Source organism: Pantherophis guttatus, chromosome 3 (assembly GCF_059756535.1).
Source record: "Pantherophis guttatus breed Tessera chromosome 3, ASM5975653v1, whole genome shotgun sequence".
In the NCBI taxonomy this organism is placed as follows: domain Eukaryota; kingdom Metazoa; phylum Chordata; class Lepidosauria; order Squamata; family Colubridae; genus Pantherophis; species Pantherophis guttatus.
In genome coordinates, this window is record NC_142065.1 from 8,502,157 (window position 1) to 8,624,052 (window position 121,896).

General features: G+C 44.3%; 1 protein-coding gene across 1 annotated transcript; it reads left to right on the top strand.

Annotated features, from left to right (window-relative positions):
- Nucleotides 1-43,302: 43,302 nt before the first annotated feature.
- CHRNA4 (cholinergic receptor nicotinic alpha 4 subunit) lies at nucleotides 43,303-121,242 on the top strand. The gene is made up of 6 exons (XM_060684352.2): nucleotides 43,303-43,680; nucleotides 53,493-53,644; nucleotides 80,142-80,186; nucleotides 84,274-84,383; nucleotides 97,899-99,276; nucleotides 120,915-121,242. Exons 1-6 carry the CDS (start codon nucleotides 43,593-43,595, stop codon nucleotides 121,038-121,040), a joined length of 1,899 nt encoding a protein of 632 aa, XP_060540335.2. The 5' UTR covers nucleotides 43,303-43,592; the 3' UTR covers nucleotides 121,041-121,242.
- The last annotated feature ends 654 nt before the right edge of the window (nucleotides 121,243-121,896 follow it).

Consider the following 121,896-nt stretch of genomic DNA (forward strand, 5'->3'; position numbering starts at 1 on the left):
AGCCTGATAGACCAGTACCTCTGCTAAATCCTAAATAATAGTCACATGACCATCAAGCCATGCCCACAAAATAAGCCACATCCACAGAACCGGTAGTAAACAATTTTAGAACCCACCCCTGGTCTATGGAGATTCTCAGTCATTCAGGTCATAGTTGTCCCAAAAGTGCATTTTTCAAGAGGCAACTGGACGCATGTGCCCCATTCCCTGCGCATGCACGGCAGAGGCTGGCTGGTGGGAGATGCATGCACACGTGCAGCAGAGCTGAACTGGGGTGACGGCTTGTGTGCAGGGGCGGGTTCTAAATTGTTTTACTACCGGTTCTGTGGGCGTGGCTTATTTTGTGGGTGTGGTTTGGAGGTCATGTGACTAGGTGGGCGTGGCTAGCTGGTCAGAGTCATTTCTGGAAGGTCCTTGCACTTACGACCAGTCCTCGCACTTACGACCCAACTAATTTGTTTGCTTTTAACACTGATCAGCTGTAGGGCGGCCCTTTGAAGCCCTGTGGCAAGAGTTTAAACAGTTTTTTTCCCTCTAGTCATCAGCTGGGACTCAGGAGGCAGCAATAGATTGGGGGTGGGACCAAAGAGCCTTGGTAGTACAGGGGTTTAAGGCACCCTGTTATTAAGCTGGTTATTAAGACCAGCTGCCTGCAATTACTGCAGGTTGGAATCTCGCGAAGGCTCAAGGTTGACTCAGCCTTCCATCCTTTCTAAGGTAGGTAAATTGAGGACCCAGATTGTGGGGGCAATAAGCTGACTTTGTATAAATATACAAAAGGATGAAGGCTATTGCTGAGCACATTGTAAGCCGCCCTGAGTCTTCGGAGAAGGGCGGCATATAAATCAAATAAAAAAAAAAAAAAAAGGTAAGAATAACGTGGGAGGGGGGTGGGGGGTGGGAGGGCGGGCGGGGGGGAGAACCGGTTCGGTGACATCATACCGTCACTGCTACCAGCTCGGCCGAACCGGACCGAACCGGGAGGAACCCACCACTGCTTATGTGCCATCAGAGAGGGCTCTGCATGCTACCTCTGGCACGTGTGCTATAGGTTCGCCATCACGGACCTATCCTGTACCTGTGCATTTTTCATTCCACAGTCCCTCTGGTTCTCCATCAATAAGGTTCAGGACTGCTTGATATTCTCCTTGAAGCAGAATTGAGGTGACTTGGATTTGAATTCCAGATGTTGGACTATCGTGAGCCTTCTTTATTCTTGTCTAGTTCTCATTCTTCCTCTGTCCAGATGAAACTATTCTTCCATCGTGAACAGTTGTGGCGTGGAATTCACCGCAAGAAATGGGAATTAGCCAAGCAACTTGAAACTGCCCGTGACTCCTAGTCAGGATGACAGTTATATCATTATATGCATGTCTCTGAATATAGATACATAATGTCTCGCTGGAATGCTTCCCATAATTACTTGGTTGGCCATTATGGGAGATGGATTGCTGGGCCCAGTGGGTAGCTGGAGGAGCAGTAGCCCAAATATACTGGAAAATTTAAAAGTGTGAGAAGACTTCATTTTGAGGCTCACACATTATTTATCACAACTCTATTCTGAAAAAAAAAAGGAATAAGACAACAACTGGAAGACAGTGGCTGGTTCATGCATGTTAATTCACCAACTGTTTAACTAGAGGTGGTATTCAGCCGGTTCGGACCAGTCCCTGGCCCGCTCGCCGTTCACCTCAGCCGGGTCGGGGAACATGCCATTCCCTGGCTCCGGCCTTGCCCCAGGCCTCAGCCCACATGCCGCCGTCCCCCTTCTGGCCTCAAACTACACCCACTCAGGCCGAAGCAATTTATTCGGCCTGCAGCCTGCCACGCTAGGCCGAAGGGCTGTGTGGGGCAGAGGGAGGCGGCTTGGGCACAAGAGGGCCGAAGCGGTTTCGGAATGGAAAGCGCTGGAGCGGAGATCTTGCAGCCGCTTCTTCCATCCCTTGCTGAGCCTCGGTTGCTTGTGGAGTTGCTCCTGGTTTGGTAGCTGCTTCTCTCCGCTGCTGCTCTTGCTAGGAGAAGCAGCCGCTGTCCTGGAGAACATTTTTGGCGAACCGATGGTGGAATTATTTGAATCCCACCATTGTGTTTAACCATAGTTATTTGAAGGAATCACAGTTTGGCTGATTTTTAGACGGATAGTCGACCTTCAACAATTTCTTCAGTGACCACTCGAAGCTACGAAGGCATTGGAAAAGTGACTTATAACCGTTTTTCACATTTACAACCGTTGCAGCGTCCCCATGGTCACATGATCAAAATTCAGATTCTTGGCAACTGACATGTACTTATGACGGTTGCAGTGTCTCGGGGTCACGTGATTCCCTTTTGCGACCTTCTGACAAGCAAAGTCAATGGGGAAGCCAGATTCACCTATCAGCTGTGTTACTATCTTGATTACTGCAGGGAATCACTTAACAACTGTGGCAGGAGTGGTCGTTAAATGGACCAAAACTCACTTAACAACTGTCTTGCTTAGCAGTGGAAATTTTGGACTCAATCGTTGTAAGTCAAGGACTACCTGCACAACAAGGTTTGCAAATTACAGCAGATAAGTCCACTAATAATGCTGTCATATGAATCACTTTCTGGCTCGACTTAACCACAGTTAACCATTGTTTCCAGGATTTGATGATATCATGTGGAATAGATTCTCTTTGAAAAGTAGGAACTGAATGAGAAATAACCCCAAAGGGTTATTTTTTTGTGGAGTCCTTGATGCTTTCTGGGCTTGTTTTCTTGCAGATGTTTCATTACCTGATTAGACAACATCATCTGTTTGGAGCAAACCACATACACCTGAGCTCTGATGATGTTACCTAGTTGGGTAATGAAACGTCTGTGAGAAAAGAACCAAGGTCAGAGAGCACCAAGGATCCCACAGCCCTCCTCCCCTCCTCCTCCTCCTCCCCCTTCTAGCACTGATGATGTTACCAAGTTGGGTAATGCTTGAAGAAAAGAACCAAGCTCAGAGACCACAAAGGATCCCACAGTCGCCGTCATCCTCCTCCTCCTCCTTCCTCCCTCCTCTTTCTCTTTCATTCCCTTCTATCACTGATGATGTTTCTTAAGGTAAAGGTAAAGATTCCCCTTGCATATATGGGCTAGTCATTCCCGACTCTAGGGGGCGGTGCTCATCTCCGTTTCAAAGCCGAAGAGCCAGCGCTGTCCGAAGACGTCTCCGTGGTCATGTGGCCGGCATGACTCAACGCCGAAGGCGCACGGAACGCTGTTCCCTTCCCACCAAAGGTGGTCCCTATTTTTCTACTTGCATTTTTTTTATTGAAAAGTTTTACAAAAAGGAAATGCAAAAAAATTTTCCCCCCCGTTCCCCCCACCCTTTCCCCTCCTTCATCCCACCCTCCCCCCCCAACTTCCCAGAGCACAATACGAGGTATTTCATTTAATCAAACATAACCTAGATTAATCTACTTATCCTCAAAGTACTGCCTCCCCCACTGAAACCTTAACTCCACTACAGATAACCAAATACTTCTAATACTAACATTCATTCATAAGCTATTTGATATTTTCTTGTCTGATACTTATTTTGAATATAATCAATCCATCTTCTCCATTCCGATACGTATCTTTCTTGCATGTGGTCCTTCAGGTACGCCGAGATTTTCGCCATTTCTGCTAGGTTTGTTACTTTCAGTGTCCACTCTTCAATAGTAGGCAAAGAGTCCTTCTTCCAGTCTACTTGCATTTTTTCCGTGCTTTCGAACTGCTAAGTTGGCAGAAGCTGGGACAAGTCACAGGAGCTCATCCCATTACAGGGCACTCAGGATTCGAACCGCTGAACTGCCGACCTTTTGATCAAGAAGCTCAGTGTCTTAGCCACTGAGCCACCGCGTCCCTGATGTTCCCTAGTTTGGCAATAAAAGATCTGCAACAAAATCACCAAGCTCAGAGAGCACCACAGTTCAACCCTGAGTTACAGATATTCTCTTCTATGAGACATTTTCTACTTTGTTCCTGTTCGGGGATGAAACAAAGATGGCTATTGTCCTGAGTAAGCCATCTTCAAAATTACCAAAATAAAGAAAAAGTCTCGCATGTTAGGGCTTTGCAAACATCTGGCCTACCCAGAAGACCAATGCAAGTAACAAAAAATAAATGGAATTTAATGCCAAGTCAATACTGGAAGAATGCCAACTTATGCATACAGTACGTTGCTACTAGGGTTAGGCAGCTGCACAATGGCCTTGTGTAGAGGCTTGGTAGTACAGTGGTCTAAAGCACCTGTTATTAACACCAGCTGTCTGCAATTAAAGTAAGATCGAATCTTCCCAGGCTCAAGGTTGACTCAGCCTTCCATCCTTTCTAAGGTAGGTAAATTGAGGACCCAGTTTGTGGGGGCAATAAGCTGACTTTGTATAAATATACAAAAGGGTGAAGGCTATTGCTTAACGCACTGTAAGCCGCCCTGACTCTCCGGAGAAGGGCGGCATATAAATCAAATTTTTTTTAAAAAAATGGCAATAGCCCACTGGAGAACTCTTGCTGGTTGGAGGGAGCTATATTCACAGGCTGCTTCGCCCAAAGGGGGAACTAGTCAAATCAATGGAGAAATATTGATGGCAGCTAGTTTGACATCAATTCTTCTTGGGAGCACAGTTGGCTGCAAAAACCAAGGAAGAATCACACATTGTGATTCTTCTAGGCAGGTTTCATTATTGTTCTTCATCCGGAATCATAGTATCATAGGGCTGAAAGGGACCTCGGAGGTCTTCTAGTCCAACCCTCTGCTTAATAGCAATAGCAATGGCACTTAGACCGGGGTGGGCTTCAAAAATTTTAGCAAGGGGCTCTCTGGCCGGTTGCTGGATGGGCGTGGTCATAGTGGGTGTGGCCTAGCCGGCCTTCTGCACCATGGCAGGGGGGCGTTTTTGCCCTCCCCGGGCTCTGGAGTCTTTCCTCGAGCCTCCGGGAAGGCAAAAATGGCCTCCCCATGCTCCAGAGGCCCTCTTCCCGAACTTCCGGTAGACCTCCCCAGGCCTCCGCGTGCACCATGCACTTACCTGCATCCAAAACAGGCTGTGGGGAGACTCCTGGGAGGGGCGGGGTGGGTGGGGCCAGCCAGGAGTAGGATTTGGAGGTTCACCAAACTGCACAGAATCGTAGCTACAGGTTCTCTGCGAACCCCTGCGAATCCCCAGCAGCTCAACCCGGCACTTAGACTTATATACCGCTTTACAGTGCTTTACAGCCCTCTCTAAGCGGTTTACAGAGTCCAAAAATGGGCTGCAGGGGGAGGACGCGCTATCCCCTGCGCCTCATTTTGGGCCTAGTAGGCCTCCCTGCAGCCTCCTGGGAGCAAAAACAGGCCGCGGGTGGCTCGCACCATATCCCCTTCCAGACACACCCCATTTTGGGCCTCGGAAGCCTCCCTGCACTTACCTGGGAACCAAAATGGGGTGTGTGGGGACTCCTGGAAGAGGCGGGGCAGGCAGGGGCAGGGCCAGCCAGCAATTTAACTACCGGTTCGCCTGAAATGGCCCGAACCAGCTGAATCCTACCACTGGTTTGATTACAATGCTCCTTATCCTTGGCCTTCAGTCACGCTGGCCAAGGAGGTTGGTAACTGGATTCCAACAGCATCAGGGGCCATTCTAATAACACTGGGGACCTGAACATTCACACAAAGGCAAATTTTCGTGCCATCAGAAATCGGAGTCTCCAATTAACAGAAAAGGTTTTCCTTGTGTTTCTGTGTGCCAGCAGGGAATTACAAAGGGAAAGAGAGAGGGGAGGGGGGGGGAAAGGAAATTACAATTTTGGGCAGTGATTAACAAAAAGCAATCAGTGGATGATCTATGAGGTGCGACAAAGTAATGATGGAACACGGTGGAGAGCCTATCCTTCGCTCATTTATTAATTTGCAATAAATTATGCCCCAAAGATCCGACACCAATTGTCCAATTGCAGGATATTTAGTCATAATTCACAAGGTGAAAAATTAATTTTTCAGTCGAGATGCTCCACTGTAATGCTTCACATTCCTGGTAATATTTTTTTTCCTTCTACTCGTACGATCTGATTGTCGTAATTAAAAGGTTTCCATAAAGGACGAGGCATTAAAGAAACCAAATTAGGTTGCTCTTAACCGATCCCCTCCAAACTGGTTATTCAGAAAAGTTGGGCCTATGATAAAATATCCTAGGTTTTGGTAAGAAAAGAACACATTTTCGAATAACAGAGTTGGAAGGGACCTCGGAGGTCTTCTAGTCCAACCCCTTTGTCAAGCAAGACACCCTACCATTTCAGACAAATGGTTATCCAATCTCTTCTTAAAAACTTCCAGTGTTGGAGCATTCACAACTTCTGGGACAAGAATGGGTCACTTAACAAATTTCCCACTTAACAGCATAAAGAAGAAGGTCAGAGATCTTCTAGTCTAACCCCCTGTTTGAGACCCTATACTATTTCAGACAAGTGGTTGTCCAGTCTCTTCCTGGACACTTCCAGTGATGGAGCATCCATTAAGCAATTCCATTGCTCAGTTGCACTGTCCCGAAGTCATGAATATAGTATAACAGAGTTGGAAGGGACCTTGGAGGTCTTCTAGTCCAACCCCCAGCTTAGGCAGGAAACCCTATACCATTTCAGACAAATGGTTATCCAATATAGTCTTAAAAACTTCCAGTGTTGGAGCATTCACAAGTTCTGGAGGCAAGTTGTTCCACTGGTTAATTGTTCTCACTGTCAGGAAATTTCTCCTTAGTTCTAAGTTGCTTCTCTCCTTGATTAGTTTCCACCCATTGCTTCTTGTCCTGCCCTCAGGTGCTTTGGAGAATAGTTTGACTCCCTCTTCTTTGGGGCAGCCCCTGAGATATTGGAACACTGCTATCATGTCTCCCCTAGTCCTTCTTTTCACTAAACTAGACATACCCAGTTCCTCCAATCGTTCTTCATGTTTTAGCCTCCAGTCCAGTGGTGAAATCCATTTTTTTTTTTACTTCCAGTTCTGTGAGTGTGGCTTGGTGGGCATGGCTTAGTGGGCGTGGCAGGGGAAGGATACTGCAAAATCTCCATTCCCTCCCCACTCCCGTGTTCCTATGTTAACAATTGCAGAGATTCACTTAGCAACGGTCGCAAGAAAGGTCGTAAAATGGGGCAAATCTCACTTAACAACTATCTCACTTCAGTCACAGAAATCTGGGGCTCAGTTGCGGTCGTCAGTCGAGGATTATCTGTTTGTTTTATTTTTACCTCTGTGTGTGTGTGTGTGTGTGTGTGTGTGTGTGTGTGTGTGTGTGTGTGTAGTGCGCCATCCAGAATATCACACGAAGAAAAATGGAAAAATAAAGTGGAAAAAATGTGACAAGCGATATAGGCTACAAAGCAGGGGTGAAATGTAAAATTCGTTTCTTGTGGTTCTGTGGACGTGGCTTGGTGTGGGAGGGTAATGTGACTGGGTGGGCGTGGCCAACTTTTTTTTTTTTTTTTAACTTTTCAAAGCATTTTTTCCAATGCTTTGAAAAGCCTCTGCCAATCAGGCAACTCAGCTGGGATCATCAGAGAGGCTCTTTAAAAAATACCTCTCTGCCGATGACTTTTCAAAGCATTTTTTTTACCACCTCTTCGGCCAAGAGGTTGCAGAAAAAAATGCTTTGAAAAGCCTCTGATGATCCCAGCTGAGCTGCACGATCATCAGAGGCTTTTTTAAATTTACTTTTAAAAGCATGGTTTCGTCGGAAGAGGTTGTAGAGAAAATGCTTTTAAAAGTAAAAAAAAAAAGCCTCTGATGATCGTGCGGCTCAGGTGGGCATGGTGGGGGGGGGGCGCAGGAATTTTTGCTACCGGTTCTCCGAACCACCCGCCACCATCGGGCGATCCAGTCTGAACCGGGAGCATTTCACCCCTGCTACAGAGCCAACGAAAGAAAGATGGGATGCTCAAACGAACACAATTTTTGAGTTCTTTTGCCATCAGAAATCTTAGCGAATGACTTGTATCGGAATATTACTCAAAGCAGGCCTGGCAGGAAAGATGTAAAGGAAAATAAATCATAATAAGCTCTGGAGGGAAAAACAGACTGGGCCTGACTTCTTGAAAATCTTTATTGAATTCTTCCCATGGTCCACTTGCTACCAGGCTCTCTAAGAAGAAGTAAATAGAATTTACCCAGCGAAGTCCTAAGTAAATATAATACAGGTCTGTGTTACATCCTTGACTGAGCACAGATTCCTACAAGCCTGACTGACTCTTTTATCAAGCAAACCTCCCAAGGAATTTCCCACCCTGCAATCTTTGCCGTTCCTCACAAATTTAGTGGTCAGCTGGAAAGCCGCTTCTGCAAACGACACGCCGAGGGAAATGAGCTTTTGCTAAAAATTGGAGAAGGAACGAACTGACCGGCTCTTTGGAGAACGACGCTTTTGTGGTTTGCGAATATCACCTTTCCGTCTGCCGCCCCTAAAGTGTTTCAAAATTCATGTAGCTTTTTGCAGAACAAGGCCCCAACGCCTCTTCAAAAAGAGATAGAGGAAAAGGTTGCTTCTGAAATTCACTACATCCCCTTTTACCAACAGTAGCCCTGAGAGAGACATCTGGATTGGCTCAGAATCAGTGGTGGGTTTCAAATTTTTTTTTACTATCGGTTCTGTGGGTGTGGCTTGGTGGGTGTGGCATGGCTTGGTGGGTGTGGCTTGGTGGACGTTACAGGGGAAGGATACTGTAAAATCTCGATTCCCATTCCAATCCAGGGGAAGGTTACTGCAAAATCCCCATTTCCTCCCGATCAGCTGGGACTTGGGAGGCAGAGAATAGATGAGGGCAGGGCCAGTCAGAATTTTTACTACCGGTTCTCCGAACTACTCAAAATTTCCGCTACCGGTTCTCCAGAACTGGTCAGAACCTGCTGAAACCCACCTCTGCTCAGAATACTGTATCTAGTTTTGGTCACCATATTATTGAAGGCATATAGTAATCAAATTAATACTGGCTATTTACTTTTATTATGAATTGCTTACACTTCTATATAATTGTTACTGACTGAACCAATATTTGCTGTTTGTTTCTGATACGATATACTGCTAGAAATCATTTGTTATGAATTGAGCTTTGTTATTGGCTTCTGCTTATATTATTGTATACTGTCAGAAAGTAGTTGTTAGGAACTAATTCTAGCTTAGTAAATTGTAACCTTAATATTGGTTGGCATTAGTGCAAAGTGTGTTGTCTCGCTTCTGTGTCTCGCTTCTATTCTTGGCTTGAAAGCTAGGCACATCCTTGAAAATATAGAAGAGACTGTTACCCAGGAATATCAGGCCCCATAGATAAAGGAACCAGGGTAGGGAGTTTTCCTGCCTCATAAATTCTGAATCCTGAAAACATTCTGCCAAATAAACAACTTGGCCAAGGGGGAGGGGGAGCCGCCCCTACACAAGGCTATTTGAATGCTCCATAGCAGTGGTGGGTTCCTCCCGGTTCGGTCCACTTCGGCCGAGCCGGTAGCGGTGACGATATGACATCACCGAACCGGTTCTCCCCCCCCGCCCTCCCACCCCCCACGTTATTCTTACCTTTTATTTGGTCCCACCCCCACTCTATTGCTGCCTCCTGAGTCCCAGCTGATGACTAGAGGGAAAAAAACTGTTTAAACTCTTGCTGTGGGGCTTCAAAGGACCGCCCTACAGCTGATCAGTGTTAAAAGAAAAGAAATGAGTCGGGTCGTAAGTGCGAGGACTGGTTGTAAGTATGAGGACCTTCCAGAAATGACTCTGACCAGCTAGCCACGTCCACCTAGTCACATGACCTCCAAGCCCCACCCACAAAATAAGCCACGCCCACAGAACCAGTAGTAAAAAAATTTAGAACCCACCCCTGCTCCATAGATAAGGTGGACAGGGACAGGGTCCTGAACAGGGGTGAAATGCTCCCGGTTCGGACTGGATCGCCCGATCCGGTAGCGATGGCAGCGGGTGGTTCAGAGAACCAGTAACAAAAATCCCTGCGCCCTCCCCACCATGCCCAGCTGAGCCGCACGATCATCAGAGGCTTTTTTTTTTACTTTTAAAAGCATTTTTTCTACAACCTCTTCCAACGAGAAAATGCTTTTAAAAGTTAAAAAAAAGCCTCTGATGATCGTGCGGCTGAGCTGGGATCGTCAGAGGCTTTTCAAAGCATTTTTTTCTGCAACCTCTTGGCCGAAGAGGTGGTTTAAAAAAATGCTTTGAAAAGTCTCTGACGATCCCAGCTGAGTTGCCTGATCGGCAGAGGCTTTTCAAAGCATTAGAAAAAATGCTTTGAAAAGTTTTTTTTAAAAAAAGTTGGCCACGCCCACCCAGTCACATTAGCCCCCCACCACCAAGCCACGCCCACAGAACCGGTAGTAACGCTTTTTACATTTCACCCTTGGGCCTGAACAAAGAACACTTCAAAGACCACGTTGCGAACCTTTGTCTCTGATTGGGTAAACTTTGTTCCTAATGGTGTAAAATGTATATAATACTCTGAGCCACTCTCACAGGGGTGTAGCTATTCCTTACATGAATTTCATTTGTATGTTTTGGACAGGGTTGGGCATCAAACATTTTAGCAAGGGGTTCTCTGCCTGGTTGCTGGGTGGGCGTGGCCATGGTGGGTGTGGCCTAGACGGCCTCCTGCATAAGGTGACCAACTTTTTTACAATGAGAAGGAGGACACGTGCATGTGTGCCGTGTCGTGTTTCGGTAAGAAGTAAACAAAGCCACTTGTGAGTGACGCACTCTTGCACGCAGCACACTCTCTCCTGCACGGAGTGCATGCGTCTCATAATCGCATCTTGCCGCACTGTACCGAGCCTTGATGAATTGTCATGTCAAATACAAATACATCACATCACGCGCAACGGATCAGATCGGCATCGATCGAATACGGAGATTTACAGATTAGTCTTCAAATATCGAAAAGGAGGACATGTAGGAGGACACTTTTCGAGAAAGGACAGAACTTACAAAAGAAGGACTGTCCTCCCTAAAGAAGGACGATTGGTCACCTTATCCTACACCATGGCGGCGGGGTGGTGGTGGTTTGCCCTCCCCGGCTCCGGAGGCTTTCCTCAAGCCTCTGGGAGGGCGAAAACGGGCCTGTTTCCGGCCTTCCCGAACTTCTGGTAGGCCCCGTTTTTCGACCTCCCCAAGGCTCCGTGTGCACCATGCACTTACCTGCATCCAAAATGGACCACATGGGGACTCCTGGGAGGGGCAGGGCGGGGTGGGTGGGGCCAGCCAGGAGTGGGATTTGGGGGTTGTCCGAATTGCACAGAATCTTAGCTAGAATTTCTCCCGAACCCCTGCGAACCCCCAAAAGTCCACCGCTGGTTTTGGATATAGTTCTGTCACCCAGCTTTTGCTTTAGCCATAAATAAAAGCTGATATTTTTTTGCAAGCCTCCTCACGAGTCTTACTCTCTTTGGCATCTCAGTGGCTCGGGGAAACTTCTGGGATTTTACATTATGAAAAAGATGTTGAGACTCTGGAAAAAGTGCAGAGAAGAGCAACAAAGATGATTAGGGGGCTGGAGGCTAAAACATATGAAGAACGGTTGCAGGAATTGTGTATGCCCCCACGGAGAGGGTTCGTAACTTGGGCGTCCTCCTGGATTCACGGCTGTCTTTAGAAGAGTATCTGACGGCCGTGACCGGGAGGATTTTTCATCAGGTTCGCCTGATTCGCCAGTTGTGTCCCTTTCTGGATCGGGACTTGTTACGCACGGTCACTCATGCCCTCGTCACTTCCCGCCTGGACTACTGCAACGCTCTCTACATGGGGCTCCCCTTGAGGAGCACCCGGAGGCTCCACTCTGGCGCAGAGTGTGGCCGCATGGGTGGTTATGGGAGCGACATGGCGTTCCCATGTAACACCTTTCCTGTGCGAGCTGCTCTGGCTCCCGTTGGTCTTCCATGTGCGCTTCAAGGTCTTGGTTACCACCTTTAGAGCGCTCCATGGCTTAGGACCTGGTTATCTATGAGACCGCCTGCTGCCACCAGTAGCCTCCCACCGGCCGGTACGCTCCCATAGAGAGGGGCTCCTCCAGGTGCCGCCGGCCAAACAATGTCAGCTGGTGGCCCCCAGGGGGAGAGCCTTCTCTGTGGGGGCACCTACTATCTGGAATGAGCTCCCCCTGGAGATACGGAGGATCCCAGATCTACGCACCTTCCGCCGCGCTCTTAAAACCTTTTTATTCTATCAGGCTGGCCTGGCCTAATTTTTTCCCTTTTTTCCTTTTAAAATACAAATTTTAAATTGGTTTTAATTTATTGGGGTGTTTTAAATCGGTTTTCAGCCAAATAATTTAATTCGGTTTTATTCTGTTTTAATTTTTGTACTAATGTGTTTTTATCTTGTGACTGTTCACCGCCCTGAGTCCTTCGGGAGTAGAGCGGTATACAAATCAAATAAAACATAAAACATAAACAAACATGTCTAGCCTTGTGAGAAGAAGGGCTAAGGATAACATGATAGCAGTCTTCCAATATTTGAGGGGCTGCCACAAAGAAGATGGGGGGCCAACCTGTTTTCCAAACCACCAGAAGGCAAGACAAGAAGCAATAGGTGGTAACTAATGAAGGAGAGAAGCAACCTGGAATTAAAGAGAAATTTCTTTCTGAGAACACTTAACAATTTTACTGTATGGTGCAATATTAATGCAATATTGGTTTTCAGTTCAATTGTATAGAATGTGAAGGATGTGTGTCTGTGGGTGACCTGATTTATGACCATCAGGACATATGACATGAGGTCATAAATCCACGATGGTCATAACTCAAGGACTAGATGGACTGTAAGTGACAATTCTGGCTGTGTTTATTTCTTTCTGTTGTAACATTTTATTAGATTATATACAATACAAAAATGCAAAAGCAAATAGTAGGACACAGTGGGGAGGGGAAGGGGAGAGAAAAAGGCTTTGACTTCCAACTCTCTTTGTTGCAGTAGAATAAACAATTATCATCGAACCTCAACTTTTTACTTTTCCAGAATCGTATAAATTAATCACTTCTATAACGACAAATCAATCTAATCATCCCAAAATCAAAGTTTCATTTTTCCCCCACCTCAAGCACAAAGTCCAGAAGCGGTTTCCATGTAGGTACTTACAGTATATTCTTTTTCATTAAAATGGTCAGTTTAGCCATCTCTGCCAATTCCATCAGCTTCTGTAGCCATTCATCCACAGTGGGGATCGAAATGTCCTTCTATTTTTGTCCATACAGCTGTCTTGCTGCTGTCAACATATATAACATCAAAGTTCCACAATTTTTTTCCCTAAGTCTTTTTCCATTAAGCCCAAAAGAAAAGTTTCTGGTTTTCATCTTTATCTTCACTTTAAGAATTTTCTGTATTAAGTTCAAGTTCAAAGTTCAAAGCCTTTACTGTCATTGTACATCATGTATACAGTGAAATTGCTATAGCCTCTACTGCTGCAGTCCATACAATTATTAAGTCCATACAAGTATTAAGATATGAATCCTACTCCAATATTTCTTTGCTTTATCACACGTCCACCAGAAGTGGGCTTCACATACTGTAGCTACCGGTTCGCCCAGTACTGGAAATATGAGCATGCACACACGCATGCGTGCGGCATCACAAAACATGGCAATTCGCTCTCATGAGCCATCCGTGCATGCCTCAAACAACACAGCAATTCACTCCTGCATGCCATCCGTACATGGGTGTGGCATCAAACACACAGTGATATAGGACGGGATTGCGCCTGGGCAGGTGGGTGGGCCCCCCTGCAGGTCGTCACTACCGGTTCGCCCAAACTGGTCTGAACCAGCTAAATCCCACCTCTGATGTCCACCATAAATAGTAAAAGGCCCCTTCTTTAATTCTGCTCTATGTTAAAAGAAGATTTTTTTTAAAAAAAGGGAAGCGGAGATACTCTAACACTCAAATCAGAGATTGGCTACTGGATTTCAGGAAAAGATAATTCCATTAGCTTGTTGACTACCAATGATAGTCAAGAACCTGTAGGTCCCATTCTCCTGCCCCTCCCCATGTAAGTTGGAAAGCTGTATTAGATATCACAGTCTTCCTCAGCTTTTCAGTAAAGTTCCTGATAGATTTCTCAGCTCCCTGAAATAGAATAGAATAGAATAGAATAGAATAGAATAGAATAGAATAGAATAGAAGAGTTGGAAGGGACCTTGGAGGTCTTCTAGTCCAACCCCCTGCTTAGGCAGGAAACCCTACACCACTTCAGACAAGTGGTTATCCAACCTCTTCTTAGAAACTTCCAGTGTTGGAGCATTCACAAGTTCTGGAGGCAAGTTGTTCCACTGATTAATTGTTCTCACTGTCAGGAAATTTCTCTTTAGTTCTAAATTGCTTCTCTCCTTGATTAGTTTCCACCCATTGCTTCTTGTTCTACCCTCAGATGCTTTGAAGAATGGTTTGACTCCCTCTTCTTTGGGGCAGCCCCTGAGATATTGGAAGACTGCTATCATGTCTCCCCTAGTCCTTCTTTTCATTAAACTAGACATACCCAGTTCCTGCAACTGTTCTTCTTATGTTTTAGCCTCCAGTTCCCTTATCATCTTTGTTACTCTTCTCTGCACTCTTTCTAGACTCTCCACATCTGAACACAGTATTCCAAGTGTGGCCTTAGAATACTTAGAAAATAAATCCGTAGTGTTTAGGACTGGAGGTGGTGAAACAAGGTTTAGGTTAACGATATTTTGATCCACTGCATTTGTCTTGGCACATACATTAGGCCAGAGTCCCCATATAATCAGCTAAAGTGGCATGAAATATTGCATTTTTCTTATTTTCAATAAGTCTTGGACCTTGGTTCAGTCAAGTCATTGACATTAATCCTTGGCAATGTGAAGGAATAAAATTCAGGGTAATCGTGTTACACCAGACCTAATATGGCTGATTTACTGGTCTCTTTTATTGATTGGGGAGGAAACTCGGTAATCATTAGGGAAACTGTCATTTTTCACTCTAAATGTTTTAGTACATTTTTTTTTGTTGTTGACAACCTGGCTTTACAGGAGCCCAGAGTTTATGTTTTTGTGTATCGTACATAAGCTACAAGGTGACGAAGTCTCGTCCTTCCTCCTAAATTAGTTACCAAAATATTTGTACAAGCTGTATTATGATAAACTGTTGGAAGAATAATTTGGGGCGCCATGAGCCAGGGTGGCTCAAGAACGAATCAAAAACTAAATTTTTTTAGACTAAACAGCAGTCTAATGCCAGTTACTTAAGAGACGATTAAATATAATAAGCGGGATTTATAGATGGCTGATATATGAAAATATAGCTGAGGCAAATTATTGACTTGTACTATTTTGAGAAGAATAACAGATCTCTGCAGTGCTGCGCCTTAGGGATGTAGAAGAAGACCTCTAACTGAGTGGATTGGAACTTTCTATTTTGGACTCTTTGAAAAATGGATTACGTATATGTTGAGCTATAAGGCACGAGAATTATGGTGGGGCATGCAGAAGATCTGGTTGTTACCCTAACATGGTGGTTGGAATTAATAATCTAGATGAAAGACACTACAGAAGATATTATATGGAATATAAATATAAAGTCACTCGGGTGGTTTTTTATATACGAAAACATTTATTATTGATGGGGGCAGATGGTAATTGAAGATACTGAATATACTGTTGGAAATAGAACTTGATGTTACCCTAACATGAGTGATGGAATTAATAATCTAGTTGAAAGACATTATAGAAGATATCATATGGATTACAAACTTAAAGTCATTTGAGGATTTTGTTTATATATGGAAATATTTTTAGTGGTGTGGTGTGGGCAGAAGAACAAAGATATTAAAATATTATGTATGGTAGACCTGTAGGAAAATGGGTGGAGATAGGTTAGGTTCCTATTGTTTAGTTTAGGAAAAGGGATGTTAGGTTCAGATATTAATATACATAAAAGATTTGAATTAAGAGATATATGTATGGGGGTGGAGGAAATGGGTAGATTATGAGTTGAATAAATGCCAAATTAGGATTTATTATATAGTTTTATAGCTGAAGGTTGTTTTGAAATGTATAGTATAAGGGGGATATAATAACAATGTTAGAAAGAAATGGTTAGCGTGTGGGGGGTGGTGTAAAAGGATGGTAAAGTATTATTTAATTTGATATCAATGATTTTATTTTGAAGAAGCCATGGGGGGAGGGGAGGGGGAGGGGGGTTAGGGAGGAGGGGGGAAAAAAAGGGGGAAAAATCTGTATTTGAAAAACTTTTTCAATTAAAAAAAAAAAGAACGAATCAAAAACAAAATCCAGACACACTGTGAGAAAGGAGTTTTATTTTATTCCCAAGAACAAAGAGATTTTGCAATAGAGGTGAATATCTGTAGCTCGGATGTAGGATGGAGGGTAACGGTTCATTCTCCAAGCTTGTGGGATGGTTTCCGAACGTTTTGTTACCAAGCTGGGTAACATCTTCAGTGGAGTTGCGGGGATGTCAGTGTTCGTCTGTTGATAAGGGCTTCAGCTGTGGGTGTGTCAAGTGTTGTGATGATGTCAAGTGTGTCAAGTGTTGTGATGATGCTGTTGTCAAGTTTCCGAAAGATGCCCTAATTAATTCATGATCCATGATCCAAACGTCAAAGGAAATATAGTCATTTATTAGGAGCAACATTCCGGCAACACTGGGATGCAGTTAGGACTGATCCTCCATAGATTTATGTTCCCCTCTGACCCTGTCTCTCCCCTCCTCTCTGGCCATGTCATAAATCACATTCTCCAATTAACCACTTTGGCTGGCTGTGAAACCTAACGCCCTCCTTCTGATTGCGGTTGGAAAGAATGTATGGAATTCACTTCAGTTCTCCCTCCCTCCTGCTCATGGCAACTTGAAAGCTTTGCAAGTTGACAGTTGTGATGACTCACAGCTGTGAGTCCTGTGATGGGTCTTGTGATACCTCAGGTCAGGGTCCTTGGGAGGTGAACTGATGATAGCCAAAATCCTCCAAACCCTAGGAATAACAATAGCCTACAAACCCACAGCCGCACTCCACCAGGAATTATCCAGAACCAAAGACAAAACACAGAAGGATGAAAGAAACAATGTCATCTACAAAATCAACTGCGACCACTGCAACCAATTGTATGTGGGACAAACAGCACGTCAATTAAAAACCAGGATTCGTGAACACCGGCTGACAGTCAGACGCCACGATCCCAAATCCTTAATCTCTACCCACACTGACACCAAAACAGCACCAGTTCGATTGGAGCAACATAAAAATTGTCAGCCACACTACTACCTGCCACTCTCGTGAGTTCATCGAAGACCTGGCACTCCACAAGAAATTCCATCAATAAACACACTGACCTACAACCAGCCTACGAACCCCTCAGAATCCAAATCAACCGCACAGATAACTAGAGACGGCACTGACCCACAACCAACCCACCAAATTCAGTGTGATGAGTCAGCTGTGAGTCTTGTGATGAGTCTTGTGATAAGGAGATTTCCTCATTTTTACAGCTTTCCAATACCGGCATCTTTGGTAATATCTATTTTATCTTTTGACCAACTATATACACATACATTTTATATATTACTTATTAATTCCTATATTCACTGCAATATATACCTATCTATTACACATTAACTATTTCGTTCCTCTATAATATCTTCTCTTACGTTTATACGTTTATACATTGATTTTAGATTCTTTCTCCAACCAGCTATACTATCTATTCCATGTTTCGTAATAAATCGTTTTCTCTCGGTCTTTTAGTTCCATTGTTAATTTATCTGCTTCTGCACATTCTCTTTGATAGACTAGATCAGGGGTGTCAAACTCAAGGCCCGTGTGCCGGATTCGGCCTGTGGGGTGCTTAGATCTGGCCCACAGGGCTGACCTGGGAGCAGCGGCCCAGGCCGTGGTGCCTCTGCAAGCAAAAATGGAGCGTGCGGCCCTCCCAAGCTCTGCTTTCACAGGCAGAGGGTTGTAGGAAGCCGTTGCAGCCAAAAACGGAGCTCGGGAGCCCATTTTTACTGGCAGAGTGCTCGGGCCACCACAGGTGCCCCCAACAAGAGTGATGTCGAGCCACGCCCACCCTGGCCACACCCAACCCAGCCTCCTCGCTCCCCCGCCCGCCCGCCGAGGTCAAACACAACTCTGATGCGGCCCTCAATGAAATCAAGTTTGACACCCTTGGACTAGATGTACTCAGTTCCTCTATCTTCTTTCCCCTTGGATTTCTGGAGAAACTTAAATGCTTTCATCTGAAAGAGAAAACCCACCGTGAATTCTAACCACTGAAACGTTGTGCTGAAATTCGTCTTCGGTGTATATCTGGGGAATCCTTTGGGAGAGGGCGATGCAGAAAGAGACAAGGCGAAGTTATTTTGTAAGGTCATTTCAAGGTAAAAATCACTGTTGTAAAATACGTTCTTCCAGCTGCAGGTACTCACCCAGCTACTATAGAATGCAGATGTTGTGGGTCGAGACGGAAAGGCAAAGAGAGATTAAATCCATCTCTTCCGCAAAGGACAATCTCCCATGATGGAGATTTTTACAGAGGGGAGGGGGCATCCATTTTTTAATCAGAATTATTTATAGGATTAAACCCCACCTGACCCTGGGAACTCCAGATTTATTAAGCGTGAGGTGTGTATGTGTGTGTGTGAGAGAGAGACTGTGTGTTTGTGTGTATGTGAGAGACTATGTGTGCATTTGTGTGTGTGTATGAGAGAGAGAGAGAGACTGTGTGTTTGTGTGTGAGAGAGACTGTGTGTGTGTGTGTGAGAGAGAGAATGTGTGTGTGTTTGTGTGTCTATGTGTGTGTGTGTGATAGAGAGAGACTATGTGTGGTTGTGTGTGTGTGAGAGAGAGATTGTGTGTTTGTGTGTGTGTGTGAGTGAGAGACAGAGAGACTGTGTGTTTGTGTGTCTGTGTGTGTGTGAGAGAGATTGTGTGTGAGAGAAAGAGACCTCTGTGTGTGTGTGTGTGAGAGAGAGAGAGATTGTGTGTGTGAGAGAGAGACCTCTGTGTGTGTGTGTGTGTGTGTGAGAGAGAGAGAGAGAGAGAGAGAGACTGTGTGTTTATGTGTGTGTGAGAGAGAATGTGTGTGTGTTTGTGTGTCTATGTGTGTGTGATAGAGAGAGACTCTGTGTGTGGTTGTGTGTGTTTGTGTGTGTGTATGAGAGAGAGACAGAGACAGAGAGACAGTGTGTGTGTGAGAGAGAGAAGTGTGTGTGTGTGTGTGTGTGTTTAGGAAATAGGTGGGGAACAAGTGCATTTCTGGGGCTTGAGAAGAAATATGGTGCCACTTTTTCTGAGCCTGAATTTCAAATGTTCACCTTCATTGTGCCATAAATTCAATAACGGAAGTTCCCAACGTTCGACCACAACTGAACCCCAAATTACTGTTGCTAAGCAAGGCAGTTGTTGAGTGAGTTTTGCCCCATTTTATGACCTTTCTTGCTACAGTTCTTAAGTGAATCACTGCACAACCGGCTAGTAACCCGGTTGTTAAGTGAATCTGACTCCCCCATTGACTTTGCTTGTCAGAAGGTCGCAAAAGGGGATCACATGACCCCGGGACACTGCAACCGTCATAAGTATGAGTCAGTTGCCAAGCATCCAAATTTTGATCGTGTGACTGGGGAAGCTGTAATGGTTGAGAAATGGACATAAGTCACTTTTGACAGTCCTGTTGTGATTTCCAAGGGTCCCTAAACAAATGATTGTAAGTCGAGGACTACCTGTTGTAGCTATTTATCATGGAATTATAAAAGTGTAATCTTTTGTAAATTAAGCGCCAGGTTACTCTGCCCGTGTATTTTTCCTCATAGAAGTATGGGAGGCTTACTATGAATGTGTTCTGGGTATTATTATGTTTTGGCTATTTATCTACTTTATCTAAAATGATTTATAGGGTTGCCTGCTATACAGTAGTGATTCTGGGCAGAGAACCGAAAGTAAAATGATAATAAACAATAAATAACCCATGACATAGCTTTAAAACAAAAACGGCAAAACAAAAACCACACCACTTGTTGTCGTAGCCTTGTGAGGTGGTCCAAATCCTAAGTATGCCCAGATGAACTAATTTTCTATATTGTAAGATTACAGAAACAGAAACTTGCAAGTGTGAAGGTGCCTTTCTTCCTAACTGAGTTGTTCATGAGATTTTTGTCCTGCTTCTATTGCGTTATTCGAGACAATGAACCTACAATGAACAAACTCTTTCTTCCTCCTATTTTCCCTCCAACAACAACTCTGTGTGGTGGGTTAGGCTAAAAGAGAGGGACTGGCCCAAAGTTACCCAGCTGCCTTTAATGCCTAAGGCAGGACTAGAACTCACAGTCTTCTGGTGATTGGCCCAAAGTTACCCAGCTGCCTTTAATGCCTAAGGCAGGACTAGAACTCACAGTCACCTGGTGATTGGCCCAAAGTTACCCAGCTGCCTTTAATGCCTAAGGCAGGACTAGAACTCACAGTCACTGGTGATTGGCCCAAAGTTACCCATTCAACTTTCATGCCTAATGCAGGACTAGAACTCACCGTCTCCTGATGATTGGCCCAAAGTTACCCATTCAACTTTCATGCCTAAGGCAGGACTAGAACTCACCGTCTCCTGGTGATTGGCCCAAAGTTACCCATTCAACTTTCATGCCTAAGGCAGGACTAGAACTCACAGTCACCTGGTGATTGGCCCAAAGTTACCCAGCTGCAGGAGGCTGAAGCAGACCCCAAGTCAGAATTTCTGCCCCCCTCCGACCCACACAAAAAGACCCCGAAGGGGGAGACTTTCTGCAGCAACACAAGCGTTCATTGCACGTATCTGTCCCACGGGCCGTAGTTTGAGGACCCCTGATTTAGTGCAATATAAAAAATGCAAATATTTTTTCTGAGGATCACCAAAATTTTCTCGTGGACCACCAGTGATCCATGGACCACCAGTTGATGAGCGCTGATCTAGTCCAAGGAGCTTCATCGGTTGTGACTGGGTGACTTATATTTTTCACACTTATGACTGTCGCAGCATCCCCATGTTCACGAGATCAAAATTCAGATACTTGGCAACTGACTCCTATTTATGACGATCACAGTGTCCTGGGGTCATATGATCACCATTTTTGCCACCCACTGAGAAGAAAAGTCAATGGGGAAGCCAAATTCACTTAACAACCACCTCACTACCTTAACAACTACAGGGATTCACTTAACAACGTTGGCAAGGAAGATGATAAAAAGGGACAAAATTCACTTAACAACTCTCTCGCTTAGCAACAGAAATTTTGGGCACAATTGTGGTCGTAAGCCGAGGACTGCCTGTAAATAAATCCTGAGCAAAGATTGGACCTGTCCTTTATATTATTCTACGAAATTTGGAGAACCAGCTCCTGAAAATAAAATAGGATTATAAATGGTTTATCGTTCTCTTGAACAGTAACCTTACAAAGGCAGAGTAGATATGTGAGTGTCAGCACTTCAACCTGCATTTACTCTAGTGTTGACATAAGAAGGAGAAGCGAAGGCGTCTGGAAAGGGACGTTTGGCTTTTCACTTACTTATTTTCCCTGCAGATAATATCCCCTAAGAGATGAGATGGGAGGGGGGAAATTCCTTTGAGCTGGAGCAGTAGATTAGGGGTAGAGTGACTTGGAAGATGGCCAATGAGTGCAGGGGAGTGGGGAACGGAAAGGGAGGGTTTTGGGGCTGGAAGTCAGTGTTAGCTTCAATCGGAGTCGGGTTAGAATGTCGTGCTTAATAAATAGGAGTTTTTCTTCAAAGACTATTTGAAATGCAATTTATTTGAGACGATATCGAAACTTGACAGTGAGCTGGTTTTGGGGAGGGAAGGGCGGCCTTTTTTGATCTGAGTGGCGATCCAGAGACCAGAATCCCAGAAACTCAAACAATGTGATGGTTTGCCAATTTTTCCAGAGGGAATGTAACGAGAGATGTTCGTCTGCTTTTAGAGTGATGAAAGATCCAGTAACGACAACAATAACTGATTCCATTTCTTCTTGAACTGCCAAAGGCATTTTGTTTTCCTTTTTTTTTTTTTGAGTGAGAAAACATCAAATCCACCCCTGAAAAATGAGTTTACAATTAGCCTTATTGACTAAACAAAATATGGAAGGTTTTCTTACTATAGCAATTTTGAAGAATGCTATTTGTATTTATTAGTGTGTGTGTCAGAGAGAGAGAGACAGAGAGAGAGAGACAGAGAGAGAGAGTTACATACACAAAGCTTCAAAAATTTTAGCGACTTCCGGTTTGCTGCTTGTCCCCGCTGGACGCTCCTTCGGGATCGTCGAACCCACTGCCTGTAAGAGCCGCCTTTTTCAGCGGAATGGCGGCTCGAAAAAACTCCGTTTCCATTAGGAAACGGAGATAGAGCCGGCTGGGGTGGGTAGAGTCCTCTGCCTAATCCCAAAAGTTTTTTATTTACTTTTGGGAGGGAGCGGAAGAGACTCCTCGTATCCCCAGCCGATGCTCCGGGCTCTGGGAAATCTCTGCTACACGCAGAGCTAGGGGGCAAAAGCAAGCCTGTAAATCTGTCAAATAAATTAATTAAAGAAGATATGAGCTGGACCTCTGATCCTGAAGCGCAAGTATTCTTTTTATTTTATTTTGCCTAAGAAGTGAAGTGAAGGGAAAAAAGTTTTTTAAAATGGCGATTGCTGCTGCGGCTTGAAGAGAGGCTGAAAGGGAAACTCCTTCCATTTTCAATTACAAAGTAGCGGAATGAATACTTTTGGCTGTAACTGAAGGCAAAACCTCACTCTCACTTCTGTTTTTTTTTTTTCCTTTTTTTTTCCTTGGGGATCTGATATTGATCTTGGTTGGAAAAAAGTTTTTTTTTTCTCTTTTCCAGTAAATTTTGTCTGCTTGGAAAAATGGCACTGAGACTTATAAAGCTAGACAAACAGGCAGTGGGGGGGGGATTCCCCCATTAATAAATTACATCAACAAGTTTTAACTCTCCAGTCTCAGAAACCTGACTTTCATATAATAGAATTTCTTCTTGAGGAGATTGTAAGAAGGGATGAGATTGTGAATCAGCAACTTGAAAAATTTAAGTTGGAAATCAAAGAAATTGGTGAATTGGTGAAATCTAAGTTTGGCTTTTTGGATCGAAAGATTTTAAAAACAGCTAATGGCTTAGCAGACTTTGTGATTCAGTTGGATGCAAATACTAAATTATTAGAGTCTAAAATGAAAGAAACTGAGGAGAATTTGGATGACAAGATCCAAAAAATTAAAAAGGATTTGGCAAACACTCAGGATAATAGTTCAGAAGACAAACTTAAAATGGAGGCTGATCAAAAGACTGGTAATGAAGAAAATGTACAACAGAGGATTGAAAGAGAAGTTTTAATGATCCAACACAATTTTACAGAATATGCAATTAGACTGAGAGGTCTGCAGGAAAATGACAGAGATGATTTAAGGAAGATATCTTCTGAAATTCTGGCTGGGATTTTAAAGGTTCAACTTGATGAAGTGTTTTGCAGGATTGACAGAATTTATAGAATAAACTCCTGGTTGGCAAAACAAAGGCAATTGCCTAGAGATGTGGTGATTTATTTTACAGACAAAGAAATTAGAAATAATATTGTGCAGAATTCTTATAATTCTACTTTGCAATTTCGTGGAAGAAAGATTTGGATTTTTAAGGAACTCCCGCCCAAGATGTTAATGGAGAGGAAGAAATTTGGTTTTCTAGTGAATGAGTTAAAAAAAAGGAATATTCTATTTAGGTGGGATGTCCCAGTTGGTTTAATATTGAGACACCAAGGAGTAAGATACCAACTGAATACTGTCGAAAAAGCGGAAGAATTTTATCAAAAAAATTTAAAAATAAATTTAATATCTTTAGGCATAACACAGGACAAGCAAAAGGAGCTGGAAATAAAGGGAAAACATCAAATTACAGAGGCTGTGGTAGATAAACTGTCTTCGGACTCCTTGGATACCCCAGCTGGACTGTCTATAAATTTGAGAGCAGTGTCATCTGATTCTAATGTGATGAATTATCAAGTTACAGACAAGTGCGTAAATCAACCAGTTGATATACAAGTGATGGAAAAGACATATGAGATAATAAAACAAAACCAACAAGATCAATTTACAAAGCAGAATGACAACCGATCAGCTGATACACAACTTGTAGGAAGGAAATCTGGATGGAAATGCAACCCGCAAAAGAAAAAGAAAAGAAACAGATCTCGTAGAAATAGTAGTTTCTAAACCAGGCAACAGTGAAGCCAGGGATTTTAAAAAATAAATGAATATGTGAAAAGATATTGGAGGCGAATTATCGTTTAATACTATCTTGAGGAAAGTGGCAGATCTCTGCAATGCCGTGATTTTGGGATGTGGAAAGAGCCTTACATTGTTGGATTTGAACTATCTATTTTGGATTTCTTTTACCAATAAATATATTATAATTATTTTGAGTTACAAGGCAAGAGAGTCATGCTGGGGCATGCAGAAGATCTGGCTGTTACCCACTAAGATGATGGGAATTTATAATCCTGATGAAAACCACAATTACAACTATATGGAATATAATTATAATGTCACTCGGGTGGTTGTTTTTACTTTTATATATACATGAGGATATTCATTATTGATGGGGGCAGAAGATGACTGAAGATTTTGAATAAACTGTTGCACCAGGATGCTATGTTACCCTATTATGGATGATGGATTTAACAATCTAGTGGAAAGACATCAAAGAAGATACTAAATGAATTATAAATTTAAAGTTATTGTCTTTTCTCTTTTTATAAAATGGAATGTATATATAGACATATGTATATTTTAGCAGAGTGGGCAGTGGATTATATTTAGAATTGTAGTGTATGGTAATCTTGCAGGAAACTGGGTTGAAATAGGCTAGTTTAGTGATTGATTAGTTTAAGAAAAAGGATTTTTAAGTCATATATTTTGGGGAGTGGAAGAATTAGATAGAACTGAATAAATGTTAAATTTGGAGAAGGCTGCTTTGAAATGTTATATTAATATATATAAAAGATTAAAGGTTATGTTGTTGTAATAATAATAATATTTTATAAGTTTGGGGGAGGAGAAAAAGGGTAGATTATTGCGAAAAGCGGAGAAAAGCGGAGTTATAAGAATATTATGCTAAGGGTCAGTACTTTGAGGAGTGAGTAAGGGCATGGTAAAATATTATGTAATTAATTATGAATTAGCTTATTGTTGTGAAGAAGAAGTCACAGGGGGGGATGGGTGGTGAGGGGGGGTTAGGGAAGAGGGGGGGAAAGGGGGAAAAACTTGTATTTGAAAACTTTTTCAATAAAAAAAATTTTAGCAAGGGATTCTCTGTCTGGCTGCTGGGTGGGCGTGGCCATGGTGGGCGTGGCCTAGTCAGCCTACTACACCTTAGCGGGGTGGGGTGGGGGCCTCCAGAGGCTTTCTTCGAGCCTCCAGGAGGGCGAAAATGGCCTCCCCAGGCTCCGGGGGCCCTCTGGAGGCTTTAAACGGCCCCGTTTCCGGCCTTCCCAAACTTCCGTTAGGCCTATTTTTTGCCCTTCCCCAGCCTCCACATATACCCTGCACTTAGCTGCATCCAAAATGGGCCATGTAGGGACTTCTGGGAGGGGAGGGGTGGGGCAGGGTGGGGTGGGAGGGCCCAGGCAGGAGTGGGATTTGGGGGTTCTCCGAACTGCACAGAATCTTAGCTAGAGGTTCTCCTGCGAACCCCCAGCAGCTCACCCCTGCATACACACACACACACACACACACATATACATAAACACACACATACAATTTTATATATTTAGCATTGTAGTAAACCTTGGAAGCATAATGTTACAATAATATTCTTTCCAAATTGACCTATAGAATAACAGAGTTGGAAGGAACCTTGAAGGTCTTCTAGTCCAACCCTCTGCTCAGGCAAGAAACCCTGTACCATTATAGATGTTAGGATATGGTTTGAGCCTAACAAGTTGTCCAGGCAATATATGTGTTCTGTGACTTTAATATGAATATGTATCGTGTGACTTTAAAGTTTTCCTGCTGATTCATTGTAATGCTGAGTCATCCTGTAATTAGATAATCACTAGTTGTAAATGTATTTAAGAAAGGTACTGTAAAGTATTCAGTTGATGATATGCTACCATAGTGTGTGGAGTTGCTACCATTGTGCTATCATCATTGGATGGATCTGCTACCATCGTGGTTTGTGAACCAGAGTGAGTTTGTCATTCTAACCAACTACTGTTTGTATGGTAAGAAGATTCTTGTATCACTGGACTGATTTAACTGGCAAAGACTTGGATTGATTTAAAGACTACGAGATTGTTTTTTCCCTATAAAGTAAACTTTTGATAAACCAGTTTGCACATCTCTTATTCATTGCTCTCAGCAACGTTTCTCTGTGCTCTACACTCTGCTGGTTGGTAACACAACAACAATATCCTTAACAATAGACAAATGGTTGTCCAGTCTATTCTTAAAGAAGAGCACCCAACATTTCACGATATTTCATAATCCAGCTCAGTGAATTGATTAATTACCGGTATTAATAAATTAATCATTCAACTGACATCTTCATAAGTGATTGAGATGAGGGGATAGAAGGGGAATTCGTCAGATTGGTAGGTGACACCAAGCTGGGGGGGGAATAGCCCACACTTTAGAAGATGGTGTCAAGATACACAAGGATCTTGACATTTTTGAACACTGGGCCCTAGCCAACAAAATGCAATTTAGTGGTTAAAAAAAGTAAGATTTTACACGTAGGCAAGAAAAACCAAATGCACAGGTATAGAATAGGTGGTATCTCGCTCAACAGCAGGGAAAGGGATTTAAGAGTCCTAGTGGACAACCACTTAAATATGGGCCAGCAATGTGCTGCAGCTGCCAAAAAACCCAATGCAATCCTAGTTTGTTATTCTGTCTGATTTCAGGAAGATTTGCATCCAAGCAATACATTTCTGACCAAGATGGCAATCATCATGGGAATACTCCAACACTGGAAGTTTTTAAGAAGAGATGGACAGACATTTGTTTGAAATGGTATAGGATTTCCTGCTTGAGCAGGGGGTTGGACTAGAAGACCTCCAAGGTCTTAACCGTAACCGTAACCGTAACCGTAACCGTAACCCTACTCCTATTCTATTCTATTCTATTCTATTCTATTCTATTCTATTCTATTCTATTCTATTCTATTCTATTCTACTCTACTCTATTCTCTACTCTACTCTACTCTACTCTACTCTACTCTACTCTACTCTACTCTACTCTATTCTATTCTATTCTTCCATTCCATTCCATTCCATTCCACTCCACTCTTAATTCAATTCAATTCAATTCAATTCAATGCCATGCCATGCCATGCCATGCCATGCCATTCTTAATTCTTCTCTTCTCTTCTCTTCTCTTCTCTTCTCTTCTCTTCTCTTCTCTTCTCTTCTCTTCGCTTCTCTTCTCTTCTCTTCTCTTCTCTTCTCTTCTCTTCGCTTCGCTTCCCTTCCCTTCCCTTCCCTTCCCTTCCCTTCCCTTCCCTTCCCTTCCCTTCCCTTCCCTTCCCTTATTCCATTCCATTCCATTCCTATTTCTCTTCTCTTCTCTTCTCTTCTCTTCTCTTCTCTTCTCTTCTCTTCTCTTCTCTTCTCTTCTCTTCTCGTCTCGTCTTCCATTCCATTCCATTCCATTCCATTCCATTCCATTCCATTCCATTCCATTCCATTCCTATTTCTCTTCTCTTCTCTTCTCTTCTCTTCTCTTCTCTTCTCTTCTCTTCTCTTCTCTTCTCTTCTCTTCTCCTCTTCCATTCCATTCCATTCCATTCCATTCCATTCCTATTTCTCTTCTCTTCTCTTCTCTTCTCTTCTCTTCTCTTCTCTTCTCTTCTCCTCTCCTCTCCTCTCCTCTCCCTCTCCCTCTCCCTCTCCCTCTCCCTCTCCCTCTCCCTCTCCCTCTCCCTATTCTATTCTATTCTATTCTATTCTATTCTATTCTATTCTATTCTATTCTATTCTATTCTATTCTATTCTATTCTATTCTATTCTATTTAGACATTTGGACACGGAGGAAGGATACCTTTCACGGCAGGAGATGTCTATACCTTTGAAATACAGTCCTTTGAATTTAAACAGATGAGTCTTTGGCTGTCCTGTTTAATGTATGGATATTGGCATTTCAGCCTGAAGGAATCATTACTCTTCGGTTGACATTTAAGTGGGTAGGACTAGCTCACACAAAACTGGCAACTGCTATAAGGCAGGAACATGAAGCCTGGTGTGGCGGCGGCAACTTTTGGTGAAGGTTAAAGCAGAGGTGTTCAAACTTGGCCACTTTAAAATAGGTGGACTTCAACTCCCAGAAATCCCCAGTTCAGCAGGCTGAGAGTTGAAGCCCGCACATCTCAACATTGCAAGTCTGAAAAATGTCTGTGGAAAGGAACATGTGGAACTTTGGGGAAATTCTTTGATTCTCATGGAGTGAAACAATATTTCAGTCCTACATGCAAGTAAGACCTCAACTTAGGACCGTTCAAAGTTACAACAGACCTCCCCAGCAGTGGTGGGCTTCACTTACCTTTGCTACCGGTTTGCTTGCATATGCACACTCACTTCGCTCACACATGTCACTTCTGCGCACGCGCAGAGCGTATTTGATGACATCCGGGCAGGTGGGCGGAGCCTCCTGCCGTTGCTGCTACCAGTTCGCCCGAACTGGGGTGAACCAGTAGCAACCCACCACTGCTCCCCAGGGGTACCCATGATCTGGTTCTAAAATTTCAATGCTCTCCCCACAGTCATGTGACTGCATGACAGACACTTAGCAACCAACCTTTAGCGCTGTTTGAGGTCACATGACTACATTTTATGATGGATTTACTGAAAACCGGCATTTACTTCCAGGTTTTTTTTGGCAAAAGTGACCCATAACGGATCTTTGGTTGACTTTATTACTGCGATAGAAAATGTCATAAATTTGGGTCAGTGGTATAGGTCGCAAGTTGAGGACTCCCTGATTAGAATATTTTTCAAGAGTTTTATAAAGGTTTTTTCTCTTGGCCCCCTTGGCAAGCTTACAGATGCCGTTCACACAAATATAACTTGGGAGAGAGTTTCCACACAGTCTTCAAAGTTATACTTTTGTTGTGGCTCCATTGCCTGAGCCTGGGCTATCGACAAATGCAGACTCTGAGAGTGAGGGGGAGGAGTTGGCAAGGCCTCCCTCTCCAGGACCCTCCTCTCTGGCAATGCCTCCGGAGGACACCGAAGGCCAAACGATAGGCTCAGAGTCAAGCATGTCCCCGCAGCCACAAGTGGACAGCGATGAAGAAGATAAGTGCTGGCTGGACCCGCGACAGAGGCGCAGGGAGAAGCATGCACAGCAGAAGGGAAGGCATGCCAGAGATTAGCTGAGTCACTGGACCACACCCCACAGGGTATAAATGTGGGTGTGGTGGCCGGTTCAGTTTATGACGAGCAAAAACTGGAAATACTCCATAATCTCTGTGTTACTGGACTTTGCCTGCTTTATCGGACTGCATTTGGATTAATCCTTATATTGTTGACACTCTGCCTGTTTGATCGGAATGCTGGCAGTCTAATCTTTGTTTTGTGTGAGTAAAGTCTGAATTGGCAGCTAGCCACTGGGTTGCTGCCAGCTTTATCATCAAAGAGTTTTGTTGTGTGGCTTATTAACTCAGGGCCGTCTGTGGGGGTGCGTGAGTGGAACGAGGACAGAACAACTTTGGGGTTGGGTGACATGTACATCAGAGGTGAGTTTCAGCAGCTTCTGACCAGTTCTGGACAACTGGTAGCGGAAATTTTTGAGTAGTTCGGAGAACTGGTAGTAAAAGTTCTGACTGGCCCCGCCCCCATCTATTCTCTGCCTCCCAAGTCCCAACTGATAAGGGAGGAAATGGGGATTTTGAAGTAACCTTCCTCTGCCACGCCCACCAAGCCACACCGACAGAACCAGTAGTAAAAAAATTTGAAACCCACCACAGATGTACACCATGATTTGTTTGTTTGTTTGTATCCTGCCATTTTATTATTTTTTTTTTACAAAATAACTCAAGGCTCAAGATGAATGTATCCAATCATCTAACCAAAATTAGCGGACCGGAGGAATGCTGTCAATACAATTCAATCAATAAGATCAATCAATAACACTCCTGGCACAGATATTTGTTCTTGGGAGAGTCCAAAGTGGTGTCAAAGTGCAAATGCATCTCTTTTTTTTTAAACCACTGTGATGAGGCCACTAAGTGGGATAGGTAATGTAACCCAATGTTAGAATAACTCTAGAAAGAGTGCAGAGAAAAGCAATAAAGATGATTAGAGGACTGGAGGCTAAAACATATAAAGAACAGTTGCTGGAATCGGGGATGTCTAGTTTAATGAAAAGAAGGACTAGGGGTGACATGATAGCAGTCTTCCAATATTTGAGGGGTTCCTACAAAAACAAGGGGATCCACCTATTCTCCAAAGCACCTGAAAGCAGGACAAGAAACAACGGATGGAAACTGATCAAGGCAAGAAGCAACTTAGAACTAAGGAGAAATTTCCTGATGGTTAGATCAATTAATCAGTGGAACAGCTTGCCTCCAGAATTGTTAATGCTCCAGAACTGGAAATTTTCAAGAAGAGATTGGACAGCCATTTTTTTTTTAAAATTTGATTTATATGCCGCCCTTCTCCGGAGACTCAGGGCGGCTTACAATGCGTTAAGCAATAGCCTTCATACTTTTGTATATTTATACAAAGTCAGCTTATTGCCCCCACAAACTGGGTCCTCATTTTACCTACCTTAGAAAGGATGGAAGGCTGAGTCAACCTTGAGCCTTGGCGAGATTCGAACCTGCAGTAATTGCAGGCAGCTGAATGTTAATAACAGGCTATTAGCCAGCTGCGCAATCAGGACCCATTTGTCTGAAATGGTATAGGGTTAGGGTTAGGGGGTTGGATTAGAAGACCTCCAAGTTCCCTTCCAACTCTGTTCTATTCAGTGTTTCTCAACTTAGCAATTTTAAGAAGAATGGACTTCAGCTCCCAGAGTAATACTGGTGTTTTAGTTGAAGTCCACACTTCTTAAAATTGCTGAGGTTGAGAAATACGGTGGTCCAATCTCTAAGTGTGTGCCACAAAGAAGAGGGGGACTCAAATCCAAAGTGCCTGAAGGCAGGACAAGAAGCAAATGATGGAAATTAATCAAGGAGAGAAGCAACCTAGAACTAAGAAGGAATTTCCTGACAGTTAGAACAATTAATCAGTGGAACAACTTGCCTCCAGGAAGTTGTAGGTGCTCCAATACTGGAAATTGTGAATGCTTAACACTGGAAGAGATTGGACAACCATTTGTCTGAAATGGTATAGGCAGGGGTGAAATGCTCCCGGTTCGGACCAGATCGCCCGATCCAGTAGCGATGGAGGCGGGTGGTTCGGAGAACCGGTAGCAAAAATCCCTGCCCGCCCCCATGCCCAGCTGAGCCGCACAATCATCAGAGGCTTATTTTACTTTTAAAAGCATTTTTTCTACAACCTCTTTGGCAGAAAAAATGCTTTTAAAAGTAAAAAAAAAAGCCTCTGATGATCGTGCGGCTCAGCTGGGATCGTCAAAGGCTTTTAAAAGGAAAAAAATCCTTTTTTTCTTTTAAATGCCTCTGACAATCCAAGCTGAGTTGCCTGATCGGCAGAGGCTTTTTAAAAAAGCAGATCGGCAGAGGCATTTAAAAGAAAAAAAAAACCCTTCGCAGAAGAGGTTGTAGAAAAACTGGTTTTAAAAGTAAAAAAAAAAAAAAATTGGCCATGCCCACCCAGTCACATTACCCACCCACCCACCCCAATCAAGCCACACCCACAGAACCAATAGTAACAAATTTTAAATTTCACCACTGGGTACAGGGTTTTCTGCCTGAGCAGGGGGTTGGATCAGAAGACCTCCAAGATCCCTTCCAACTCTGATATTCAGTTCTGATGCAAACCATCCTTACAATAGGGACAAACCCTGTTAAGGGAGGTCAGAGAAATGAAAAGGAAAAAAAGAGGGTTGTTCAAATCTTCCTTTCTCATAAGTTTGCATCCAAAGAGAAACATCTCAGTTTGCATTCACGATGTCAACTCGCAAAGCATCCCTGGCCTGCTCTCGAGTTACCAATAGGCCAGGGGGGATGGGAAACCAGCGAAACGGCATGGCAGCCAAAGACAGATACACATTCCATGCTTATCTCTCTCAAGGGTGTATTCCAGGGTTACCCACAGCAGCCAGAGGAGAGTGACTTCTACAATCCATGGAATATGATTGATGACACACCCTGGGGGGAGAGGGGAAACAGGGTCATAATTGGGGCATAAATTAGACAGGGCACGCAACTTGGGTGTCCTCCTGGATTCACGGTTGAGTTTAGAAGATCATATAACAGCCGTGACCAGGGGGGCGTTTGCCCAGCTTCGCCTGGTGCGTCAGTTGCGCCCTTATTTGGACCGGGATGCCCTACGCACAGTTACTCATCCGCTAGTCACCTCCCGTATTGACTACTGCAACAGTCTCTACCTAGGGCTGCCCTTGAGGACCATCCAGAGACTTCAGCTGGTACAAAATGCAGCCACAAGGGTTGTGATGGGTGGTTCCCAATACGCCCATGTTACACCTCTCCTGCGGGACTTGAATTGGTTGCCGGTTGCCCTCCGGGTGAGATTCAAGGTGCTGGTGATGACCTATAAAGCCCTACATGGCTTAGGTCCAGGATATTTGTCGGACCATCTGCAACCAGCAACAGCTCCCCATCGCCCGGTGCGTTCTCACAGGGAGGGCCTATTCAGGGTGCCGTCGGCTAGACAGTGTCGACTGGCAATCCCTAGAGGCAGAGTTTTCTCTGTGGGTGCTCCCACCCTCTGGAACCAACTTCCTCTGGGGCTCCAGTTGGCCCCCTGACCTCCGCACCTTCCGCCGCGACTTAAAGACACGGTTGTTCAACATGGACTGGGGGGGTTAACATGTATTTTAACAGGATCCCGGACCTGCGCGCTTTCCGCCATGCCATCAAAACATTTCTTTTCCAGCAGGCCAGCCTGGCCTAACCTCTCTTTTAAACTTTTTAAACTTTTTAAAATTTCTAAATTTTAAATTTTGTCTTATGAATTTGGGGGTTTTAAATTTCGTTTTTTGAGCCAATTACTTAATTGTATTTTAACAGTTTTTAACATTTGTATTATATGTATTTTATTTGGCTGTTCACCGCCCTGAGTCCTTCGGGAGTAGGGTGGTATACAAATCTAATAAATAAATAAATAAATAAATAAATAAATGAATGAATGAATGAATGAATGAATGAATGAATGAATGAATAAATAAATAAATAAATAAATAAATAAATAATTTTTATTGGATATTTTATTGTTGTGAGCTGCCCTGAGTCCTACGGAGATAGGGCGGCATATAAATTAAATAAAACATAAATAAATTACGTAGGGTCAGAGCTGGCTTCACATGGGAACGTGCTGACATGAAGCTTCTAATAAATAACTGGATTTCTTTTGAAGCTCGACTCGAGGCTCATGATTTAATTAGGGCGTCCGTGGGAACCCTGACACGCAGGACATGTTAGCCTGAGATTGGGCAACCATTTGTCTAAAATGGTGTACAGTTGCCTGCTGGAGCAGTGGGTTGGACTAGATGACTTCCAAAGTCCCTTCCAACTCTATTATTCCGATCTAACCCTCTGGATGCCAATCATACTTAAACACTGACCATCCAGCCTCTTGAAAAGTCTCTACCCAAAGAGAGAAGATTAATATGTCAATCATGCTTAAAAGTTGACCATCCAGCCTCTTGAAGAGTCTATCAAAGGAGAGAAGACTAAACATTAAAAAAAAAAAGCCCTTGCATTTCAGGAACATTGTCTAAATGCTTGGTTGAAACATATATATATATATATATTTAAAAAAGGAAATTCATAAGGTCATTCTCAGCAAATCACTCCGGGCAGCTCACAAATGCAAAATAATAAAAACAGCTTAAGTACAAATACAGCAATAGAAAATGGAAAAATACCAAAGCGGAGGCATCGTGAACATAATCTTCAAATTCACTGAAGTTTGGCTCCCCTAACAGTTTGGATTGTGGAACAACCAGATTTTTGAAGCCTTTCAGAAGGTCAACAGATCCAGGGCCATTCAGATTTCTGGAGGAGGCTGTACCACAGAGGGGGAGGCTGTTCCACAGAGAAGGCACCCCTCCATCATCAGCAGAGATGTTTTCACTGAGGACATCTGGAGCATGACCAGTGGTGAAATCTAAAATTTGTTACTACCGGTTCTGTGGGCGTGGCTTCGTGGTGGTGGGGTAATGTGACTGGGTGGGCATGGCCATTTTTTTTTAACTTTTAAAACCATTTTTTCTACAACCTCTTCGGTGAAGAGGTTGTAAAAAAAAATGCTTTCAAAAGGCTCTGACGATCCCAGCTGAGTTGCCTGATCGGCAGAGGCTTTTTTTCTCTTAAATGCCTCTGACGATCAGGCAACTCAGCTTGGATCGTCAGAGGCATTTAAAAGAAAAAAAGCCTCTGCCAATCAGGCAACTCAGCTGGGATCTTCAGAGGCTTTTGAAAGCATTTTTTCTACAACCTCTTCCGTGTAAAGGTTATTTAAAAAATGCTTTCAAAAGGCTCTGACGATCCCAGCTGAGTTGCCTGATTGGCAGAGGCTTTTTTTCTCTTAAATGCCTCTGACGATCAGGCAACTCAGCTGGGATCGTCAGAGGCTTTTGAAAGCATTTTTTCTACAACCTCAGGTGGGTAGTTCGGAGAACAGGTAGCAAAAATCCCTGTCCACCCCCCATGCCCAGCTGAGCCGTGCGATCATCAGAGGCTTTTTTTTTTTTTACTTTTAAAAGCATTTTTTTTGGCCGAAGAGGTTGTGGAAAAAATGCTTTTAAAAGTAAAAAAAAAAAAAAAGCCTCTGATGATTGTGCGGCCCAGCTGGGCATGGGGGGTGGACAGGGATTTTTGCTACCTGTTCTCCGAACTACCCACCTGCATTGCTACCGGATCAGGTGATCCGGTCCAAACCGGGAGCATTTCACCCCTGATCATGACTAATCTGCCAGATCTGGTGGGATGAGCAGAAACCCCTGGAAACAGGAGCTCCCGCAAGCAACTTGGTCTTGTGCCAAGTAAAACAGAATAAAGAATTAGAAGGGTCCTTGAAATCTTCTAGTAGGCCATCCCCTGGTCAAGCAGGAGATCCTGTACCATTTCAGACAAGTGGCTGTCCAGTCTCTTCTTAAAAACCTCCAGTGATGCAGCATCCACAACTTCTGGAGGCAACTTCTGTTCCACTGGTTAATTGTTCTCACTGTCAGAAAATTTCTCCTTATTTCTAGGTTGCTTCTCTCCTTGATTAGTTTCTTTTCTTTTTTTTTTAAATATACTTTATTGGTTTTAAAATTGTAGAAAACATCAAATCTCCGTTAACATCTGAGGTGTTATATATTTGCAAAATATATATATCAAATAAATTCGAAACTACCATTACTAAAAATAAGCATATCCTAACATAACAATCTCATTCTATTATTCCACCATTTGTACCACCTTTCCCATACTACATAGAATTTTGAGTTCACATCATTATTAAGATCACTTGTTAATTTTGCCATTTCTGCACATTCTAAGATTTTGTTTATTAGTATTTCCTCTGGAAGAGTTGATTTGTCCTTCCAGTACTTTGCAAAGACTAGTCTGGCCGCTGTTGTAATATGGATTATAAGATGTATTTTATCTTTAGAAAATCCATCTCTGATCATACCCAATAAAAAGATTTCAGGGGATAAATTTATTTCTTCTTCAACTATTTCTCGTAACCAATTTCGTATCCTAATCCAAAACCTTTTTGTCTCAGGGCAGGACCACCACATATGACAGAAAGTGCCAACCTCCTTTCCACATCTCCTTGATTAGTTTCCATCCATTGTTTCTTGTCCTGCCTTCAGGAGCTTTGGAGAATAGGTTCCCCTCCTATAGACAGCACCTTGATTTGAAGCCCATTTGGGAGCCAATACAGGTAGTCCTTGTCTTACGACAAGATGCTTAGCGACGGTTAAGGTGGACGCTCCAAAAGCTACTTATGACCAGGCCTTGAAATTATGGCCACTACAGTGCCCCTGTGGTCATTTGCCCTTATGACCGACTGCAAGAATGCTTCTGTGCCTGTCCAGCCCCTGAAAATCTCAGATTGTGGAAAGAGGACACGTCTCTGCATTGCTGGGCTGCAAGGCATGATTCTAGAAGCAGCTCCAATCTTCTGTGCGGCTGCAGTGAAATGCGAGCTGCAGGTTTCTGGACCAGCTGAAGCTTCCGGGTGGTCTTCAAGGGAAGTCCCATGTGAAGCACATTGCAGCAGTCCAGACCAGAGTGAAGTTGAAGCTCCTTTTCACATAATTTAAGCAACTGAAGGCAAATCCGTTGAATCGTTAAAGTGACAATCTTTGAAGCCTAGATCAAAATGCACTACTTAGGGTTTCTTCACTATTCACACCGAAATTGACAAGAGTACAGATAGTTTTTGACTTACAAACATTTGTTTACCGACGGTTTGAAGTTACGACACTGAGAAAAGTGACACTACCGTTTTTCATACTTATGACCATTGCAGCATTCCCCATGGCCACAGGATCAAAATTCAGGTGCTTGGTAATTGGCTCAATCACTTGAAGTATAGCAGTACAGGTAGTCCTCATTTATTTATTTTATTTTATTTTATTAGTTCGATTTATATGCCGCTCTTCTCCGGAGACTCAGGGCGGCTTACAATGCATTAAGCAGTAGCCTTCATACTTTTGTATATACCTGCTTAGTAGGGCTTTTGCCCCCCCCCCCAAGCAGTGTTCTTTTTTTTATACAAAGTCAGTTTATTGCCCCCACAATCCGGGTCCTCATTTTACCTACCTCGGAAGGAAGGAAGGCTGAATCAACCTTGAGCCTGGTGAGAATTGAACTCGCAGTAATTGCAGGCAGCTGGCAGCTAAGTGCTACTTTAACAGCAGCAGTATAGTCTGCTGCGCCACCAGGCTCCTTCTTTAGTGGCCGAAGCTACAACAACATGGGAAAACGTGACTTATGTCCATTTTTCAGTCTTCCAACCGTTGTAGCATCCCCATGGTCACATGACCAACATTCAGATGCTTGGTAAGTGGCTCATATTTATGACTGTTGCAGTGTCCCGAGGTCATGAATATAGAATAACAGAGTTGGAAGGGACTTTGGAGGTCTTCTAGTCCAACCCCCTGCTTAGGCAGGAAACCCTACACCACTTCAGACAAATGGTTATCCAATATAGTCTTAAAAACTTCCAGTGTTGGAGCATTCACAACTTCTGGAGACAAGTTGTTTTAACTGTCAGGAAGTGTCTCCTAAGTTCTAAGTTGCTTCTCTCCTTGATTAGTTTCCATCTGTTGCTTCTTGTCCTGCCCTCAGAAGCTTTGGAGAATAGGTGGACCCCCTCTTCTCTCTGGCAGGTGAATCCTTTTGCAACCTTCTGACAAAGGGGAAGCCAGATTCACTTAACAACCACATCACTAACTTAACAACTGCAGCCACTCACTTAACAACAGTGGCGAGAAAGGTCGTAAAATGGGGACAAAACTCACTTAACAACTGTCACAATGAGCAAGAGAAATGTCGGGGTCCATGGTGGTCATAAGTAGAAAGACTGTCTGTAAACTCTTAAGGAGACACCCATCTCCCAATTCCTTTTTCTTGCGGAGTCCCGTAAGATTTGTCCTGTTGTTGCAACATTCATCCAATTAATGGTGCAGAGCAATCCATTTGGATGAAAGGAAGAGCTTCTCAATTAACCTGGAGGTTAGGCTTAATAGTGTTAGTAATAATCTGTATTGAGCTATTCTTAAGGCAGATGCTATATACAGATTTGCTCGTAGTTCTGGGGCCACTGAGTGAAAAAAATAAAGAGAAATTACTCAATTCATTTTGACTGGAGATCTCAATATAATATAATTAGCATAGCATAGCATAGCATAGCATAGCATAGCATAGCATAGCATAGCATAGCATAACATAACATAACATAACATAACATAACATAACAAACATAACATAACATAACATAACATAACATAACATAACATAACATAACATAACATAACATGAGTCTTGAGTCCTTCGGGAGTAGGGCGGTATACAAATCAAATAAACTAACATAACATAACATAACATAACATAACATAACATAACATAACATAACATAACATAACATAACATAACAAACATAACATAACATAACATAACATAACATAACATAACATAACATAACATAACATAACATAACATAACATAACATAACATAACATAACATGAGTCTTGAGTCCTTCGGGAGTAGGGCGGTATACAAATCAAATAAACTAACATAACATAACATAACATAACATAACATAACATAACATAACATAACATAACATAACAAACATAACATAACATAACATAACATAACATAACATAACATAACATAACATAACATAACATAACATAACATAACATAACATAACATAACATAACATGAGTCTTGAGTCCTTCGGGAGTAGGGCGGTATACAAATCAAATAAACTAACTAACATAACATAACATAACATAACATAACATAACATAACATAACATAACATAACATAACATAACATAACATAACATAACATAACATAACATAACATAACATAACATAACATAACATAACATAACATAACATAACATAACATAACCACCCTGGGTCTTCGGAGAGGGGTGGCATATAAATTGAATAACATAACATAACATAACATAACATAACATAACATAACATAACATAACATAACATAACATAACATAACATAACATAACATAACATAACATAACATAACATAACATAACATAACATAACATAACAACATACAATATATATAATGAGAATATATCTGCTGAACAAAACTCCACATTGGTGACAGGAAGAGCATCCGGCCATTAAAACACTTTGCTACCCTGTTTCCCTGAAAATAAGACCTCCCCAGATAATAAGCCCAACTGGGCTTTTGAGAGCATGCGCTAAAATAAGCCCTCCCCCAAAATATTTAAACGCATGCACAGCTGGTCCCCGCCATTTCCTCTGGTTAGGGATAGGAAGACAGAGCTGGAAATCAGGTAAGACGGCAAGAGGAGCCCCATCTTGCTCCACCCCCCCCCCCAAAATAATAAGACCTCCCCAAAAGTAAGGCCAAGCGCTTATTTCAAGGTTCAGAAAATATAAGACAGGGTCTTATTTTTGAGGAAACATGGTAGCTCCATTCAGTTGCCCAGACTCCACCCCGCAAGGGACTATAGGCTCATTAAAAGATGATGATTATATATATACATACATACATACATACATACATACATACATACATACATATATAGGTTTATATGTATAATACTTTTCTAGTCAGGGTTTTTCCTACCTAACTCAAGATGTTTGTATTGCCATAGTTGGGTGATATCTCAAATCACCACTTTCAGGCTTTGTCAGACATTTTGTGTTGTCTGCTGTGAGACTTAAGGGAGACTGGGATAGTACTATTTCTGCCTTATGAGGCTTCTTCAGCATGCCACACCCTTATTTTATGACTCCTCCCTGTAAAGGCCAAATATTTATTTTGTTCTTTTATTCGTAGGTTTATATGTATAATACTTTTCTAGTCAGGGTTTTTCCTACGTAACTCAAGATGTTTGTATTGCCATATTGCCATTACATAAAAGCAAGCAGCTCTTCAATGGTGATTTTATACTCTGACGAAGTCGGTAGGGGCCGACGAAAGCTTAGCACAAGTTTTAAAATGAATTTTTAAAAAACTTTTAAACGTTCCAGAGATCGTGATGTCTATCGCTTCTTCTACAACTATACCTGGAACTCGCATCTTTAGGACAATTCTTAATATATATATAATATGTTTTTCTTTCTTTTTCGTAGGTTTTATGTATATGTCTCTTTAGCCAGGTTCTACCTATGTAAACCAAGATATTATGCAGCCCTAGTTCAGTGAAATCACAATTCACTAGTTTCTGGGCTTTTTTTCTTCCAGCAGCCAGGAGACCCTTTGCTGCCCATTGGGAGACTAAGATGGATCTATTTCGGCCTTATAAGGCCTCATCAGTTAGCCACACCCTCATCTCATGTATCCTCCCTGTAAAGGTACAATATTTGTTTTTCTTTCTTTTTCGTAGGTTTTATGTGTATTTCTCTTTAGCCAGGTTATACCTACGTAAACCAAGATATTATTTATTTATTTTTTTATTTTATTTAAATTTGTATACCGCCCTTCTCCTAGTGGACTCAGGGCGGTGCACAGCCAAGTAAAAAACATCCAATACAAAATTTAAAAATTTAAAAGAATTGTACCCTTTGGCCAAACATTAAGAACCTTACAACTAAAACCCATTAAACAATTAAAAAATCTAATATCTCAAAAACGGGGGGGGGGGTGTTTCACGCCAGTCCTGCTTGATGGAAGAAAAAAGTTTTTAGGGCACGGCGAAAAGCCCGGAGATCTAATATCCTCCGTATCTCCGGGGGCAAATCGTTCCAGAGGGCAGGTGCTGCCACAGAGAAGGCCCTCCCCCTGGGGGTCGCCAGCCGACACTGCCTAGCAGCCCTAGTTCAGTGAAATCACAATTCACTAGTTTCTGGGCTTTTTTTTTCTTTTTCTGGCAGCCAGCAGACCCTTTGCTGCCCATTGGGAGACTAAGATAAAAATAGATCTAGATAGATATAGATGCATCCTTCTAGGCTTATTGTCCAAACTATGAAAGTGTTTGATTTGTCATTGCCTTGGGATTACCTCTTGGTCTCTCATCCAGATACTCACCAGCACTAATTCGGTATAGCTAAGATCGCATAAATCCTGCCAGTTTTTGTAGTGTGTGGTAAACCGGGGTGGGGTTGGAGGAGGAGCGTACCCCTTTCACACCTCTCCCTGCCCCTGTGCCGTTTTCCAAGCATCCTACCTCGATCCTGGGAATGTGGGACTCCAAATCCCATCACTCTCACCCACCCAGCTGGGGATGATGGGAGTTGCAGTTGCTCTTCCCCACAGAGAGAAAGCTGCTTTGATAAAGCCTGCCGTGATCTTCTCCTTCTCTCGCCTTCTCCTTCTCTTCTCATCTTCTCCTTCTCCTCTTTCTTCCTTCTCCTCTTCCTCTCCTTCTTCTTCCCTTTCTCATTCTCCCCTCTTCTTCTTCTCTTTCTCTTTATATTCCCCCTTCTCCTTCTTCTCTTCTTCTGCATATCTTCTTCCTCTCCTTCTCCTTCTCTTCTCATCGTTTCCTTCTCCTTTCTTCTTTCTCTTCTTCCTCTCCTTCTTCCTCCCTTTCTCCTTCTCCACTCTTCTTCTCCTTCTTCTCGTTCTCTTTATATTCCCCTTTCTTCTTCTTCTCTTCTTCTGAGTATCTTCTTCCTCTCCTTCTCCTCCTCTCCTCCTCCTCTCCTCCCCCTTCTCCTCCTTTTTCTCTTCTTTTCCTCTTCTCCTTCTCTTTTTCTCCTCCTCTTTTCCTTCTGCTCCTCTTCTTCTTCTTCTGCTCCTCCTCTCCTCTCCTCTTCTTCTCCTCCTCCTCCTCTTTTTCTCTTCTTTTCCTCTTTTCCTTCTCTTTTTCTCCTCCTCTTCTCCTTCTGCTCCTTCTGCTCTTCTTCTCCCCCTTCTCCCTCTTTTCGTCCTTGTCTTCTCTTTTTTCTTCTCTTTTTCTCCTCTTCCCCTTCTCCTTCTGCTCCTCTTCGGCTCCTCTCTCCTCCTCCTCCTCCCCCTCCTCTTTTTCTCTTCTTTTCCTCTTCTCCTTCTCTTTTTCTCCTCCTCTCCTTCTGCTCCTCTTCTGCTCCTTCTGCTCCTCTTCTGCTCCTCCTCTCCTTCTCCTCCTCCTCCTCTTTTTCTCTTCTTTTCCTCTTCTTTCTCTTTTTCTCCTCCTCTTTTCCTTCTGCTCCTCTTCTGCTCCTTCTGCTCCTCCTCTCCTCCTCCTCTCCTTCTCCTCCTCTTTTTCTCTTCTTTTCCTCTTTTCCTTCTCTTTTTTTCCTCCTCTTCTCCTTCTGCTCCTTCTGCTCTTCTTCTCCCCCTTCTCCCTCTTTTCGTCCTTGTCTTCTCTTTTTTCTTCTCTTTTTCTCCTCTTCCCCTTCTCCTTCTGCTCCTCTTCGGCTCCTCCTCTCCTCCTCCTCCTCCCCCTCCTCTTTTTCTCTTCTTTTCCTCTTCTCCTTCTCTTTTTCTCCTCCTCTCCTTCTGCTCCTCTTCTGCTCCTTCTGCTCCTCTTCTGCTCCTCCTCTCCTTCTCCTCCTCCTCCTCTTTTTCTCTTCTTTTCCTCTTCTTTCTCTTTTTCTCCTCCTCTTTTCCTTCTGCTCCTCTTCTGCTCCTTCTGCTCCTCCTCTCCTCCTCCTCTCCTTCTCCTCCTCTTTTTCTCTTCTTTTCCTCTTTTCCTTCTCTTTTTCTCCTCCTCTTCTCCTTCTGCTCCTTCTGCTCTTCTTCTCCCCCTTCTCCCTCTTTTCATCCTTGTCTTCTCTTTTTTCTTCTCTTTTTCTCCTCTTCCCCTTCTCCTTCTGCTCCTCTTCGGCTCCTCCTCTCCTCCTCCTCCTCCCCCTCCTCTTTTTCTCTTCTTTTCCTCTTCTCCTTCTCTTTTTCTCCTCCTCTCCTTCTGCTCCTCTTCTGCTCCTTCTGCTCCTCTTCTGCTCCTCCTCTCCTTCTCCTCCTCCTCCTCTTTTTCTCTTCTTTTCCTCTTCTCCTTCTCTTTTTCTCCTCCTCTTCTCCTTCTGCTCCTCTTCTGCTCCTTCTGCTCTTCTTCTCCCCCTTCTCCCTCTTTTCGTCCTTGTCTTCTCTTTTTTCTTCTCTTTTTCTCCTCTTCCCCTTCTCCTTCTGCTCCTCTTCTGCTCCTCCTCTCCTCCTCCCCCTCCTCTTTTTCTCTTCTTTTCCTCTTCTCCTTCTCTTTTTCTCCTCTCCTCTCCTCTTCCCCTCCTCTTCCTCTTCTCCTTCTGGCTCCTCTTCTGCTCCTCCTCCTCCTCTTCTCCTCTTCTCCTCCTCCATCTCTTTCTCCTCCTCCTCCTCCGTGTCCTTCCCTCTCCCTCCCCCCCACCCGGGCTCTCCCTCCGCCTCCTCCCCCTCACCACCCCCGCCCGGCAGAGGGTCGGTCCCGCCAGGGGAGATGTTCCGCCAGACCCACCCACGCCCCCTCACCCCCTCCCCTTGTCCCGCTCCTGGCCCGCAGCTCCGGCCCGGCTTTTCGCTTCGCCCGGACGCACTTCCGAGACTCCGGCGGGCGGGCGGGCGAGCGAGAAGCCGCAGAAGGAAACCCCCCCCTCCCCAAGCTCTGCGCAGCCCCGCCGAAGAAGCCGCCGCCGCCAACCGGCTCCTCTCCGGCTGGGCAAGCCGGAGCGCGGCCCTCCGAAGAAGAAGAAGAAGTCCCCGCCGGGCGCGCCCCTCCGCTCGCCCTCCCTTCCCGAGCGAGAGGCTTCGGCAGCGCAAGCGGACGAGCCCGGAATCGGAGCTCAGCTGCGGGTCGGTCAGTCGGGCAGGCGAGGAGGATGCCCCGGGATCGCGGCAAGAGGAGGGCGCGGCGAGCCCCGCCGGCGCTCCGGGACCTGCTGCGTTGAGGCGGGCCGGGAGGCATGGCTCGGCGTCGGGGACGCTCCCCGATGGGATTCCTCGCGTGTCAGGAGCCGCTCCTGCTCCTGCTCTGCGCAAACTTCTTCCCCGGTAAGGAGGGCGGCGGGGAGGGGAGGGGAAGGGTGGAGGGGGGGGGAGCGATCGCGGCCGGAGGAGCCCTGACACCCCTCCTTCCCCAAAGATGACCCCTTTTTTCTTCCCCGGTTTTCTTCCCCACCCTGCTTTAAACATCCGTGTCAGACCGCGTTCACACGACCCGCGAGGCAACACGGGGAAGGGTGGGGGCTTGGTACAAACCCGAGTCCCGCGGGACGGACGCTTTTTTTTTTTTTTTGGTTTTTTTTGGTTTTTTTGCTTTAATTTATATGCCGCCCTTCTCCGGAGACTCAGGGCGGCTTACAATGCGTTAAGCAATAGCCTTCATCCTTTTGTATATTTATACAAAGTCAGTTTATTGCCCCCATAATCTGGGTCCTCTGGGTTGTTTAAATCAAGGTTAAACACGTCCAAACTTGGCACCTTGTGGGTCTTTACACGTCGCAAGGCGTGCAAAGGGACCCGGGGCCAGCGCGTTGTGTGAACGTAAAACGATAAAAATGTGTTTAAAAAAAAAAAAGAGGGGGAAAAAAAATGGGACCTGGCGCTGTCCGAGGTCCTGAAGCACTAAAAAAAAACCTGGTGCTTTGGGGATTGAGCTCTCTTTTCCTCCTCCTCCTCCTCCTCCTCCTCCTCCTCCTCCTCCTCCTCCTCCTCCTCCTCCTCCTCCTCCTCCTCCTCCTCCCCCAGCTTCCCCATCCCTGCTGTTCTTCTCAAGGGGATGATAATGACAGCCCTGCGAGGTGGGCTGGCTGGAGAGAGAGAAAAGACCGACCCAAGGTCACCCCCAGCTGCCCATCAAGAGACCAGAACTAGGTTCTCTCCAGCTGGTGAAGATGAGGGGGGGGAGGGGGGCCTCACCTCATGCGTGCAGGGATTTTCCTGAAGGAAAACAGCTGTTCCCTGCAAGGGGAGGATTAGGGGAATCTCCCGCTTTTATCCTCACGGAGCCCTTAACAGGAAGATCCGGAGATCCAGTGGATCAGCCAAGGGCATCCTGTAGCTCCCTAACATGGCAAGGCATTTAGGTGGGAAGATTCTTCTCCATTCACCACCGTTCAGCCTGGCGTAACCAGAAGGAGTTTGCATTTGTTAAAATTAAAGAAATAAATTAAAAAGATCGCCCCCTCCTCAAATAACAAGGAACTGGGAGCCATTTTCCTGCATTCACACAACCCTCTTAACCATCTTATTTTAAAAAATGAGGTGGTGTTTTTTTTTTTTTTTGCAAACAGTGCACTAAACAATGATTCACATTAGCCTTGATTTAGTGTGTGTGTGTGTGTGTGTGTGTGTGTGTGTGTGTGTGTGTCCATCCCGTGCATTTTGGTGAACTGAACTTGGATTCGGTGTGGGGGAGGTTGCACACACTCAGACCAATGGTTCTCTGTGTTGTGTGAATGCGACACATTGACTTTTAGCCAGAGATCCTGTTCTGGAGACCAGCTTGGAACGAACCAGAGATTGGGCGGGGAGGGGGCGGTCATTGGTTCTAGGTTTTCCACCATCCCCACTCCAGGCCATTTATAAACAGCATTCTTTGGCATTTGAGAAGGAGGCCACGGAGGTGAAATGAATTCCCATCAGTAGCTCTGATTCATTGCGATTCCGAGTAAATGCCGAGGAAGAAGTGGTGAGACGGTGAGGTTGGAGAGCAATTTCAAATGTACTCATTAGCTTACGAGTATTAAATCACGGAGGGTATTCAGACAATTAGTAAGTTTGCCATAGTTGTAGGTCTTGTCTTGGCTTAAGAAAGCTTAGAGATGTTTCGGACTCATTCGGTGGGTCATTCTTTGCACCCAGACCACAGGGATTGTCAAAAGTCTCCAGCAACAGAAGAGGATGTGTAAAGTTCACATAGAGGGTAAGGGGGAAGAGGGAATTGGCCTTGAAGGGGAGGGTCCCTCACCAAGGCAACAGACAAATAAGAGACCCAGCCCCAGAGCCAAGCAAGTAACTTGACAAAATGTCTCAGATAAAACCCTCCCTGGTTTCTCACGGAGATAAAGGAAGGGAGGGAGGATACACATTCAAACTTATGAGATAGAATGGAATGGAATGGAATGGAATGGAAGGGAGAAGAGAAGAGAAGAGAAGAGAAGAGAAGAGAAGAGAAGAGAAGAGAAGAGAAGAGAAGAGAAGAGAAGAGAAGAGAAGAGAAGAGAAGAGAAGAGAAGAGAAGAGAGAAAATAGAAGAGGAGAAGAGAAGAGAAAAGAAGAGGAGAAAGAAAAGAGAAGAGAAAAGAGAGAAAATAGAAGAGAAGAGAAGAGAAAAGAAGAGGAGAAAGAAAAGAGAAGAGAAGAGAAGAGAAGAGAAGAGAAGAGAAGAGAAGAGAAGAGAAGAGAAGAGAAGAGAAGAGAAGAGAAGAGAAGAGAAGAGAAGAGAGAAAGAGTAGAGTAGAGTAGGGTATGGCATGGTATGGTAGACTAGACTAAACTAGAACTAGAACTAGAACTAGAACTAGAACTAGAACTAGAACTAGAACTAGAACTAGAACAGAACAGAATAGAATAACAGAGCTGGAAAGGACTTGGAGGTCTTCTAGTCCAGTCCCCTGCTCAGGCAGGACAACCTATACTATTTCAGATTCAGTTACTATCACTTTACAATAAAAGTACAGTGGCTGCAAACTTATGAGAAGGGAAGATTTGAACGATCTGGGTTTTTTCCCCCCCTTTTCATTTCCCTTAACAGGGTTGGTCCCTCCCTATCGTAAGGATGGTTTGCATCAGAACAGAATAACAGAGTTGGAAGAGATCTTGGAGGTCTTCTAGTCCAATCCCTTGCTCAGGCAGAAAATCAGCGGTTGTAGAAGAGGTTGTAGAAAAAATGCTTTTAAAAGCCTCTGACGATCCCAGTTGAGCTGCGTGATCATCAGAGGCTTTTTTTTTTAACTTTTAAAAGCATTTTTTTTGGCCGAAGAGGTTGTAGAAAAAATGCTTTTAAAAATAATTTTTAAAAAGCCTCTGATGATCACACGGCTCAGCTAGGCATGCGGGGGGGTGGGGGGGGTGCGCAGGGATTTTTGCTACCGGTTCTCCGAACCACCCGCCTCCATCAATACTGGATCAGGCGATCCGGCCTGAACCGGGAGCATTTCACCCCTGCCCTGTATCCGTGATGGCGAACCTATGGCACATGTGCCAGAGGTGGCACACAGAGCCCTCTCTGTGGGCATGCCCGCTGTTGCCAGCTGATCTTTGGGTTTCTGGTGCTCTGGCACATGTTCCGGTTTGGACACTCGATGCCAAAAAGGTTTAGCATCCCTGCCGTATACCATCCCAGACAAGTGGCTATCCAGTCCGTCCTTAAAAGCCTCCCTCAACTTCTGGAGGCAAGTTGTCCCGCTGATTAATTGTTCTCACTGTCAGGAAATTCCTCCTTAGTTCCAAGTTGCTTCTCTCCTTGATGAGTTTCCATCCTTTGCTTCTTGTCCTGCCTTCAGGTGCTTTGGGAAATAAATTGACCTCTCTCTTCTTTGTGGCAGCCCCATAGATATTGTAACGCTGCTATCCCATCACCCCTAGTCCTTCTCTTCATTAAACGAGACATCCCCAATTCTTGCAACTGTTCTTCATATGTTTTAGCCTCCGTCATCTTACAATATCTGTATATTTGGAATATTCAGGAAATATATATGACCGGTAGCCCCTTTGCATGGTTCCTTATCTTCAAAACCAATTGCAGAATAGATATTATTAAAAGATACCTTATGATTCTTGATGAGTGTATCTTGTCTTTTTATGTACTCTGATAGCATATGCACGAAGACAAATTCCTTGTGTGTCCAATCACACTTAGCCAATAAAAAAATCTATTCTATTCTATTCTATATAAAGAGATATATTTTTATTTCACGGCTCAGGGTAACCCTTTGCTTTATCCTCCGAGCTTTGTGCCGTCACCAGATTTGAGGGTTGAGCCCGTAGGAGCCTAGGAAGATTACAGCCCTTTTTTCTGCTTTCCCAGACGTTATTTATTTCTCTTCCCTCCTTCCATTAGTCCCTTAATGTAAACTGCCCAGGCTAAAGCTTTGCTGATGCGGCAATAACAGCTGTGGTGGAGGTGGTCTCTGGGAGCCTGGGGTCTGTTTGCTCTTGGAGTAATCTCATCAGCGTTAATGAGATGGGTTTTCTGAGGAAAACCCCAGCCCGGTGAGGGTCTTCCCTCCCCTCTGTAGGAGTTGACACCCCTCCCCCCCTTATTCGAGGGTAGCGACAACAACTAACATATTTTATTAGAAGGAGTAAGCTTTCTCTTATCAGACGCATGCAAGTTGGAAAAAGGTACCGCCAGAATTCCTCCTGATTTCTCCCTTTGTGTTCAAGCTTTCTCGATACGGAGAATCGGGGTTTGCACTTTGAAGGATGGGAGGTGTTTTTTTTGGTGCTTTTCATTTTTGCCTTCAGGCAGCAAAAAAAAAAGGGGGGGGGGAATTTGTCGCCTTGGCAGTTTCTGAGCAAGGCAAGGCTGGGCTTTGAATATTTATTTACATTGTCTTGTTCTCCACCGCTCCTTCTCCCTCCCCCCCAACACAAGGCGCTTCGGAGAGTTCCTTTATTAGCCCGGCAGCTGCCACCAACTTTTCCAGACATGACTCAGAAGTGCCCTTGCTGAAAAGAAGGAAGGAAGGAAGGAAGGAAGGGAGGGAGGGAGGGAGGGAGGGAGGGAGGGAGGGAGGGGAAGATGATGGGAAGGAGATAGGAAGAGGGAAGGAGGGAAGGAAGGAAGGAAAAGATGATGGGAAGGAGATAGGAAGAAGGAAGGAGGGAGGGAAGGAGAAAGAAAGAAAAAGAAAAAGAGAGAGAGAGGATAAGGGAAGAAGCAATGAGGGAAGAAAGGAAGGAGAAGGGAGAATGGAGAGCGAGGTGAAGAAGAAAGGAGAGGGAATGAAGGAAGGAGAGAGATAAGAAGGAAGGGAGGGAGGAAGAAAAGAAGGAAAGTGATGGGAAGGTGATAGGGAGAAGGAAGAAAGGAAGTATAGAGGGGAGAAAGAATAAATGGAAGGAAGGAAGGAAGGAAGAAAAAAGAGAAAAAGAAAGGAAGAAAGAAAGGAAGGAAGGAAGGAAGAAAGAAGTTGGGAAGAAAGGAAGGAGAGGTAAGAATGGAGGTAGAGAGGGGAGGAAGAAAGAGAGAAAAAAGGGGAGAGATGGGAAGGAATGCAATAGGAAGGAAATAGGAAGAAGGAAGGAAGGAGAAGAGGAGAAGAAAGAAAGAAATAATCGATGGGAAGAAGCAATGAGGGAATAAAGGAAGGAGAAGGGAGAATGGAGAGAGAGGGGAAGAAGAAAGGAGAGGGAGGGAGGGAGGGAGGGAGGGAGGGAAGGAAGGAAGGAAGGAAGGAAGGAAGGAAGGAAGGAAGGAAGGAAGGAAGGAAGGAAGATAGACTAAGAGTAAAGATTACGTCAAAAGAAGCCTGCATGGGAAATCCTTCTTGGCTCCCCCAGATCAGCCAGCTGTTTTAGGGATCTTGTCACTTAGCTCACACTTCCCATTTGCAAAGCTTTGTTCGCTTTTCAATAGAGATCTACCGGTGATTTATCTCCCTTTATTTTGCACGAGCTTTTTGGCATATTTGATGAATCTTGATCAGAGTCTTTTTGTAAGGAGCATATTTGGCTCCCAATCGAATGCTGCAGCTCGGAAACCTCACCAAAATGACCAGGGTCACAATTTCCTTTTGGGGTGGGTGGGTAAGGGTATATTAGGGGGCCCTCAAGCTAGGTGAATTCTGGCTCTGTTGCACCAATCAAGCTTTTTGTAGGTTAGGAGTTGCACTGCTTCCCCATTACAGCTTCACACTCTCTGAGTCGGCTGCCGGTGTCGGTAGCCACAATGGTGTTGTGCTGCGGAGAGTGACAAGCATGGAATGGGTCTTTCCAGAGCAAGGCAAGCACCTGTCTGGAGCCTGCATTGCTTTTCAGCTGCTACTTGAACAACTGAAATTGTGTTATTTTTGTGGTTGGTTCAGATAACAGCACTTCGGATTGTTGGCTCTGAATGGATCCTTCCCTATCTGGAAAACAAGAACTTGGATAGGAGTCTAAGAGATCTGTGTGTGTGTGTGTGTGTGTGTGTGTGTGTGAGAGAGAGAGAGAGAGAGAGAGAGAGAGAGAGAGAGAGAGAGAGAGAGAGAGAGAGAGAGAGAGAGAGAGAGAGAGAGATTTGGCAGACTTGCCACTTTTACCCACGTTATTTCACACTTGCAATCATAACTATTTTGCAAATCAAGGTACAGGCCTGAAAAATTTATTCCATGTGCAACTTGGATTTTTTTCATTAACCTAGGAGCAGAATTCATGAAACAATAGCCCATTTTAGCAGAGTTTTGGAGGTTTTGGACTACATATCCCATTCCTCAAAGTACTTTCTGAGAACTCTGACTATCCTGTAACTGCACCTATGCCAATGAATGATCGGTTCGTACAATGCTGTAAGCTTTGGACCTATCTGAGCTCACTCCCTGCAGCTAACATAGTTGCACTGAGTCAAGATTATTTAAACCATGGTTTGTTGAATAAGACAAGGTGGTGAGGAGCAAACACACTAAGCCAGGGGTCAGCAACCTGTGGCTCTGGAGCCACATGTGGCTCTTTCACACCTCTGTTGTGGCTCCCTGTCACTCAAAATATGCGCCACAACTGCCAATGTGCGGCACCTGCTGGAACATGATTCATTGAGGCTTTCAACCCCCAGTAGGCCAATCATGGATAAATCCAAGAAAAGAAAAGTTTCAGAAGAAAACAGAACGTTTACTTCAACTACATATGCTAGTTTTGTGGCCGCTCAAGAAATAGTCAGGCACGGGAAGGGTTTTGTGGCTCCCGGTGTTTTCTTTTCTGTGGGAAATGGGTCCAAATGGCTCTTTGAGTGTTTAAGGTTGCAGACCCCTGCACTAAGCCAAAACAAAATAAGCCACTTTTATGGCTTACTAGTGGATTCCCCAGTGATGTTCTGTCCCCGTCTCACACACGCACACAAACAGTCAGCCAGGGGTTAAATAAAACTTGCAGACAATAAATTCCTTTGATAACAGGATTGGCAGCAACCCAGTGACTCAGCTTAATCTCTGACACGCCTCCTTTTCTGTTGCATGCACTTGTCTCTCCAATGCTGGCGTGGATCCAGCCAAGACTTATCTCCGTCACTGTCCAACTGCGACTGCGACTGCTCGGAGATACCTGGCTCCTGGCCAATCTCTTCTCCTTTGGGAGACACCTGAGGTATTGCCAGAAAGGAGGGTCCTGGAGAGGGAGGCCTGGCCAACTCCTCTCCTTCACTTTCGGAGCCTTCTCCCTCTGATAAGACAGGCTCGGGGGTCGGAGTCACAACAAGTATAGAGTCCATCAACATATAACTTTCCCCTTTAAAAAGGGAGCTAGTTTGGTGTAACGGTTAAGGCAGTTGGCTAGAAACCAGGAGACTTTGAGTTCTAGTCCTACCTTAGGTATGAAAGCCGACTTGGGTCAGTCACCAAGAGGCTGTGAGTTCTAGTCTTGTGTTAGGCATGAATGTTGACTGGGTGACCTTGGGCCAGTCATTAGCAGACTATGAGTTCTAGCCCCACCTTAAGATGAAACAAGGATCAAACTACCAGGAGATGGTGAGTTCTAGTCCTGCCTTAGGCAAGAAAGCCATCTGAGTGACTTTGAGCCAATCACCAGGAGACCGTAAATTCTAGTCCTGCCTTAGACAGGAAAGCCAGCCAGATGACATTGGGCCAGCTCCTCTCTTCCAGCCAACCCACCTCACAAGGTTGTTGTTGTTGGGAAAATAGGATGAAGGAAAGAGTATTAGGTATTTTCACTGCCTTAGGTTATTGCTGATAAAGCAATAAAGGCAAGTTAAATGTCTAATATATAAATAAAAGAAATATAACTAGCTATGTTCACCATCATGGATATTTATTTATTTATTTATTTATTTATTTATTTATTTATTTATTTATTTCAATTTTTATGCCACCCCTCTCTGAAGACTCAGGGCGGCTCACAATGCATTTAAAATCATTATAAAAAACATTTTAAAATTAAAAACATTAAAAACATTAAAACCCATTCACACCGTTCATGGCGGGATCTCGCCGGATCGCAAGAGCGAGATCAACGGCCCTAGGCCTGCTGGAAAAGCCAGGTATTCACCGCTTTTCGGAAGGCCAATAGGGTGGGGATGGTCTGGACTTCAGGAGGTAACTGGTTCCAGAGAGCTGGGGCAGCCACAGAGAAGGCTCTCCCCTGTGGGCCCGCCAGCCGGCATTGTTTAGCTGACGGGACCCAGAGGAGACCAACTCTGTGGGATCTTACCGGTCGTTAGGAGTTATGCGGTAGAAGGCAGTCTCGAAGATACCCTGGCCCTGAGCCATGTAGGGCTTTAAAGGTAATAACCAACACCTTGAATTGTGACCAGAGACCAAGAGGGAGACCAATAGGATAGCTTCCCCAATGATTTCAAAATGTGTCCACTTGCCCAAAAGTTGGGTTCTTCTTAGTACAGTATCTGAATCTAGCCTACTTTTCATCTTAAAGTTGGTGCTTCCTTTTGAATAACCAGAGTGTAGAATAGCTTCCACAAGTAAATAAAAAAACAACAACACCCAAAAACAATAAATATGGAAAGGAGAAGCATTTGTAAATTAAATCAGTATCTACCACATAGAGTCAGTTGCAGCCATCGCTAAGGGGCTGCCCCAAAGAAGAGGGGGTCAACCTATTCTCCAAACACCTGAAAGCAGAACAAGAAGCAATGGGTGGAAACTTATCAAGGAGAGAAGCAACCTGGAATTAAGGAGAGATTTCCCGACAGTGAGAACAATCAATCAGTGGGACAGCTTGCCTCCAGAAGTTGTGGATGCTCCATCACTGGTGGTTTTAAAGAAAAGATTGGACAACCATTTGTCTGAAACGGGATAGATTTCCTGCCTATGCAGAGGTTAGACTAGAAGATCTCCAAGTTCCCTTCCAACTGTTATTCTGCTAGCTTAATTCTGTTATTCTGCTAGTTTAATGCATTATCACACATTAAGATGTGTGATAATGGCCACCTGAAAAATTGGCAAAAATGTTTAAAGATAAATCTGCAAAATGTTGGAAATGTCATCAGATACCAGGATCATATTATCATATGTGGTGGACATGTCCAGAAGCGAGAAATTATTGGATGAAAATCAAAACACGGTTAGAAGAAATGATACAACCACATATAGATTTAAAACCTGAACTGTTCCTATTGGGTATCTTACTAGAGAAATTTAGTAAGGAAAATATATATTTGATTGTACAGGTTATAACTGCAGCGAGGATGGTATTTGCGCAAAGATGGAAAGCAGAGAAAATCCCTATGGAGGGAGAAATAATTAAGAAGATATTGGATTGTGCAGAAATGAATAGATTGACTTTGACACTTAAAGATAGAGAGGAATTGGAATATTTTAAGATAGGGGGACAATTTTATTATTGGTTGGAGAAGAGATATATATAGAGAGAGTAATAGTGTAAAGCAGAGGTCTTCAAACTTGGCAGCTTTAAGACTTGTGGACTAAAACTCCCAGAATTCTCCAGCCAGCTAGCTGGAGAATTCTGGGAGTTGAAGTCCACAAGTCTTAAAGCTGCCAAGTTTGAGGACCCCTGGTGTAAAGAAAGGTGGGAGAAATGGCATAATAAATGAAATGATAAATATTAAGATATGTGAAATAATTGAGGAGTAGGGAGAAGACACAAAAGATGTACTCAGATGATACACTGATTGATTGATTCTGTATTGTATGTTAATGTATGGATCCTATGGATTTCTGTTTTCTCCACAGCTTTTGGCCATGTAGAAACGCGGGCGCATGCCGAAGAACGTCTTCTGAAGAAACTTTTCTCTGGATATAACAAATGGTCCAGGCCAGTGGCTAATATTTCTGACGTTGTCATCGTGCGTTTTGGATTGTCCATTGCTCAGCTGATAGATGTTGTAAGTACGGCTGGAGTTAATTCCATGAGGCTGTTTGGTGAGGGTGGTGAAGAGATGACCTCTCTTCTTGCAGGTTTGAATTTCTAAGTGGACCTTCTCACAAAAAAAGCCAGAAATCCAACATGGGAAGTGCCAAGTGAGGGTCAGAACATCAGTTCGGGCAGTATTTCTCAACCATGACCATTTGAAGATGTGTAAACTTCCATTCCCAGAATTCCCCCATTGCTGGCTGAGGAATTCTGGGAGTTGAAGTCTACACCTCTTTTTTTTTTTTAATTTTATTTATACATTTTTTTATTCTTTAAAATACATAAGTGCTTAATAGTGTATTGTCTGGATCAATTTGTTTATACAAAGTATTAATAAACTAGTAGTAAAAGTAATAATTATAATAACATCCATAATTAAAATACTACAATTTACTTATTATAGTAATTTTTTTTACTTCATTTACCTATATATTTCAGTAATCTTTCTAACTTCTACCTCTTTTATCCAACCATTTTTTTTAAATTTGATTTATATGCCGCCCTTCTCCAGAGATTCAGGGCGGCTTACAGTGCGTTAAGCAATAGCCTTCATACTTTTGTATATTTATACAAAGTCAGCTTATTGCCCCCACAAACTGGGTCCTCAATTTACCTACCTTAGAAAGGATGGAAGGCTGAGTCAACCTTGAGCCTAGTGAGATTCGAACTTACAGTAATTGCAGACAGCTGGTGTTAATCACAATGCTATCAGTCTGCTGAGCCACCAGACCATTGATAAAACATATCCCATGTTAAAAAATATTCTGTTTCTTCCTTATCTTTTATTAGTAATGTCAATCTATCCATCTCCTCAGTCTAATATTTTTCTAATTATACTTTGGTTTGTAGGTGTATCCTCATTTTTCCAGTATTGTGCAAATACAATTCTCGTTGCGGTCAACACGTGCATTATTAAATATGTAGTCCCTTTGTTGTAATTTTCTGGTAGTATACACAACTTCAAGTTGCCAAGGTTGAGACAGCTGTTAGTGACAGCCCTGAAGATGCTCCAAAATGGCTTCAGGGTTGATTGTATTGGGTCTGTTACTTGAAACCTTGATGCTTAGAATGTCAATCTAGAATTTAGTACAACTCAACGTCTTGATGAATACAACATCCACAACAAACATTTTCCCAAAAAGTACAGGTCATGTTGTGGCCCCGCCCTCTGAGCCTATCTCATCGGAGGAAGAAGGCTCCGAACATGAGGGAGAGGAGTCAGCCAGGCCTCCCTCTCCAGGCCCCTCCCCTCTGGCACTGCCTCAGGTGCCGGCCGAGGGAGAGGAGATTAGCCAGGAGCCAGGTGTCTCTGATGAGGGCGAGGAAGGAGAGCCGTCGTTCTGGATGCACGCCAACGAAGGCATGATAAACGGTTGCAGCAGTTAAGGAGGCGTGCTAGGGATTAGAACTGAGTCACTGGACCACACCCCAGTGTGAGGTGGGTGGTGGCTGGTAAGAGAGGGTGGTGGCTGGTAAAAATCTGTGACGAACAAAAACTAACTCTGGCTAGTCACTTGAACAACTTCTGAAGCTGCTGAAGGGATATTGTTTTGCTGGACTATTTGCAATGCGTATGTAATTTTATGTTATCTGTTGCAGTAAAACTCTTGGCAGACGGTGCTTATATTGTTGCCAAGTTTGAGATAACGACCTGCGTGGGTGCCAAGTACTTTCTTAACCCTCGGCTGGCTGTGTTTGTGTGTGTGTGTAGACGGGGACAGATCAGGTCATCCTTGACTTACAACAGTTTGTTTAGTGACTGTTCAAAGTTACAATGGCACTGGATGAAGTGACTTATGACCGTTTCTCATAGCTACGACCTTTGCAGCATCCCCATGGTCACGTGACCGAAATTCAGATGCTTGGCAACTGACTCACATTTATGACCGTCGCGGTGTCCCAGGATTGTGTGATCCCCTTTTGAGATCTTCTGACAAGCAATGGGGGAAGCAAGATTCACTTACTAACTTATCAGATGCAATGTTTCACTTAACAACTGTGGCAAGGAAAGTCGTAAAATGGGGCAAAATTCACGTAACAAATGTCCGACTTAAACAGAAATTTTGGGCTCAATTGTGGTCATAAGTCGAGGACTACATGTATTGTTAAAAATAAAAATTCAGTCTCAAAAGACTATGGTATCGTGCTCTGGAAAGAGGTCCTAAAACAGCTTCTAGTGTGACTAAAAAGGCCAATTCGAGAGTGGCAATTCCTTCCACGCTGAGGGCAGATACATTCTGTCCCCTGCCCAGCCCCCAGATTTCGCTGGTTCCGGGACTGCCTCTTTGCCTCAGCCTGCCGAACAAGTGTCTCTTCGAATTGGAGAAGGCCATGTTGCGTCTTTAGCCTCTAAGCTGAACGATCGGAGGTCAAGGTTTCCCAGTTGTTAATGTCCATTCCCAGGGCCTTTAGGTCCCTCTTGCAGATATCCTTATATCGCAGCTGTGGTCTCCCTCTGAGGCGCTTTCCCTGCACTAATTCTCCATACAGGAGATCTTTCGGAATCCGACCATCAGCCATTCTCACGACATGCCCCAGCCAGCGTAGACGTCGCTGTTTCAATAGTGTATACATGCTAGAAATTCCAGCACGTTCCAAGACTGCGCTATTTGGAACTTTGTCCTGTCAGGTGATGCCAAGAATATGTCGGAAACAGCACATATGAAACATGCGCTGCCCGGGACACTGCAACCGTCATAAATATGAGCCAATTGTCAGGTGTCTAAATTTTGATCGCATGATTCTGGGGATGCCGCAACAGTCGAAGTGTGGAAAAAAAGATCATGTCCATTTTTTTCAGTGCCATTTTGAACGGTCCCTAAACGAATGGTTGAAAATCAAGGACTACCTGTATTCTGAGGTACTGTCATGAAATAAAGTCGCTGGCGGTTTGGTTTAGAAAGATTCCCACCCAGCCAGGAAAAAGTGTGAAGTGTTCACTTTTGTCGTGATGGGGACCTAGAAGGATTCGAGGAGAAGAATGTGACGGCTTTGATTTCTTGTTTTCATGCTCCTCAGGGCAGCCATTTTGTGAGAGGGCCCGTGACATAGTTCTCCATTCCAAATGTGCCCAGTGACTCCCTCGAAGTTTTGGAGACTTGGCAAAATTGTTGTAATAATTGAGAATGGATGGAATTGACTGCTGATAGGCTTTCAAGTGAAGACTACGGATTAATCACGCAGCCGAAATGAGACAGCATGCGTAATACATGAGGCTGGGAAGCTGGAAGCCAACAGTTTCATTTTAGAACAGTTTGGGCTTCCTGAAATTAATTTTTTTTTTTAAAAAGGGAGAATACAGACATCTCCAGTGAAACTTTTAAGGCTTAGAAGAATGGTGGTGTCAGCTGAGATGACCAGTCTCTCAGATTAATCACAGCGGTGCAATTGCTGTGATTAAACTATTTCTTAGGGAGGGAGGGAGCATAGAAAACTTGGTTTCCCTGTGGAAATTTAGTGTAAATGAGAATTTTGGAGAGGGGGGGGGAAGTAAAGGAATGAGAAAGGGAGAGAAGAGATAGGAGGAGGAGAGGGGAGGAGAGAGGGGAGAGGAGAGGAGAAGAGAAGCTGAGGAGAGGAGAGGAGGGGAGGGGAAGGGAGGGGAGAGGAGGGGAGGAGAGAGGAGAATCTGAGGGGAGGAGGGGAGAGGAGAAGAGGGGAGGAGGAGGGGAGGGGAGGAGAGGAGGGGAGAGGAGAAATTTAGGATGGGAGGAGAGGGGAGGAGAGGGGGGAAAGGAAAAGGAAAGGAAAAGGAAAAGAGAGGATGGGAGGGGAAAGGAAGGGAAGGGGAGGGAAGGGAAGGAGAGGAGAAGAGAGGAAGAGGGAGGGGAGGAAAGGAAAGGAAAGGAAAGGAAAGGAAAGGAAAGGAAAGGAAAGGAAGAGGAAGAGGATGAGGAAGAAGAAGAAGGAGGGGAGGGGGAAAAAAGGAAAGGAAAGGAAAAGGAAGAGGGAGGGGAAGAAAGGAAAGGAAAGGAAAGGAAAGGAAAGGAAAGGAAAGGAAAGGAAAGGAAAGGAAAGGAAGGGAAGAAATAATATGGGGTGCTTTTGGTATTCCACAGACTGAGGTTTATAGACACAGTGTGTGTGCGTGTGTGCGTGTGTGCACTAGCGTGTGTGTTTAATGGTGCACGGGGAAGAAAAACCTTGAAATAGTCAAGTATTCCTTCTGAAGGACTGCTCCATTGATCTTTGCGCAAAGTTGCTTTGTCATTTATTATGCATAAGAAGTTGAGTAACTGAAAAGTGACCTGGGAATGGTTTCAGAGTTTTTACATAAATGCGCGTGCAAGTCTTGTTCTCTGGGTTGAAAAAAAAAAAGAGAGAGAGAGAGAGAGAGAGAGAGAGAGAGAGAGAGGGAGAGACTCTGTACAGAATTCCTATAATCACTGCAAGGTGAAGCCCATTCAAAAAAGAGGCAAAGAACTGGTGAGATTGAAATTGACTGATTTCCTTCTGGAAATTGACTTCCTCTCCTTTGTCCAGATATCCGCAAGACTGTAAGAGCCGGGATTTTCTTTGTTTATTTATTCGGTTCTAATAAACCAGTGTATTGTAGGCCTATATAATTAGATTCGATGGTACACTTAATTTGGGGAATTAGTAGAGAGACCTTTAATGTTAATTCTTTTTGTAAACTTTGGTTTCCAGCGTAGCTTTCTGATTGTGTTTCTTCTATACATAGTCCTTGACTTATGACAATTGAGCCCAAAATTTCTGTTGCTAAGTGAGTTTTGCCCCCTTTTACGACCTTTCTTGCCACAGTTGTTAAGTGAACTCACTGAGGTTGTTAAGGTAGTAACACAGACTAGAGGAGAGGAGAGGAGGAGAGAAGAGAAGAGGAGAGGAGGAGGGGAGGGGAGAGGAGGGGAGGAAAGGAGAGGAGAGGAGGGGAGGGGAGAGGAGAGGAGAGGAGAGGAGTGGAGAGGAGTGGAGTGGAATGGAGTAGATTAGAGTAGTGTAGAGTAGTGTAGAGTAGTGTAGAGTAGAGTAGAGTAGAGTAGAGTAGAGTAGAGTAGAGTAGAGTCAAATAGAATAGAGTCAAATAGAATAGAATAGAATAGAATAGAATAGAATAGAATAGAATAGAATAGAATAGAATAGAACAGAATTTTGTTGTTGTTAGTTGCGAAGTCATATCTGACCCATCGTGACCCCATGGACCACGTTCCTCCAGGCCTTCCTGTCCTCTACCAACCTCTGGAGTCCATTTAAGCTCACGCCAACTGCTTCAGTGACTCCATCCAGCCACCTCGTTCTCTGTCGTCTCCTTCTTCTTTTGCCCTCCATCATTCCCAGCATTAGGCTCTTCTCCAGGGAGTCCTTCCTTCTCATTAGATGGCCAAAGTATTTGAGTTTCCTCTTCAGGATCTGGCCTTCTAAAGAGCAGTCAGGGCTGATCTCCTCTAGGACTGACCGGTACAATTAAAAGTTTCTTCATGCCTCTGGACTCTTGTCTGTACTTCCCCAATCGAGGCACACCTCACCCTCTGGGAGATCCTGATTTAATGCAACCATTATTAAACATTTATGGTGTTATGGCATGTTTAGGAACATTCTAACTTGTGTGGTTGAAGTTGGCAGCAATTAGTAGTGTGGTTAGAGGGTTACTTCTATCCAACTTTAATAATCAGTGGAGGTGTTTATGATTCATAAGGCCAAGCTTAGAGACATCATATAGGTGGGGGCAAGGCATAGCACCTGTTTTTCTTTTTTGAGGTTGCTATGGAGAGTTGGATTTTATTTTTTGCTTTTCAGAATGGCAGAAAGCCAATGTTCTTTCTTTTCAGAAGCCAATAAAAACAAAAAAATTTTAAAATGGGAGAATACGGATAACTTTACTTGTTTCGGTACACGTCGTGCTTAACTTTGAAAGTTGGGGAGCTAGGTACAGGGGGGCCCGTCCTGGACTTACAACCATTTGTTTAGTGATCATTCAAAGTTCCAATAGCACTGGAAAAAAAAATAGGATTACGACCGTTTCTCACACTTACGACCGTTGCAGCATCCCCATGGTCACATGATGAAAATTTGGATGCTTGGGGCAAGTGGTTCCTATTTATGACGGTCACAGTTTCCTGGGGTCATGTGATCGTCATTTGTGGACCCTCTGACAAGAAAAGTCAATGGGGAGGCCAGATTTCCTTAACAGCCATGTTGCTACCTTAAGAACTGCGGTGATTCACTTAACAACGGTGGCAAAAAATGTTGTAAAATGGGGAAAAATTCACATAACAATTGTCTCGCACAATAACAGAAATGTTGGGCTCAATTGGGTTCGTAATTCCAGGGCTACCTGTACGACTAGCCTGTCAAAGAGAAGGATAAGGGTGGGAGGCATGATTGCTATCTCCTAGTACTTGATAAGGGGGGACATGATTACTTTCTCCAGTGATGGGATTCAGCCGGTTCTGACCGGTTCAAGCGAACCGGTAGTAGCGACCTGCCAGCCACACACCCCCCACACACCGGCACTATGCCGTCCTATTTAGCCATGATTTATTTATTATTTGTTTGTTTGTTTGTTTGTTTGTTTATGTATTTATTGGTTCGATTTATATGCTACCCTTCTCCGGAGACTCAGGGCGGCTTACAATGCGTTAAGCAATAGCCTTCATACTTTTGTATATACCTGCTTAGTAGGGCTTTCGGGCCCCCCTAAGTGATGTTCTTTTTTATACAAAGTCAGCTTATTGCCCCCACAATCCGGGTCCTCATTTTACCTACCTCGGAAGGATGGAAGGCTGAGTCAACCTTGAGCCTGGTGAGATTTGAACTTGCAGTAATTGCAGGCAGCTGGCAGCTAAGTGCTACTTTAACAGCACTTTAGTCCGCTGCTCCACCAAGGCTCCTTCTAAGCTGCCGCATCTGTGCAAGCCAGACGCATGAGCATTGCACATGCACTCACATTTTCAGTGCTGGGTGAATTGGTTGTTAATTTATGTGACGCCCATCTCTGGCTATGTCCCAGTACTTGAGGGCCTGTCACAGAAAATGACTTATTCTCTAAAATACCACAGACCAGAACAAGAAGTAATGGGTGGGAGCTAATCAAAGAGAGATCCAATCTAGAAATAAGGAGAAATTTTTGATCGTGAAAACAATTAATCTATGGAATAACTTGCCTCCATCGCTGGAGGCTTTCAAAAATTGACTAGACAAGCACTTGACCAGAATGATTAACAGAGTTGGAAGGGACCTTGTAGGCCACACCAGTGGTGGCGAACATTTTACTCACCGAGTGCCGAACAGGTACATGCTTCACGCGCTTTGTGTGCATGCGTGCTATCCGCGCTAACACGCGGCTCCTCCCCTGTGTGCTGCGTCTGCAACCGCACCATCTCCACGTGCACGGCTTTCGCGGACGCGCCCCCCTGTGCTGCACGCGCAATCACACCATCTGCACATGCGTGCGGCTTCAGTGTGGCTCCCCCGTGTGCTGCACACGCAATCGCACCATCTGCGGGTGCATGCAGGCTTTGTGCGCCTTCCCCCCATGCGCTGCATGAGCAATCGCACCATCTGCGCATGTGTGCAGTTTTTGCATGCGCAATGCACTTCTATGCATGCACGTGCTGAGTGCAAGTACTCTTGCACCGATGCGCAAATGTGCCTGCATGCGCAGGAGAGCTCCAAAGACCAGCTGGGTCCCCTGAATTGCACGCATGCGCACCGGAGGCCCGAACACCAGCTGAGGGGCGCGCACATGTGCAGCTGCAGGTTAGTTGGGTGACAGCTCGCATGCCCGGAAAGATGGCTCTGTGTGCCACCTCGGGTACGCGTGCCATAGGTTTGCCAACATGGCCCTATACCAGTGATGGCTAACCTTTTTGTCATTGTGTGCCAAAAGTGGGGGGGGAGTGCGGGGGGGGGGGTCACTCGTGTGTGTGCCCACACCCACAATTCTATGCGCCCTACCCCCCTGTGCATGCACGCGCAAGCCCCCATGTGTTCCCCCCACTTTTGGCATGTGATGGCAAGGTAGGACCGTTTTTCGCTCTCCCCAGGCTCCAGAGCTTTTCTAGGAGGCTGAGGAGAGTGAAAACGGCCTTCCCCACCTCCCTGAAGGCCCTCCGGAGGCCGGAAAGGGCCCGTTTGCCAACTTCCGGTCCCACCGGAAGGCCCATTTTTCACTCTCCCCAGGCTCCAGAGCCTTTCTAGGAAAATGGCCTTCCCCACCCCTCCCGGAGGCCTTCCTGAGGCCAGAAACAGCCTTTTTCCTGACTTCCGGTGGGCCCAAAAGGCCCGAAAATCAGCTGGCCGGCACGCGCATGCACACCAGAGCTGAGCCATTTCTGTCAGATGGGAGTCCTGTCTCTTCTTGAAAGCTTCCAATGATGAAGCTCCCACAACTTGCCTTCAGCAAGGAGTTGGACTAGAAGACCTCCGAGGTCCCTTCCTGCCCTATGATTCTATGTTCTAATCTGAAACGTTTTAGAAAACGTGGTGTCAATATTGTGTTGGGTGAACCTTTGTCTCTAATTCATTCTCCAAAAAGTCATTAAATAACATTGCTGCTTACTAAGTAAAAAAAAATATATAAAAATTTCCACTTAAAGCTTGTGGAACATCATGTTTCCTAACTCAATGGACAATGCTGAATTGTTTTCTTTATGTTTTTCCCCTCAGGCTATGTTTATCCAATATTCCCTGAATAATAACAATAATATGTACATATCTAAAATGAATTCTAAAAACAGGCCTCCGCTGAGTTACATCTTCACATAAGGTAGCTGCAGCTGCTAATCTGTTTCCTTCAAATGCAGCTTGTGCTCACAGGCACTGTGCTGGCTGGGGATGATGAGATTTGAGCACAACTGCAGGGCAGCATGGGAGCTGTTGTAGCGTCCTTCTACTGGCCTTGTTTTTTCATAGAATTGCAGAATAACAGAGTTTTCTTAACAGTCTTTTCTTAAAAGCCTCCAGTGATGAAGCACCCACAACTTCTGGTGGCAAGCTGCTCCACTGGTTGATTGTTCTTACTGTCAGGATATTTCTCCTTACTTCTAGGTTGCTTCTCTCTTTGATTAGTTTCCATCCATTACCTGTTGTTCTGCCTTCAGGTGCTTTGGAGAATAGCTTGACTCCCTCTTCTTTGTGGCAGCCCCTGAGATATTGGAACACTGCTATCATGTCTCCCCTAGTCCTCCTTTTCAGTAAACGAGACAAACCCAATTCCTGCAACCGTTCCTCATATGTTTTAGCCTCCAGATAAGCCCCCTTATCAACTTTATTGCTCTTTTCTCTACTCTTTCCAGAGTCTCAACATCTTCTTTTATAATTTGGCGACCAAAACTGGATGCATTACTCTAGATATGGCCTTACTTTATAAAGTGGTACTAACACTTCACATGATCTTGATTCTATCCCTCGGTTCATGCAATCTTTTGCATTGGCTTTTTTGGCTGTCGCCACACCCTTGCTGGCTCCTATTTAAGTGATTGTCCACTAAGACTCCAGGAACACCCCCCCCCTCACAATTACTGCTATTGAGCGAGGTTTCACTTAAACTGTACCTGTAAATATGGTTTTCCTTGCCTTTGAAGTGTCCCCATTTCTACTCTCCATAAATGAGGGGTGTTAAGGATATTGTTGTTGTGTTACCAACCAGCAGAGTGTAGAGCACAGAGAAACGTTGTTGAGAGCAATGAGTAAGAGATGTGCAAACTGGTTTATCAAAAGTTTACTTTATAGTGAAAAAACAATATCATGGTCTTTAAATCAATCCAAGTCTTTGCCAGTTAAATCAGTCCAGTGTTACAAAAATCTTCTTACCACACAAACAGTAGTTGGTTAGAATAACAAACTCACTCTGGTTCACAAACCACGATGGTAGCAGATCCATCCAACGATGATAGCACAATGATAGCAACTCCACACACTATGGTAGCATATCATCAACTGAATACATTACAGTACCTTTCTTAAATACGTTTACAACTAGTGATTATCTAATTACACCATGACTCAGCATTACAATGAATCAGCAGGAAAACTTTAAAGTCACACAATACATATTCATATTAAAGTTACAGAACACATATATTGCCTGGACAACTTGTTAGGCTCAAACCATATCCTAACAAGGGGTTTAAGTAATCAATTTTCCTCCTGTTGAAGTTTTTCTCTGCAACAATCAAATTGAGCCAAATGTTATTAATAGAATAGAATAAGAGAGTTGGAAGGGACCTTGGAGGTCTTCTAGTCCAACCCCCTCCTTAGGCAGGAAACCCTACCCCACTTCAGACAAATGGTTATCCAACATCTTCTTAAAAACTTCCAGTGTTGGAGCATTCACAACTTCTGGAGAAAAGTTGTTCCACTGATTAATTGTTCTCACTGTCAGGAAATTTCTCCTTAGTTCTAGGTTGCTTCTCTCCTTGTTTAGCTTCCATCCGTTGCTTCTTGTCCTGCCTTTAAGTGATTTGGAGAATAGCTTGACATCCTCTTCTTTGTGTATTACAGACAGTTCTCATTTTACAACCACTCATTTAGTGATCGATCAAAGTTACAACGGCACTGATAAAAGTGACACGACCGTTTTTCACAATTACAACTGTTGTAACCTTCCCATGGTCAACATTCAGACCCTTTGACAACTGGCATAAATTTATGATGGTTGCAATGTCCCCGGGGTCACGTGATCCCATTTTGTGACCTTCTGAACAGCAAAGTCAATGTGGAAGCCAGATACACTTAACAAACCATGTTACTAACTTAAAACTGCAATGATTCACTTAACAACTATGGCAAAAAAAAGGTTATAACATGGGGTAAGCTCACTGAATAACTGTCCCGTTTAGCATGTTGGGCTCAGCTGTGATTGTCAGTCAAGGACTACCTGTAAACAAGCAAACCTCACTCCTTTCTGGCACTGATGATGTTACCTAATTGGGTAATGAAATGTCTGCAAAAAACCCCAATAAACTCAGAGAGCACCGAGAACCCCACAAAATATGTTTTGTTGGTCCGCTAAAAGAAGTCTTTTATCTTTGTATTTTATAAAAAATTCTCCTGGTTCCCTATATAAAGAAATCTAGAATGCCAAGGAGAAGATTGCCGTAGGACTTAATCCCGTTTTTCTGTGGAAAAAAAGCTACTGTATGAATATTCCCGTCACTTCTTATTTAAAAATCCAGCAGAAACTATCCACTCGAACAGTGGTTATGGAAATTTCACATCTCTGTGTTTTTACCCTGCTATATTTTGTTACATATTTAGCTAAGAAGAAAATCCTTTTATGATTTAACCTTGCTTTATTTATGGCTGACTTGGTTTTTCTTTTTTTAAAAAAAGATGAATCTGTTTCCATATTTTTATTCTTGTTGCTGCTTTAACCTTGAATTTCCTTCCCCCGATTTTCTATTTTTATTCCAAAGCAAGCCCAACATTACTGGAAATTTCGCCACCCATGAAGAGATTAAATCTCTCGGAAAGAAACCAAGATGTTGTTGATAATAGCATCGTTTGTTTAAAAATTTTTTTCCTTCAAGATTTTTGCCAAAAGCTCAGATCTCCATAATACTTTATCCAACCCTATTGTCAGACTTCGATGCTATCTCAAAATAAATGAATTTCCAAACTGCCAATCTTTAAGGAAATCTTCTCTTTATTCGAGCACAGCAACCGGATCATGACTCGATGCGGACAAGACTGACCTTTTGCCCACCAATCCCTCCCTTTCCGATCCCCAATTATCTGCTTCTCATTGGCTATCTTCCAAGTCACTCTCCTGACTTCTTGTCTCGTCATGTCACAGGAATGTCCCCCTCCCCCTTCATTTCCACGGAGACCGAGCTTCAAAGGGATTTAGCAGGCAAAAGTCCAGGGCTTATCTTCCTTTCTATGTCAGTGGTGAGACACTGACATCCGGCCCCTCACCCTTCACTCTCTCCGTGAGGCCTGCATGAGATAAACAAGTTTAGTACCTTACCCCATCCGAGGGTGTACCCCACCCCCTCCCGGCTTGTCCGGGTGATCTGCATGGAATTTAGCTATGAGGCGGTCAGCTTGGATGTTTGTGCTCTTCACCCAGGAAGCTTCTGACACCTATCTTTGTCTTGTGTGAATAGCTCAACCTCTTAATGACCACTGAAGCTTTGCTATTCTTTCTATAAATTCTTTTGTTTTCAATCTCCTATTGATTTAAAACTTTCTTATTGACAAAAAATGCATCGTATGCTTTAGGGAAAGAGGGTTTAGTAAAGGGGGAAAAAATAAGAAAGAGAGAGAGAGAGAGAGAGATGCCACTTAGGCAGAAAAAAATAACAATGCACAAATACAGGATTGATGGCACCTGGCTTAGAAGTACAGGAGGTCCTTGACTTACGACCCCAATTGATCCCAAAATTTCTGTTGCTAAACAAGACAGCTGTTAAGTGAATTTGGCCCCATTTTACAACCTTTCTTGCCACAGCTGTGAAGTGAATAACTACAGTTGTTTAGTTAGTAACAGATGAACAGAGTTGGAAGGAACCTTGTAGGTCATCTAGTCCAACCCCCCGCCCAAGCAGAACCTACACCATTTCTGACAGTTGGCAGTCTGGTCTCTTCTTGAAAGCCTCCAGTGATGAAGCTCCCATAACTTCCGAAGGCAACTTCTGTTCCACTGGTCAATTACTCTCAGTGTCAGGAAATTACTCCTTATTTTTCTAGGTTGAATCTCTCCTTGATCAGTTTCCATCCCTTGTTCCTTAAAAGTTGATCCTATCACTCTGGGTCACTACAACCATCATGAATACATTCATTCATTCATTCATTCATTTATTATCATATTTCTATGCCGCCCACTCTCCGAGGACTCTGGGCGGCTTACACCAAAGACAGTATACTAAATAGCATATTGCGCCCTAACAATCTGGGTCCTCATTTTACCCACCTCGGAAGGATGGAAGCCTTGAGTCAACCTTGAGCCAGTGAGATTTGATCCGCTGATCTGCTGAACTAGCAGTCAGCTGAAGTAGCTGCAGTACTGCACCCTAACCACTGCGCCACCTGGCATACATGTCAGTTTCCAGTTCTGTTTGGGGTTCTGGGCCGGGGTGGGTTCTAAATTTTTTTACTACCGGTTCTGTGGGCGTGGCTTATTTTGTGAGTGTGGCTTGGAGGTCATGTGACTAGCTGGTTAGAGTCATTTCTGGAAGGTCCTCGCACTTACGACCAGTCCTCGCACTTACAACCCGACTCATTTGTTTGCTTTTAACACTGATCAGCTGTAGGGCGGCCCTTTGAAGCCCCGCGCGGCAAGAGTTTAAACAGTTTTTTTTCCCTCTAGTCATCAGCTGGGATTCAGGAGGCAGCAATAGATTGGGGGTGGGACCAAATAAAAGGTAAGAATAACGTGGGTGGGTGGGGGGGTGGGAGGGCGGGGCGGGGAGAACCGGTTCGGTGATGTCATATCGTCACCGCTACCGGCTTGGCCGAACCAGACCGAACCGGGAGGAACCCACCACTGGTTCTGGGGCAGCTGGCCAGCAGTGGGTTTCCAATATTCTTTACCACCGGTTCGCCACAAGCACACTCACTTCGTGCACAGGCCTTCCGTGCATGCGCCCAGCCTTTTGCGTATGCGCCCGGCCTCCCGCACATACGCTTTGCTTCCTCATGTGGCTTCCATGCATGCACCCAGCCTTGAAAATGTACCCTAATAGGACGCCATAGAGCCAGGGTGGCGGGACGGGCCCACCCACGATCTTCACTACCGGTTCACCTGAACTGGTACGAACCGGGTGAAGACCACCTCTGCAGCTGACCAAATTAGCTAGATGAGTGCCAGGAATTTTTATACAGGTCCTGAAATGCTGCTAAATGGGGGTGGGGGGAGAAGAGGGGAGGGTTGTGCAATGCCTGCAATGCCCTTAGGAGACTGTGCAAGGTAGTGAGCTCTGTGTCTTCTGCTAAATAGCAGTGGGTTAATCCTAAAGGCTCATGTCCTGTTCCTAGAATTTGGGTGGAGAACAATGTAAATTTGAATTCCCATCCCTGGAGGTGAAGGTCTTTTGTTAGGCTGGCCCAATCTTAATGGGCACAAAATGTCTGCTGGGGGCTGTTAAGAAAGACTGAGTCTGCTTGAGGGGTGGGCTTCAAAAAATTTAGCAAAGGGTTCTCTGACCAGTTGCTGGGTGGGTGTGGCCATGGTGGGCATGGCCTAGTCGGCCTCCTGCATCACGGCGGGGGTGGGGTGGGGTGTTTTTGCCCTCCCCAGGCTCCAGAGGCTTTCCTCGAGCTTCTGGGAGGGCAAAAACAGCCTCCCAAGGGTCTGGAGGAGTGGTGAAATCCAATTTTTTTTACTACTGGTTCTGTGGGTGTGACTTGGTGGGCGTGGCAGGGGAAGGATACTGTAAAATCTCCATTTCCACCCCACTCCAGGGGAAGGATACTTCAAAATCCCCATTCCCTCCCCACTCCAGGGGAAAGATACTGCAAAATCCCCATTCCCACCCCATTCGGGGGCCAGCCAGAGGTGGCATTTGCTGGTTCTCCAAACTACTCAAAATTTTTGCTACCGGTTCTCCAGAACCTGTCAGAACCTGCTGGATTTCACCCCTGGTCTGAAGGCCCTCTGGAGGCCGGAAGCGGGCCTGTTTTCGGCCTTCCCGAACTTCCGGTAGGCCTGTTTTTTGCCCTCCCTGAGCCACAGCGCATGCCCTGCACTTACCTACGTCCAAAATGGGCTGGATGGGGATTCCTGGGAGGGGAGGGGAGGGGAGGGGAGGGGTGGGCGGGGCCAGCCAGGGGTGGGATTTGGGGGCTCTCCAAACTGCACAGAATCTTAGCTAGAGGTTCTCCCGAACCCCTGCGAACCCCCAGCAGCCCACCCCTGGTCTGCTTTCTGTCTTTAACAGCATGTTTCTCCATGTACCCTCCACAAAGGGTAACAGAAACGATAATGGCCTTGGAGGCTAATCCTAGGAAGAACAGTTAAAGGAACCTGGGTATGTTTAGCTTAAAATAAATTTAATAAATTAAATAAATAAATAAATAAATAAATAAATAAATAAATAAATAAATAAATAAATAAATAAATAAATAAATAAATAAATAAATAAATAAATAAATATAGGAAAGCCAAGGGAAAATATGTTAGTCTTCTAATATTACGAAGTAATGTCATAGGGCAGAAGGTCTGGATTTATTTTCTGCCTTCTCCGAGGATAAAAGACAAGAACCAACGAGTGGAAAATTCACAGAGACAGATAATGCAAAATAAAGAGGAATTTCTCGACTATGAGAGCTAAGGAGCAATGGAACAGCCTGTCTGCTGAAGTCCTGGGTGCTCCATCTGGACTTTAACTGAATCTCTATTTGTCCAGAATGGTGTGGGAATCCGGCCCCTCACCCTTCACTCTCTCCGTGAGGCCTGCATGAGATAAACAAGTTTAGTACCTTACCCCATCCGAGGGTGTACCCCACCCCCTCCCAGCTTGTCCGGGTGATCTGCATGGAATTTAGCTATGAGGCGGTCAGCTTGGATGTTTGTGCTCTTCACCCAGGAAGCTTCTGACACCTATCTTTGTCTTGTGTGAATAGCTCAACCTCTTAATGACCACTGAAGCTTTGCTATTCTTTCTATAAATTGTTTTGTTTTCAATCTCCTATTGATTTAAAACTTTCTTATTGACAAAAAATGCATAGTATGCTTTAGGGAAAGAGGGTTTAGTAAAGGGAGAAAAAAATAAGAAAGAAAGAGAGAGATGCCACTTAGGCAGAAAAAAATAACAATGCACAGGATTGATGGCACCTGGCTTAGAAGTACAGGAGGTCCTTGACTTACAACCCTTACAAGCTGATAAGACTTTGAAATTAATTACAAAAACCTTCCCATGGTTTGTCTTGAATTTTGTAAAGAAAAATGAAGAATTTAAAATTAATTATAAGAAACCTTCCTGTGGGAAAATGTTGTTGATTAGAGCCTGGTGGTGCAGCAGACTAATAGCCTGTTATTAACATTCAGCTGCCTGCAATTACTGCAAGTTCGAATCTCACCAGGCTCAAGGGTGACTCAGCCTTCCATCCTTTCTAAGGTAGGTAAATTGAGGACCCAGTTTGTGGGGGGCAATAAGCTGACTTTGTATAAATATACAAAAGGATGAAGGCTGTTGCTTAATGCATTGTAAGCCGCCCTGAGTCTCCGGAGAAGGGTAGCATATAAATCAAATTTAAAAATTTTTTTAGAAAAAAACATGATAAGAGTGAATTTTGAAGTTTGGACCCTAGAGGAAACCAGAAAGAATAAGGAATATAATTACAGGAGAAGAGATCTATTAATAATGGAGTGAAATATTCTAACTGTGGAAGATTTCAAGTATATTTGGGAACAAGGCACTCAGAAGTTTCTCTCAAGTTTGTCTGCTAAAAAAATAGGATTTAAAGAGGTTATAGAAGAGGAACAGCTAGGAGTGGTGCGGTGGCCTAGAGCTGGAGCTCTCACCTCACAATCAGGAGGCTGTGAGTTCTATCCTAGGTAGAGGCAGATGTTTCTCTCTCTGGGCACATTGAGAATATATCTGCCAAACAAAACTCTGCATTGGTGATAGGAAGGGCATCTGGACATTAAAACACTCTGCTAGCTCCATTCAGTTGCCCAGTTGCTCCATTCAGTTGCCCAGTTGACCCCGCAAGGGATTATGAGGTCATTAAATGAAGATGAGGCTGGATTTCACTGGACAAAACTGATATTAAGGGTGATTTATATGTGGCTATAAAGGTGACAGGCTTCAAATGAAATGAAACCAGCTTATGTATTAATAATTAAAAGGTTAAACTAAAAGGGTGGAAAACCTGCTTGTTTTAGATTTACAAGTGAGACCTGCTAACATTTTGAAGTAGTATTTGAGAAGAACCAAAGAGGAAATGAAAAATAAATAAATAAAGTGCTTGTACATTATTTCAAGATTGCTTCAAGATTTGATTTTAACAATCAACATTGTTAAAAGAAAAAGAAAACGATATAGAGTTGGCTTATTTGATCAATACACAGTGTGTTATTGTTTCTGGTAACTCTGAATGGATTTTTGCTGATCAGGACGAGTGATAAGGCTTTAAATAAATGTTTTGTTTTTGTATTGTTAGTTAGAGAGAGAAATGATTATGTTAAAAATGTAAAAGAAAGAAATGTAAAATTGTATATGTATACACTTGAACTAGACTGTGATGTTTCTCTGTGTCATATCTGTGTGTATGTGGATATATGCATAATGGTTATCTTTTGAGAGCTGAATGGAACAAATTTAAAGTGACAATAAAATTCTATTCTGTACTGTTCTGTCCTATTTTATTCTATTCTTCTTCTCTTCTCTTCTCTTCTCTTCTCTTCTCTTATTCTCTGATTTCTCCTCTCCTCTTCTAGAATTTTTAATAGAATTTTTTATTGGCCAAGTGTGATTGGACACACAAGGAACTTATCTTGGTGCATAAGCTCTCAGTGTACATTAAATAATTCTTATTCTCTGATTTCTCTTCTCTTCCCTCTTCTCTTCTCCTCTGATTCTCTTATTTCTCTTCTCCTCTGATTTCTCTTCTCTTCTCCTCTCCTCTCTTCTCTTCTCTTCTCTTCTCTTATTCTCTGATTTCTCCTCTCCTCTTCTAGAATTTTTAATAGAATTTTTTATTGGCCAAGTGTGATTGGACACACAAGGAATTTGTCTTGGTGCATATGCTCTCAATGTACATTAAAGAATTCTTATTCTCTGATTTCTCTTCTCTGCTCTCTTCTCTTCTCCTCTGATTCTCTGATTTCTCTTCTCTGATTTCTCTTTTCTTCTTTTCTTCTCTGATTTCTCTTCTCTTCTCCTCTCTTCTCTTATTATCTGGTTTTTCTCCTCTTCTCTTCTTCTCTGATTTCCCTTCCCTTCCCTTCCCTTCCCTTCCCTTCCCTTCCCTTCCCTTCCCTTCCCTTCCCTTCCCTTCCCTTCCATTCCATTCTATTCTATTCTATTCTATTCTATTCTATTCTATTCTATTCTATTCTATTCTATTCTATTCTAATTAATTTAGACATTTGGACAAACAGGAAGGATATATCCCGCTCATTTCCCTTGACCGCTAGTTGGTCAGATTCTTGTAGAGTGCATAAGCCTGCAATAAATCTTTATACTCATTTGAACTGTCTGAATCTCCTGATTTCCCTGGAGCCTGACACTTGGCAATGTGAAGATAAGATGATAAGACAAGATAAGTTAAAACTTTCATTGTCATTTTTTTCCTGCGAGCACATCAGTCCACATTAAAAATGAAATTCTGTTGCTTGCTCCCAGGAGACAGTGTATATTTACCCAAACACATACATAACACACATAAACACATGCTATATACATACATAAATATATACCTGCACCGTGCATATATACACATATATACAGTATGTTAATCTATAATCTTTATTCATTGATTAGCCCTTGGGCCATATCAAAGTGCAGAGTTCCAGAAACAACTGTTATATTCTCGTTACGCACGGTCACTCACGCCCTTGTCACCTCACGCCTGGATTATTGTAATGCTCTCTACATGGGGCTCCCCTTGAGAAGCACCTAGAGACTCCAACTGGTCCAGAATGCGGCCGCGCAGGTGGTGACGGGAGCAATGTGGCGCTCTCATGTGACCCCCCTCCTGCATGAGCTGCACTGGCTCCCAGTGGTCTTCCGGGTGCGCTTCAAGGTTTTGGTTACTACCTTTAGAGCGCTCCATGGCTCAGGACCAGGGTACTTACGAGACCGTCTCCTGCCACCAGTAGCCTCTCACCGACCAGTTCGCTCCCATAGAGAGGGGCTCCTCAGGGTGCCGTCAGCCAAACAATGTCGACTGGCGGCCCCCAGGAGGAGAGCCTTCTCTGTGGGGGCACCTGCCATCTGGAACGAGCTCCCCCTGGAGATACGGAGGATCCAAGACCTACGCATCTTCCGCCGCGCCCTAAAAACGTTTTTATTCCAACAGGCTGGTCTGGCCTAACTCTCCCTTTTAAATTGGCCTTTAAATTGGCTTTAAATTGGGTTTTAAATCTCTTTTAGTTAAATTGGATGTTTTAATCTTTGAACCTAATCCTAAATTATTTAATATTTTTTAATAGTTTTTAACTTTTGTATGTCTTTGTATTTATTTATGGCTGTTCACCGCCCTGAACAGTATACAAATATGAAAAATAAATAAATAAATAAAAATAAATATGTTATATGTTAATCACTGTCCATTTTGAATCCATAGCCGAAAGAGGCAATCTGAGAGTTTACAAGGTTGATCCTACAGTGGTGGCCAAAATTGTGCTAACCTTTTGGGAAAAGTGTATTTTCTAAAATTAGCTAATAACACCACTTTTTTTTGGAGTAGTACCATAAAATTATATATCAATGGAAAGATAATTTATTCAAGAATGTAATGCACTAACTTTTATGAAGGATTTGCTATTAGAACAGCAGTTACAATATAAAGAAGAAAAGTGAAAGACGTAGAAAAGTGAAAGACGTAGTGTTATTAGCTAATTTTAGAAAATACACTTTTCCCAAAAGGTTTCTACAATTTTGGCCACTACTGTAGTTCTTGCTTCCGGAGTGTTGAAGATAAATGGTTCTAGAAATCATATAGAGCAAGTCGTCAGGTTAAGAACGCCTCAGTTTGAGCATGGGTTTTCTCAAGCCTCCAGGAGGGCGAAAATGGCCTCCCTGGGGCTCTGGAGACTCTCTGGAGACCAGAAATGGGTCCCTTTTCAGACTTCTGGTACTTCCGGTAGGCCTGTTTTTCACCCTCCCCAGGCTCCAAAGGTTTTCCTTGAGCCTCCGGCAGGTTGAAAATGGCCTCCCCCGGGCTCCAGAGGCCGGAAACGGCCCTGTTTTCAGACTTCCAGAAGTTCCAGGAGGCCCATTTTTCGCCCTCCCAGAGACTCTGCATGGGCCGTGCACTTACCTCACATCCAAAATGGATTGCATGGAGACTCCTGGGTGGAGAGGGGTGGGGTGGGCCAGCAGTTCGGCAAACTAGATGTAAAATTAGCATCCGGTTCTCCGGAACCAGGCTGAACCGGCTGAATCCCACACCTGGTCATTATTCTATGCCAGGGTTACTTAGTCTTGGCAGTCTGAGGATGTGTGGACCAACTCCCAAAATTCCCCAGCGAGCATGGGGAATTCTGGGAGTTGAAACCCAAACATATCCAAAGCAGAACATCCAGATTCAGTCACAATTTTGTTCCATATACACTAGTGGCCAAAATTGTGGAAACCTTTTGGGAAAAGTGTATTTTTGAGGTTTGATGGCTAATAACACCACTTTTGTTTTGTTTTTTGAAGTTTCAAGATAATCCTAATCCACTGCTGGAAAGGCCTGGGAATAGCCCAGACCTTCACCCAATTGAAAATCTATGGAGCCGACTAAAGAAACTTGTTAGTCAGAAGCGACCCAGCAATAAAACCCAGTTAATAGAAGCCATCATTCCATCTTGGTTTCACATGATAACAGCTGCAGAACTCAAAGACTTGGTTCACTCCATGAGAAGATGTTGTAAGGCCGTAATTCATGCTAAAGGTTACCCAACTAAGTATTCATTGACATGGTGATCATTTTTGTATATCTCGTTTTTTCTACAATTTTGGCCACTACTGCATATCATAGATCAGGGGTCAGCAACCTGCGGCTCTGGAGCCGCATGTGGCTCTTTCACACCTCTGCTGCAGCTCCCTGTCACTCAAATATGCGTCACAACAGCCAATGTGCGACACCCACCGGCATGTGATTTATTGAGCTTTTCAACCCCCAGTAGGCCAACCGTGGATAAATCCAAGAAAAGAACAGTTTCAGAAGAAAACAGAATCTTTAATTCAACTACATATGCTAGTTTTGTAGCCGCTCAAGAAATAGCCAGGCACGGGAAGGGTTTTGTGGCTCCCGGTGTTTTCTTTTCTGTGGGAAACAGGTCCAAATGGCTCTCTGAGTGTTTAAGGTTGCAGACCCCTGTCATAGATCCTGGTGCATCTTTCGTCTTAGATGCTCTCATCGTAGAAGCATCGATCGACGCGTTTCTTCATAATGTAAGAATGTCTATCTTGGGGAATGTACCAAAGCATACATCCGCATGAATTATTCAGAGCAAGTTGACTCTGAACAACTGCAGCGGGGTCTGGATTGCTTGCTTTGTCTTCATTTCCCACACAGGAGGAAACGAGAGATGACTGTTTCCCACCATCTCTGATTTAATTGTAAACGAAGACCTCTTTATCTCTACGGTGGTCTTCCGGCTCCCAAATGATATCCATTCAACAAGCTCCTTGCTCTTCCTTTTTTTTTTTTTCCCAGGATGCTGTGGTTTGATCTCTTCTCGTCTCCCTTTCGTTTCTCAGCACGTACAAGATTCCCTTGAAACTTTTCAGGGTTATGCAGAAACCAACTGCAAATCTCCTGCTCTATCAAAACGATTTGCAAAGTGTCTCATAGGAGGAACACCTTCATTGTCTCTTCTCCGCTGCAGAATGACTGCTGGGAGAAGGAATGAAGATTCACTGGTTTCATTCTGCTAACAGGCAGAATGTAAAACATAGGATGGTATAGTTAGAAGGGACCTTGTGGGTCATCTAGTCCAACCCTCCACCCAAGCAGGAGACCCTACACCATTTCTGACAGATGGCAGTCCAATCTCTTCTTGAAAGTCTCCAGTGATGAAGCTCCTACAACTTCTGAAGGTGACTTCTGTTCTATGGGTTGATTGCTCTCACTGTCAGAAAATTTCTCCTTATTTCCAGGTTGAATCTCTCCTTGATCAGTTTCCATCCATTATTCCTTGTCTAATTCTGCTAAACACCTAACTTCCACAGCACTGTCCTGTGCCTAAAGATATTTAGCAATAGCACTTAGACTTATATACCACTTCACAGTGCTTTACAGCCATTGGTGGGATTCAAATAATTTAACAACCGGTTCGCTGCCCTAATGATTTCTTCCAACAACCAGTTCACCAAACTGCTCAGAAAGTTAACAACCGGTTCTCCCGAAGTGGTGCGAACCCGCTGAATCCCACCATTGTTTACAGCCCTCTCTAAGCAGTTCACAGAGTCAGCATATTTGCTCCCAACAATCTGGCTCCTCATTTTACCCACCTCGGAAGGAGGGAAGGCTGAGTCAACCTTGAGCCGGTCAGGATCGAACTCCTGGAGTGAGCAGTGAATTAGCCCTGCAGTCCTGCATTCTAATCACTGTGCCACCACGGCTCTTATTGACCCATATAGTAAGGCTTTGTTGTCCTTCTCATCTACTTACCTTTCTCATCTTTCCTACTACCTTCTCCTATTAGTATCTTATGATTCATCCCTTCTTTGTATCTTATGATTTATGATATGATTTATGATCTCTGACTTATCACTTTGTTGTTTTTATGTACACTGAGAGCTTTTGCACCGGAGACAAATTCCTTGTGTTTTCAACCATACTTGGTCAACAAAGAATCTTCTCTTCTCTTCTCTTCCTCTCCTCTCCTCTCCTCTCCTCTCCTCTCCTCTCCTCTCCTCTCCTCTTCCCTTCCCTATCTATTTATTTCTCTTCCCTTCCCTCCCCTTCCCTCCTCTCTCTTCTCTTCTCTTCTCTTCTCTTCTCTTCTCTTCTCTTCTCTTCTCTTCTCTTCTCTTCTCTTCTCTTCTCTTCTCTTCTCTTCTCTTCTCTTCTCTTCTCTTCTCTCCTCTCTTCTCTTCTCTTCTCTTCTCCTCTCCTCTCCTCTCCCCCGTCCCAACCCCATCTAGCCCAACGCCATGCCCAAACAGGAGACCCTACACCATTTCTGACAGATGGCAGTCCAGTCTCGTCTTGAAAGCCTCCAGTGATGAAGTTCCCACAATTTCTGAAGGCAACTTCTGTTCCATCGGTTGATTGCTCTCACTGTCAGAAAATTCCTCCTTATTTGTAGATTGAATCTCCCCTTGATCAGTTTCCATCCATTATTCCTTGTCTGGCTTTTGGGTTTCTTTGGAAAATAGAAAATTGAGATAAGTAGCTAAGGATGTACTTCCTTCCAATTCTTTCTGAGAATTGGGACTGGATCCTTCAGGTTGTACTTGCCTTTAGAGGACTATGGTAGACCAACTATGGGTGGGAGAGTTAGTGGGAAGGTACAAGTAGATTCAAGCTGATAAGATTGGTAAGCACAGGTAGTCCTTGGTTTACAACAGTTCATTTAGTGACTGTTTGAAGTTATGACAGCACTGAAAAATGTGACTTACGACCATTTTCTACCCTTACAACCGTTGCAGAATCCCCGTGGTCACATGATCGAAATTTGGACACTGGGCAACTGATTCATATTTATGACGGTGGCAGTGTCCCATGGGTCATCTGATCACCTTTTGTGACCTTCTGACAAACCAAGGTCAATCTGGGAAGCCAGATTCACTTAACAACCCTGTTACTACCTTAGCAACTGTGCAGCAATTCACTTAACAACTGTGGCAAGAAGAGTCGTAAACTGGGGCAAAGCTCACTTAATTTAGGTTGCTCGCTTAGCAACCTAAATTTGGGGCTCAGTTGTGGCCGTAAGGTGAGGACAACTTGCATTAGGAACTTGTAAGCTCCTCATTTGCTTTCGAAGGGCCGTCAGCTCAGCTCCACTTCAGAAGAATCAAGCCCATTATCTGTGGCTTATCGATTTATTATTTTTTTTTATACGCCCAGCTTGAGCTGTAGATTCAAAGCAATTTACTAAAACAATTGAATTAGCTCGTCCAGAGTATAATTTCTTATTGAGAGCCAGAATGCTCTTCGAATATTAATAGCTCACAGATTGCATTTCTGCATTGTTAGCCCATATAACAATAATAAAAAAAAAAAATCGGAGAGCTAACCCATAAGAAATGTAGATTATCTCCGAGGGAGAGAATGCATGGAAAGGGGCAGAGACCATTCACTCATCCATCAGCAAACCAGAAGAGAGTAAAGGAGGCAGCGCAGCATAAGATATGCATAGTGTTAAATGAACTGTAAAAACACAGGGTTCAGAAATCATTTTTCTCTTCAGCTTCTCACTCGGTCCGGCAAAGGTGAATTTGCATTAGAAATTTCTTTCGAAGGAGAAGTGGATTTCTGTGAATTTTGGAGGGCGGTGTTTGTTTTATTAGTGACAAGATAGCCAAGGGACTTTGGGTGAGAAAAATGCCCAGTTTTTCATTGGACCTTGTGTCTTCATGCTTCTTCTTCTTCTTCTTCTTCTTCTTCTTCTTCTTCTTCTTCTTCTTCTTCTTCTTCTTCTTCTTCTTCTTCTTCTTCTTCTTCTTCTTCTTCTTCTCCTCCTCCTCCTCCTCCTCCTCCTCCTCCTCCTCCTCCTCCTCCTTCTCCTTCTTCTTCCTCTCCTCCTCCTCTCCTCCTTCTCCTTCTCTTCTTCTTCTTCCTCCTCCTCTTCTAATTTATTGATTGATTGATTGATTTATTTATTTATTGGTTCGATTTATATGCCGCCCTTTCTCCGGAGACTCAGGGCGGCTTACAATGCGTTAAGCAATACTTACCTTCATACTTTTGTATATACCTGCTTAGTAGGGCTTTCGGCCCCCACCCTAAGCGGTGTTCTTTTTTATACAAAGTTAGCTTATTGCCCCCACAAACTGGGTCCTCATTTTACCTAGCTCGAAAGGATGGAAGGCTGAGTCAACCTTCAGCCTGGTGAGATTTGAACTTGCAGTAATTGCAGGCAGCTGGTGTTACTTAACAGTGCTTTAGTCTGCTGTGCCACCAAGGCTCTCTATTTCTAACTCTAACTCTAACTCTAACTCTAACTCTAACTCTAACTCTAACTCTAACTCTAACTCTAACTCTAACTAACTCCAATTCTAATTCTAATTCTAATTCATTCTTCTTTTCCTTCTCCTTCTCCTTCTCTCCTCCTCTTCCTCCTCCTCCTTTCTCTTTTCTCCTCCTGCCTCCTCCTCCAGACCCTATACTGTACCACTTTGGAGAAATGGCTGTCCAATCTCTTCTTTAAAATCTTGATTGATGAATGCTTCAGTGACCCATTCTCCACTGGGTCATTGGACTGCAACTCCCATTATTCCTAGCTACTTAAAATATTTTTTGGGAGTGATGGGACTTATAATCCAGTGTCCCATCTTGTTGGAGAAGACAGGCTGTACAAATGAGAGTTGCACCCAGATCTAGAGCTGGAGTTACGCAAGCAGTTAAGAAGCTGTATAAGTTCAAGATGGTTTTTGGTTTTTTTTGTTTTTTTAAATTTTGATTTATATGCCGCCTTTCTCTGGAGACTCAGGGCGGCTTACAATGCGTTAAGCAATAGCCTTCATCCTTTTGTATATTTATACAAAGTCAGCTTATTGCCCCCACAAACTGGGTCCTCAGTTTACCTACCTTGGAAAGGATGGAAGGCTGAGTCAACCTTGAGCCTGGCGAGATTCGAACCTGCAGTAATTGCAGGCAGCTGTGTTAATAACCAGCTTAATAACAGGGTGCCTTAGACCACTGTACTACCAAGGCTCTTCCATGTTGGTTTGGACCATTGAGTATAGATTCTGCAAAGCATTGATAACATCTGCATTTTTGACTGATTTTTTTAAATACATTTAATAGTACTGATAGAAGAGAATATTTGTACCTCAGGATTGTGGGCTACTTGAAGCTCTCTGAGCTTGGTTGTTTTCTTGCAGACATTTCATTACCCAACTAGGTAACATCATCAATATTAGAAGAGAGGGGGGTTTGCTCTCTGTTTATATATAAGTGGTTTACCCTGTCAGTGTTGGTGGGAATGTCCTTGGTAGTTCCTTGATCTAGGTTGTTATTTACAGCTTGGTTTTTGCTCTAAAGTTACCGTATTTTTCGGAGTATAAGACGCACCTACCTTTTTTGGTGAGGAAAAGAAGAAAAAATAAATCTCCCCCTGCCTCTGAGCAATTTTGCCTCCTTGCAGCAAACAGCAAACAGCCTGCTTTACTTTCTTTTTCGTTTTCACTGTAGCTTGATTAGCACAAGGAAGAAAAAAAAATCTGCTCCAGCAATTTACCTCTGTGCAGCAAGCAGCAGAGCCTTGCGCAAAACAGCTGAGAGCAAATCAGCTGAGAGTCGGGAGGCCGATCCAATCAACTTGTGTTAATTAGGCTGTGCTGAAGCTGAAAGGAGCTGTTTTTTCTTGCTGTTTGCTTGCAAGGAGGTAAACTGCTGGGAGGCAGAGGCCAAAGGGTGGGGGCCAGTGGGTGGGCGGGGCTATATTCGGTGTATAAGACACATCTAATTTTTCACCCCCTTTTAGGGAGGAAAAAGGTGTGTCTTATACTCCCAAAAATATGGTAATCCAGCTCCACTTTCTTCTAGCACTGATGAGGTTATCCAGTTGGGTAATGAAATGTCTGCAAGAAAACCACCAAGCTCAGTGACCACTAAAGACCCCATATTTATTAATGCAGATATTGGTGAGGTTTGCAGCATCAGCAAAAGCTTACAGAGCTTTGGGAAATAATGGTGGTTTTCTTACAACTCTGTTCTGCTTTTTTCTCATTTTTCAGGATGAAAAGAACCAAATGATGACTACAAATGTTTGGGTGAAACAAGTGAGTCAACCAAGATTTTCCTTATCCCCCCCCACCCCACAATGTTCCAGAGATCTAACTTGTACCTAGCTCAGAAAAAAATGAAGCAGAAATGTGATGGGTTTCAAAAAAATTTGCTACCGGTTCTGTGGGTGTGGCTTGGTGGGCGAGGCAGGGGAAGGATACTGTAAAATCTCCATTCCCTCCCCATTCCAGGGGAAGGTTACTGCAAAATCCCCATTCCCTCCCCACTCCAGGGGAAAGATACTGTAAAATCCCCATTCCCTCCCCACTCCAGGGGAAGGTTACTGCAAAATCCCCATTCCCTCCCCACTCCAGGGGAAGGATACTGCAAAATCTCCATTCCCTCCCCACTCCAGGGGAAAGTTACTGCAAAATCCCCATTCCCTCCCCACTCCAGGGGAAGGATACCATAAAATCTCCATTCCTTCCCCACTCCAGGGGAAGGATACTGCAAAATCTCCATTCCCTCCCCACTCCAGGGGAAAGTTACTGCGAAATCCCCATTCCCTCCCCACTCCAGGGGAAGGATACCGCAAAATCTCCATTCCTTCCCCACTCCAGGGGAAGGATACTGTAAAATCTCCATTCCCTCCCCACTCCAGGGGAAGGATACTGTAAAATCTCCATTCCCTCCCCACTCCAGGGGAAGGTTACTGCAAAATCCCTATTCCCTCCCCACTCCAGGGGAAGGTTACTGCAAAATCCCCATTCCCTCCCCACTCCAGGGGAAGGATACTGTAAAATCTCCATTCCCTCCCCACTCCAGGGGAAGGTTACTGCAAAATCCCCATTCCCTCCCCACTCCAGGGGAAGGATACTGTAAAATCTCCATTCCCTCCCCACTCCAGGGGAAGGTTACTGCAAAATCCCCATTCCCTCCCCACTCCAGGGGAAGGATACTGCAAAATCCCCATTCCCTCCCCACTCCAGGGGAAGGTTACTGCAAAATCCCCATTCCCTCCCCACTCCAGGGGAAGGATACTGTAAAATCTCCATTCCCTCCCCACTCCAGGGGAAGGTTACTGCAAAATCCCCATTCCCTCCCCACTCCAGGGGAAGGATACTGCAAAATCCCCATTCCCTCCCCACTCCAGGGGAAGGATACTGCAAAATCCCCATTTTCTCCCGATCAGCTGGGACTCGGGAGGCAGAGAATAGATGGGGGCGGGGCCAGTCAGAGGTGGTATTTACCGGTTCTCCAAACTACTCAAAATTTCCGCTACCGGTTCTCCAGAACTGGTCAGAAGCTGCTGAAACCCACCTCTGCCTTTAGGTAAATGGGTGTTAAAGGACTTGGCCCATACAATCTGGCTATTGGTTTTGAAAGCTGTCTCAAAAAGTTCTTCTATTTCCAAATAAATTCAGTGTTTCCCAACCATGGCAATTTCCAGGTGTGTGGACTATGACTCCCAGAATTCCACAACCACCATGGCCACTGAGGGGGATTCTGAGAGTTGAAGTCCACACACCTTCTCCTCCTCCTCCTCCTCCTTCCCTTTCTTTCTTTCTTTCTCTTTCTCCTTCCCCCTTTTTTCCTCCTCCTCCTCATCTTCTTCTCCTCCTCCTTCCCCTAGTCTTCTCCTTCTCCCTCCCTCCTTCTCCCCCCAAGCAACAGATGGTAAGAAAAGAACACTGTAGATTTCTTTTATCAGAAGCCTGAGCCGATATTTTGCAGCAAAAATTAAATTTAACTTCATGGCTGAGACCGCCTTACCCCTGCTTTAAAATAATGTCCATATTCTAAGCGTCCTGCTGTCAGCATTCTGATGCTGCCATAAAAAGGAGGAGACGAGGCTTGACTTTTCACCTACTTATTTTCTCTGTAGATAATATCCCCTAGAAGATGGGATGGGAGGGGGGACATTCCTGTGGGGTGAGGTCAGAAGCTGGGGAGACTGACTTGGAAGATGGCCAATGAGAAGATGAGACTTTGGGAACGGAAAGGGAAGGGTTTGGGGGTCAGAGGGTTAGTATCGGTTACGACGAAGTCGGGGCCAGATGTGTCGTACTCAATAAATGGAATATTTCAGCAAAGATTGTTTGGGAGTGCAATTTATTTGAGATGACATCGAAGCCTGACACCTGCTATATTCTGAGTGTGTTTTATTCTCCAGTTTTGAAATAAAAATTGATTTGGAAGTTACTTGTGCAACCCAACAGGGGAAAGAAACAATACAATATTGACTGTATCCAGAAAAAAAAAAAAACCAACTAGAGAAATTCCATATTTGCTCCTTTCATTTCTGCGGGGATCAAACATATGTTTTCAAATCGTTATTTGCAAGGGAATATTAATAGAGGGGGAAAGTTATTTTGTGGGGGAATTCCCAGGGCATGTCAAAGAGTTAAGCCGGCTTCAGTTTGAGGAATTTTGTTATTCCAGGCCAGTGTTTCCCAATTTAGCCATTTTAAGATGTGTGGACTTCAATTCCCAGAATACCCCTACCAGCAATACAGTTCTGGGCAATACAGTAGTCCTCAACTTATAACCATTCGTTTAGAGACTGAACAGGGGTGGTATTTACTTACTTTCTCTACCGGTTCGCAAATATGAGCTAGCGCCCAGTCCACGCATGCACCAGGTCTTCTGTGAATGCGCTTTTCTGGCGCTCACACCTTTCACGCATGTGTTGTGACCCAGGCCCAAGTAGGTATTATCAGATGCAATCAGTTCAAAAACAGACTTTATTAGAACAGCTGAGAATTAAACTCATTCTCAGCGTAGTCCAAACTAATTCAAAACAAATTCTTCATAGCACAATTCTTCAGCCTTATCGCCAACCTTGGTCTAATTAGGCAACCTGCCAAAGGCTTTTCTTGGCAAAAGTTCAGAAGCAGAAGATGCCGACAAGAAATAAATGCAGCAAGACAAGAAACAAATCTATCAACGTTTTTTTCCGACAAAGAGCCCAAGAGCTGTTGCTGGTCTTTTAAGCCTTATGGGAGGGGGCCAATCATCTCCTGGCTTTACTCCTGAGTCGTCCTTTTTGCTTTAGCTGCTCTTGCCTTCTAGCAGCTCTTCTCATGCATGCACTAGGAACAGGCTCCTCCTGTTCCTCTGCCTCTCTGCTGTCTGCCTGTGGAGGCTCCGGAGTCCGCACATCATTCGAGATGGCCCTGGTCCCATCTCTGCCTTTGACGCAGAGCCCTCATCCGGGCCTTCCCCAGCCTCCAGGACTGGCCCATGTTCTTCCTCAGCCTCCTCACTGTCTGACTCCACTGCCAGCTCCACAGGCTGCTGGCGGACCACAACAGGCATGCACCCAGCCTCAAAAACATGCCTAAATAGGATGGCATAGAGCTGGGGTGGGTGGGCAGGCCCACCTGCGATTTCCACTACTGGTTCGGGCAAACCTGTCTGAACCACTGAATACCACCTCTGAGACCGAAGTTACAACAGCATTGAAAAAAGTAACTTACGACCATTTTTCACACTTTGAACCTTTGCTGGTCACATGATCAAAATTTGACCGCTTGGCAACAGGTTCATATTTATGATGGTTGCAACATCTGGGGGTCACATGATCCCCTTTTGCAACCTTCCAACAAGCGAAGTCAATGGGGAAGCCAGATTCGCTTAACAACCGTGTTACTAACTTAACAACTGCGGTGATTTATCTAACAAAGGTGGCAAGGAAGGTCGTGTGACTTTGTGCACAACTCATTTAACAACTGTCTCACTTAGCAGCAGAAATTCGAGGCTCAGTTGTGGTCATAAATCGAGGACCACCTGTAGTATAGATCTGTGTTTCTCATGCTGGATGGGGAATTCTGGGAGTTGAAGTCCACATGTGTTAAAGTTGCCAAGTATGACAAACACTGAGGCAATTATTCTTCTTGCTCCTGTAAGCCTGACATAAAATGTGTTTAAAATTTGATGTCTATGGAAGATTCTGAGTCATCCAGGTCATGGTTGTCCCAAAAGTGCTTTTTTCAAAAGGCAACTGGACTTTCTTTCTTTTTCTTTGAAGACGTTTCACTTCTCCTCCAAGAATCTTCTTCAGTTCTGACTTCAGAATTTGGTGATTAATATCGCTTTCTCTTTTCGGGTCTAATTATTTATCTGGTATTTCCTGCCTTTTAGGAGTGGTATGATTATAAGTTACGCTGGGATCCTGAAGAATACGAGAACGTTACGTCGATACGAATCCCATCCGAGCTTATTTGGAGACCGGACATCGTTCTTTACAACAAGTAAGAACATATTCTGAGCATCTTTACTTAAGGCTGTGGATTTATTTTGTCTTCCTGAAAACACAGGGCATTTTTGCAGAGGTCAAGCTTCAGTAACCAAGAAGGACACACTGATATTCTCTAAGCAGTTTCCTTTATAAGCAGAAATCTTGCTAAACTAAAGCAAATCATGTAGAAAATCTAGTACGTGCAAATAGAAAGCTAAAGCCAGTTGGGTGACTTTGGGTCAGTCACCAGGAGGCTGTGAGTTCTAGTTCTGCTTTAGGCATGAAAGCCAGCTGGGGGTCTTTGGATCAATCATCAGGTGACTGTGAGTTCCAGTCCTGCCTTGTGCATGAAAGCTGGCTGGATGATGTTGGGCCAACCACTAGGAGACTTGTGAGTTCTAGTCCCACCTCAGGTATGAAAGCCAGCTGGGTGACTTTGGGCCAGTAACTCTCTTTCAACCCAACCTACCTCACAGTGTTGTCATGGGGAAAATAGGAAGAGGAAGGTGTGTTGGCTATGTTCACTGTCTTGAGTTATTTATTTACAAACATTACAACATAGGCAGAGATAGATAGATGATAGATAGATAGATAATTGTTAGTTAGATGATAGATAGATAGATAGATAGATAGATAGGTAGATAGATAGATAGATAGATAGATAATAGAGAGAGAGAGAGATGATGGAAAGATAATAGATGGATAGATAGATAGATAGATAGATAGATAGATAGATAGATAGATAGAGATAGATCGATAGATAGATCGATAGATAGATTGATATGTAGATAGATAATAGATAGATATGTAGATAGATGATAGATAGATAGATAGATAGATAGATAGATAGATAGATAGATGATAGATAGATGATAGATAGATGATAGATAGATGATAGATAGATAGATAGATATAGATGATGGATAGATAATAGATAGATAGATGATAGATAGATAGATAGATAATAGAGATAGAGATAGATAGATAGAGATAGATAGATAGATAGATCGATAGATAGATCGATATGTAGATAGATAATAGATAGATATGTAGATAGATGATAGATAGATGATAGATCGATAGATCGATCGATATGTAGATAGATAATAGATAGATATGTAGATAGATGATAGATAGATGATAGATAGATAGATAGATAGATAATAGAGAGATGATAGATAGATAGATAGATAGATAGATGATAGATAGATAGATAGATAGATAGATAGATAGATAGATAGATAGATAGATAGATAGATATAGATGATGGATAGATAATAGATAGGATAGAGATAGATAGATAGATAGATAGATAGATAGATAGATAGATAGATAGATAGATAGATAGATGATAAATGATAGATATGTAGATAGATAGATAGATATGTAGATAGATAGATAGATAGATAGATAGATAGATAGATAGATAGATAGATGATGAATAGATAAGAGAGAGAGAGAGAGAGAGAGAGAGAAATTCAGGAGGAACACTGGAAGGGAAATTTGCTAGAGACCATGGACTGGTAGCCCTCTTCAACCAGTTACAGGAGATGACTTAAGGGGGATCAAGAAAACCACTGGACTCAATTTTAAATTATGAAATACATTTTGCTTCTGGGTGTAAATGAGAACATGGTGTTGTCTCTCACATTTATAAGTCTTTGTGTAGGGAAATTGTGTCTCATCCACCAGTCAGGAAGGAAAAAAAAGTGATATCAATATCGTGTTTCACAGAAGAAGCTGTAGGATGGTACAGAAAGGGTCAGGATTTCAAAAATTCTGCACTTGAAATAGCCCGTTTGGCATTCTGAACTTGAAAATTAGGCAAAGTGTGTTGCACAATGCGGTTTCCTTCTGGCCTTAGAACAGAGTCTGACCATATTAAATGACAATATTTTGGGCGGGGTGCACTTTGGTTAAATATTTTTAAAAGAATAATTAGAGATAAAATAGAAGTGAATAGACAAGGAGTTTAAAGCATCATGGAGATTTTCCAACGCATCATTAGTTAATTATGAGTAACTGAACGGTATGCTTTTTAAAAGACTGAAAAATCACCACCCGTGCCAATATTTTGAGTGTTTGAGATGAAGAAAATAACCTTGCAAGGAGGTGAGCTCAAAACAAAATTCGTGGATGCCAAATTTTTGTTTTGAACTTGGAGCAAAACACGGCTGCTCTTTTGAATTTCGCTGTGATGAAACACAACCTGTATTTCGTTAAACGCTGCAGAGGGATCTTGGGAACAGGGCCTGCTTCGTTCTGCCTTTGAACGAAAACACCTCGGTCATTTCATTCACCCTCCTCGAATTCTGCATGGACTTCTATAAAGCTGCTCACCGTTGTGAAAATTAATGGGAAATGTGGCTTTGCCTAGGACAGTGATGGCTAACCTTTTTGCCATCGCGTGCCAAAAGCGGGGGGAGCAGGGGGGGTCACGGGTGCAGGTGCCCACATCCATAATTCAATACGCCCCACCATCCCACACATGCGCACGTGACCCCCCCCCCCACACACAGTTCTCCCTGCTTTTGGCACATGATGGCCCAGTGGGCCCGGTAGGCCTGTTTTTCCCCCTCCCCAGGCTCCAGAGGCTTTCTAGGAGCCTGGGGAGGGCAAAAACAGTCTTCCCCATCCCACCGGAGGCCTTCAAGAAGCCAGAAACAGCCAGTTTCCCGACTTCTGGTGGGACCGGAAGGCCTGAAAATCAGTTGGCCGGTGCACGCATGTGCGCTGGAGTTGAGCTAGGGCAACACTCGCGTGCCCACCAATATGGCTCCGCGTGCCACCTGTGGCACCCGTGCCATAGGTTCGCCATCACGGGCCTAGGAACTCAACATGTACCCAACAGTGAAGACCAGAAATTATTTTATGCCAATGTTTCTCAATTTTGGCAACTTTGACTTCAACTCCTGGTGGAGAATTCTAGGAGCTGAAGTTCATGTCTTACAAGTAGTCTTTGAATTATGACCACCATTGAGCCCCCAATTTCTGTTGCTAAGCAGGACACTTGTTCAGTGAGTTTGGCTCCATTTTACGATCTTTTGTGCCTTCCAGATGCTGCTGAACTACATCTCCCAGCATCCTCTGCTATCAGTCATGCAGGCTAGGATTGCTAAGAGCGATTGGTCCAAAGGCCACAAGCTCCTTTGGATCCAAATATTTGCTTTCTAGGCCTTTAGAAGTCACCACGGCCAAATCACAGTGGCCAACTAGCCTGTTGTGACCTAGGCCCAAGTAGTTATTACCACACACAATCAGTCCTAAACAAACATATTTTATTAGAACATCTGAGAATTACTTCTTTCTCAGCTTAGTCCAAATTAATTCCAAAACAAATTCTTCATAAACAGTCCTTCGGCCTTATCACTAACCTTTGTCTTCTTTGGCACCCTGCCAAAGGCTTTTCTTGGCAAAACCCCATGAAGTTCAGAAACAAGAGATGCCGACAAGAAACAAATGTAGCAACGTTGCTTTCCTACAAAGTTCCCAAGAGCCTTTGCTGCTCTTTTAAGCTTTCTGGGAGGGGCCAATCATCTCCTGGCCATACTCCTGAGTCGTCTTTTTTGCTTTAGCTGCTCTTGCCTTCTGGCAGCTCTTTGCATGTGTGCACTAGGAACAGGCTCCTCCTGTTCCTCTGCCTCTCTGCTGTCCGACTCTGGGGGCTCCGGAGTCCACGCATCGTTCCCAAATGGCCCTGGCCCCATCTCTGCCTCCGATGCAGAGCCCTCGTCCGGGCCTTCCCCAGACTCCAGAACTGGCCCATGTTCTTCCCCAGCCTCCTCACTGTCCGATTCCGCTTCCAGCTCTGTAGGCTGCTGGCGGACTACAACATAGCGACTCGGCATAGAATCAATAAAGAGAGGATGCAAATGGAGGGACAAAAATGAAATGTGAATGACCAAAAATTAAAACAGTTTTAAAATTATGTTAAATGATTAAATTGAATTGTTGAATTGTCCCATGCCGAGTTGTCTCGTGGCGAGTCGGCTGTGGTAAGTTGGTTGTGGTGAGTTGGCCACAGCACGTTGTCCCATTCTGTTTAGAGCTGGGGTCTCCAACCTTGGTCAAGTTAAAACCTGTGAACTTCAACTCCCACAAGTCCTCAGCCAGCGTGACTGGCTAATGAATTCTGGGAGCTGAAGTCCACAGATCTTCACATTACCAAAGGTTGGGCATCCCTTTAAAACCGTGATGGTGAACCTATGGCACACGTGCCACAGGTGGCACGTAGAGCCCTCTCTGCGGGCACACGAGCCGTCCCCCCCAGTTCAGCTGCACTGCGCATGCGTGCGTGCCTCCCGCCGGCCAGCTGATTTTCAGGTCTCTGCCACGCATGCGCAGGGGGCAGGGGGCATGCGGGACAGGCACATGCATGCACGGTGGGGAGTGCGGGTGGGTTGCACATCATGTGCAGGTGGGCGGGGCATGTGGGGGGTGTTATAAATCGGCAGAATTGCATTGCATTGTGGGTTATAAGTGCAAGGAGGCCTACTAGGCCCAAAATGGGGCACGGGGGGGTGCGGTGCGGGCCCCCCTGGCCCGTTTTTTGCTCCCAGGAGGCTGCAGGGAGGCCTACTAGGCAGTGGTGGGTTTCAAAAATGTTTACTATCAGTTCTGTGGATGTGGCTTGGTGGGTGTGGCTTGGTGGGCTAGGCAGGGGAAGGATACTATAAAATCTCCATTCCCACCCCACTCCGGGGGAAAGGATACTGCAAAGTCCCCATTTCCTCCCGATCAGCTGGGATTTGGGAGGCAGAGAATAGATGGGGGCAGGGCCAGTCAGAATTTTTACTACCGGTTCTCCGAACTACTCAAACTTTCCACTACCGGTTCTCCAGAACTGGTCAGAGCCTGCTGAAACCCTCCTCTGCTACTAGGCCCAAAATGGGGTGCAGGGGGAGTGCGGGGGAGTTGTGCGCATATGCGCAAGGGGGGTGCAGGCATGTTGCATTATGGGTGTGGGTGCACACACGCACTTTCGGCACGCAACAACAAAAGTTAGCCATCACTGCTCTAAAACATTTGCCATGCTGGCGGGGGGAATTCTGGGAGTTGAAGTGCACAGGTCTTAAAGTTGCCAAGCTTGGAGAGGCCTTTTTTTCCCAGCCGTACCTGGTCTCCCTCCAAAATGATTGTCCTCCCTGGTAGAGCACTTACTTTTAATTGTTCCATCTGCAGCCTGCTTCAGTGAGATTTCTTGGCAAAGTAGCATTAATCTGCAGTAAATCGTTTGGACGAGGGGCCGGCCAAGTTTCTTACCTCTTTGAACCAATGGAATTACCTTAGTAAATCAAAATGTAACTTTTTTTGGTATCTGCTGGTGCTGCAGTGGTCTGGCAGAAATCTCTGGCTGGAGATTCTTCAAGAAAAAAAATAAGGATACAGGTAGTCCTTGACTTACAACCAGGGGTGGGTTCTAAAATTTTTTTACTACCGGTTCTGTGGGTGTGGCTTATTTTGTGGGCGTGGCTTGATGGTCATGTGACAATTATTTAGGATTTAGCAGAGGTACTGGTCTACCAGGCTTTTAACTGCTTGCAGAGCTATACTTGTCTACCCATTTATTTTTGCAGGCACTGATCTACTCATGTATTTTTGCAGGCACTGGTCTACCCATGTTTTTTTGCAGGCACTGGTCTACCCATGTATTTTTGCAGGCACTGATTTACTCATGTATTTTTGCAGGCACTGATCTACCCATGTATTTTTGCAGGCACTGGTCTACTCATGTATTTTTGCAGGCACTGATTTACTCATGTATTTTTGCAGGCACTGGTCTACTCATGTATTTTTGCAGGCACTGGTCTACCCATGTATTTTTGCAGGCACTGGTCTACTCATGTATTTTTGCAGGCACCGGTCTACCCATTTGTTTTCTTTTAACACTGATCAGCTGTAGGGCGGCCCTTTGAAGCCCTGTGGCAAGAGTTTAAATAGTTTTTTTCCCTTTAGCTGACAGCTGGGACTCAGGAGGCAGCAATAGATTGGGGGTGGGGCCAAATAAAAGGTAAGAATAACGCGGGGGTGGGTGGGGTGGGGGCCCGGGGGAGGGCAGGGGGGCAGAACCGGTTTGGTGCCGTCATATCATCACTGCTACCGGCTCGGGAGAACCGGGCTGAACCGGGAGGAACCCACCACTGCTTACAACCATTCGTGGCACTGTCGTAACTGTCCCAAGGTCACCATTGGTAACCTTCCCAGCCGGCTTCTGACAAGCAAAGTCAATGAAGGAAGTCGGATTCACTTAACATCTCCCGTTTCTTAATGTCTCCTAACACGGGACTGTGCAACCGTCACAAATACAGGTAATCTTCAACTCAACGACCACAATGGACCCCAAATTTCTGTTGTTAAGTGAGACATTTGTTAAGTGAGTTTTGCCCCGTTTTACAATCTCTCTTGCCACCGTTGTTAAGTGAATCATTGCCGTTGATAAGTTAGTAACCTGGTTGTTAAGTGAATCACCCCACTGATTTGGCTTGTCAGAAGATCACAAAAGGGGAATCACACGTGACTTTTGGGACCCAGCAACAGTCATAAGTATGAACCAGTTGCCAAGCATTTGAATTTTGATCCCATGATTGTGGAGATGCTACAAAGGTCGTAACTGTGAAAAATGGTCATCAATCACTTTTTGAATGCCGATGTAATTTTGAATGGTCACTAAATGAACTGCTGTAAGTTGAGGACTACCTGTAAATGCCAGTTTGCAAGCACCCAAATTTTGATCGTGGCTACAGGGATCTTGCAAGGGTTGTCAGAATAGAAACAGGTCGTAAGTCTCTTTTTTTAAAGGGCCAGTGTAACTTTGAATGGTCACTAAACGAGGACTACTTGCATTGAACAAAAGACTTCCTAACTTCCTCCAAACTCCCTGCCTTCTTCTTCTCCACTCTGTTGGCCTGGCTCCCCTCCCTAATTATTTATTTATATTTATTTATTTATTATATTTACATACTGCCCATCTCACCAATAAGATTACGCTATCAATTAACCAGATTTAAATGTTCTAACACAACTTTGGCAGTTTTAAGACCTGCGGACTTCAACCCCCAAAATCCCCCAATTATCATGGCTGGCTGAGGAATTCTGGGAGTTGAAGCCCACAGTTTGGATACCCTTGTAAAACAGACATTCCAGAGAGAAAAAAATAATTCCTTTCAGTTCATTTGCTATCCTGGGAGAAATTCCTTCAAAAATGAAACCGAGAAATATATCCAGTTAGCGTTAACTGGCTCGGAAGTCAGCATTCTGTATATATTCAGCCGCAGAATATTATTCTGCCAACTTTTTAAAGCAGCTTCTAAACCCAGCTGCACCGAATATATCTTTTTCCTAATCGTGCTGAATATATATTTCCCTAAAACGCGGCTCTTTGGGAGTAAATATCATAAATCTCCCCAAACTAGAAAGTTGCCCAGTAGATGGATTTGGCTGTTTTAAGAACCGATAAAGCAAATTGATCAACCCATTTTTTCCCCTCTTCCATAAATATTTGTGAACTTTTGGTACTGTGCTTACAAAAATAATTTTGCTTCTTTGGGAAGCCTTAATTTGCAATACAGCTAGTCCTCGACTTATAACAACAATTCAACTCAAAATTTCTGTTGCTAAGCGAACATTTTTTAAGTGAATCCTGCCCATTATACAATCTTTCACACTTGTTAAAGAAATCACTGCAGTTATTTAGTTAGTAACATGGTTGTTAAGTGAGTCTGGCTTCCCCATTGACTTTGCTTGTCCCCAGGGTCATGTGATAAAAATTCAGCCGCTTGGCAACTAATGTGTGTCTGTAACAGTGTGTGACGGCAGCCAAAAAAGCCAATGCAATCCTAAATTGCATTAACAGAGAGATTCAATCAAGATTACATGAGGTTACTAATACCACTCTATAAAGCCTTAGTAAGACCACACCTAGAGTACTGCATCCAGTTTTGGTCACCACACTATAAAAAAGATGTTGAGACTCTAGAAAGAGTGCAGAGAAGAGCAACCAAGATGATTAGGGGACTGGAAGCTAAAACAGAATCAGAATAGAACTGGAAGGGACCTTGGAGGTCTTCTAGTCCAGCCCCCTGTTCAAGGAGGAGATCCTATACCATTTCAGACAAATGACTCTTCAGTCTCTTCTTTAAAATGTCCAATGATGAAGCACCCACAATATCTGAAGGCAAGCTGGTTAATGGTCCTCACTGTTAGGAAGTTTCTCCTCAATTCCAGGTTGCTTCTCTCCTTCATTAGTTTCCATCCATTGCTGCTTGTCCTGCCCTCTGATGTTTTGGAAAATAAATAAAAACATATGAAAATATGAATATAATATTTTATATAAAATATGAACATATGAACATATGAAAAACGGTTACAGGAACTGGGGCTGGCTAGTCTAGTGCAGAGAAGGACCAGGGGAGACATGATAGCAATCTTCCAATATTTGAGGGGCTGCCACAGAGAGGAGGGGGTCAAGCTATTTTCCAAGCACCCGAAGGCCAGACAAGGAATAATGGATGGAAACTGAACAAGGAGAGATTCAACCTAGAAATAAGGAGGGATTTTCTGTCAGTGAGAACAATCATCCAATGGAACAGAAGTTGCCTTCAGAAGTTGTGGGAGCTTCATCACTGGAGAATTTCAAGAAGAGACTGGACTGCCATTTGTCAGAAGTGGTGTAGGGTCTCCTGCTTGGGCGGGGGGTTGGACTAGATGACCTACAAGGTCCGTTCCAACTCTGTTAATCTCTCTATCTATAACAGTTGCAATGTCCCCGATCATGTGATTCCCTTTTGCGACCTTCTGACGAGGTCAGTGGGGAAGCCAGATTCACTTAACAACCGTGTTACTAACCGAACAGCTGCACTGATTCGCTTACCAACTGCAGCAAGAAAGTTCGTAAAATGAGGCAAAACTCCCTTAACAACTGTCTTGCTTAGCCATGGAAATTTTCGCCTCAGTTGCGGTCGTAAATCCAAGGACTACCTCAATTGTGGTCGTAAGTCACGTTTTCTGATCCATCTATTTCACGGTCCTTCTGCCATCCCTTTAAAAAGGACAGATGTTTAAATTTTAACACTTTGGTTAACTAGAAAACAATGCTGTTCAATTTAGAAATGGAATTTGTGATATAAAGACAAACTTCTTCTTCTCCTCCTTCTCCTTCTTTTCTTCTTCTTTTCTTTTTCTTCTTCTTTTCTTTTTCTTCTTCTCCTCCTCCTCCTCCTCCTTCTTCTTCCTCTTCCTCTTCCTTTCTTCTCTCCCTCCCTCTCCATTCTTCTTCTTCCTTTTCCTCTCCTTCCCCCTCCCCCTCCCCTCCCCCTCTTCCTTCTCCTCCTCCTCCTCCTCCTCCTCCTCCTCCTCCTCCTCCTCCTTCAAAAGAAGATACTTAGTTGATACCTAGGATGCTGGCAGCAACCCGTATCAACCATTAGCACCAGTCAGTGCTATTCATGATACATTTTTAAATGTTCAGTTGACAGAGTTTCATGTTTAATGAATAAAAGAATAATAATAATAAAAAGGACAGTCGTGGGTCGGTTTCGGAAACCGGTCTGGAAAAAAAAAAAGGTTCTCCTCACACGATGACTAGACTGATTTAATGTTCTCCTAACCAAGTGACTAGACAGGCATTTCATTTACTTATAAACAGGCCTGAATAATTGACTTGCCCAAGTTGCGAACACCGCATGTGGCATTTGGAAGCGGAGAAAATGAACACCATTTGTCAATCAATAAATTTGGTGTGACATAGACTAATAGGCTGGCCGATCCAGAGTTTTCTGAAAACGTGTCAGGGTGATGATTGGCGGGGGTCGACGGTGTGGGGGGGGTGGATTTAATTATCAGGAAGAACTTAATCTACATTTTACCCTTTGCTGTCATTTACAAATGGGTTTTCAAAACAGCTGCTGCTGTCGAATCCCCGTAGGTTAAGAAGATGGCGGCTGACCTTCCCTAGAAAGGTCAACGGTAGAAGAAGCCTGGCGCCATTCGTGAAATATTTGATTGCTTTTGTGCGCCATAAGTATATTGAAATGCTCTGTTGTGCTTTATGGGGGGTGCAGTTTGAAAGATGGCCTCCTTCCCATCTCTTGATGTGGAGACTCTAGAAAGAGTGCAGAGAAGAGCAACAAAGATGATGAGGGGACCGGAGGCTAAAACATATGAAGAACGGTTGCAGGAACTGGGTGTGTCTAGTTTAATGAAGAGAAGGACTAGGGGAGACATGATAGCAGTGTTCCAATATCTCAGGGGCTGCCACAAAGAAGAGGGAGTCAAACTATTCTTCAGAGCACCTGAGGGTAGAACAAGAAGCAATGGGAGGAAACTAATCAAGGACAGAAGCAATTTAGAACTAAAGAGAAATTTCCTGACAGTGAGAACAATGAATCAGTGGAACAACTTGCCTGCAGAAGTTGTGAATGCTCCAACACTGGAAGTTTTTAAGAAGAAATTGGATAACCATTTGTCTGAAGTGGTGTAGGGTTTCCTGCCTGGGCAGGGGGTTGGACTAGAAGACCTCCAAGATCCCTTCCAACTCTGTTATTCTATTCTATTCTATTCTATTCTATTCTATTCTATTCTATTCTATTCTATTCTATTCTATTCTATTCTCCCCCCCTTTTTTATTATCTCAAAGAGAAGTGAGCAGTGACCTTTTGTGAGGAAATGAATAATAATAATAATAATAATAATAATAATAATAATAATAATAATAATAATAATAAAAAACCCCACAGGTCTGGAAACATGTTACGTCTGTCACCTGCAGTAGAAATCTCCCTGCTTTTGGCACACGGGTGGTTAATTAGACCAACACTTGTGCTTCTGTGAGGGTTGTGGGTCAGCTGGCAGAGATTTCTCCGTTGTGGAGGGGAATAAATTATGAAACTTTGCACAAAGCAGAAGCGAAAACGGTCAGAAAAGATAACTGTGAAGTAGGACTGCAGGAGAGCTTCAAGTGTTTTGTGTTTGTGTGTATTTGTGCTTTGCTTTGGCAGGGATTTCCCACTCTGTTTGTGTGTGTGTTTGTGTGTGTGTGCTTTGTTTTCACAGAGCTTTCCTACTGTGGATGGGAATAAATTATGAAAATTTGCCCCAGCATCACACATAGCCCAAACAAAAAAATTTGGAGCCAGGGCTGTATAAAACTTGAAGTGTGTGTATGTTTGTTTGTTTGTTTGTTTTGTGTTTGTGCTTTGCTTTGGCAGTCATTTCCCACTGTGGATGGGAATAAATTAAGAAACTTTGCGTCCCAGCATCCCACAAAGCAGAAGCGAAAATGACCAGAAACTGTAACTGTGAAGTAGGACTGCACAAAGCTTCAAGCGTTTGTGTTTGTGCGTGCTTGGGTTTGTGTGCATTTGTGCTTTGCTTTGGCAGGGATTTCCCACCCTGTGTGTGTTCGTGTGTTTTGTGTTTGTGCTGTTAGAAGAAATATCCTTCTCGGTTCAGCTCCAAGTGGGGAAAAAGACACTGGAAACATGGAGACTGCTTGGAAAGATGGTTTAATGGTGGACAGGATCACATGGTTTGAGTTCCTGAATAGAAAAAGAGCTGAGATGCAGCGAGTCCCCAGGTTTTATGCCCTCTCTGGCTTTGAACTTCCTTGGGCCCAGAAAGAGTATTCTGATTGGTTGTCAGACTCCCAGGGGGTGGGGTTTTTTAGCTAGCCTTGCTGGCTGATGTAATCTTCCCAGGTGCCATGTGGTGAGTTTCTGTTGCTAGATGGGTTCTATTGTGTTAGTTTCTGTTGCTAGATGGGTCCTATTGTGTTGCAGATGATGATCCTTTGACAAAGGATTGGGTTTCTGCCTCTGGCCCATTGACAAAAGGGGGGGGAGGCAGGAAGGTGGGAGCTGCTTTGTCTTTAAAACATGTTTCTCTATTTCTCATCCAGGGAAATATGTTCTGCCTTTTTAATATTTCCTAAAATATTTCATTCTTCTAGGAAAGGGGTGGGTGCTAACTTCCTACAGTGCTTTGCTTTGGCAGTCATTTCCCACCATGGATGGGAATAAATTAGGAAATCAGCATTACAGTGCTCCTGATATGGAGGTGGGAAAAAAAATCTACTTAATTCTACTTGAAATCACCGCTGATTTGGTGGCATCCCTAACTATTAGCTTACTCAGCGTTTTGATCTCTTTTGTTTTCAGCTGGCCGATATCTCTCCCGTTAAGAGAAGATGCGGCCAGGGCTTTAACTCACAGGAAACACAAAAGAGCTGAAAGTGATGGTGGCGGTGAGGATAATTCAGCATAGTTATGGCTTTGATGAATATTTCAGTAAAGAATGTTTATTGGACCGAGACTCAATCTGCAGCTTGAAGGTAGCAAGGGAAATGTAAACAATGAGCCAGCCATCCGTAGCCCATTTTTTTTCGGCCTGTCTGCCTGTTTATTTGCTGGATCAGCCATAAGTATAGGAGAAACCCTCTTTCAGATGATCCAGTTAGTCAGAATAGAGCTGGGAGGGACCTTGGAGGTCATCTAGTCCAACCCCCTGCTCAAGCAGGAGAACCTATACCATTTAAGACAAATGGCTGTCTGATCTCTTCTTAAAAACCTCCAGTGATGAAGCTCCCACAATTTCTGGAGGCAAGTGGTTTAACTGTTCTCACTGCTAAGAAGTTTCTCCCTTGTTCTAGGTTGGATCTCTCCTTGATTAATTTCCATCCATTACTGCTTGTCCTGCCCTCAGTGTGGTGCGGTGTCTTAGAGGTGGAGCTCTCGCCTCCCAATCAGGAGGCTGTGAGTTCGATCCTAGGTAGAGAGAGATATTTCTCTCTCTCTGGGCACAATGAGAATATATCTGCTGAACAAAACTTCCTTCATTGGCAACAGGAAGGGCATCCGGCCAGTAAATACTCCGCTCCATTTAGTTGCCCAGACTCCACCCCGCAAAGGATTATGGGGTCGTTAAAAAAAGACGATGATTGCTTCTCCTGCACTCAGGTGCTTTGGAGAATAGGCTTGACTCCCTCTTCTATCCCATAATAAGTAGGATCCAATGGTGGGCTTCAAAATTTTTTACTACCGGTTCTGTGGGTGTGGCTTGGAGGGCATGGCATGGCTTGGTGGGTGTGGCTTGGGCATGGCAAGGGAAGGATACTGTAAAGTCTCCATTCCCACCCCACTCTGGGGGAAGGATACTGTAAAATCTCCATTTCCACCCCACTCCAGGGGAAGGTTACTGCAAAATCCCCATTTCCTCCCAATCAGCTGGGACTTGGGAGGCAGAGAATAGATTGGGGGGGGGGGGGGCAGTCAGAATTTTTACTACCGGTTCTCCAAACTACTCAAAATTTCCGCTCCGGTTCCCCAGAACTGGTCAGAACCTGCTGAAACCCACCTCTGAAATAACTCTTGAGCCTTGGTACAAAAAAGGGGTTTCTCTTCCATGCAATATAAAACTCAAGAGGTTGCTTCTCTCCTCGATTAGTTTCCATCCATTGTTTCATGTCTTGCTTTCTGGTGCTTTGGAAAAATCCCCAAAAATCCACTTTGTATTTTCTTCTCCTTACCTCCCACAGCGCCGACGGGGATTTTGCAGTCACCCACCTGACCAAAGCCCACCTCTTCTACGATGGTCGGATTAAATGGATGCCTCCCGCCATCTACAAAAGCTCCTGCAGCATTGACGTCACCTTCTTCCCCTTTGACCAGCAGAACTGCACCATGAAGTTCGGTTCGTGGACTTACGACAAGGCCAAGATAGATCTGGAGAGCATGCACCGCCATGTGGATCAGCTGGATTACTGGGAGAGCGGCGAATGGGTGATCATCAACGCCGTGGGCAACTACAACATCAAGAAGTACGAATGCTGTTCGGAGATCTACCCAGACATCACCTACTCCTTCATCATCCGGCGTCTTCCTCTGTTCTACACCATTAACTTGATTATTCCTTGTCTTCTGATCTCGTGTTTGACCGTCTTGGTCTTCTACTTGCCATCTGAGTGCGGGGAGAAGATCACCCTATGCATCTCTGTCCTGCTCTCCTTGACTGTCTTCCTTCTTCTCATAACCGAGATCATCCCTTCTACGTCCTTGGTCATCCCCTTGATCGGAGAGTACCTCCTCTTCACCATGATCTTTGTCACCTTGTCCATCATCATCACCGTCTTCGTGCTGAACGTCCACCATCGTTCCCCTCGGACCCACACCATGCCCGATTGGGTGCGGAAGGTTTTCCTTGACGTCGTCCCGCGCCTCCTCTTCATGAAACGCCCTTCGACGGTCAAGGACAACTGCAAGAAGCTCATCGAATCCATGCACAAGATAGTCAACTCGCAACGGTTTTGGTCGGAGACGGAAGTGGAACCCAACTTTATCACCTCGTCATCCAACAGCCCGCAGAGCAATGAACCGTCCCCTACATCGTCCTTCGGAACCCAACTGGAGGACCAAAAAAGTCCACAGCCGGTGTGTAAGTCACCCTCTGGCCAGTATTCAATGCTGCACCCAGAACCCATCCGAGGTAGTTGCACCTCTCTCCAGCCTCCAAGTCACCCCCTCGGAGACCTTCAGTCTAGCTCAATGTGTAAAGGCCGATCCTTAAGTGTCCAGCAGATGTACAGCAGCCCAGGAAAAGCAGAAGAAGGGACCATCCGTTACCGATCCAAGAGCATCCAGTATTGCTACTTGCAAGAAGAGGCTTCCCAGACCAACGGCCAATCCAGTGAATCACCAGCATCCCCACAGGACCATCTGAATGTGGACCACCCTAAAGCCAAAGCCACCCATTGTAAATGTAAATGTAAAAAGAAGGAATCCGCCAGCACGTCGGGACAAGGGAGCAAAACTCACAAGGAGCAACAGTTTTTGCTCATGTCACCTGCCTTGAAGTTAGCCGTGGAAGGCGTGCATTATATCGCAGACCACTTGAGAGCAGAAGACGCTGATTTCTCAGTAAGTAAAAAAGAAATGAGTCCTTTTTCCTTGCTCCCGGCAAGCCAAAAAACTGAATGGATGGGACTTTTGATACCATTGAGTAGCGCTTGTAGAATTCATGTCTTGGGTGGAATGCAAAACATAAAATTAAGTTATGATCGGGGGACACCCCCCCCCCACGAGTTTTTCTAACTCCGGTTGATTGCAATAGGTTCTGAGTTGGGACGATGCGTTTCAGAAGATGAATTTTGAGGTTGGGATTGTTGTGCACAATCCGGTCCGGGGGGGTGGGGGGTGTTGGGAATGTTCTCTGTGCTCAAATTTGGTCCTCAAAAAAATGATGGCAATGTGGGGATGTGGACTTGCTCACAGCGCACACATGCGTAGATGGCGTTCACGCACAGGCATTGTGTATGCAGACACAGCTTGCATGTACAGATGGTGCGATTGTGCATGCAGCGCATGGGGGAGCCACACAAAACTTGCGCGGATGCACAGATGGTGCGACTGCGCGTGTAGCAAACAGGAGAGCCACACAAAAGCCGTGCGCATGTGCAGACGGTGCTGTTGCATGTGCAGCGCACCTGGGAGGAGCCGTGCATTAGTGTGGATAACGCACATGCATGCAAAGCGCGCAAAGCGCATACCTGTTCGGCATTCAGTGAGTAAAAGGTTTGCCACCACTGACTTAGAACATAGAATAATAGTTGGAAGGCACCATTGGTGAAATCCAAAAATTTTTACTACCGGTTCTGCGGGCGTGGCTTGGTGGGCGTGGTGTGGCTTGGTGGGTATGGCTTGGCTGGCTTGGCAGGGGAAGGATACTGCAAAATCCCCATTCCCACCCCACTCCAGGGGAAGGATACTGCAAAATCCCCATTCCCACCCCATTCCAGGGGAAAGATACTGCAAAATCCCCATTCCCTCCCCTCTCCTAGCAGAAGGATACTGCAAAATCCCCATTCCCTCCCCTCTCCTAGCAGAAGGATACTGCAAAATCCCCATTCCCTCCCCTCTCCTGGGGGAAGGATACTGCAAAATCCCCATTCCCACCACACTCCAGGGGAAGGATACTGCAAAATCCCCATTCCCACCCCATTCCAGGGGAAAGATACTGCAAAATCTCCATTCCCACCCCATTCCAGGGGAAAGATACTGCAAAATCCCCATACCCTCCCCTCTCCTAGCAGAAGGATATTACAAAATCTCCATTCCCACCCTACTCTGGAGCCAGCCAGCGGTGGTATTTGCCGGTTCTCCAAACTGCTCAAAATTTCCGCTACCGATTCTCGAGAACCTGTCCGAAGCTGCTAGGTTTCACCTCTGGAAGGGACCTCAGAGGTCTTCTAGTCCAGCCTCCTGCTTGAGCAGGAGACTCTTTTACCATTTCAGCTACAGATGATTGTCCAGTCTCTTTTTGAAAGCCTCCAGTGATGGACCACCCACAACTTCTGAAAGCAAGTTTATTTTCTTACCGTTGGGAAATTCCTCCTTGGTTCTGGGTTGCTTCTCTCCTTGGTTAGTTTCCATCCATTGCTTCTTGTCCTTTGGTGCTTTGGAAGACAAGAAACAACGGGTGGAAACTAACCAAGGAGAGAAGCAACCCAGAACCAAGGAGGAATTTCTCAACGGTGAGAGCAATCAACCAATGGAGTAGCTCACCTTTAGAAGTTGTTTGACCCAAAATACTGCAACTGTCATACATACATGTCAATTGGCAAGCGTCTGAATTTTGATCATGTGTCCGTGGGGATGCTGCAAGGGTCGGAAGTTCAAAAAACGGTCACTTTTTCAATGCCGTTGTAACTTTGAAATGGTCTCTAAACGAACTGTTGTAAGTCGAGGATCATCTGGAGATGGGTAATGCCTATAGCCGTGATGGTGAACCTATGGCACGCATGCCACAGGTGGCACGCGGAGCCATATCGGTAGGCACGTGTGTGTGTTGCCCTAACTCAGATCCAGCGCACATGCGCACACTGGCCAGCTGATTATCAGGCCTTCTGGGCCCACCAGAAGTCGGGAAACAGGCTGTTTCTGGCCTCCAGAGGGCCTCCAGGAGGGTGGGGAAGGCTGTTTTTGCCCTCCCCAGGCGCCTAGAAAGGCTCTGGAGCCTGGGGAGGGTGAAAAACGGGCCTACCGGGCCCACCATGCCATCGCGTGCCAAAAGCGGGGGGAGTTCAGGGGGATGGGGTGCATTGAATTATGGGTGTGGGCACGCACGCGCATGGCCCCCTGCGCTCACCCCACTTTCGCACGCGATGGCAAAAAGGTTAGCCATCTCTGGCCTATAGATTCACCTGGGAATGGCATGAGAATTGAACATCACAGTTGTTGCCATCTGTGTGCGTAGTAAACCCAGGCATTTTAATGGTTCCTGTCAGTGCTGCTTTCAGGTTTTCAGGGTGTCTTCAAATAAATTGCATCGCAAAGTCTTTTATAAAACAAACTTTCATTTTATTAAGCACAGCACTTTTTACACCAACTCGTTGCAGCCGGCACTGACGTGCTGCCCCAAAACCCCTCCTCTTCCTTCCCCCACTCCTCTGCATTCATTGGCCATCTTCCCAATCATTCACCCCTAATCTACTGCTCCAATTCAAAGAATTTCCTCCCTCCCATCCATCTCCTAGGGGACATTATCTCCAGAAGAAATAAGAAGGTGAAAGGCAACTGTCCCGTTGCAGACGCCTGCGTTCTCCTTCTTATGACAGCACTAGGATAAATGCATCTTGACGTGCTGACAGCTGCTACATCCCCTCTAGTGGGTGAATATCAAACACTTCTGGGCCTAATAAACTGTCCATAAAACGGTTATCTCAAAGTAGGGAGAGTGTTCCCTTGCAAGAGGCCGATAAAAAAAAACCTCAAGAAGGGATCAAAAATGGCAGGTTTCACCACTACATTTTTCTAAAGAGTTTAATTGGATTTGTCTTTCTAGATAAGCCGAGGACAAAACCAGGCTGCGTGATCCCTTGTGTCTACAATTTACAAAAATGACTCTAGAATTGGAAAAGAGCGATACAGCAATGCAAAATGCAAAGGGTAAAGAGGGGAGAGCAGCCTTTCAGGTTTTCTGGCAGGCGGGGAGGAGGAGGAGGAGGAGGAGGAGGAGGAGGAGGAGGAGGAGGAGGAGGAGGAGGAGGAGGAGGAGGAGGAAATAAAAAGGCATTTCAAAATTCAGGAAAACCAAGCGAGTGATGTGCAGGGGAGTCAGGCCGAGCCCTGATCATGAGCTGGAGGGAGATAGTTTAAAAAAAAACCCCTTTCATTTAACTGAGGTGGAACAGATGCCTGGGAATCTGATTTTTCTTTCGATTTTGAGCTTCAACAAAACCTCTGTTTTTGTGGTGCTCTATCATCCTGTGAAGTCTTGGCAACAGAGAAAGAGAGAGAGAGAAAGAAAAGGATGGAAACAGAGAGAGAAAGAGAGAGAGAAAGAGAAAGAAAGGAAGAAGGAAGGAAGGAAGGAAGGAAGGAAGGAAGGAAGGAAGGAAGGAAGGAAGGAAGGAAGGAAGGAAGGAAAGGAAAGGAAAGGAAAGGAAAGGAAAGGAAAGAAGGAAAGGAAAGGAAAGGAAAGGAAAGGAAAGGAAAGGAAAGGAAAGAAGGAAAGGAAAGGAAAATGGGAAGAAGGGAGGGGGAGGGAGGGGGGAAGGATGGGAGGAGAAAGATGAGAGAAGGAAGGAAAGAAGGATGGAAAGAGAAAGGCTATTTTATTTTATTTTATTTTATTTTATTATTTTATTTTATGTTTGTTTGTTTTATTGTTTTATTAAATTTGTATACCGCCCTACTCCTGAAGGACTCAGGGCGGTGAACAGGCACAGAATAAAATACAGAAATACAAAAGTTAGAAACAATTTAAAACCAAATTAAATAATTTAGCCCAAGACAATTAAAAATCCCAATAATTTAAAACAAATTAAAATTTCAGTTTAAAAATGTAAAAGAAAGGGGAGAAAATTAGGCCAGGCCGGCTTGCTGGAATAGGCTTGCTGGAAAATTTAATTTAATTTAATTTAATTTAATTTAATTTAATTTAATTTAATTTAATTTAATTTAATTTAATTTAATTTAATTTAATTTAATTTAATTTAATTTAATTTAATTTAATTTAATTTAATTTAATTTAATTTAATTTAATTTAATTTAATTTAATTTAATTTAATTTAATTTAATTTAATTAATTTAATTTAATTTAATTTAATTTAATAATTTTATTTTATTTTATTTTATTTTATTTTATTTTATTTTATTTTATTTTATTTTATTTTATTTTATTTTATTCCTGCCTTTTGTACCTTCTAAATAACTTAAAGCAGCGAATATATCCAATCCTCCTTCCTCCTCCTATTTTTCCCCACAAAATCCTTTGAGATGGGCTGGGCTGAAAGAAAGAAAGATGATTGGCTCCCAATCACCCAATTGGCTTTCTTGCCTAAGTCTGGACTAGAATTCACCATCTCCTACTTTCTACCTCAACACCTTAACCGGCTCTTGCTGATCACTAGTTTAACCCAAACTAAAATGCCACCAACAAGGAAAATGCGACTTTGGAGCAATTCAGAGGAAGCAGAATCTGGATCAGAATTCTGAAAAGGACAAATTGGAGCAACTTAGAGGAGAACTATTATTTCTGGCTAGGGCATTTGTGGGTTGGATACCCCAAAAGACGGAATGACTTGCCTTCAGAAGTTGTGGGTGCTCCATCACTGGAGGATTTTGTTTGTTTGTTTGTTTGTTTGTTTGTTTGTTTGTTTGTTCGATTTGTATGCGCCCTTCTCAGGGCGGCTTACAATGCGTTAAGCAATAGCCTTCATACTTTTATTTATTTATTTATTTATTTATTAAATTTATATCCCGCCCTTCTCCCCGAAGGGACTCAGGGCGGTGAACAGCCGAGAATTAAAATAACATGCAATATAAAAGTTAAAATAATTAAGAATAAATTAAATTAAACGGCCACCCCAATTTAAAACCCCTAGCAATACAATTAAAAACCCCTAAAACCTATTCAGGCCAGGCCGGCTTGCTGAAATAAAAACGTCTTCAGGGCCTTACGGAAAGTGCGGAGATCCAGAATCAGCCGTATTCCGGAAGGTAGCTCATTCCACAGGGCGGGTGCCCCCACAGAGAAGGCCCTCCCCCTGGGGGCCGCCAGCCGACATTGCTTGACCGACGGCACCCTGAGGAGGCCCTCTCTATGAGAGCGTATTGGCCGGTGGGAGGTTATCGGTAGCAGCAGGCAGTCTCGTAAATATCCTGGCCCTAAGCCATGGAGCGCTTTAAAGGTGAGAACCAACACCTTGAAGCGCACCCGGAAGACCACCAGGAGCCAGTGCAGCTCGCGCAGGAGTGGTGTTACATGGGAGCGCCATGTCGCTCCCGTGATCACCCACGCGGCCGCATTCTGGACCAGTTGGAGCCTCCGGGTGCTCCTCAAGGGGAGCCCCATTTAGAGAGCGTTAGCGTAGTCCAGGCGAGAAGTGACGAGAACATGAGTGACTGTGCATTTTGTATATGCCTGCTTAGTAGGGCTTTCGCCCCCACCCCCACAAGCAGTGTTCTTTTTTATACAAAGTCAGCTTATTGCCCCCACAATCCGGGTCCTCATTTTACCTACCTCGGAAGGATGGAAGGCTGAGTCAACCTTGAGCCTGGTGAGATTTGAACTCGCAGTAATTGCAGACAGCTGGCAGCTAAGTGCTACTTAACCGCACTTTAGTCCGCTGCACCACCAAGGCTCCTCCCACCAAGCCTCTTTTAAGAAGAGACTGGACTGCCATTAGTCTGAAATGGTAGAGGGCAGTGATGGCTAACTTTTTCCGGACCGAGTACCCAAAGCATGTGCCCAAACTCCCAAAATGCAATGGGTGCATCCTATGTGCATGCACCCTGCCCCTGCACATGCGCCCCACCACACATGCGCACAGGCCCCGCTTGCACCCTGTGCATGCACATGCATCCCCTGCATGCACCCCGCCCCCCCATGCATGCACACGCAGCCCCCCCACATGCTCTCCACTCCCTGCGCATTTGCAGCAGAGACCCAAAGACCAGCTGGCTGGCTGGGGGCGCACCCACATGCGTGGCGGAGCTGAACTAGGGCAATAGCTCGCATGCCCACAGAGAGGGCGCTGTATGCCACTTCTGGCATGCGTGCCATAGGTTTGCCATCACGGGTATAGGGTCTCCTGTTTGAGCAGGCGGTTGGACTAGAAAATCTCCAAGGTTCCTTCCAACTCTTGTTATTCTGACATTAAGGGAAATGCCAGGTTGCTTACAATGAATAAAGGTTTATTTTAAAACTCCAACCTCTCTGTCCCCATACAACTATAGTAAATGTCATTCCTTCTTTGCAGATGACTCACATGGGGATTGCGTTTGTTGGGCAACTTTTATAGTTCTTCAGTCTCTCCCCCACCACCCATGGACTTGCTTAATATAGGCATCAGCAAGGGAAGGTTACATATTTAGGGAGGGTGAACTAGACTGTTATGTGTCTGCCATGTATGTGGGCCAGTGTGGGAAATAACGATCTAACTGGAATTAGAGCGGGAAGTTTGTCACCTCACAATTTTGAAGTAAGCAAGAAGGGATAATGCAGATTCTCTTCCTAGGGTTAATGAAAGCTGTGGGTCAATCAGAATGACAAAATAACAGAATAATAGTTGGAAGGGACCTTGGAGGTCTTCTAGTCCAACCCCTTGCTCAAGCAGGAGACCCTATACCATTCCAGACAAACGGTTGTCCAATCTCTTCTTAAAAATCTCCAGCACTGGAGCATTCACAACTTCTGGAGTCAAGTTGTTCCACTGGTTAATTGTTCTCACTGTCGGGAAATTTCTCCATAGTTCTAGGTTGCTTCTCTCCTTAATTTTTTTTTTTTTAATTTGATTTATACGCCGCCCTTCTCCGGAGATTCAGGGCGGCTTACAATGTGCTAAGCAATAGCCTTCATCCTTTTGTATATTTATACAAAGTCAGCTTATTGCCCCCACAAACTGGGTCCTCATTTCACCTACCTTAGAAAGGATGGAAGGCCGAGTCAACCTTGAGCCTTGGAGAGATTCGAACCAGCAGTAAATTGCAGGCAGCTGTGTTAATAACAGGGTGCGTAGACCACTGTACTATCAAGGCTCTTTGTTTCCATCCATTGCTTCTTGTCCAGGTGCTTCAGAAAATAGATTGACCCCCTCTCCTTTGGGGTAGCCTTGACCGTTAGTAGTTCAGATTTTTGTATGCAAGTAGTCCTTGACTTCTAACCATTTGTTTAGTGACCGGTAAAAGTTGTAACACCACTGAAAAATGTGACTTATGACCATTTTTCACACTTACAACCATTGCAATGATCCCCATTGCAACGCCCCCAGAGGCCCTCTGGAGGCCGGAAACGGCCCATTTGCCAACTTCCGGTGTGACTGGAAGGCCCATTTTTTGCTCACCCCAGAGCTTCTCTAGGAGCGTGGGGAGGGCAAAAATGGGCCTTCCCCACCCCCCAGGCCCTCCGGAGGCAGGAAACAGCCTGTTGCCCTACTTCCAGTGGGCTCAGAAGGCCCGAAAATCAGTTGACGCATGCCAGAGCTGAGCTCGTGTGCCCACCAATATGGCTCCATGTGCCATCTGTGGCACGCGTGCCATAGGTTCGCCATCATGAGTCTAGAGCAGAGGGTTTTTGATTTTTTTCAGGTTTTGGAATCTGGTAATTTAAAAAAAAATATCTTGGAACTCCAATCAAGAATAACAAAAATAAGTCTTGGAGGTCTTCTAGTCCAACCTCATCCTCAAAGCTGTAGCAGTTAAAAAAGGGGGTTTCCTCAAGGTCTTTCATAGAATCCCTGGAAACTGGGCAGGGGTGGGCTTCAAAAATTTTAGCGAGGGGTTCTCTGCCCAGTTGCTGGGTGGGCGTGGCCAGGGTGGGGGTGGCCTAGCTGGCCTCCTGCACCATGGCGGGGGGGGGCGTTTTTGCCCTCCCCGGGCTCCAGAGGTTTTCCTCAAGCCTCCGGGGCAGGGGTGAAATCCAGCAGGTTCTGACAGGTTCTGGAGAACCGCTAGCGGAAATTTTGAGTAGTTCAGAGAACTGGCCAATACCATCTCTGGCTGGTCCCAGAGTGGGGTGGAAATGGGGATTTTGCAATATCTTTCCCCCAGGAGTGGGGAGGGAATGGGGATTTTGCAGTATCCTTCCCCTGCCACGCCCACCAAGCCACACCCACAGAACTGGTAGTAAAAAACTTTGGATTTCACCACTGCTCCGGGAGGGTGAAAACGGCCTCCCCAGGCTCCGGAGGAAATACGTCTGTTTCTGGCCTTCCCAAACTTCCAGTAGACCCGTTTTTTGCTCTCCCTGAGCCTCCATATGTACCCTGTACTTACCTGCATCCAAAACGGGCCACGTGGGGACTCCTGGGAGGGGAGGGGTGGGGCGGGGTGGGCAGGGCCAGCCAGGAGTTGGATTTGGGGGTTCTTTGAACTGCACAGAATCTTAATTCTGTGCCTTAAGGTACCTTAATTGGGCTCTTGCTTACCCTTTAGCTTGTTTGTCTGAGTTGGTAGTTTCTTGATTGGGGTATTTTTTGCTTCTTGATTTAGCTAAAGAGCTTGGAAAGAAAGCTAAAAGGTAATTTAGGGATGAAATCTTCAAAGCCAGTAGCTTTTCTTGGACTTCAACAAGCTTGTAGCAGTCACTATAGATTAGGCTGCCAGAGATTTGCTGTCATAAAAAGGCAAAATGTATTTATTATTTATTGGCGTTTTTGTCCCTTACCTCTTGCAAAGATTTGCAAAAGCATTACAGGTAGTCCTCGACTTATGACCACAACGGAACCCCAAATTTATGTTGCTAAGTGAAAGATTTGTTCAGCAAATTTTGCCCTATTTTAACGACCGTTCTTGCCACCAGTGTTAAGTGAACCAACTGCAGTTGTTAAGCGAGTAACACGGTTGTTAAGTGAATCTGGCCTCCCCATTGACTTTGCTGGTCACTAAAGGTCACTAAAGGGGAATCACATGACCCTGGGACTCTGCCACCGTCATAAATATGAGTCTGTTGCCAAGCATCTGGACTTTGATCATATGACCACAGGCCCGCTGCAATGGTCGTAAGTGTGAAAAAATGGTGCTAAGTCCCTTTTTTCAGGGCCGTCGTAACTTCGAATGGCCACTAAACGAGCTGTTTAAGTATAGTACCTGTATAGTAAGCTTATTTCCCTTGTCTTTTAATTTTAGATGTTGATTATTTTCTGGGTGATTGGCGTGTATAGCCGTATTAAGATTTTAGATCTTGATGATTATTGTTGCATTTTATTCTGCTTGATTTTATTGAACCCGGGGACGGTGTAATGAAAGAAGAATATATTATTGCTGTATTTTTAATAAGCCTCTGTAGGTGGCTTAGCTTCACCATGACAGAAGCCTTGCAGCCCAAAAGCACCACTATTCTCTTTGCTGGAATAATTCTCTTTAATCCTTCCTAGTCTTTTAATAGCCTTCGAATAATCCCCTCTTTGCAGCCCCCTCCGTCTTTTGCAAAATCCAGGAAAAGCTTCTGTAGAACTAGATTACCTGCCCAAAATCCTTTTCTGGAGATCACAAGTAGACTGTGAAGTGAGACTGTAGAATAACCACTGGAACTTAAATATGAGCTAAACATATACAGGTTAAGTCCTTGACTTCTGACCACAGATGAGCCCTACATTTCCACTGCTGAGCAAGACGGTTGTTAAGCGAGCCTTGCCCTGTTTTACAACCTTTCTTGCCACAGCTGTTAAGGAAATCACTGTAGTTTCTAGCCAAGAAAAACAAAATGCACAGGTACAGTATATGGTCAGGGGTCAGCAACCCGCTGCTCCGGAGCCACATGTGGCTCTTTTGGCCTCTGCTGTGGCTCCCTGTCCCAACACTGGTTGGCCCCTCCCCTTCCCTTCCCAGTCACTCCTCGCCTGGCCTTGAAAATCTGAGAGATACAGAGAGAGGGCGGGGGAGAGAGAGAGGGAGAGAGAGAGAAACATAGATATACAGAGAGAGAGAGATACAGAGCGAGTGCCATCGAAACTTTGAACGGTCACTAAACAAATGGTCGTAAATGGAGGACTACCTGCATCAGAAGAAATGAAACAAGCCATTGATCCCCATTTTGGTTCTGTTCTTAAGAGCGAAGGGAATCCTATTGCATTGTGGCTTCGCTTCTATCGGCACAGGCACAAAGAAAAAAAATATCTGCTGTGAACTCCGCATAGGCATCGGGAAGGGCATCTGGCCAGTAAATGCTCAGCTCCATCCAGTTGCTCGACTCTATCCCGAATTAAGGGATTACATGATGGTAGGTAAAAAAAAAAAAAAAAAAAGAGGAGTTATCACGGAGCACCCATTCGAAAATTTGCATTGCCTTAAAGCTAGCAGTGCTAAATTTCAGAGATTTGCAGAGAACCTGCAATTACTGCAAGTTCGAATCTCCCCAGGCTCAAGGTTGACTCAGCCTTCCATCCTTTCTAAGGTAGGTAAATTGAGGACCCAGTTTGTGGGGGCAATAAGCTGACTTTGTATAAATATACAAAAGTATGAAGGCTATTGCTTAACGCATTGTATGCCGCCCTGAGTCTCCGGAGAAGGGCGGCATATAAATCAAATTAAAAAGAAAAAAAAAGATAAGCAGGATCATCCTTGGTTAGTATTTGGATGGGGACTCTCTCCAATGGCTAGATTGGAAAGTGGAAAAAGACCTTAAAGAAGGTGATCCCGGCAAATGTCTTCCATGCTGCTGTCAAAACTGTGTGGATGGTGTGGTTAGGGAGGCTGGCTTCACCGAAGATCACATTCACATTTACTTTCAGGGTTATCACAGAAAAAGAAGGGGTGTCCCACAGATCTTCTGCCAGTGAGGGTCATTCAGAGAAATGGCCAGTTTGTGGGGTCCTTGGTGCTCTCTGAGTTTGGTGGTTTTCCAGCAGATGTTTCATAACCATACTAGGTAATTTCATCAGTAATAGAAGGGATTGGGGTTTGCAAGGGGGAGGAGGAGGAGGAGGAGGTAGAGGAGGACTGTGTGGTCCTGGGTGCTCTCTGAGCTTGGTGATTTTCTACCAGACATTTCATAACCATGCTAGGTGTCTTCATCAGTACTATAAGGGAGTGGGGTTGGGGGGGAGGAGGAGGAGGAGGAGGAGGAGGAGAATGACTATGGGGTCCCGGGTGCTCTCTAAGCTTGGTTGTTTTCTTGCAGACATTTCATTACCCAAGTAGGTAACATCATCAGTGTTAGAAGAGGATGGAATTTGCTTTCTGTTTATATACCATAGTTTGCCCCGTTAGTGTGGGTGGGTGTGTTGTTTTCTCCTGGTAGTAGTTCCCTGATTAAGCTCTTGTTTACTGTTTGATTGTTTGTCTGAGTCGCTAAGTCCTTGATTGGGGTATTATTTCCTGCTTGATAGTTGGTCTGGTATTAATCCCAGTGTTAATCTCTGTTTATCTGGGTGTTCCTGGAAATCTGGCACTCAGCCAAATGAGCCATCAACAGGCCTAGAGAGATACACATTGACATACCATTCAAAAAAGACATTAAAAACACTAAAAAGGAAACAAAAGAACAAAATGCCTCTTTGCCAGCAACCAGCCAACACTGACAAGGCAAGCCACTGGTATATAAACCCTGCAGCAAACCCTGCTCCCTCCTAACACTGATGACGTTAAAAATTGGGCAATGAAACGTCTGCAAGAAAACAACTAAGTCCAGAGAGCATCAACCCTGAGCTGCAAATAATCTCTTCTAAATATAGGTAGTTCTTGACTTACAGGCCACAATTGAGCCCCAAATTTCTGTTGTTCAGCGAGACATTTGTTAAGCGAGCTTTGCCCCATTTTACGACCTTTCTTGCCTCAGTTGTTAAGCGAATCACTGCAAGTTGATAAGTTAGTAACCTGGTTGTTAAGTGAATCTGGCTTCTCCATTGACTTTGCCCGTCAGAAGGTCTCAAAAGAGGATCACTTAACCCGGGGACACTGCAATGGTCATAAGTATGAAGCAGTTGCCAAGCGTCTGAATTTTGATCACATGATCATGAGGATGCTGGAAAGGTCATAACTGTGAAAAATGGCTATAAGTCACTTTTTTCAGTGCTGTTGTAACGGTCACTAAACAAATTGTTGTAGGTCGAGGACTACCTGTAACAAGTCCTTGGGCAGCTTTAATTATGGTGAGAGAAAAACTTTTGGTCACTTCCTTTAAGTCTTGAGTTGAATTAACGGAGGAGGAAAATTCACTCTTTCTTTATAACTTTCTACCCATCATCTTCTGCCCATACACTTTATTTTTCTAGCTTGCTCTGATATTTTTGGGACCCAAATAAACTCCTGCCCCTTTCCCTGCATGGGTGAAATGCTACTGGTTTGGACCAGTTCTCCCGAACTGGTAGTAAAAAATGCTACCGGTTCGGTCAAACCGGTATTTCCAACCATCAGCTGGGCAACAATCAGCTGTGATGTGCTGTATATTAGCTAGAATCATCGGATTTCCTACTTTCTAGCTAATCTAAATTGCGTGGCAAAGCGGATTCCCCCCACCTCACTGTTCTACTTACCTTTGGAGACTCGGAAGGCTTCAAAATGTTCCCTTTTTAGCACTGCACGGGCATACCTCAGGTGTGCATACACGGCGCGCTCGGTAGCAGACTCACAGAACTAGTAGCAGACTTCAGAGGATTTCCCCGCTGATGTACTATTTAGAAATTTAGGAATTCACCCTTTTCCTGTCATCCCATCGGCCTCAGCCCTGATTCCCAATCAATTTTGCAAAATGGACTTGCAAGTAAAAAGGCATTAAAAAAATTGATCTGGAAACCTTTTATGTGTTTAACAAACTGTCCCTTCATGCTCCCATTCAGTATACCATTGAAATATGGCTGCCACGGGGAAAAGTTGTGCATATTAAAGACTCCTTCAAGTGAAAATTGATTTTTTTTTGGCTAAACAATAAAGCTGGAATGTAAATAGTACCGTGTTTCCCTGAAAATAAGACAGGGTCTTATTTTCTTTTGACCCCCACCCCCCAAATAAGGGCTTGGCCTTATTATCGGGGAGGGGGGGGTCTTAGTATTTTGGGGGTGCAGGAGGCGGCGAGCGTGGGACTGGATGTCCCATCGCTGTCGTTGCCTCACCTCCCCCCATCGCCAGACATGACAAGGCTTCTGCCCCTTGCTTAGCCACCCGCCCCCTTTAGGGATGCCATTTGGGGGTGGCAGGTGGGGCGGGCGAGAAGCGGGAAGCGCGTCTTACCTTTCCAGCACCGTCGCATTCCTCGCCATTGTGGTTTAGGGTGTGTCAATTAAATTGTTCTGTATCCCCAGTTTAATTTTAAGCTGTCTTCGTGAATCAGTAGTTGTTGTGGCCCGCCAGCGGCCTGCGCGGATCGTGGCTGATCCCGATGAAGAGGAGGCTGGTGTGGTGTCGCGCCAGCAGCCTGCACAGCCAGCGCTCGCGTCGGACAGCGAGGAGGCGGAAGAGGATGTGATGCCAGAGGCAGAGACTCAGCCAGGTGTCAGCACTCCAAACTACATTCGTTCCAGTGCTGACATAAGGAGGAGAAGAGGGGGCAGCTGGCAAGAGGACGCTTGACTTTTCACCTACTTATTTTCCCTGAAGATAATATCCCCTAGGAGATGAGATGGGAGGGGGGACATTCCTGGGAGCTGAAGTTGTAGATATGGGGAGAGTGATTTGGAAGATGGCCAATGAGACCCAGAGAATTGGGGAACTGAAAGGGAAGGTTTGGGGTCAGGAAGTCAGTGTTGGCTACGACATAATCGGGGACAGATTGTCGTGCTTAATAAATGAAAGATTACATCAAAGACTTTGTGTTTGGAAATGCATTTTATTTGAAGACGACACCAAAACCTGACACCAGGGCCTTCAGAACCTCCAGAGGCTCCTTCCAGTGGAGAGCGCGAAGTGGAGGAGCCTCTCCTCAATGCTCGGGCACACAGGGCTGCCAAAAGGCAGGAGTGGCTACTCAGGAGGAGGAGGTCTACTCGAGAGTAGGGCTTGAGGATAATTGGCCACTCCCTTAGCCTATTTAAGTCGCACACAGCTAGTGTGTTCTTGCTGGAAACAACTCGTATTATTATCAGAGTATTTTGGTTTATCATATCTTGTTTTCTGGGCTGGTTGCCAACGTTTGCCGGTCTTGTTTATTCTTGTTACTTAATAAATTTGATAAGGACCGTCAATATCCTCGGAAATCCGGAGCTGGGGCAGAACAGTAGTGGGTTTCAAAACCTGTTGCTACCAGTTTGCTCGTGGGTGCGCACGTGCTTGCGTGTGAAGCATCCAGGTGGGTGGGCGGAGCCTCCTGCCACCGCTACCAGTTCGGCTGACCCAAGGCAAACCGGTAGCAACTCACCACTGTCGTAAACATAAAGCAGCTCTTTGGTTTTTCTCATCTGGCTTTTCCCCATCCCTTCAAATACAGTGTGACTTTAATTGCTCTCCAGAGATCATTTGATATTAATTTCACATGACTCTGGGGAAAAGATATAGAGATTGACAAAGAGAGAAGTGGAGAAATAAATTTCTGCCCTTAAATGAGGCAGGCTTTTTGGGATTTAGGCAGCTGAAGCCTGAAACAGGAAGCTGTGTGGCCTCCAGCAAATAGTGAATTGGCTTGTGGAAAAAAAGGCCCCACTTCGTGTGAATAGGCAGAATAGAATAGAATAGAATAGAATAGAATAGAATAGAATAGAATGGAATGGAATGGAATGGAATGGAATGGAAGGGAATGGAAGGGAAGGGAATGGAGTAGAGTAGGGTAGGGTAGGGTAGGGTAGGGTAGGGTAGGGTAGGGTAGGGTAGAATCGAACAGAACAGAACAGAACAGAACAGAACAGAATTGTTTATTGGCCAAGTGTGATTGGACACACAAGGAATTTCTCTTGGTGCATACGCTCTCAGTGTACATAAAAAGAAAAGATACATTCATCAAGAATCATAAGGTACAACACTTAATGATAGCTAAATAAGAGCCTGGTGGTGCAGCAGACTAATAGCCTGTTATTAACATTCAGATGCCTGCAATTACTGCAAGTTCGAATCTCCCCAGGCTCAAGGTTGACTCAGCCTTCCATCCTTTCTAAGGTAGGTAAATTGAGGACCCAGTTTGTGGGGGCAATAAGCTGACTTTGTATAAATATACAAAAGTATGAAGGCTATTGCTTAACGCATTGTAAGCCGCCCTGAGTCTCCGGAGAAGGGCGGCATATAAATCAAATTAAAAAAAAAAAAGCTATAGGGAACAAATAAGCAATCAAATCATATTAGGAAACAGTCAATATAAATCGTAAGGATTGTTCAATCATTTGACTTTTTTTTTAAAAAAAGGGAAGGATTTCAGACAGTGTTGTGGAGGTTTTGAAGTACCGTACTTGCCTTACGGTTTTTGCAAGACAGCCAGAAGTAGTTCACAAAGGGATTTTGTTACTCGGACACGTGCACAATTCAGCAGCACTTCGTGGAGTGTCCATGGGATGAGATGATAATGGATTTCATGATTCCATGATCAGGAGGGGAAACCCGGGAGGAATTCTGAGCTACTTACAAAGGGAGAGCTAGTTTGATGTAGTGGTGAAGGTGCTGACCTAGAAGTCAGGAGACGGTGAGTTCTAGTCGAGCCTTAGGCATGACAGCCGGCTGGGTGACTTTGGGTCAATCACCAGGAGACTGGGAATTGTAGTCCCACCTGAGGCAAGAAAGCCAGCTGGGTGACTTTGGGTCAATCACCAGGCAATTGTGAGTTCTAGTTCCACCTAAGGCATGACAGTTGGCTGGGTGACTTTGGGCCCATCACCAGGCGATTGTGAGTTCTAGTTCCACCTGAGGCATGACAGTTGGCTGGGTGACTTTGGGCCCATCACCAGGAGACTGGGAGTTCTAGTCCTGCCTGAAGCATAACAGTTGGCTGGGTGATTTATGTGGTTTAGGATCTCCTGCTTGAACAGGGGCTGGACTAGAAGATCTCCAAGGTCCCTTCCAACTCTGTTATTCTATTCTATTCTATTCTATTCTATTCTATTCTATTCTATTCTATTCTATTCTAGTCTAGTCTAGTCTAGTCTAGTCTAGTCTAGTCTAGTCTAATCTAGTCTAGTCTAGTCTAGTCTAGTCTAGTCTAGTTCTATTCTATTCTATTCTATTCTATTCTATTCTATTCTATTCTATTCTATTCTATTCTATTCTATAACATAATAACATAATAAAAAGAAATGAAAAGACGCTTACTCCTGGGGAGGAAAGCTATGGCAAATCTAGACAGCATTCTAAAAAGCAGAGACATCATCCTGACAACAAAAGTGCGTATAGTCAAGGCGATGGTTTTCCCAGTTGCAATGGATGGCTGTGAAAGTTGGACCATAAGGAAGGCTGAGCACCAAAGAATGGAGGCCCTTGAAGTCTGGTGCTGGAGAAGACTCCTGCAAGTCCCTTGGACTGCAAGGCAATCCAACCAGTCAGTCCTAGAGGAGATCAACCCTGACTGCTCTTTAGAAGGCCAGATCCTGAAGAGGAAACTCAAATACTTTTGCCATCTAATGAGAAGGAAGGACTCCCTGGAGAAGAGCCTAATGCTGGGAACAATTGAGGGCAAAAGAAGAAGGGGACGGCAGAGAAGGAGGTGGCTGGATGGAGTCACTGAAGCAGTCGGGGTGAGCTTAAATGGACTCCAGAGGATGGTAGAGGACAGGAAGGCCTGGAGGAACGTTGTCCATGGAGTCGCGATGGGTTGGACACGATTTCGCAACTAACAACAACAACCTGTAATGAAAATATTGGACTTATTGCAGTCCTAAATCAAGGACTACCCATCCTGATGAAATTTGGGAGGCGGTAGCAAAAACAGTGAAATTTGTTGCCGTAGGTAATATATTAACAACAGCAACAACCAAATAGCCAGCCAGGTGCGACGAGCCTTTGCTTAATTTAACTCATCGATGTTACTTAACTTTCCCAAAGTACCACAAGCCAATTAAACACGAGCTAATTTTCCCCTTGACTCCTATGATGATGGTACCACGGTTCTCCTACCTCCTCCCCGTCGTTTGGAGGCGGGAAACTAATTTTTTTTTTAAAAAAGGGGCCTCCAGCTGTGAAAACCTTAAGCTGATGAAATCCATTGTCTCCAGTTCTCCTGAGGCATTTGTAAATCGGGAGCAGAATTAAGAGCAACCCATGTGTATGTTAGCAGGATGATGACTTACATCAGGGGTTTCAAACTCGATTTCATTGAGGGCTGCATTAGCATTATAGGGGATGCTATTATGCCCTATAATTTATTCATTTCTATTGACTTATTTATTTATCAAAATTTTAAAACGATCCATCTCCTTCACAGAGGGACTCTGGGTACTGTACAGATGCAACATCAAACCGTAAAAATAGTATATAAATTTTAAAAGGCAAGGATGAATTAAAGTCAGCATGAAAGTTAATTAAAAGGCAAGAAGAAACCTTTAATAATAATAATAGAGTTTGGTTCCAGTTGTTATCATGATGTCTACAGGTAGTCCTCTACTTACAACAGTTCATTTAGTGACCATTTGAAGTTACAATTGCACTGAAAAAAAGTGACTTACGGCTGCGTTTCACACTTACGACCTTTGCATGATCAAAATTCACGTGCCTGTGCAACTGACTCATATTTATGACGGTAGCAGTGTCCCGGGATCATGTGATCCCCTTTTGAAATCTTCTGCTAGTAGAGTCCATGAGGAAGTCAGATTCACTTAACAACCATTTTACCAACAAGCCCAGTGATTCACTTAACAAGTGTGGCAAGAAAGTAATAAAATGAGGCAAAATTCATTTTAGCAAATGTCTCATTTAGCAACAGAAAATTTGGGCTCAATTGAGGTCGTAAATTGAAGACTAACTGTATTGATTTGTCTGATGCATCTTGAAAAGGCTATTACTTATAGCATAGCGCGGTGATGAAATCCAAATTTTTTTACTACCAGTTCTGTGGACATGGCTTGGTGGGTGTGGCAGGGGAAGGATACTGCAAAATCCCCATTCCCTCCCCACTCCTGGGGGAGGGATATTGCAAAATCTCCATTCCCACCCCACTCCAGGGGAAGGATACTGCAAAATCCCCATTCCCATCCCACTCCAGGGGAAGGATATTGCAAAATCCCCATTCCCTCCCCACTCCTGGGGGAAGGCTATTGCAAAATCTCCATTCCCACCCCACTCCAGGGGAAGGATACTGCAAAATCCCCATTCCCATCCCACTCCAGGGGAAGGCTATTGCAAAATCCTCATTCCCTCCCCACTCCTGGGAGAAGGCTATTGCAAAATCTCCATTCCCACCCTACTCTGGGGCCAGCCAGAGGTGGAATTTGCTGGTTCTCCGAACTACTCAAAATTTCCGCTACCGGTTCTCCAGAACCTGTCAGAACCTGCTGGATTTCACCCCTGGCATAGTGCCTTCTCAAAAGTACGTCTGACCAAAATAGAATAAACAGAACAGTGACATAATTTCTGAATTACATTTCAGTTGATACTGAATTAATAGTATAATAGAATGGCAGAATTGGAAGGGACCTTGGAGGTTTTCTGCACAAGCAGGAGACCGGGTACCATTTCAGACAAATGGCTGTCCAGTCTCTTCTTAAAAACCTCCAGTGATGAAGCTCCCACAACTTCTGAAGGCAACTTCTGTTCCGTTGGTTAATTGTTCTCACTGTCAGAAAATTTCTCCTTATTTCTAGGTTGGTTCTCTCCTTGCTCAGTTTCCATCCAGGTTCTGTCTTCAGGGGTGTTAAGGATATTGGTGTTGTGTTACCAACCAGCAGAGTAAATGCACAAGGAAACGTTGCTGAGAGCAATGAATAAGAGTTATGCAAACTGGTTTATCAAACGTTTACTTTATAGTGAAAAAACAATCTCATAGTCTTTAAACAAATTCCAAGTCTTTGCCAGTTAAATCAGTCCAGTAGTTACAGAATCTTCTTACCACACAAACAGTAGTTGGTTAGAATAACAAACTCACTCTGGTTCACAAACCACAATGGTAGCAGATCCATCAAACAATGATTAGCAGATAGCAACTCCTCACAATGGCAGCATATCATAGCAGCTTCATCATCAAACTGAATACGTTACAGTACCTTGCTTATATACTCCCACAACCAGTCATTACCTAATTACAGCATGACTCAGCAGTACAATGAATCAGCAAGAAAACCTTTTAAAGTCACACAATAGATATTCATATTAAAGTCACAGAACACATATATTGCCTGGACAACTTGTTAGGCTCAAACCATATCCTAACATTCTCCCCTTTGGACAGGTCAATATATACAGTTTAGATTCTTAATCCATAGCTTTCACAACACGTTTTATGTTTTATAGCACCTTGGGCTTTGGTAAAATTATCAGCTATATTGTCTTCCGACATACAATATTCCAACTTAACCATGTTGCTTTGGATACACTGACGAACATTCAGATACCGAATGTCAGTATACTTAGATCTAGTTTTAACTGCTAAATTTGTTGCCATTTTTATAGCAGCTTGGTTGTCCTCATGTATTACAATTGGATAATCCATCTTTAAACCAATATCCATCATTAGATCAGCAAGAAAACCTTTTAAAGTCACAAAATAGATATTCATATTAAAGTCACAGAACACATATATTGCCTGGACAACTTGTTAGGCTCAAACCATATCCTAACAGGGGGCTTTAGAGAATAGGTTGACCCCCCCTCTTTTTTGTGACAGCCCCTCAAATATTGGAAGACTGTTATCATGTCACCCCAGTCCTTCTTTTTATTAATCTAGACCCGTGATGTCGAACCTATGGCATGCATGCCACAGGTGGCACGCAGAGCCATATCTGCAGGCACACGAGCTGTTTCCCTAGCTCAGCTCCAGCGTGCATGCGCGTGCTGGCCAGCTGATTTTCGGCTGGCCTCGCCCACTCCACCCCTCCGCTCCCAGGAGTCTCCACACAGCCTGGTTTGGATGCCAGGTAAGTACAGGGCTCGCATGGAGGCTCTGGGAGTGCGTTTTTGGCCTCCAGAGGGCCTCCGGGGGGGTGGGGAAGGCCGTTTTTGTCCTCCCCAGGCTCCAGGAAAGCCTCTGGAGCCTGGAGAGGGTGTAAAATGGGCCTTCTGGTCATACCGGAAGTCAGGAAACGGGCCATTTCTGGCCTCCGGAGGCTTCAGGGAGGCCTACTAGGCCCAAAACGGGACGCAGGGGGTCGTGTGCGCATGTGTGGGGCAGGCATTGAATTATGGGTGTGGGTCCCCGCGCGCACAAGCCCCCCGTACTCCCTCCGCTTTTGGCACATGATGGCAAAAAGGTTAGTCATCACTGAACTAGACATACCCAATTCCTGCAACCGTTCTTCATACGTTTTAGCCTCCAGTCGCCTAATCATGTTTGCTGCTCTTCTCTGCACTTTTTTCTAGAGCTTTAATATCTTTTATATACCATACTGACCAGAGGTGGGATTCACACCTACTGTAGCAACCAGTTCGCCCTGCCCCGGAAATGTGCTTGTGCGCCATCCGCGGATGTGTGTGGTGTCACAAAATATGGCAATTTGCTCACGTGTGCCATCCGGACATGCATACTACGTCAAACAATATGGCAAATCACTCTCTCGCGCGTCGACTGCACATGCCTGTGGCGTCAAAAACACAGCAATATAGGATTGCGCCTGGGCGGGTGGCAGGCCCACCCATTTAATGAATGTCTTAGGGGTGCGATGACTCAGTAGTTAAAGACACTGAGTTTGTCAGCAGGGAAGCTGACAGCCTGCGTTTGTGACTCAAGTATTACCTGATGGGGTGAGCTCCCGTACCTTGCTCCAGCTCCTGCCCACCTAGCAGTTCGGAAACATGCAAATGCGAGTAGGTTAATAGGCACCACTTTGGTGGGAAGGTAATAGTCTTCTGTGCACTTCGGCATATAGTCCTGCCGGCCACATGACCATAGAAGCATCTTTGGACAACGCTGGTTCTTTGGCTAAGAAATTGAGTGGACACCACCCGCTTGAGTCAGTCACGACTGGACAGGGGAAAAATTTTACCTTTATCTTTTATGAATGTGTTAAGGATATTGTTGTTGTGTTACCAACCAGCAGAGTGTAGAGCACAGAGAAACGTTGCTGAGAGCAATGAATAAGAGATGTGCAAACTGGTTTATCAAAAGTTTACTTTATAGTGAAAAAACAATCTCATAGTCTTTAAATCAATCCAAGTCTTTGCCAGTTAAATCAGTCCAGTGATACAAAATCTTCTTACCACACAAACAGTAGTTGGTTAGAATAACAAACTCACTCTGGTTCACAAACCACGATGGTAGCAGATCCATCCAACGATGATAGCATAATGGTAGCAACTCCACACACAATGGTAGCTTATCAACTGAATACTTTACAGTACCTTTCTTAAATACGTTTACAACTAGTGATTATCTAATTACACCATGACTCAGCATTACAATGAATCAGCAGTAAAACTTTAAAGTCACACAATACATATTCATATTAAAGTTACAGAACACATATATTGCCTGGACAACTTGTTAGGCTCAAACCATATCCTAACAGAATGTCTTGCTTCTGATTCTCCTTTTCTCTCTCTCTTTCTCTCTGTCTCTATAGGTGAAAGAAGACTGGAAATATGTGGCCATGGTCATTGACAGAATATTCCTCTGGATGTTTATCTTAGTCTGCTTGCTGGGAACGGTGGGACTTTTCCTCCCGCCTTGGCTGGCAGGGATGATCTAGGAACAGTCCACCCTGGAAACGGAATCGATTAAGTTCAGCAGATCTAAGTCCACCCCAGAAAGCCCACGCTTTCATCTCGGACTGGCTGCTATTCCATAATTTACCATCACATCAGCGCATGACTTTTTTCCTAGAAGCTCCGGGATTGCCTTCCAAGGTCGCATCATTTGCCTAAAAATCCATGGTCATCATCTATATCTCTTTGAGGGGGTCGGGGTGGGAGGGAAAGGGCTGGTTCCAATTGCATGATGGCATTAGTTGTCCTATATAATCCTGAGAATCCAGTGAGGTTCCCTTAAGGAACTACCAACATAAAAGGCACTCAAGAGTCCAATAAGCCCATGGAGAAATATTTGCCCTCGGTTTGAGTTGAAGTGTAGTCTCCAGAACTGTACGGGGTCTAAACGAAAAGTCTCGGGCACGCATCCTTGCGCTTAAAAGTAAGGCTTGGCTGCCAACTAAGGCGATGCATTTTGATTCTTGCGATTTTTGCAGCGGGAAATGAAAAGTCAAGGATTCCGGAGAAATGCGCCCCAACCTTCTAGGTCCATGATGGCGAACCTATGGCACGCGTGCCACAGGTGGCACGCAGAGCCATATTGGTGGGCACGTGAGCATTGCCCTAGCTCAGCTCTGGCACGTGCCAGTAGCTGATTTTCAGGCATTCTGGGCCCACCGGAAGGCTATTTTCGGCCTACAGAGGCCTCAAGGGGGGTGGGGAAAGGCAGTTTTTGCCCTCCCCAGGCTCCTAGAAAGGCTCTGCAGGCTGGGGAGAATGAAGAATGGGCCTTCCAGTCCCACTGGAATTCAACAAATGGGCCATTTCTGGCCTCCAGAGGGCCTCCGGGGGGATGGG

Coding starts and splice junctions, on each gene's coding strand:
- CHRNA4 (XM_060684352.2), top strand. CDS start 43,593: ATGGCTCGGCGTCGGGGACGCTCCCCGATGGGATTCCTCGCGTGTCAG. Junction 53,645..80,141: donor TTGCTCAGCTGATAGATGTT/GTAAGTACGGCT, acceptor CTCATTTTTCAG/GATGAAAAGAACCAAATGAT. Junction 84,384..97,898: donor GACATCGTTCTTTACAACAA/GTAAGAACATAT, acceptor TACCTCCCACAG/CGCCGACGGGGATTTTGCAG.